General features: G+C 43.6%; 8 protein-coding genes across 8 annotated transcripts; 2 read left to right on the top strand and 6 right to left on the bottom strand.

The window, feature by feature from the left end:
- Positions 1-12,261: 12,261 nt before the first annotated feature.
- On the bottom strand, positions 12,262-18,529 carry gja1b (gap junction protein alpha 1b). Its single transcript, XM_056581588.1, has 2 exons — positions 18,413-18,529; positions 12,262-15,401 (listed from the first exon to the last, which is right to left on the bottom strand). The coding sequence occupies exon 2, from the start codon at positions 15,392-15,394 to the stop codon at positions 14,225-14,227; it is 1,170 nt and encodes a 389-aa protein (XP_056437563.1). The 5' UTR covers positions 15,395-15,401; positions 18,413-18,529; the 3' UTR covers positions 12,262-14,224.
- A 2,859-nt stretch (positions 18,530-21,388) lies between these two features.
- On the bottom strand, positions 21,389-23,820 carry LOC130374241 (gap junction Cx32.2 protein-like). Its single transcript, XM_056580906.1, has 3 exons — positions 23,692-23,820; positions 22,530-23,327; positions 21,389-21,654 (listed from the first exon to the last, which is right to left on the bottom strand). The coding sequence occupies exons 2-3, from the start codon at positions 23,287-23,289 to the stop codon at positions 21,389-21,391; spliced, it is 1,026 nt and encodes a 341-aa protein (XP_056436881.1). The 5' UTR covers positions 23,290-23,327; positions 23,692-23,820.
- Positions 23,821-26,709: 2,889 nt separating this feature from the next.
- On the top strand, positions 26,710-29,263 carry LOC130374692 (gap junction Cx32.2 protein-like). Its single transcript, XM_056581625.1, has 2 exons — positions 26,710-26,798; positions 27,304-29,263. Exon 2 carries the CDS (start codon positions 27,316-27,318, stop codon positions 28,087-28,089), a length of 774 nt encoding a protein of 257 aa, XP_056437600.1. The 5' UTR covers positions 26,710-26,798; positions 27,304-27,315; the 3' UTR covers positions 28,090-29,263.
- On the bottom strand, positions 28,627-32,601 carry gja12.1 (gap junction protein, alpha 12.1). The gene is made up of 3 exons (XM_056581626.1): positions 32,459-32,601; positions 31,600-31,733; positions 28,627-31,484 (listed from the first exon to the last, which is right to left on the bottom strand). Exons 2-3 carry the CDS (start codon positions 31,726-31,728, stop codon positions 30,867-30,869), a joined length of 747 nt encoding a protein of 248 aa, XP_056437601.1. The 5' UTR covers positions 31,729-31,733; positions 32,459-32,601; the 3' UTR covers positions 28,627-30,866.
- Positions 32,602-33,312: 711 nt separating this feature from the next.
- On the bottom strand, positions 33,313-35,494 carry gja13.1 (gap junction protein alpha 13.1). Its single transcript, XM_056581624.1, has 2 exons — positions 35,391-35,494; positions 33,313-34,688 (listed from the first exon to the last, which is right to left on the bottom strand). Exon 2 carries the CDS (start codon positions 34,660-34,662, stop codon positions 33,802-33,804), a length of 861 nt encoding a protein of 286 aa, XP_056437599.1. The 5' UTR covers positions 34,663-34,688; positions 35,391-35,494; the 3' UTR covers positions 33,313-33,801.
- Positions 35,495-36,159: 665 nt separating this feature from the next.
- Positions 36,160-41,020, bottom strand: LOC130374694 (gap junction Cx32.7 protein-like). Its single transcript, XM_056581627.1, has 3 exons — positions 40,198-41,020; positions 39,136-39,321; positions 36,160-37,015 (listed from the first exon to the last, which is right to left on the bottom strand). The coding sequence occupies exons 1-3, from the start codon at positions 40,324-40,326 to the stop codon at positions 36,401-36,403; spliced, it is 930 nt and encodes a 309-aa protein (XP_056437602.1). The 5' UTR covers positions 40,327-41,020; the 3' UTR covers positions 36,160-36,400.
- Positions 41,021-41,793: 773 nt separating this feature from the next.
- Positions 41,794-46,466, bottom strand: hsdl1 (hydroxysteroid dehydrogenase like 1). Its single transcript, XM_056581623.1, has 5 exons — positions 45,839-46,466; positions 45,060-45,499; positions 44,485-44,568; positions 43,618-43,761; positions 41,794-43,210 (listed from the first exon to the last, which is right to left on the bottom strand). Exons 1-5 carry the CDS (start codon positions 46,059-46,061, stop codon positions 43,151-43,153), a joined length of 951 nt encoding a protein of 316 aa, XP_056437598.1. The 5' UTR covers positions 46,062-46,466; the 3' UTR covers positions 41,794-43,150.
- On the top strand, positions 45,955-119,220 carry tbc1d32 (TBC1 domain family, member 32). The gene is made up of 37 exons (XM_056580908.1): positions 45,955-46,393; positions 46,547-46,677; positions 47,249-47,418; positions 47,684-47,833; positions 48,886-49,063; positions 50,345-50,416; positions 50,575-50,700; positions 54,315-54,393; positions 56,392-56,495; positions 56,825-56,886; positions 56,971-57,121; positions 57,204-57,263; positions 60,325-60,418; positions 62,822-62,959; positions 63,946-64,035; positions 65,266-65,408; positions 66,317-66,444; positions 67,414-67,615; positions 68,135-68,220; positions 70,155-70,305; positions 70,624-70,711; positions 70,891-71,009; positions 71,731-71,850; positions 72,023-72,277; positions 72,614-72,702; positions 75,379-75,501; positions 77,776-77,884; positions 80,872-80,971; positions 81,191-81,313; positions 82,429-82,506; positions 87,849-87,918; positions 93,000-93,109; positions 95,669-95,823; positions 103,339-103,479; positions 103,806-103,994; positions 118,793-118,906; positions 118,951-119,220. The coding sequence occupies exons 3-37, from the start codon at positions 47,264-47,266 to the stop codon at positions 119,218-119,220; spliced, it is 4,422 nt and encodes a 1,473-aa protein (XP_056436883.1). The 5' UTR covers positions 45,955-46,393; positions 46,547-46,677; positions 47,249-47,263.
- Positions 119,221-135,782: the final 16,562 nt, after the last annotated feature.

Below are 135,782 nucleotides of genomic sequence, written 5' to 3' on the forward strand. Positions count from 1 at the left end.
CCCGGTACAGCAGAGGAAAACGGATGTGACCAAGTGAAAGATTTGAAAGTGTCATATTCATCCTTTAAGTGAGGTTGAGTCTCCGCATAACGTAAGCTATAATGCATTATAGAGAATGAACTTTACCTTGGTGCAAAACTCAATCTCTTCACATCCTTTCCATCTAAGTGCTGCTTGGTTTGTTGAGGTATATTCTAATATGTAATGCCAGGTGCATTCAGGGCGTGGTATCTAATCAGAAGGTGGTTGTATCTTCACTACGTCCTGATCACGGCCCTGTCCTACCACAATGGGACCACAGTTCAGAAGGTCCCCACTGGACATTTAATGGAGTCATTAGATAACAAAGTCAGTTTGAAAATAGGGCAACAAGGCTCTATCTACTTTGATTCACTTCTGGTACCTGTACTCTGTACTCTGTCTGAGTGCTTGATAGTGAGACACCACATTTCAATAACATAAAAAATGAAAAAATCCTTTCAAGGCAAATCATGAAAACGTGTGTGTGTGTGTGTGTGTGTGTGTGTGTGTGTGTGTGTGTGTGTGTGTGTGTGTGTGTGTGTGTGTGTGTGTGTGTGTGTGTGTGTGTGTGTGTGTGTGTGTGTATTTGCGTGTGTGTGTGTGTGTGTGTGTGTGTGTGTGAGTGGAGTATTATGTGCTGGTATTTGTTGTCGACACATGCTTGGGTTTAAAGCAAAGAACATGTTAAAAAACCGAATAATACTAAGCATGAATAAGGCGTACATGCTTATGGAGTTACAAAGAAACTGTTGCATCAACTTTATTTGCTGGAAACTGTAAGAACTTCATGAACCCTTCAACACTTCTTAGTCGGTTCCGGCACTAAATAAATCACTTGTTTGTTGTTGCTGCTGGCAGGATTGTTACATAAAGGCGCTCAAAGCTCGTGAGCAATTTCGTTTGCGAAAGCTGAGTTTCAGTAATAAAATACTTGTTTGCATACTTAGTCCACTTTAGTTGAGTGCATACCATGTATGCATACTTGTTTGTTGGACTTACTCAACTTTAGTTAGCAATCATAATTTTTTCTTGTTGAAGTAAGTTATTTGTAATTGTTAAACAAAGTGTCTATTAGCTCTAAAATCAAAAGTCCAGTGGAAATGCTGATTAGGGATCAGTAGTAACACAGGGACATGTGTAACTGAAAATCAGTGACTTTAGACTGACACCTATCATGTGTGCTGAGTATGAATGGGAATGATACCGTTTTTATTCAAGATAGGAGACCACTAGAAGTTCTATGGTCGCAGGAGCGTTTGTGTGTGCTAAGTGAATATGTTGTGATCCTTTGTCCACTGGGGGAAGAGGAAATGAATATGTTGTGTATGTAATGCATGTTGAGGTCAGTGAGTGCATGTACTTCTAACTCCAGCTTCGGAAAAGCCTGAAAGTCGAAGGTATTATGGCATTAACATGTAGCATAAGGGGCACTTGTTAAAGGAGAGACGATGGAAAACTGCTGGATTAAGAACAGTTGTGGGTACCAACTCCCGGTCTGTTGGTCATCATGGTCACCTTATGCCTTACTGTATCCTGTATCTCTGAAACACAACGTATAACATTGTTGAAAATGATTGCCCTATTCACTGAGGGCCTTCTTGTTCACCTGACACATCTTGCCTTCTATCCAGACGGAGCCACATTTAGCATGTACACACCCGCCCGGCAAGTACTCAAACGTGCAAGATTGCAACTACTGTGGGGCTCCCTGTATGAGGAACCCCCCAAAGGTCGCCCCCAGCCCCAGCCCACCCTGGCCCTATGATGGACCCAGATACGCATGGGGTACTTAAATAGATTAGAAGTTTTATGAATACACCGCTGACTCAGACATTAGGTTAATATCATGCCTGCTTTTATCAAGACAAATATAAATCACTAGAACTATGAGGCATGCGATGCAGCCTGAGAGGCTGACCTGGTTTGAGATGTCCGGCCCCAAACACAACAGCTACAGTGCTCTTCATCTGAGGGCCTTGTTAGTGGGGCATCCTTAGCAGATCAGGGAGGATATAATGATGTTTGCAACAATTACATAAACTCTTTTGATATATAATTATAGGAATGAACCCATCAAATAGGTTAAGGCTATATTGTATAATTTTAGAGACGTATTTGTTTTTAAGACATTTCATATATTTTGTATATGCCTACTAAATAAATTGGATGTAATCCAAATATGTCTGTCTGTCTGTCTGTCTGTCTGTCCGTCCGTCCGTCCGTCCGTCCGTCCGTCCGTCCGTCCGTCCGTCCGTCCATCCATCCATCCATCTATCTATCTATCTATCTATCTATCTATCTATCTATCTATCTATCTATCTATCTATCTATCTATCTATCTATCTATCTATCTATCTATCCATCCATCCATCCATCCATCCATCCATCCATCCATCCATCCATCCATCCATCCATCCATCCATCCATCCATCCATCCATCCATCCATCCATCCATCCATCCATCCATCCATCCATCCATCCATCCATCCATCCATCCATCATCCATCCATCCATCATCCATCTATCTATCTATCTATCTATCTATCTATCTATCTATCTATCTATCTATCTATCTATCTATCTATCTATCTATCTATCTATCTATCTATCTATCTATCTATCTATATCTATAAAAGCCTCTACCTGTTGAAGAGCTTCTACCTCTAAAATGCGAGATTATGAAAAACTAAATATTGCTGGATATTATGTCACTTTAAATTAACACGTTTACATTGAGACGTAGTAATTGTGTACATCTATACTAATCATCTTTACTAATGGAGTACATGTTAAATCAAGCAATGGTGTTCATCTTTACTAATCATCTTTACTAATGAGGTTCATGTTAACTAACATAATCATTTATTAATTAGGGTTGGGAAAACCCTAATCCTAATCCCTATAGAATAATGTATGAATTAATAAATGGTTACTAGACTATTACTTAACAATTAAATAAATGAAAGTGAATTATTAGTTAATTCTTATAACTGCATTAGCCAATGTTAATTAATGTGTAATTAATGTACATGAATTGTGTTACCATGTATGTATATATATATATGTAGAGGAGACTGAAGATTGGATGGAGGTTAGGGTGGTCTTGGTGGGTGGTGTAGAGACAGAGGACTGGGTGGAGGTTAGGGTGGTCTTGGTGGGTGGTGTAGAGACAGAGGCCTGGGTGGAGGTTAGGGTGGTCTTGGTGGGTGGTGTAGAGACAGAGGCCTGGGTGGAGGTTAGGGTGGTCTTGGTGGGTGGTGTACAGACAGAGGACTGGGTGGAGGTTAGGGTTGTCTTGGTGGGTGGTGTAGAGACAGAGGCCTGGGTGGAGGTTAGGGTGGTCTTGGTGGGTGGTGTACAGACAGAGGACTGGGTGGAGGTTAGGGTGGTCTTGGTGGGTGGTGTACAGACAGAGGACTGGGTGGAGGTTAGGGCCGTCTTGGTGGGGAGGTGGTGTAGAGACAGAGGACTGGGTGGAGGTTAGGGTGGTCTTGGTGGGTGGTGTAGAGACAGAGGCCTGGGTGGAGGTTAGGGTGGTCTTGGTGGGTGGTGTACAGACAGAGGACTGGGTGGAGGTTAGGGTTGTCTTGGTGGGTGGTGTAGAGACAGAGGCCTGGGTGGAGGTTAGGGTTGTCTTGGTGGGTGGTGTAGAGACAGAGGACTGGGTGGAGGTTAGGGTGGTCTTGGTGGGTGGTGTAGAGACAGAGGACTGGGTGGAGGTTAGGGTGGTCTTGGTGGGTGGTGTAGAGACAGAGGACTGGGTGGAGGTTAGGTTGGTCTTGGTGGGTGGTGTACAGACAGAGGACTGGGTGGAGGTTAGGGTGGTCTTGGTGGGTGGTGTAGAGACAGAGGACTGGGTGGAGGTTAGGGTGGTCTTGGTGGGTGGTGTAGAAACAGAGGACTGGGTGGAGGTTAGGGTTGTCTTGGTGGGTGGTGTACAGACAGAGGACTGGGTGGAGGTTAGGGTGGTCTTGGTGGGTGGTGTAGAGACAGAGGACTGGGTGGAGGTTAGGATGGTCTTGGTGGGTGGTGTAGAGACAGAGGACTGGGTGGAGGTTAGGTTGGTCTTGGTGGGTGGTGTAGAGACAGAGGACTGGGTGGAGGTTAGGTTGGTCTTGGTGGGTGGTGTACAGACAGAGGACTGGGTGGAGGTTAGGGTGGTCTTGGTGGGTGGTGTAGAGACAGAGGACTGGGTGGAGGTTAGGGTGGTCTTGGTGGGTGGTGTAGAGACAGAGGACTGGGTGGAGGTTAGGGTGGTCTTGGTGGGTGGTGTAGAGACAGAGGACTGGGTGGAGGTTAGGCTGGTCTTGGTGGGTGGTGTAGAGACAGAGGACTGGGTGGAGGTTAGGGTCGTCTTGGTCGGTGGTGAACAGACAGAGGACTTGGTGGAGGTTAGGGTCGTCTTGGTGGGGAGGTGGTGTAGAGACAGAGGCCTGGGTTGAGGTTAGGGTGGTCTTGGTGGTGGTGTAGAGACAGAGGCCTGGGTGGAGGCTAGGGTGGAGCTCCTGTGGCTCTAGAAGAAGGTATTAGCGATGGTAACGTTGCTGATAGTCAACAACAGCACAATAGTCAACCTTGGTTGTTAGTGAGCATGGTTGTACTGGTCATAGTGGTCATGAGTCACAGTTTCCACAGGTTTCACCATTTCCTTTCCTAAAACAAACATCTTGTGTGTGTTTGTGGGACATTCCAGTTCAATTGTCCAAATTTAAAGCCATCGGTCTAAAGCTGGCTAAAGTTATTTCTGTAATGATGATGCTGCTTTTGTTTTTCTCTTTGTTCCCCATCAGACGTCGATAATATTTCTCGAAAACTATAGTGTTTACCTTTTTCTTTTTATCCTCTCTGCCAATAAAACCTGAACCGTGGGTCAGAGTTGAATCCTAATAATCCAAGACGGATGCTGCTTGGGATTCCTTGATAATGGGTTTAGTGGGGGGATTAGTTTAACGACATGCATGCATTGGACTACATACCAGACGCCAGCTGCAGCCCCTGTCAGACAGCAGCTAATAAAGGGCTTACATACGAGCCATGGATACTACTGTAGAAGTTGGGGGATTCATCCATTATTAGTTCATGTATATATGCAATTTTCCCTCAAATATTCATATTAATACTTAAATATACTTATTTTTTGATCAAGCAAAACAACCCGAATCCCAGTGAAATCAGAAAATCAATGGAGAACAAAGGATAGAAGCTTACAGATCATGAGGGAGGATGGATGAACTCAAAAGTACAGAAGGATCAGATGTGTCATGAACTTGTAGCCTTCATAAACTCCCAGCCTGCGCAGTAGCAGCCTGTACACCAGCGGCCTGCTCACTAACAGCATGCTCTCTAGCAGCCTGCTCAATAACAGCCTGCTCAATAACAGCCTGCTCTCTAGCTAGCTGCTCACCAACAGCCTGCTCACCAGCAGCCTGCTCACCAGCAGCCTGCTCACTAACAGCCTGCTCACCAGCAGCCTGCTCACTAACAGCCTGCTCACTAACAGCCTGCTCACCAGCAGCCTGCTAACTAACAGCCTGCTCACCAGCAGCCTGCTCACTAACAGCCTGCTCACTAACAGCCTGCTCACCAGCAGCCTGCTCACCAACAGCCTGCTAACTAACAGCCTGCTCACAAACAGCCTGCTCACCAGCAGCCTGCTCACCAACAGCCTGCTAACTAACAGCCTGCTCACTAACAGCCTGCTCACCAGCAGCCTGCTCACCAACAGCCTGCTCGTCACATTCCATTGCATCCTATGAGCTCTGTTTGTCCTCTTTATCTCCGCTGGCCCCTAGGAGTCTTTCTGAGCAGACGTTGTTAGTAACTACTAAAAACGTGTGATGTGGTGCATCGCTGACTGAGTGCAGGTCACTACATGATGTAATGGTCAGAAGACAGATGAGGTGCACTGATCCTTACGGCTTCAGGGTCTGTATCTGGGCGTTCGTGTCATCCTCCTTTTGTTTCTCATGTTTTCGTTTTTCCTTATAACATATCCCAAACTAAGTGGCGTCGAGAGCGGTGGATAAAGGGAAAACTCACACACGCACAGACAAGCACACACACAAGCACACACACAGCAGGAAGACATTTTTGAAGACAAGACTTTTTGAACCAGATGTCTCATATTTGACTTCAAAAGCCATTTTTGTTCGGACAGCTTTTAACAATCAGTACTTTACGTGCCCTGAAGTAAATGTGATGAAAATATGATTTTTGTGTGTGTGTGTGTGTGTGTGTGTGTGTGTGTGTGTGTGTGTGTGTGTGTGTGTGTGTGTGTGTGTGTGTGTGTGTGTGTGTGTGTGTGTGTGTGTGTGTGTGTGTGTGTGAGTGTGTGTTTGTGTGGGTGTATGCTGGTGGTGCATGTGTTTGCATGTGTGTGTGTGTGTGTGTGTGTGTGTGTGTGTGTGTGTGTGTGTGTGTGTGTGTGTGTGTGTGTGTGTGTGTGTGTGTGTGTGTGTTTGTGTTGGTTGTTTTTGGTGCATGTGTTTGTATGTGAGTGTGTGTGTGTGTGTGTGTATGTGTGTGTGTGTGTGTGTGTGTGTGTGTGTTTGTGTGTGTGTGTGTGTGTGTGTGTGTGTGTGTGTGTGTGTGTGTGTGTGTGTGTGTGTGTGTGTGTGTGTGTGTGTGTGTGTGTGTGTTTGTCTGTATAATATAAAATATAATTGTGTACATTATAAACATCACACATTGGTGTATATGATTTATATAATGTAATGATATATATTATATACCATATAATGGTGTACATTATACATATCATCAAATGGTGTCCCTTATCTATAATGGTATAAATGATAAATACCATATAATGTTGTACAATATATGTATCTTATAAAGGTATACATTATATATAATGATATACATTATATGTATAATATAAAGGTTTCTATTATACACAATGATGAACATCAGATATATCATACATTCATACATGTATCGTAAATATAAGTATAATACAATGGTTTACAATCTATAACATAAATTATCTATATTATATATAATGTAGATGATTTAGTACTTTATCTATATATGTGTATACATAAATCATATAATGCTGTACATTATATATGTCATATAATGGTGTATATTTTATATAATCTGAACAATATATATATAATGGTGTACATTATATATAATTTAATGGTGTATATTATGTATAATCTTCATTGTATACATTATATATATCATATTATGCCCTACATTATATATACATCATCTAATTATGATAAGCCCCTTGGCACATAATGGGGCCATAAACAAATCCACTGCTATACACAGAAGATAAAGAACAATCTGATCATAGGATTACCTCCAGCTCCACACAATCCAAGTGAAAACAACTTTTTCATTTTCACTGCAGAATTGCTGGGGAAATATAATATTGTATCAGCTTTTAAAGATAAAAAACTAGATCTGCTTTGTTGTGGTATCGGATGTTTGTATAGTTACTAGGGCAGATATGAACCCATGACATGTTTGTATTCAAGACCTTTTCTCTTCACAGAGGAAACCCAAACAGCAACTCACATAAAGGCATCTCAGTGTCTCAAGTGTATCAATGATTCTTGCTATGTTTCACAACACTGCTCAATTATTGTTAGAAGATAGAAGCACACTTTGTTGAATTTTGATCAACAAAGGTCATATGATCTACACTTACTCTAACAAATCAGTGCGTGCACATGTGTGTGTCTATGCATGTTTGCATGTGTCGAGACACTTTATGTTGCTTTGGTTTTTATTATTATCGTGTCTGCTCAGTATGACCAAATACATGCAAACGGGAAGGGTGAAAGTGTACATCTAAGTCATGTAGCCAGACAGAAGAAGGCAAAAAGAGTAATTTATTATTACAATAGGAAACATGTCTGTTATAATGACATGTCTTGGAAGAAATTGTTCAAGGAGAGAGGGGGTTTGGGGATGAACGAGATATGTAAACACAGGGAAGCAACAGTTTGGAGCCTTTTGACTATTTGGAAGCATTTTATTTAGGATGTCTACCATTGATTTTCCTCTGCCTGTGCCCGCACTAACAGGCCAGGCACCAGAAAAGAGTCACCTGTGGGATCAGGACTAGAAGAACCAGGCCTTCATTTGGATTTGATGTCATCTTTCGGGATCACATACACACATTCACACGTGCACACTCAAACACAAAAACACATTTGACTGAGTCCTTGCCACTAGCCGCTAGCTGCTAGCTGCTACAGTGCTGAAATCATTCTGCTAGGCTCTGCGCTTTAACGGCTCGGGTCGGGTCAGCACACGTGGAAAACTATAAAGCCAGTAAAACAACTGTAGGCTGTCTCCAGCTTCTTAAAGTGCCAAAGTTGTGATTCACTTTCCTGTTCCCCAGAGAGGCAGTGTGGGCTGACAGCGCACCAAACTCTCCCCGCTCACGTCCAACACACCTGATGCCTCATCGTTTGGTCCACTTCTGAGAGGTAAATGAGGTCTGGGTAGGAGGAGTAAATGCTACATATGGGCTACAATGAAATCCTAGAAAGTGGCGTATCTAACCTAACAACACATGTGCATTTCAAACAGCCTGATATTGAAGCCAGCATTAAGCGTCACAGCTCACATTTACCAGCTGTTTTTTGTTTTCACGATGACGTCGCTATGAGAGTGTTTTCAGAAAGCCACATTTAGACTCACAGAGTTCAGCCACGACACTCGCACACCAGGATGGTGGAAAGCAGAATACACATCCAAGGACACACACAAACACACACACACACACACACACACACTGCGTCACCAGCACAACGACGTAGACCAGCTCTGCCATGAAAGCCACTGCACCACCCTACCCTGCGGTGAGCCTGTGGTGAACAGGCAGCCGGAAATGTAAGTCACACACTGAGGTCTTTCATTGTTTAAGCTCAAGGAAACCTAACAGCTACTTTTAAACGCTCCTCATTCTCCCAGCTCTACATAAGCCCTCCCTCCCTCAGGTAAAAGCGGGGCTCGAATATTACAAATACATCCAATAAATCCAGTTACTCTCCTCTTCTTGGCTCAATATAAAATACTCCACAAATAGTACGTGTTCTTCATGGCAACTTACAGAAATGTGCAAGTGACGGGTGGTACGTCCGACATGTGTTTCAATATGAATAAATGTATTAATCAGTTTGTTAATCAACAATGGAGATGTTGCGGAACGGGCCGGGCTGGTAGCCAACCGCTGGATGGATCTAGCAGTCTGAGAACCTCAAGAACTCATGAGCCCCTCGACCCTGAAGGTCCATCGGCAACCCTTAAAGGAGCATTTCACCGGTGGAGGCATGAATATGTATTGAAAGTGGGTCCTATATGTAGTCGAATAATACAATAAAATTGTAATTTGGTGCCGTCTTTACCGAGGAAAAGGCAGAAAGTGACTTTTTGGAGCTTGTGGATTGAAGACAACAAATCCCACCATGCACCACGATGCACAGCTTCGCTGGCCACTCCCGCTGATCTAGATCAGTGGGTCCCACCCCCTAGTGCTTGTAGTCTTACGAGAATCCTCCCCTCTTACACTTCCTATTTACTTCTACGCAAAAATCGTCATATTGCGTCATCTTAAACAGGAAGTGTTGGAGATCGATACGGATCTCTCCAGTCTCTCCAGAAAATAAGGGAATGATGCATGACCATTCAAAAATATGAGTGTGTTTCTAACGATACAAAGCTTAATGGAAATGGGTGAAGTTTCCCTTTAAAGTGATCTGGTTCAGATCTTAGGAGGCGACATTTTCTCTCTTCTTCTCTTTTCTCAAATCCAGTCAAGTCCATTTTATTTCTATAGCCCTTAATCACGCAGTCACAGTTTAAAAGAGCTCTGATCTCTTAGTCTGGCTTAAAGGAAAGGAATTGAATTGGGATCCGCTATTGATCAGACAACCTGCCACAGCTCCAACACTAGCGAAACAGCTAGCTAGTGTTCCAGTTCATTGTCAATACGTTAACATGTTAATTGTTTGTTTATTCTACCTAAAACCACTTTCATTTTCCACGCTGGTTCTGAAGGTTGGTGAGAAGGTGTTAGTAAAAGGGAGAGGTAGATAGACTTGCCCTATTTCTTCATCTCCGTCTCTTGCATTCTCTCTGTTCTCTACTCGCTTTAATCTCTCTCTCACTCTCTCTCTCTCATTCTCTCTCCCCCCTCTCTCTCTCATTCTCTCTCTCTCTCTCTCTCTCTCGCTCTCATTCTCTCCCCCCCTCTCTCTCTCTCATTCCCTCCCCCCTCTCTCTCTCTCTCTCTCCCCTCTCTCTCTCTCTCTCTCTCTCTCTCTCTCTCTCTCTCTCTCTCTCTCTCTCTCTCTCTCGCACTCTCTACCTGTCGTACTCCCTATCTCATTCTTCTTCTCTATTTCATACTCCCTCTATTTCTCTCTGGGTGTCTCTTTCTGTCTCTCTGTGTGTCTCTCTCTCACTCTCTCTCTGTGTCTCTGTCCCTCTGTTTTTCTGTCTCTCTCTGTCTCTCTATATCTATGTCTATGACTTGCCCTATTTCTTCATCTCCGTCTCTCGCATTCTCTCTGTTCTCTACTCGCTTTAATCTCTCTCTTATTCTCTCTCTCTCTCTCTCTCCCTCTCTCTCTCTCTCTCTCTCTCTCTCTCTCTCTCTCCCCCTCTCTCTCGTTTCTCTCTCTCTCTCTCTCTCTCTCTCTCTCTCTCTCTCTCTCTCTCTCTCTCTCTCTCTCTCTCTCTCTCTCTCTCTCTCTCTCTCAGCCACATGTGGTCCTCGTGCTGCCAGTTCTTCAGACATGTGGTTTGATTTAGAGCTGTGGAAAGGTTAAATAGGAAACTTGGAGAGCTGAAAAAGAGCTGCGTCCTTTCCCATTAGGAGGTTTCACTATGGCTCACAGAGGCATTGGTCCTTCTGAGTCTCCTTCAGGACTACAGCCAATCAGCAGAACTGTCGCTACCAGAGGACTTCCTCCGCATTACAGGGATGGGGTGGGGGAGGGGTCCTTAGTAGCAGTTCCAGTATATTTCCTTAAGAAGCTTTCATTTTATTTTCTTAGATCAGTCTCAGCTTTTGGAAGTGGCTGAGGTGTACGTTTAAATATATGACCTGTAAACTCAAACATGTGACCAAAGCACTGTTATAGAAATTGTGCAGTTAGCATAGAGTATAATAGCCTAGACATCTCATTTTCTATGTCATAATATTCATTCAAGAAATTTGTATCATTAAACATATATATTATAAATAGAAATAATAAAAGGGCATACTTTCTCAATGTGACAGATGTGACAACTTGAATTTTATAGTAAGGTAAGTAATTTAATGGTGTCGACCGAATTATGATAATTGTTGTAAATTAGCTTTCTCCAAAAACACTATGATGCAAACAACAGTTGACTGGCTCAAGCTTATCTATGTTTCTGTATCTGTCCCTATTCAAATAATCCTTGAAATAATTAATATACCGACCAATCAGAAGAGCGCAATTGGTGGGTGAGAGCTTACAATGAACATTAGTGAGACAAAGAGCCACAGTGTCGCAGCTTTTCAAGTGTTGCTTTATAATACAGATAGAAAAGCTATGGAGGGAGTTTCAGGTCTGGACACCAAGGATAGCCACTGCTCCTTTTTTGTTCAATCAAAAAATTAACAGAAATCTTCACAGAAGTCTTTTTTCTGATTAGGAGGTTTTTTTGCTTTACGTTCAACCTGATACAGCCGGAAGCAAAATTAGCTCCCCAATCACTTTGATTGGCTGGAGTTATCTGAACGATGTAAGGCTGCTCCTATATTCGGGAATCAAGGCCTACCAAAGTCAGAACGATGCTCACTGCAAAACGCAAACGCAAATATCAGGGTCAGGACTCACAAGGCTTGGAAAATCCTCAAATTAATTATAGAACGATATGCCTATTCAAACATGCATATAAACTACTGAGTATTTAAAGAAGGCAAAAACTGATAGTTTGGCAAATTATTGAGCAATCATGGCCGATTCTCCTATTCTGGGATGTCAAATGTTTGTAGTTATATGTCCTCTGATAGGCCTTTGTTGACAGGCACCATACTGTTTAGATCAAGTCCCTCATGGACATATTTCAGAGGAGCGTTGGAGTGACCTGTTGAGGGTGGAGCAGAGAGGAGCTGGCTATATGAAGGTGGTTGTTTCTGTTGGAGGGACTTTGAATTTGTATTTGTGTGATAAGGAGACATACTGAGCCTGTTACCATTCTATAACTGATATGCAAAAAGAAACATCACACAGAGATTCAAGGAATCAACCAGTATATTGAGAAAGAAAAACTTTATTGGTTAAAATAGCTTTCACATGAATGAGTTTCGGGTTTTGCGGTGAAGCACCTGCACACTGTACAACAGTGGATCCTCATGGCTGCATGGAACCAATCTGCTAAACAGGAACCCCTTCCTGCACTGTGAGCCTCCTGCCATGTGGCCTGAGCAGAGCTGATGGTACAAGGGACTCATGTTTGGAGTAATGCACTGTGGTGAATTGTGGATTGATAAAAATAAATTAGTAACATGCATATCTTAAAACACTTAGTTTTCGCATCATATTACACCCCTAGTGTCACTCAATCTCAGTGCAAAGGCCATTGTAGCTGAAAAATCCATGAAAGTTGTACCGATATACTAAGGTGTAAAGTTGAGAAAAAAAGGAACGTGAAATTTCCAAATTTATATTCATCCTACTCATGTGTGGTGGTGGTGGTGGAGCTACATTGGCATATACCTTCTTTCTTTTGAACATAAATGACTAAATATTAGTCCAGATCTATAAGGCAGTCTTCTAAAAACTCACATTTTTATTTGTGACACGGTTAGCTCGATTTACACTACTAATTATCTAATTCTCAAGCAGCAATGATTACATGGAGCTTTAAACAAAATAATAGAAAAAACTCAACAAAAAAAAATAGGTCAAATAGGACATGAAATCATTCTACTGCCTTCCCCTACAAACCCCAAAAAGGAAAAAAGAGAGAAAATGCTTTGTATGAGATAATAATAATCATAATATTAATAATAATAATCATAATAATTATAATAAAGCCTTTTTTTATAATTTCTTGACCATAGATACAACCAGATTATATATGTTTTAAAGGTTACTGTGTAACTCATCCTACAGCAGCCGAAAGCAGTCCAACCCCAACAGCCTCATCTACAGCATAGCTCCATTAACGCCACATCATACAAATAAAAAGAGTTAAAACATACACTGACACCATACACAAATTCAAAGTTTATCAGGAGACAACAATCCATAGTGACTCACAAATTCAATTATTTCATTTTTTATATGTACCGTCAATAAATATGCAGATTTTTGGGAAGTGACTTGACAAAGTTTTTGTATAACAGACCTTGGATAGTAGTCAAATTTTCCTCTTAGTGGTCAGTATCCTACAGATACCAAGCAATAAATAAATAATTATTGACGTTGATGTTGAGCATTCTTCTCCTGGTTTTCCATTTAGTCAAACACAGGGTCCAAAGAGGCTCTAAGTTGTTTATCTATGCAATGCTAATGGTAGAATTAGTTGAACACTTTGTTGAAGCTATCGGCAAACATAGGGCGCATTAGAATTTAATCCAGGATCAGTCAATTTGGATGTTATAGGAAATATAGAAGTGTGATTCTACGCCAAATAAGACTGGAGGGTCAAACCCCTCAAGCAAGTCGAAAATAAACCTCTTCAGAATATGTGCAATACATCTCGACGGAATGTTGAATGACTGTTGCCTGTGTGTTTTGTGCTTGTGTGTGTATGTGTGTGTGTTTATGCATGCCTGTGTGTTTGTACTTAACATCCTTATAGTATGCATGGGTTTGTCCTTCATTACGTAATGTTGTATACCTTTAGATATTAGGAGTTATGATCTACAACTTCTTTCAAAGTGGATTATGGTATGGGTTTTAAGAACCAGTCAATTTTAGTACAATTACACTTTACCAAGTCGCTTTGTTTAAAGCCAGATTAGCTCAGCTAAAAGGATTCAGTAAAGTCATACAAAAAATAGTACCTCTGACAGTGTTAACATATTCTAAAGTCTCTTCTAATCCTCTAGGAGTCGCTTGTACACAGTGATTCAGATTTAGCCCCTCTTTTTCATTGCAAAATTTCCCCCAAATACTTCCTGGTCCCTCCCACTGCACCTCTCCTATTGGCCAGAAGCCTGGTGTGGTTGGAGGAAGCTCACGGGGCCTAGGTGGGGCTAGACGTCTAGATCATCTGGCCGCGGCCTGACACTCATCCGGCTGCTGGCCCGGCTGCACGGCCGCGGCTCCAGCAGCGCCAGGGGCTGCATCTCGTGTGCAGCTGCGGATGACGTCAGTTTCTTATGCTCGTGCGTATCGTCGGGGAAATCAAAAGCCTGCGCGTGGGAGTTTGAGATAGTGCTGCCCGCGCCGTGCTGGCCCAGCTGGTTCTGCTCCGTGGAATAGTTGGTCCAGTTCTGCTCGGTTGCTTGCTTGTTGTAGTTGCGACATGAGCCGGTACCGCGCTCGCCCGTGGCCAGCTTGTAGCCCGGCGGGGACATGGGCGAGAGCGGGGCGGTGGGGGAGGAGCAGCCATTGTAGTAGGCATACTTGGCTGTGGAAAGATCTTTGGGGGTATGGCTCAGGGTGCCAGCGCTGGGGTAGAGGGTGGGCGGCTGGCGGCCCTTCACACGGTCCTTGATCCTCTTGAAGAACACGTAGAAGAGCTCGATGACGTTGAGCAGCAGGGACACCAGCGACACCACCAGCATGAAGATGATGAACACCGTCTTCTCTGTGGGCCGAGACAGGAAACAGTCCACCCTGTGGGGACAGGGTTCTCTCTCGCAGGTGTACACCGCTGCCAGACTGAAGCCGTATATGTACCACTGGATGACCAGGAAGCCCACCTCGAACATGGACTTGAAGAAGATGCTGACGATGTAGGTTCTCAGCAGGGCGCCCTTCATCTTCACCTTGCCGTGCTCCTCCAGGCCGTGCTTCAGCTTCTTCATCTCGATCTTCCTCAGCGGGATGTCAACGTCGCCGCCATCGTTCTGCACGGCCTTCAGCATCTCCTCCTTCCTGTTCAGCTTCTGCTCCTTCCTCATCAGGTAGAAGACGTGGGCCAGGTACAGCAGCGTGGGCGTGGACACGAAGATGATCTGCAGCACCCAGAAGCGCACATGGGAGATGGGGAAGGATTTGTCATAGCATACGTTCTCGCAGCCGGGCTGCTGAGTGTTGCAGTTGAAGGCCGACTGCTCGTCGCCCCAGGCGGACTCCACGGCCGTCCCAAGGACCAGGATCCTGAAGATGAAGAGGACGGAGAGCCACACCTTCCCCCCAGCGGTGGAGTAGGCCTGGACCTTGTCCAGCAGGCGGCCCAGAGCACTCCAGTCACCCATCCTCTAGCTGGAAACAAACAGTACAGGAAGGTCGGATTCAGTAGGGGTACACAGGTTTATTCAGAATAGCTTCCAAATTCATTTACATCGGTTTACTTCCAGAAGGAACGACCAAACATTGGACAATCAAACAATTCTTGATTTGTATGGTAAAACCCAAGAGCCAAGCAATGACTACCATCATTGATGGAGATCTCAATATGGCGGCCAGGATGTGGTGACAACAGCCTCGGAGCAGAACAAAACGACTGCGTAAGGACAAGGCAACAATAGATTCAAACAAGGCTTGAGGTTCAAATTGTTTCAATTTGTCGTATCATTAAAGGGAACAAGGCTTATTAGACGTACTGAATGTACATGTGGAGGAGATGAAGTGAGAAACAGACGCAGATCAACAGTTGAAACTCCCTCCATCAGCAGGACTATAAAAAGAGCCCAGAGCTGGTCCTCATCAACCCATTGTTTGTTAACAACTCCAATAAACACAAGAATGCAGAAATGAAGGATGGAGAGGGAAAATTAAATATATCAAATGCTCTGTTTGTGTGTTTAAATGTATAGTTTTGGCTTTGTGTGGTGTTAAAACAACCAAAAGGGAAAGAAAATCCCCCTTTGTGCAAAACAGACCTCTCTCATTTCCAATTACAGTCGCTTACTGGCTACTGCTGAAAAAGCCTTTCAACCTCTAAAATAAGTACCATTATTTTAGCATCAATGTCCCTGCTGAAGCTTCCCCTCAACAAAGAGACACATAGCATACAGTGCACCATGGGAAGAGCCCATATAGAGCAAGGCATTTCAATTAACTTCATGAAATGATTATTCGATTATTAAACAATGTATTTAGACATATACTGTATATACGTAATAATACCATTATATTATCAATTCACTATAGAGATTTCCCTGGCCTGTTTTCTTTTGAGAGTATGCGTACCTTTTAAACTGAAATGTAAAGAAATGTCTGTAGACCCACTTACACCTTTGTGCCTTAGCTTTCATACAATTTTATTTGGTAGATCAGATCAGAGCTCTCCTGAGGGGTAAGAGTGAACAGCAACAGTAAAGTGATAAAAGCTGCACATTTTCTATCATATAAAGAAGCCACTTTTTTTGCAAGCAAGGCCTGCATAAAAACTGCTCTGGTGGGGAGCCACTAAAACCGCTGAATGCACTCTGATCTGTTGAAGACAGCTTCAGCAGCCAAATCTTTGGAGTGACGGTGGTAGAAATAATCTACGATGCAGGAGGTTGTAGAAGGCTCAGTGTTCTTTAACTCAAAGAGGTTTTTGGACCTAGCCCAGTTTTACAAATAGTACCTATGTTGAGAACAAACAATGTTTTTTATAGAACCTTACAACCATTTCTGCTCAAGCAACAATATCGAAACAATATAGTGATCTCTATTGTTCAGTATGAGTATAATTGTGCAATTGAATAATTAAAAAACATGTTGATGCTTCATTAGTGACCAGGTGGACTGTAGATTCTTGCAGATGGTGCACACTGTCATCAATGGCCCCAACTCACTGCATTACGATCTCTCTCTCTCTCTCTTTCTCTCTCTCTCTCTCTCTCTCTCTCTCTCTCTCTCTCTCTCTCTCTCTCTCTCTCTCTCTCTATATATATATATATATATATTTATATATTTATATATATATATATATATATGAGAGAGAGAGAGATAATGTAAATATAGCTGTTTTAGAATAGGTCTAAAGGGTGTAGGATTGTTTTGCTTGGCATTGACATAAAACGACTAAAACCACTGCTGTTCAATGTGTGTGCCAGCCAGTGCTGTAGATGATCCTGTTATGGCTCAGTCATCTATAGCTTGATGTCATTTGTAATAAAGGTCTAAAAACCTCACGGATGACTAGAGGTTTGACCTGAAGGGTATAAGAGGCTGTACATAATTCCCGCCAGTTTCTACTTGAGTGAGCTGGGGTCGTTGTCCCTGGTGTCCCCCCCAACCACAGAGTCCGATGCAGTACAAATAAGGCGATATGGAAAACAATGGGTTCACTAAATGCTGCCAACTTTGCCCTGCCCGTGAATAAAATCGACTGTGAGCCTGTGTTGCAGGGGAGCCATGGGATGAAAGTGATGGGGTGAATGTGTTATTTGGAGGAAAATAACTTGACCTAGGAGGGTCTAAATCCCCAAGAAGAAGACAAGTACATTGTTGTTTTGAGAGGTGTAAGAACCCGAAATCCTCAGACAAATCCAACCTTTGGGTTTTCAATGTTCTCTTCCTAAACGAATGGTTGATCTTATTTTCCAGTAGAAGTCCATCTCTGTAATAATGGGCACCAATCCAAGCCCGACGCTCAGTATATGAAGCAACATGTGATAAACGGGACAGCGCACACACACACACACACACACACACACACACACACACACACACACACACACACACACACACACACACACACACACACACACACACACACACACACACACACACAGAGACGCACACAGACGCACACACGCACACACTCACACCCACACAGCACACAGAAGCACACGCACACGCACGCACGCACGCACGCACGCACACACACACACACACGCACGCACACACACACACACACACACACACACACACACACACACACACACACACACACACACACACACACACACACACACACACACACACACAGAGCACGCTCAATCCTGTAGCGGCCAGTGCTTTAAGCGCCTTTTCATTTGTCCGCTTCATTTGTCCGCTTCATTTGCGTCTCAGTAATTAGAATAGCCACACGCGTAGCAAAACCTCAGGACTGCAGTGTTTTTTTTCTCTTTATTTTTTTGGAGCTTACATGACATGGCGAGATGAAACATGGAATGAAGAAAAAACAAATCACTGCAGTCGAGGAAACACGCAAACAGATTTAAGCAACATATTACAATGGTCTGTCTGGAGGCCAGCAGAGTGAGGCAGAGTTGCATAAGAGATGCAACATAAAAGCAGCGCAGACAGAGTAAAAGTAAGGTAACGTTTGAGCCTACCTGAGAGTTCCTGAAGATACAGGAAGCCCAGAGGACCTTCTCCGGCGCTCCAACAAAAGCGTCTCTGGCTGCCTTCAAATCCAAGTTTGGGACCACAAGGAAACTAAGTGAGACTTGTCAAAGTCCTACTGCTTTTAAGGTCCGAGTCCGGGAGGGGGGAGCTGAAGGGCGGGGGGGAGGGGGGGGGGGGGGTCACGTGGTCCACCGTCATCAGGACCTTGCCTTTGTTACGGGCTCCTTAAGAACAACCAGCACATAGTGCACATATTGGCTGCAAATGGAGCCGATCTATTTGTACAAAGAAAGAGTCAAGAGTTTGTAAAAAAAAGTTTGTAAAAGTTTGAAAAAGTTTGAAAAATAAGTTTTTACAAAGAAACCAAAGATGTGGGGTTAACTGTGGTGTGGACCCCTGATAAGGTGACCCATGCCAAGTGTTGAATCTACTGGCTAAACAAAAATAAAGCAGGCCTCGTCCATGACTAATAGTCAGCCTCCCTGCCTGTTGAAGTCATGTGACAGTTTGGACCGGTGGAGCTGTGTTGAAGGTCAGACCTGAGTGCCCAGAGGGTCAGAACTGACGGCCCATCAGGGGGTCAGACCTGACGGCCCATCAGAGGGTCAGACCTGACGGCCCTTGGGGGCTCAGACCTGAGGGTCCTCAGAGGGTACAGTGGACCTCCAGCCGGGTCTCTGTCTTTCCGTGGGCCCGGGGAAAAGACTTCCAGCTGGGTCTGTCTGTCTGTACGTGGGCCCGGGGACAGACTTCCAGCCGGTTATGGCTGTCTGTCCGTTGGCCCGGGGACAGACTTCCAGCCGGGTCTGTCTGTGTATGTTGGCCCGGGGACAGACTTCCAGCCGGGTCTGGCTGTCTGTACGTGGGCCCGGGGACAAACTTCCAGCCGGTCATGGCTGTCCGTTATCATCGCTGAATCAATGGCGCCCCCTGGGGACACAAAGCACGTTTACACATTAGAATTATTTATTATTTACTTTAAAGAATTACAACATTCTGAAAATGCTGGTGAACATATGTTATCTATCTATCTATCTATCTATCTATCTATCTATCTATCTATCTATCTATCTATCTATCTATCTATCTATCTATCTATCTGTCTATCTGTCTATCTGTCTATCTATCTGTCTATCTGTCTGTCTATCTGTCTGTCTGTCTGTCTGTCTGTCTGTCTGTCTGTCTGTCTGTCTGTCTATCTGTCTATCTATCTATCTATCTGTCTATCTATCTATCTATCTATCTATCTATCTATCTGTCTATCTGTCTATCTGTCTATCTGTCTATCTGTCTATCTATCTATCTGTCTATCTGTCTATCTGTCTATCTATCTGTCTATCTGTCTATCTATCTGTCTGTCTGTCTGTCTGTCTGTCTGTCTGTCTGTCTGTCTGTCTGTCTGTCTGTCTGTCTGTCTGTCTGTCTGTCTGTCTGTCTGTCTGTCTGTCTGTCTGTCTGTCTGTCTGTCTCTATTTTCCACAATTGACCAGCTCTCATATATTACTCTATCTATCCATCTATCTTATATGTATGTATCTATTTATAGATAAATTGAAAAAACGGTGTGATTAAAAGTGATCTTTATTGTGAGATAATGTTTGTGTGAGAATTAAATATAATTCAAATAAAGACTAGAATTACAGTTTTTCTCAGTTTCTTTGGTACATTTCTCAGATCAGAATTGAAATTCGCAAAACAATAAGTGCATTTCTCAAAACAATTCGTACAAATAGCAAAACACCATGGATTTCATGCAAAAGCCAGTCTCTTGCTCAAAATCCTTAATTTGTTCCTCAAAAGTAAATATCTGTGTCAATGAACATGTCAGTGCCATCACAATGACAAGTCCTTGTGTCATTGTGTACGGATAAGACAGTCAAATTGCTTAGTCATGGTGTCAATATAACAGTGTACTCTGGAGGGATGTTCTGATGTAAACTATGGCTAAAGTTTTGAAGACAATTATTGTATATTGTAAGTTACACCTTAGTGTATGTGGGAGATTGATTGCAAGAGACTTGACAAGATTCACATTTACACTTTGACTGTTTGTACTGTAATTTGTTGACAGACCATGTCATTGCTAGAAATGTGAACAAAGGAAAATCTCCTTAGGGTAAACTGTGCATGCATTGCTGTAGGAATTACAGTGCAGTCTCTTCCTACACCTCCTGACGTTCTTGCTGTTGGGCCACAAATTCTCAGGCAGCTGTTGACCCTGTCCAATTCCTTGTCCTTCCATTGTCAGACAATGTAACATTGTGTTGTGCTCCAGCTATATATATACTTGCCAGTTCATGGGTCAGGAGATGCACCTTTGAGCTATTCCAGTAAACTGGTTGATCGTTGGTTGATCTAACACTTCAAACATTTCCCTACTTTAGAGAAATAAATGTCTAGAAATATGCTTGACATATTATGACAACCTGTTTACCATTTTGCATGTAAAGACCAATGAACTAATGCCTAAATGTTGTGGGGGTGAGACTATTCAATAGAGACCCATTACAATACTTTTTGATCAACATGACATAAGCAATTGATAATGTAGCAAAGGGTAGAGAATTGTACATAATCATTTGCACGAATGTACCAAAGCATTTTCAACTTGTTCAAAGAAATGAGAAAATGCTTTTTTGGTGTGCACAAGTGACACAATGATGTGAAGATTGAACAGGTAGTTTTGAGAATATCAATTCTGATCTGATTCTGATGTACCAAAGCGACTGAGACATTTTTTAGAAATGTAATGTTTATTAAAGTAGGAACTATTTTTATAGCACAACTGTGTGGTAGTAATAATTATAATAATAAAATGATAATAAGAAGAATTATAATGATGATTATAATGATGAATTTTTTTGGCATCTTTCACAATCGTATAATAAAACATACATAAATAGCTACAATAATCTCCAGCAAAGTCAATGCATCTCTCCAGCTGTTGAAGTGGGATCATGACTTTATTCCTCCTGGTGGAGGTCCATGGCCCCTAGAGGGGGGGTGAGCCTGGTGGAGGTCCATGGGGCCATGGGGGCCCCTAGGGGGGAGTGAGCATGGTGGAGGTCCATGGGGCCGTTGGGGCCCCTATGGGGGGGTGAGCCTGGTGGAGGTCCATGGGGCCGTGGGGGCCCCTGGGGGGGGGTGAGCCTGGTGGAGGTCCATGGGGCCGTGGGGGCCCCTAGAGGGGGGGTGAGCCTGGTGCAGGTCCATGGGGCCGTGGGGGCCCCTAGAGGGCGGGGGGGGACACAGGGCCTTATGGTGTGGTCCTCAAACCTCCTCAATTCCTCAGAGCCACGCCCCCTTTTTGTCTTCATCTTTCTGAGAGCAGACCGAGAGCAGTGATGACGCTCTCAACTAAATTGCTGCCAGGGATTTATTTTCTTTGTATTTGTACCACGTTTTTAATGTTGAAATGCTCTTACACACTTACACAATTACATTGCTACTTTATTCCAGTCACTCATTTATTAATTTCATGGATTTGCTGTGCTTGCAATGTAAAGTCATGTTGTTGTTTTTCGGGATGGTTTGCTAAAGAAGCTAATGTAGCTAACAATAAACCACGACTAGCCAATTTCATGACACAATCACAAAGACAAAACGGAACGTTACAAATGCTCCGAGACTGGAAATTACGTCAAAAGTGCAACTCAGAAGGCTGGCGTCCAAGGATTCAGGAACACACCGTCAAGTCAGCATGGGGGCGGGTAGGGCGGGGCCTCAGGTCAGCATGGGGGCGGGTAGGGCGGGGCCTCAGGTCAGCATGGGGGCGGGTAGGGCGGGGCCTCAGGTCAGCATGGGGGCGGGGTGGGGCGGGGCCTCAGGTCAGCATGGGGGCGGGGTAGGGCGGGGCCTCAGGTCAGCATGGGGGCGTGGTGGGGCGGGGCTTCAGGTCAGCATGGGGGCGGGTCGGGGCGGGGCCTCAGGTCAGCATGAGGGGCGGGGTGGGGCCTCAGGTCAGCATGGGGTCGGGTAGGGCGGGGCCTCAGGTCAGCATAGGGGCGGGGTGGGGCGGGGCCTCAGGTCAGCTTGGGTTCGGGGTAGGGCGGGGCCTCAGGTCAGCATGGGGGTGGGATGGGGCTTGAGCTGGCCAAACAGGACCGCTCAGCTTCAGATCTTTTCCCGACAGGTAATGTTCTTGGTTGGTCAGGGCTGCTCTCTTCTTCTTCTGTCCTTGTCTCTTCCTGGCACAGAGCAGGTACAGGATCTCCAGCAGGTTGAGGAAGACGGACACGCCTGCCACCACCAGCATGAACACCACGAAGATGGACTTCTCGGTGGGCCGCGAGATGAAGCACTCTACCCCGATTCTGGGCGGGCAGGGATCCTCCCGGCAGTGGAAGTAGGGCACCATGAAGGGGGAGTCGTAGAGGTAGAACTGGCCCACCACAAAGCCCACCTCCAGCAGAATCTTCACCACCAACTGGGCTAGGTAGCTGCGCAAGAGGATGCCTTTGATCACAATCTTGCCTCGGTCGTCTGTGTATTTGGGTTTCCTCAAGGCGTCCGCGGCCCCTTTGTCGTGGCCTTGGAGCCGCTCCCGCAGCCTCCTTTCCCGGTGGATGACGTGCACGGCGTGGCCCAGGTACACCAGGGTGGGGGTGGACACCAGCAGGATCTGCAGCACCCAGTAGCGGATGTAGGAGACGGGGAACATCCAGTTGTAGCAGGCAAGGGTGCAGCCCGGCTCCTCGTTGTTGCAGAAGAAGTGTGACTGCTCGTCCCCCCACACCTCGTCGGCCGCCACGCCCAGCACCAGGATCCGGAACACCAGGAGGACACTCATCCAGATCTTCCCCACCACCGTTGAGTGGGCCTGGACCTTGTCCAGGAGCTCTGAGAGGCTGGACCAGTCCCCCATGACCCAACAGAAGGCTTAACAGAAACCTGGAGAGGAACCTTTGTTTGGATGGGACAAACAACACCATAATGTGTAAAATGGTTCTTTAAATGTCTGACTTTTAAAACTGAAAAAACGTTTAAAACACAGCACTTCCTTGTCTGAAACGTCAGCCCGCTGTTTGTGGGCATGGCTGCCGGAGTACTACATGAATAGCTTTAATTCCTAAAGCATTTCTGTTTGTATGAAAGCATCAGCCTAGCCATGTTGAGTGTCTATCCATAATGTCCTAACAAACTAAGATATTACAAGTGACTTAGCTAGGCAACAGCGATGCAAAAAGACTGGAGACGTTTTTGAGGAAATAATACACATTTTATTTCAATTGTTTGTTTTTGTAGAATCAAAGAAAAATGGACTCACCAGGCGGGCTTTCAGTTACCGCTAAATCAAAGATAGAGGAGCTGAACTGAAGAGAGTGACAAAGGGAAGACTTAAATATTTGAACTAAAAGGGTTTGGTCAGACTCCCTTTTGACTGACGCATGCACTTACACTTCCCTCTTTCCACACACACTTGAGAAAATATGCATATCAAACTTCAACTTCCACCGAACTATTTCTGAATTCACTCTGTGGCCCTGCTTCCTGCTACATGCAAGGGACTTTTCTTGACCTATTATAACACAAGTAATTGCAATAATTGCATTTATTTAGGTAGTAAGTAAGAAAATTAACTTAATCCCAAAAGTTAACTCAAAAGTATAAGGAGAGATAAAAGAGAGACATTTATATCCCCTCTTCCCTGTTTTAGTGACATTGTGTTCAGCAGCTACACATCTGGCTGAAACAATACTGCCGAAACCAGGACATTCCCTTTATGGACAATTTGACCACATTATTAAATAGACCCCAGGTTTTTAGAAGAGACGGACTCCACCCATCCCAGGTAGGCTCACGTCATTTATCAACAAATATCGAACTGACCCTACTCTCTTACAGATCATGACAGCCACCGACCATCCCTCACATAAACAATACAAGCATCTATCTTCCAATTGATGTCATAATCACACACAGGAATAACTCTATACAGGCTTGTACAGTATATTTTAACCCTGCAAATCGAATTCAAATCCCTCTGAAAAATATCCAGTCATCCGCCAGAAACTGCTCCCCCTCTCCAATGAACTTCTGTCTTTTAAATGTGCGTTCCATGAACAATAAGTCTGTTATAAGTATATAACAGATATGCTGACCCCGTACGAGCCTGTTTGCAGCCTTAGATCCGCGGGCGAGGCCCTCCTTACTGTTCCAAGGTTGAGGCTCAAGACTATAGGTGTTCGGGCGACGGGCCTTCTCCACCAGGGCGCCTCGGCTTTGAAACGTCCTGCCTGCGGAGATAAGGCTTGCTAAATCAGTTACCTCAATTAAATCAATTCTTAAAACACATTTTTATAGGCTTGCTTTTATGTGACGCCGTCTTTTTATTCTCTTCCTAAATATCTTATGTCAAAGCACTTTGTAAACCATTGTTTTTAAAGGTGCAATATAAATAAAGATATTATTTGTATTATTATATATATATAGTGAATATATAAATATATATATAGATAATATTATTATTAATTGTTCATTCATTAATTAATTTACATTTTGTGGTTTGCTTTTTTCTATAGAATGACTAGAAGACCTTCTGTGGGCGGACGCCAATCTTGGTCACCCAACAGCAGGAGCTTGCCATTGTGGACCTGGTCAGAGCAAACAATGCAATCCGTCTCAACCAGCTACAGCAACAAATACTTGCAGATAGAGAAGTATTCAATAACATAGAGCGAGTAAGCAGTTAAACTACCAGACGCATCTTGGTAAAGCACCAAATTACCATGAAGCCATTGTACAGGGTCCTATTTGAGAGGAACAGTGTCAGGGTCAAAAGACTTCAAGGTGAATATGTACAGGTAAGTGTTACAGTCCTTTACATTTACAATACAGTATTGGTGTCATCCAGTTACAGCTGAATATGTGCCATTGTATCAGTACCACATAGATACATTCAGAGAAGTACCAGGTACCTGTTTGATGGGGTTCTGTATGTGTAGTACTATAGTTGAGTGTTTTGAGTAATGCCCTCCAAAATATGTATAACATGTATTTGGTTTTGTTACGGAGCATCTTGGAGATGGATGGAGCTGCACAGCATTGAATTTATTTACATTGATGAGGATGGATTCAACCTCGGCAAAACAAGACGACGGGGTCGTAACATAATTGGCCAAAGGGCAATTGTGCAAGTCCCGGGGCAGCGCGGGGGAAATATCTCATTGTGTGCGGCCATAAGCCTTCAAGGGCTACTGCACCATCAAGCAAAACTAGGTAACTTCAATACCGAACATATAATTACATTTCTGGATGCACTTCACGATGCAGCTGTACAGGACAGACCAGAGCAGCCCAGGTTTGTTGTGTGGGATAATGTTTGTTTCCATCGGGCTGCTCTGATCCGCAACTGGTTGACCAACCATCATCAATTTGAAGTCCTATACTTGCCCCCTTACACACCATTTCTTAACCCCATAGAAGAATTTTTTTCGGCTTGGAGATGGCACGTATATGACCGCCAACCTCATGCTCGCATGCCTCTTCTGCAGGCAATGGAACAGGCCGGCAGAGACATCGACTTAGGATGAATCGATGGATGGATTCGGCACACAAGGCAATATTTTCCCCGATGCTTAGCGGGAGAAAACATTGCTTGTGATGTTGATGAGATCCTATGGCCAGACCCCAACAGAGGGCAGGATCCATAAGCCCACCCACGCACAATTGCCATGTTTTTCTGTGTTTACAGTACAGTAGGGTTTATTTTTGCTCAAACTATTTACTGCACTGTAATGTACAGTACTGCAATGTACAGTATTTAGTATTTGATCTTTTGGTTGTGGTGAAAACGTGCCCTCAGTGGAACTGAATATGTATAGTAATTGTAACAAAATGTCTTGATAATAGTTCATGTATATCTTGAGTTCAACCGTTCAAACTCCGCTTGGCTGTGCCATCAATAACCCCTTCTGTCTGGGACAATATGGGGAGTGCGTGTGTGTCTTTCTGTGTGTGTGTGTGTGTGTTTGTGTCCTTTATTTATTTGTGTATTTGTGTATCCTTTATTTATTTGTGTATTTGTGTGTCTATATGTCTGTTGGTGTGCATATGTGTGTGTGTCAGTGATGGGTGACGTGACATCACCCCTTACTCTGACCCTTGACATGAGCGGAATTTCATTTGATTCATCAATACACTCCCAAACATTCCAACAATAGTCATAAGGGTGGAGGAACGAGAAGATGGAGGAGAGTGAAATGGGTGTATATGACATTTCCATGACGATTAGCATGAGCTGTCGTGTTCGCGACATTTAGGGAGGAACTAAAGAAGGGAGCATTTTCTCTGAGATATAAAGAGGAAGAGAGAACCAAGACGATTTTACTTGTGAAATAAGAATTGGTTCCAAGTAAATGCGATCAACTTGAGGTAGGAATGCTTTCTTACTTACTATTTGTCTTAGACATAAAGCAACATGTGCTCGCTTACATAAACAATCCCAGCTAACTGAAATGCTTTTAATTTTGGACATGTGGACTTTATTTTAATGTAATCATTAACATTGTAAGGGTGTCATTATCTGACCGGAACAATTCAGGGAATTTCTATTCTTTCTTTTTAACTGGTTTCAATATTATTATCTTTTAGAGTCCATTACAAACATAAACACGATTTAAAACCATTCACTATTGTATGTATCAGGGGAATAAAAACAATAGAATAAAGTTAAAGTTTTCAACACATATTTTCAAGAACACGCAACACATTTAGTTATTAGTCATAATGAACTAGAATTAAATAAGTCCATTCCATTCAACATTTCTCATTATTGCAGATGAATGGTTGCATTAAATTGGAATCAGTCGTTTTGTTGGGTAACTTTGGGGACAAAGACAATCTGCCATGACTTCAAAGGTTCCTCTTGATTCTCCAGGCACAGATCACCATGGGGGACTGGTCTTTCCTGGCCTCCTTGCTGAAGAAGGTGCAGTCTCACTCCACGGTGGTGGGGAAGGTATGGATGAGCGTCCTCTTCCTCTTCCGGCTCTTCATCCTGGCCGCTGGTTTAGACAGCGTCTGGGGAGATGAACAGGCCAGCATGAACTGCAACACTAACTCTCCTGGCTGCAAGAACGCCTGCTACGACCACGCCTTCCCCCTGTCCCACCGGCGCTTCTGGGTCCTGCAGATCCTCTTTGTGTCTCTGCCCACACTCATCTACCTGGGTCACGTCCTGCTGGTCATCCGCAAGGAGGACAAGCTGAGAAGGAAGCTGGGTGAGAAGTTCAACAAGAAGGGCCTGCCCAGGACGCCAAAGTACTCTGACGAACACGGTGCGGTCCAGATCAAGGGTTCTCTGCTGTTCAGCTACATGAGCCAGCTGGTTGTGAAGATCATTCTCGAGGTGGCCTTCATGGTGGGCCAGTACTACATCTACGGCTTCATCTTCATGCCCACTAAGATCCTGTATGGCGAGTACCCCTGCAGGCAGATCGTGGCGTGCTTCATACCGCGGCCCACAGAGAAGAGCATCTTCATCGTGTTCATGCTGGTGGTGTCCGGGATTTCTTTGGTGCTTACCGTGGTAGAGCTGATCTACTTGATGTGTTTGTCACTGGGAGCCAGGAAGAGAAGGGCCTCCACCTCCACCACCTCCACAGAGATATACAACCTGAGTCCAGTGAAACACCGGCCCAAGGCAGAATCCACAATGTGCTAGCTCCCATGCAGGGAAAACTACATTATATACTAATAAATGGAAAGTTATTTAAATCATTCAAAATTTACATTGTAAGGATTTCTATGTCCATAGTTTATGAAAAAGACGAAAAACGTTACACTTCAAATACCTAAACGATTGAGCTTGGGAGTGGCCTAGTGGTGGTGTGCAGCGCCTGTTGGTGATGAGGTGTATATGCCTGCCAGGAATGGTCAACCACCAGGTGGACTCCCACTCCCACTGTTTCTACGTTTTTTAGGTTGGAGACTCAAACCTACAAACTTAAACTGTCACTCAAACTGTTTATTGACGTTAGATATGAGCAGATTATACTTTTAATCCTATTTGTACTACACTTAATGTAGTACAAATAGTAGTAATAATAATTGTGCCCCAGTATATAAAGCCTACTCTTAGGAATTTACAGAGATTGTTGTTTATATATCGATACATTTTTTATATATGTTTTTAATGAATGGATGAATAGTTCTAGATGTCACTGTTTCATCGTATTTGTATTTGTTCATGAGTAACAAAACACGTGAAACAGTGTCATCGCTACCAACCCGCTTGACCACACTGTTGGATAGACAGACAGGAGAAAACCGCAGCCATTTCACGTTGATCAGCTTTGTCTATCACGTGATTGCTGGAATTTATTTGTTGAAACTACGTGGTGAGATATAATAAAGAAAATATCAAAACTATACAAACAGTTTCAATCAATTGTATGAAAAAAATCGATGTTCAAAATTTAAAGTATTCAAGGGTGTGTATCCTTAAACCTCATATTTTGCTATGATTCGCAAAGATAAAACACAGAAATACCTACCCAAAGAAAATAATTGATTCGATGACAAGTAAAATATATAAAACATAACATTTGATGTTACGTTTGTTGGGCGACGTCATTGAACAAGAAAGCAGAAATGTCTCCAAAATGCAACACAGAAGAGACTCGGCCCAAAGAGTCGTGGCATTAACTCATTCCCTCAAGGACCCCGTCCAGAGGCCAATGAAGGACTTACACAGGACACTAACCTGGAATAAGAACGACTGGGAAATGATAAGACAAAAAATAGGTAGAACATAACATTATTGATATTGCATCATACTTGATAGATCCACCATAAAGATCTTCATCAGTGGTAGCCCCTTAGATCTCGGACCAACTAATCTACAGTGCTTAATGCATAAATATTATTATTTAAATAGAAAAAAATAAAAAGATTATATTGAGCACTTAGTATAGCATTTCTACATAAATTCTATAGTAGGCTAGGCTACCTTATACATGGTAGGTATATACTAGGCTTATAACATCCTTAAAAAAACATTTAAGGATGTTATAAGCCCAAAAAATAACTCCCAAAAACGTTTAGGGGGGTGTTATTTCTTGCTAGAAAATGTGGGGCCATAGGCCTACCGCCATTCAGACCCGCCCCATATATAAACCAAAGTCACATTTTGGAAGGAAGTAGGCCGTCAACAAAGTTTCCATGTAGTATAGTGTTCTCAAGGTATGGACGACTTACAACTAAGGACGACATACAATGTGTCAGGTCATTCACTGATTCCTGGGATTTATTTGTTGAAACTACGTGGTGAGATATAATAACGAAAATATCAAAAACAATGCAAACGGTTTCACTCAATTGTATTGTTTTATTAACATTTTTCGATGTTCAACATTTAGTAAGTGTGCGTTTCCTTAAACCTCATATTTTGCTATGATTCCGAAGATAAAACACAAAGAAAATAATTGAATCGATGACAAGTAAAATATATAAAACATAACATTTGATGTTACGGTTGTTGGGTGACGTCATTGAACAAGAAAGCAGAAATGTCTCCAAAATGCACCACAGAAGAGACTCGGCCCAAAGAGTCGTGGCATTAACTCATTCCCTCACGGACCCCGTCCAGAGGCCAATAACGGACAAAACTAATCTGGAATAAGAACGACTGGGAAATGATAAGAAAATAAATAGGATAGGTAGTAGAACATAACATTATTGATGGATAGAGATCTTGCATCATACTTGATCATACTTCATCAGTGGTAGCCTCTAAAGGTCTCTGACAAGGTAAACTAAAGTGCTTAATGCATAGATATTATTATTTAAATAAATTAAAAAATAATATTGAGCATTTAGTAGCAATTATACTAGAATCTATAGTAATACATGGTAGTATACTAGACTTATAACATCCTTAAAAAACCCTTTAAGGATGTTATAAGCCCAAAAAAGTAACACCAAAAAAGGTATTTCTTGCTACAAAATGTGCTGCCATATCGACCTTCAGACCCGCCTCTTATATTAAACAAAGTCACGTTTTAGAAGGTATCATCAAAGTTTCCATGTAGTATAAACGTATAGTGTTCTCAAGGTTTGTGTACTTAATATGAGTATCAAATAACCAAGTTTCTCTATGACCTGACATTGTATGTCGACTCGTCCTTAGTTACAGTACTTAGTTGTGTAGCATTGTATTCTAGCTATCGTTGTTGTGTATGGGGAGTGGATCAACCTAACAATTGTAAGTGCTTGGCACTTGGTTCCATAAACATCCTTACGGTACCGACAGAGATATATTGTGGTTTCTCCTTCTCTGACAAATGTACTTATTGTAAGTCTCTTTGGATAAAAGCTGTCTGCTAAACGCCCTTATTGTAAATGTATTGACCTGCCCGTTGCAATGTGTTGTAAGGTGTGAGGACCTCCCAGCTCGTGGAGCTGCCCTCTACGGGTCCATCCATGATCCTCACATTAGAATTAGGTGGTCCGAGGCACCTGCTTCATCTCCAGGACAGCCGAGTGGCTGGGCATGGTAAAGGGGGCCACGTGCCGTCTCTTGGAGCACCTGCCTCTAAACAGCAGGTAGAAGACCTCCAGAACGTTGAGCAGCAGGGCCACGCAGGACACCCCCAGCATGAAGATGATGAAGATGGTCTTCTCGGTCGGCCGGGACATGTAGCACTCCACAGTGAAGGGACAGGGTGCTCTGGAACACACCACTCTGGGGTCCATGACGAAGCCGTACAGATAGTACTGCCCTACGATGAACGCCACCTCCAGAAAGATCCGGAAGAAGATGGTGGCCAGGTAGCTGCCCAGAAGGTCCCCTTTGATCTTGACGTGACCTTTGTCGTCCGAGTATTTTGGGTTCTTGGTCGGCTCGCTGCTGGTCTGCATACGCTCCCTCAGCTTTTTCTCCTTGTGGATGACGTGGAGGACGTGAGCGAGGTACACCAGCGTGGGGCTCGACACGAAGATGATCTGCAGCACCCAGAAGCGGATGTGGGAGATGGGGAAGGCGTGGTCGTAGCACACGTTCTTGCAGCCTGGCTGCTTGGTGTTACAGATCATTTGGGATTGCTCATCACCCCACACCTGTGATTTAGGACAGATGTTTTAATGCGTACCCCATAGCATCACATCTCTGTCAATGCATTAAGAATGAAGATAGTCAAAATCATTTTAAACCACAACAGCAACAACCATTGACCTTTTCTGCTCCGGCCCCAAGGACCATGATCCGGAAAATGAAGAGCACTGTGAGCCAGACCTTCCCGATGACCGTGGAGTGGGACTGGACCTTGTCAAGGAGAGACGCTAGGAAACTCCACTCACCCATGCTCTCTGAAAAATAAGGCATTCCGTTCATTAATGCATCCATTAGTGGTGTTTTTCGATGTAACAGAATGATTGTGAATGGATGTTCTGTAGTGCTGGACTGGACAACAATGTTTCTATTTAGTCAGTTAAAAATAAAATACGTTGTGCTTACTATTGAATATAAATTAAATGATACACTTTGCAAAGGGCCAAATACAGAAAGCTAATTTGAAAAGACAAGCAATTCCATCCGCAGAATTTCATTTGATTAAGATTAATAACCAAGATATTTTCGTAGATGACACTTTATAAAAACCCTAGTTATGTATTATTATTATTTCCTAATTGAATAACCAAGCAACATGAATCAAACAATTCCAAAGCTAATACCCTACACACCGAAAACAATTATTCAAATCCAGGATTGCGTTACTTTTAATCAGACTGATACATGAAAATACTGTGATATAAGATATGCAACAAAAAAAAGGAAAATTACTACCTAAGGCAATAATTCAATTTTAAACTATTTACTTCCATACATATTTCAATAAGTACAAAATTTGTAATCGGCATTTGCACTTGTCTAAGAGAATCCTTTAACTAATACAAGGAAATACCCTCCAGGACAGGAGGAGCAAACAGCTCTTCAGTGTCAAGTCTAGAATCACTAGCTCATGTAGAAACATGCTCGGATGTATTAAGATACTATTCCGTGATTAAGGCAAAAATAACCGACAAACACTAACCTTATTTTTGAAGTCCGGTGGTGAATCGACCGCAAGCTCCTGGCCGTGAAGCTGCAGATGCTGTATGTCCTACAGCCCACTGAACTTTAACTTTAGAGTTTCACAATACTGTTACGTTGTCATGGGATCTAGAAATGATAAATCTGGAGCAAATACATTTGAGGGCTAAGCCCTGATGATTGTGAAGGTTAATGTTTGACAGAGAAAATGATAGGGTGCGCACGTCCTTTAGTAAATTACTGGTTAGTAGAATATTTGGTAGGTCATAAAAATATGAGTTGTTCAGTAGATGTATGATGAGATAAACATTGATCACATTGCAACTCAAAAAGGTTCATTTAGTCTATCTTGATAAGTTAACTTGTATGTTCATGTAAACAGACTACCGTAGTATTCATTCATTCATTCATGAAGAAGACTGCAGGAAGTAGTCGAAACATGTCAGGTACAAACAAATGAATACTAGTCTGTTTATATGAACGTACAAGCTAGTTGATCACATTGCAATTTCTTGTTAAATGTGGAAAAATTAAAATAATGTTTTAATTATTTATTCATTTGTTTTGAAGTATTCTCTCTCTCTCACTCTCTGTAATATTTATTTATATTCTAGGTTTCCTTTAATTCATCATTCGATTATGTTACTTGTTAAATAAATGTATGTATGGATCAATAAAGTACTACCTTCATATTATGTTTGTCATCTGTCTGACGAAGGATGAGTCACAAATAGAGATTATATTCAACACTATATCAAACTACTTGTAGTTCTGGTTCAATTTAACTGTGGTTTATCATCTACCACAAATCTGTTGGATTATTTAAAAACATCATGTGGAATACAGAATCTTTTTCCCAATGAAACTTTATTCATTTAAAGACATATCGGGATTTGACAATACAAAGAGTTAGCTATCATTATTAAATGTTCCATAAAGAAAACAAATTAAAGAATTCCTTATAAGAAAATAAATGTGTAACATCTCAACTGAAAGGTTCCATCACATAAACATCGGGTTAATTAAAATATTATTTATACCATACCTAAGCTATATATATATACATATACAGATACTGTACATATATAGTATCATTAAAATCCCCATTATGCACCAGTGGAAAATACATGAATAAAAACCTAGCCAAACAGCACATGTCGCACCATCTCAACACCGTCCAAAACCACAATGCAACATTTTACCAAAGTGTTCTTGAGCATTTCGTATTTTATTACTTGAAAACACGTTACATTCTGACTTTGTTGTGAGCAAGAGAAGGCCACTTCGACCTTCAAGATTTGCACTAAATAAATACAATTGAACCAACAAATGCTGCATGGTGATCTAGTGACCACTCAGAAGCTTCTTCTCCTCCTTGGCCCCGTTTAGGCTCCCAGCAGTACTCTGGCCGCTCTCAAAGTCCATGTTCATCTTGTTGGCCTGCCGGGCGTCTTCTGCCGTTGGCCACATGGGGCCTGAGAGCTGTGCCGGGTGCCGAGCGGACGTGATCATGTGCGAGCGCTTCCTGGGGGAACATCTGCTCCTGCTCACCAGCAGGTAGAAGACCTCCAGAACGTTGAGCAGCAGGGACACGCAGGCCACCACCAGCATGAAGATGATGAAGATGGTCTTCTCGGTGGGCCGGGACATGTAGCACTCCACGGTGAAGGGACAGGGTTTCTTGGAGCAGGGGAACATGGGGACCATGATGAAGCCGTACAGATAGTACTGGCCCACGATGAAGGCGGCCTCGATGATGATCTTGGCGCCCAGCTGGGCTAGGTAGCTCCCCAGGAGGTTGCCCTTGATCTTCACCTTGCCCTTCTCGTTGGTGTACTTGGGGTGCTTCTGCGTGCTGGCGCACCCGGGGCTGGCCAGATTCTCCCTCATCTTGTTCTCCTTGTGGGTGACATGCATGACATGGCCCAGGTAGATGAGCGTTGGTGTCGACACAAAGATGATCTGCAGCACCCAGAAGCGGATGTGTGAGATGGGGAAGGTCCAGTCGTAGCACACGTTCTCGCAGCCGGGCTGCTGAGTGTTGCAGAGGAAGCCCGACTGCTCATCGCCCCAGACGCTCTCCGCCCCGGCCCCCAGCACCATGATCCGGAACAGGAACAGCACGCTCATCCAGATCTTCCCGATAACCGTGGAGTGGGACTGGACCTTGTCCAGCAGGGAGGATAGAAAGCCCCAATCACCCATGTTGTAGGAGAGGTAGTTATTGCTCTCTGTTAAAAGGGATATGAGGAAAAAACAGCGCTTAAGAGTGTCCAAAATGAATCAAAATAATCTTCTTGTGTAAGTACTTTTATTTTGAACATGTTTTAGAAGAGGCTAAACAACAAGCAATTAATTGTTAAATAATTATTGTTAAAATAATGTATTTGTCTTTCTGAATCAGTCCATACCTATTTTATTTTTTCACCTTTTTACTTTAAAAAAAAATGAAGAAATTGGTACCTTAATACATCATTCAGTTCAGATTGCCCCTTAAACAAATTACTTTATACTCTCCATGAAATAGTGGCAGCAAGTCAACTGTTACGCACATTATAAAGTACAGCCAATGTCCTTGAGTTGTTGTTCATTGGTCATGAATAACTAGTCAATCACTTCACGGTTTGTAAAATGTATGAAACTTTATGTCACTCATGTTTAAACTTGATGAATTATATAAGTACATTATTATATGAATTATATTGGTTTAATATATCTATATATCTTCTTTAAAGATATGTATATATATATATATATATATATATATGTGAAAAAAATACAATTTAATAATGTATGATGGTAATATCAGCTATTTAACATTAATTGAATAATCCAAGCAGAAATAAAACATGTGAATGTTGATATTTGTTATCCAAATGTGATCAAAGCCTATCATTAGATTAGTGTAAGGAAGAGCAGAAGAGTTGTCTTACCGGAACACCAGTGGAACAAGTGTGGCCGCGCTGTGCCCGGAACACACTGCTAACTGAGGTGGACCTTGGAGTTTGGTGGTTCAGCCGGCTGGCAGGGAGAGTGCGTTGCAACACACATCTGGGCGCCAGTCAGGTGCTCACATTCACCAAATCAGCAAATCAGCTGCAAACTCAGACAAGAGTTTGCGGAAACACAGGAAAGTAATTATTGACAGGTGTTAATTATAACGGAACGCTTACTTTAACCTCTCGAACGTCCACACCTTTTTATTCTCTGCTTCACATTTATCTCATTGTAAACATTATTAAATCCAACCTAATATTTACTATTCTAAAATGATCATAGCATGAAGCATGATTATTTGGTAATTCCATTGGATGACGTTGCATTTCTAGGTACTAAATGTTGTAGCAAGTGGTCTTGAATTGAGTTTTGAGACTTTGTATCAAAAACTCCCTCAGTGTGCTTCTTCAAACAAAAGTACAACATATTTACATATACACATGTGGTGATGTTAATGGCAGGGACCTTGAACCCCATACCACGATAATGTTATGTAGAGAATTGAATCCTTACATTGTCACTACTCATGGGCAACGTGATCCATTTAAAGTAGTGTCAGCATTTTTAAATTATAGACAATATAAATAATAGCCAAAGAAACCAATAAATCACATTTATTTTTGTAATGTGTACAGACTACAGATATGAAAATCAAAAGTCTGTAAGACCTACAGTATATTGATCTACAGTATATCAGCCAGTAGGTTATGATATACACACAGAAATGCAAAATATTGACTTATGTATTTTGATACCTGGCAAACAATAACCAATATTCAGTTACCAGATTAGGACAGGTCATCCCTTAACATCAAACAGCATCCTGAGACTAAAAGAGTGATCTGACAATACTATTAGGGACCGAAATAAAATTCAATCATGAAAATGACCGGAGAATGACACCAGCAATAAGTGCTGTCATCTATTGACCTTTCTAAAAACGTTTCTAAATGTGGACTTCCCCCGTGTTGTTGTCCTCAGACCATGAACCTTTAGCCACACCGTTCAGCCCCGCCCCCACACCCCCCTTGGCCATGCCGGCCCCGGGCCCCCTGCTGTCCTGGCGGTCCAGGTTGTAATGGTCCTGGATCCTCTGCTCTCGGTTCTTGAAGGCCTTCCTCTCCATGAGCGGCGGGGTGACGGGGGTGACGGTGTAGTCTTGCCTCCGAGCTATGCACTCGCCCGCCACTTTCACACACAGATGAAGCAGCTCCACGATGCTGAGGAGGAGAGACACGCAGGCCACCACCAGCATGAACCATATGAACATGGACTTCTCCGTGGGTCTGGAGAGGAAGCAGTCCACCTTGTGCGGGCAGGGCAACATGCTGCAGACGTAGCGGGCCTGCAGTGTGAAGCCGTACAGGAAGTACTGGCCCAGGATGAAGCCCAGCTCCAACAGGATCCTGGCCACCAGGTTGAGCAGGTAGCTGCGCAGGATGCTCCCCCGCAGGTTGATCTTGCCGTTGCTGTGGCTGTACTTGGGGACCTTGTAGCCCTTCTTCAGGAACAGGTGGGCGTCCTCGTCCAGCTCCGCCTGCCTCTGGATCTTCAGTCTCACCTGTGGAGACAATCATTCTATTCATTCCATTTACATTCACACTTTTATCCAATGCAACTTATATAAGCCGGGTATATAACTGGCAACCTTCCGGTTACCCACTATACCTCCTGACCCACTGGTTCCCCATTACATCCATGTTTTTCTGTTAGATTAAACATTTTCTGGTGTATCTTTCCACCCTTTCTTGTTTCTTTATTGTGATTCATCTTCTGTTTGACGAGGCTTTGATTCCCTAACAAACAGAAACCAAGGGGACTGTAAATCCCTTCACAAAGGAGGTTCTGAAACACTAACAAGGCCCCCATGCCTTGTGTGCCTAAACACACAGCTGGAAACCCCACATGTTCCCCAGGAAAGCGAAACACAATTATATGAGGAGAACACATCACCTCGGTCCGAACATCCTAACAAGGCTTAGGGTAATGAGGTTGTTGTTCTCTTTAAATCTTTTATTTTCTTGTACATTGTAAACTTGTTCTGTGCAACATGTCTAGCTGTTTGTTATGCGCGTTAAGCCTTGTTAAGCTTTGTTTATTTAGCCTTGTTCATTAGGCCTTGTTCATTAAACCTTGCTAAGCCTTGGTCAGTAGGCCTGGTTAAGCCTTGTTCAGTAGGCCTTGCTAAGCCTGGTTCATTATGCCTGGTTAAGCCTTGTCCATAAGGCCTTGCTAAGCCTTTTTCATTAGGCCTTGTTAAGCCTTGTTCAGTAGGCCTTGTTCAGTAGGCCTTGCTAAGCCTTGTTCAGTAGGCCTAAGCCTTTTTCATTAGGCCTTGTTAAGCCTTGTTCAGTAGGCCTTGTTAAGCCTTTTTCAGTAGGCCTTGTTAAGCCTTGTTCAGTAGGCCTTGTTAAGCCTTGTTCATTAGGCCTGGTTAAGCCTTGTTCAGTAGGCCTTGTTAAGCCTTGTTCAGTAGGCCTTGTTAAGCCTTGTTCAGTAGGCCTTGTTAAGCCTTGTTCAGTAGGCCTTGTTAAGCCTTGTTCATTAGGCCTGGTTAAGCCTTGTTCAGTAGGCCTTGTTAAGCCTTGTTCAGTAGGCCTTGTTAAGCCTTGTTCAGTAGGCCTTGTTAAGCCTTGTTCAGTAGGCCTTGTTAAAGGGGACCTATTATGCTTTTCGACTTTTATGACCTATAAACGTTGTTATAATGATTGATAGTCATGTGTAACCATACTCAAAAAACGATGTAGACTTTCGGGAAACTCTTCCTCTCATCTGGGCGCTTTCAGCCTTCTCTGTCACCGCTCCGTTTCGTCCTTCTCCGCCCCCCTCCTGCCAACCCAACCCCGTTGTGATTGGTTACCTTCCTTGGAGCGCGCGCGGGCAGATTTCACCAGGCATATGGGGGTGTGGCAGGAGTACGTCTACATAGATGTTTCCCGGAAATGTGAACAAGTGAATCGCAATCGTTGTGCCGAGTGCGCTCTGCACAGCCACCCCAGACTGTCAGCAGGGAATACGTCGAAATGCATGTAATAATAATAATAATAATACATTTAATTTAGAGGAGCCTTTCAAGACACCCAAGGTCAAAATGTACGTCATTATTTGACACTTTAGTATGGTTAAACATGACTATCAATCATTATAACAACGTTTATAGGTCGTACAAGTCGAAAAAGCATAATATGTCCCCTTTAAGCCTTGTTCAGTAGGCCTTTTTAAGCCTTGTTCAGTAGGCCTTGTTAAGCCTTGTTAAACCTTGATCATCCATTCCCTTCCCAAGGGATTTCTAGAAGGCTTGGTTCCCATCTTTACTGGAGGAGAAAACAAGGAAGTGGGCAGAGCTTGGACGCTTGGGGCCTCAGAGTGGGGTCGGTGAGTCCACCAGAGGAAGGAGCTTGGACGCTGGGGGCCTCAGGGTGGGGTTAGTGAGTCCACCAGAGGAAGGAGCTTGGGCGCTGGGGGCCTCAGAGTGGCGTTAGTGAGTCCACCAGAGGAAGGAGCTTGGACGCTGGGGGCCTCAGAGTGGGGTTAGTGAGTCCACCAGAGGAAGGAGCTTGGACGCTGGGGGCCTCAGAGTGGGGTTAGTGAGTCCACCAGAGGAAGGAGCTTGGACGCTGGGGGCCTCAGAGTGGGGTTAATGAGTCCACCAGAGGAAGGCGTGCGTCACCCGGGACTCGCCTTGCGCTCAGCATGGATGACGTGGAGGACGTGGCCCAGGTACACCAGGGTTGGCGTGGCCACCGAGATGATCTGCAGCACCCAGAAGCGGACGTGTGATATGGGGAAGGCGTGGTCGTAGCACACGTTCTTACACCCCGGCTGGTTGGTGTTGCACACAAAGTCGGACTGCTCATCACCCCACACCTGGTGGACACAGACACACATCAGCTCCCCGCTCCACACTATAACAACACTTATCATCCAGACATTTAGGAATATAATAAATATGATATGTTATATGATGTAACATGATATTATAAGATAGATAAGATCTCAGCAGAGAAATGTAGGTGTTCCAGCAGCCAGCATACATACACACAACACATGTATACATACATATCCCACCTAAACAAAAGCATGAGCCCACAATACCTAGCCTAGGATAGAAAAAGTGGAAAGGAAGGTCCATGTGGATAAGTATAAGTAGCTGTTACTCAGAGATAACAGTACAAAATGTGTGCAAATATGCAGGTGTGCAAATAAACAGTTGTGCAATAAATACCGGTAGGTGCAAAATTATAAAATAAAAAATACAGATATATATATATAAGCATATATAATATCTTATATATGTATATATATATATACATATATAAGATTGATATATATAAGCAGCTCAAGCTAAAGTTTAAGTGAATATTCTTCTGTCCTTACTAAAAAGGTGAGTTATTATAAAGTGCAATTGCAGTAGGTAAAAAAGTATTCTTAAATCTGTCCTTTTTGCAGCTTAGCTGTCGTAGCCTCCCACTACATTATATGATTTTATATAATGTATTGGATTATATTGATTTATATTAATAAATGGTGTGCATATTTGTGGCCGTGTGTGTGCGTGCGTGTACGTATGTGTGTGTATAGGTGCATTTGTCTGTTTGTGTGAGCGTGCATGTACGTGCATGCGTGTGTTTGTGTTCATGTGTGGTTGTGTGTGTGTATGTAAGTGGGTGTATGCCTGTCTGTGTGTGTCCATGCATGCGTGGTCATGTGTGTGAGTGTGTGTGTGCGTGCGTGCAAGCAGACCTTCTCTGTGGCGGTGCTCAGCACCAGGATGCGGAACACGAACAGCACGGTGAGCCACACCTTGCCGATGACGGTGGAGTGGGTCTGGACCTGGTCCAGCAGGCGACTTAACAGGTCCCATTCACCCATAGCCGGCGCCAGTTGGCCTGACTGCTTACAGCACACACCAATAAGGTTACTGCTGCTTTCATGGCAACACTGAAGTCGAGCCGCTTTGGCAGTGAATAGATTACTGTTAGTAAAGGGCTGCTTTTATACAGCAAAAAAGTCAACAATTGGGAAGGGCCATTGCATTATCTGTTGAAGGTTAATGTGTTAAAGGTAAGTCAATTAGTCATTAGGAAGAAGTAAATAATGCATTGTCCATAATAACATCAAATGTTATGAAAATCTTACAAGGTAAAGCTGCCATTGGATGTAGGATTCAATGAATTAATAATTGCAACACCCAATCCGACTCAAGGCCTCAGGCATGGGGGCTCAGGCTGCTGGAGACTATCTCTCAGTTACATCGAGCACTCTGAGCACGGCTCCTCCCAACCTCATGGACCAGTGGCAATGTTGGAACCAAGGAGTTGACCTTGATGATTCAACTAAACAACTTAACATAGAAACTCAGTGCGGTTGTTCCATTCACTGAAGTATATGGGTGTAGTTAAGAAGAGACTAAGCCTCCATGACTACAATCAAATCCTATTTTAAACAATTGATTGTTCATTTATTACTGATTACTTATTGATTGATTATCTCCATTTCTTACACTTATATCAGTAGGTGACATTATATCAGTCGGTGACATTATATCAGTAGAAGATATTCTATCTGTACATGACATATCAGTAGGTGATATTCTATATGTAGGTGACATTAAATCTGTAGGTGACATTACAGTATATCTGTAGATGACATTATATCAGTAGATTATATTCTATCTGTAGGTGGCATTAAATCTGTAGGTGACATTACATCAGTAGGTGATATTCTATCTGTAAGTGACACTATACCAGTAGGTCACGATCCTGTTAGGGTGATAATGTAATCAAGTCATCTTTCATATCGCCAAAGACCGTGGATGCAACAACCTGAATGACAAGAGTGAATACAGGCGCAAATACAAACAAGGACTTAATAAATAAAGTATAGAATATAAACCATATTAAGAAGGATAAATTAATGAATAATTGAATCAAATGATTATGGATGAATGTCTTTGAGGACATTTCCATTCGGTATGTTCTAACCATGGCTTGATCAAGTCACCTTTGGTATGGCGGTTCGGCTCTTTGGAATACCAGCATTTTTTAAACAGTTCATTTATGACGGTAGCCTACTACTCAGCTGTTTTAAGTGCATTATTCATGAAGTAACTATATATTGTTGTCCACTTACCAATAAATCACCCACTAGAGGAAAAACCAAGTGTCTGTAAGGGAGAGTTGGAGCAGTCTGAAGAGCAGCATCTGAAGTCCCCTAGCCTGGCATCTTATCTGGAAGGACACTGTCGCTGTCCTTCCACACGCAATAACAATCCAAGGGACAGGGTATGATAGGAACAGCATGCAGCAGGTCCAAACACAAGGCCCATTTCTCTGTTTGGATTCTTGGGTTCATATAGTTTAATATAGAGAGGTTTAAACTTTTTTCCACAGCGCTGTGTATCATCGTCTATCACCTCTGTCTCTGAGTGGTCTAAATGTTGAACAACAAAAAACTGAAATGGTTTTGCAAAAAACCTTTATAAAAATATTTTCAAAACAAACATATATATTAGTTGTTTTTCCCAACATGTTGGTCTATCGTTGAGGGGTACTGCACCTACTTCTGTATTTAATCTACTTGTGTTGGTTGGGCTACATTAGGGGAAGGGGCTAGGACCACCTTGTGCCCTCCCTGCCCCGACACACTCTTCAGGTCCATTCACACACCAAGTTAAGTCTGTGCGCATTTCCACCCATAGTGCACCCATCATGATCCCATGGTTGCGATAGGGCTCTGTGTTTAGGCTTTCTCGTGGCCATTCAGGGAGGCTCTAGGTGTCTGGAACGCTCTCTCTGCAGCTGAGGGCTCCCAGCCCAGCTGCAGTCAATGATTTACACTGAGAATAACGCTCCAGCAGCCTTATGCAAGCCCACATCTCATGTAGGAAGCTCCAGACAGCAGGGAAGGCCAGGAAAAGTGTCACTTACTTCCAGTCTTCCGTGATTTACGGAAACAGATATCCAAAAAAAAAGAAACGGATGGAAAAATAAATCACTACTAAACAAATGGAAGGTTAATATCAAACATTTTTGTTTTCTTAAAATTTCACCCAATAAAACGTAGCTTTTGGGAGGTTAGATTGTGCCCCTATCAAAACCTGCCCAAGCATCCCAAGCATTGGTGAGAGAATTCTAAAAGCTTCAGACGCACACAGAGGCATTTAAAGTAAATATTGTATTTCAAGGTTTTTGACCAACATGTCTATATTTGAATACTATCTCAATTCCCCCTTGGAGGCCAAGAAACTTGGTGCGTGCTGATATCCAAAGAATTGTGTTTATGTATTGTCTTGAGCTGTGGTGCAACATTTGAGTAGTGCTGTGTGCTATAGACACACTGCTAACACCAAGGAGACATTGGAAGGGTAACCCACAAAGGAATGCCTGAAAGGTTGAATTCTGATGTGCAAATACTTATTTAAATACTCTTCATGGCCTCTTCACAGTGCGAGTAGAGTACATGGAAGAAAGTTGGGTCACAACCACAGACCATAGAAAATGGTCACGTCCCAAGAATATCTGATATATTGTTACCATTAACATATACTGTCCATCAGGCTAATGAACTTATAGGTCTCCATTATTTAAATAATGTTCTGAAAAAAATAGTCATCTGAAAATCGTGTATCCATTGTTCAATCAGGCGGAAGGATGGATGGATGGCAAAAGCAAAAAAGTAAAACATGTTGAACCAATCAGAGGAACTGTGATGCCAGCGACCAAATCCGTTCAGGGATGTAACTCATGACTCCATGCTGAAAAAGAAGAAAGAATTGAGTTGAATAAACAACAAAGAGATCGAAGAAATGACGTGCATTGTTGTTAAACTGTGGCCTATGTTCATCCTATTGTCCACTAGCTTGTACAACTGTGATTACACAGGATATATGCTATGGTTCATTGCAACTCAAATGATGCACAGTATATGTTAAACAGAATCTATGATATAGTGGTTCTTTACATCAATTAAGATGTTGCATCCCCTTGTCCACAGTTCTACTATGATGACGTACAGTATATATTATACAGTTATGCACGGTTATTCTTTGCAGATTTAGACGGTTGGTTGATGCAGATCTTATCAGAAGACAATCACATAGAATGGTTATCCCAAAGGCATCATCATTATTGTGATCCTTGGAGTCCTCTCTCTGCTGCCTACCTGCAGCGTGTGGGGCCAGTAGCCTGTGGTGTGGTGGGCCACGCCCAAGGTGGAGATGGCATGGCGGGCGTACACCTCTGCTTCAGGGACCAGCCAGCCCCCCAGGTCCAGCACTGAGGAGGCTTCTCCTACTCTGGAACGCACCTGAGATAAGAGAACAAGGCATGAAGGTGTTCTTACTACAGGGAGAACACCACCCCTTCCCATATCAGCTGCCTGTGGACACACACCTGTTGGTGATGGAGCGCGGTTCATCAGGGGGCACGCACCCTGATGGAGCGCGGTTCATCAGGGGGCACGCACCCTGATGGAGCGCGGTTCATCAGGGGGCACGCACCCTGATGGAGCGCGGTTCATCAGGGGGCACGCACCCTGATGGAGCGTGGTTCATCAGGGGGCACGCACCCTGATGGAGTGTTTCATCAGGGGGCACGCATGGGGGTGATGACAACGTTTGAACCACTAGATAATTTGACCTAAAGATGGCATCTAAAGACAAACGTTATGATTTGTCTCACTTGAGACATTCAAAGGGATGATTGAAGTTGCATTAAATAAGGATTGCTCCTGTTTTAAATAACTTTCTTAATTGTCCCATTGTATTATTTATATGCATTGAAATGTTCTTCTGGTTGTTTGACCTGCATTTATCTATTGTACATTTTTATTTCTGTTTTATTTGTATGTTATAATAAGGGAGTCATCGAAAAAGAGAGCCTGCTCTCAATGGCCTTCCCTGAATAAATAAAAGGTTAAATAAATGACACATAATAAAATGAAAACATTGTAAGACGGCTGGCTGGCATCTTCTCCAGATGTTTGAGGCTGGTACATGAGGTCCCCAGGCTGCTAGGAGCGGATGACTACCTGGAGTGGAGTCAGAGTTTGGAGGAAAACCCCTCGTCTGCCGTATTCTAGGTGAAGAGCCTGGGTAAACCTTTCCAGGAATCCCTACACAGGTCGGAGGAACAGAGGAAAAAGCATGTGAGTCATCGTGTAGATTTGAACACCATGTTAAAGGTTCCAATAGATACAAATAAAGAAGACCTTATAGGAAGCCATGTTATACTAGCCTGGGTAGCCCCGCCCATTCTTCCGGCGAATTGAGTTCGTCCTGATCAAGGGTCTGGAGAAGAGCAATACATTTCTTTCTAGTTTCTATAAGTTTTTGCGATAGCCAATCACCGAGTTGGCTTTTCCCCTTGGCGCGCTATTGGCTGGTTTAACACAATGACGACAGGGAAGCGATGGCAAGCAGCCAATCGTGTACAGTCAGTTGAACTAGGCCCGTTGATCGCGCCTCTTGTGCTGAAGAAAATGACGGCAGCTTCCCCAGACCAACGTGCAATCTACGATTGGCTTGGTCTGGCCAGACTAATGTTATACAGCATCTGGGGGCCATGGATGGGATTATGATGGGTACAGTCCCTCTGTTACCTCACCTGTGAGGCGAACAGTGCTGCACCGGAGGACCGACTGCCTGCACCAGAACACAAATGGACCAGCGCACCGCGTCCCTGCTCCACCATCCCGGGCAGAACCAGTCTGGTCATAAGGGCAGCGGCCAGCACGGCCCTGTTCACCAGCTCCAGCAGTCCCTGCTCTGACGTCTCTGTCAGGGGGATGGGCTCCTCCAGAGACCTGGCCCCACAGTTCACCAATATGCCCACGTCTTTATCCCCCAGAGCCTCTCTGAGGGACTGGATGGCTGCGTCGCCGAGAGCCAGGTCAGCTTCAACCACAGTCACTTCTACTCCATGGCGTTGAGAGAGAGCCTTTGATAGGTCTGTACTCATGGTGCCATCGCGACTCACAAAGAGGAGGCTCATGCCCTGCCGGGCCAGTTCCTCCGCATAGGCGTGGGCCGTGTCATCTGCTGCACCTGGGGCCAGAAGAATGCATCACACCATGCAACAATAGTTTTCAGAATCTGGCATTTATAAGTGAGAGGAAGAGTGTGTTGCGTGACTGCAACTGGATGCCTGGACTCTCCTTATTGTTAACTGGCCAGCACCCCATCTCCAATTAAGAATATTTTGCATGTATGCATGCGTGCATGCATGCATGCATACATACATACATGTGTGTATACATGTATGTATGCAGATATATATGAATGCATGTCAATTTCGGCACCCATTACGCTCCTGATTGAGGGTGATTATAGATTTGTATAGATTAAGGGCTATACAAATACAAATTAATTGAATTGGTTACATACCGTGGATGACTGCCCATGCACCAAACCGCTGGGCCAAGGTCCTCCTGTTGGGCATGAGTCGTGGGAGGAAGTGGACCCTGACCAGAGAGCAGCATCTGTGCAACACAGTGCACACCCTGCAGGCCGTGTACAGGGCCCCCACCAGGGCCAGGGTCTCCACCGTGCTGCTACAGGACCGGGCCATCTGATGGTACAGGAGGGAGAAGCTATCCACCGCTGCCATGTTGTGGCTGCTGCCGTCACACAGGTTATCCGCAGCCGGAACCTGAGACAGATAGAAAGACAGACAGATGTCTAAAACACACTGTACTGATGCGATGAACTGAGCCAAAGACTACCAAAGGGAAGTTAAGGTACGTAAGGGAGACACGCAACGCGACACGTTCGAGATTATGTCGCAGCCGGAAATAATGACTGGAAGGGACCGGTTGACAGCCCGAGAGGACTACAAACCAGTTACAAACAGAACCCCGTAACTCCAGGAATAACTACAACACCGTCACGTGACAGCAAGTTACATACGTCACAAACATGCGACAACACGCGGAGACTCTGGTACAAATATACTGATAAAATAAAACACAAACATAACGACACTAGGGACACTACGTGAACCTCGTCGTTTTTCACCGTCTGATTCTTTTACTTTATTAAGTGTTTCAGTACTACCCATAATCCAACGCGGGAACTGTACACCCCACAATGCAGCGCGGCAGACCAGAGTAGGCTGTGTTTCCATGGAGACGGATCCGTCAATACGAAACGAGACGGACGACAATGTCTCTCCACCGTGAAGGATCTCTATCTTAAGGACACAGATTACGTCATCATAAGAACAGGTACGGTGACGATATCGTAGTGACGTGGATGTGACGTCGTCTCCACGTGCCGCCAGGTCAGCAGAAAGGGGTTATCCCTGGCTGGAGCGCTCTGCAGCCAGGGTTGACAGATAGGGCGGGAAAACTGGCACAATCTGGCAACACTGCACCCTAGCAGAAAGGGGTTTTCGATAAGGCATCCATCATGACGTCACCCTTGCTAAACCTTCTGATCCATCACGTCCTCCTCTAAAGGTAACCATGGTGACATCACCATAGCTAAACCTTGATATTGATCACCTCCTCGAAAGGTAACCATGGTGACATCACCTTAGCTAAACCTTGATATTGATCACCTCCTTTTAGATATAAAGCACTCAGACGCAGGGGACAGGCCCATAACCCCGTAACCTAACCCCCTCTGGTACCCATAACCCCCTCTGGTACCCCTAACCCTGTCTGGTACCCATAACCCCCACTTGTCACTCTTTCCATCTCAGGACCAGTATACCCATCGTGTCTCACCTGCCCCTCTCCTCCTAGGCCCAGGACCAGTATACCCACCGTGTCTCACCTGTCCCTCTCCTCCCAGGCCCAGGACCCGACCATGTCCCAGTTCTCCAGCGAGGACGAGGCAGAGCTGCAGTATCTGCTCCGTCAGCTCCTGAAGAGCACAAAGGACAGGATATCTGGCGCTCCGTCCATTGAATGTGCTGAAGAGATCCTTCTTCACCTGGAGGAGACCGACAAAAAGTTTCACAAGTCAGTAAAGTAAACACAACGACTATAAGCCATATAACCATACCATTTTTTTACTCCTAAAAAACAATTTTCTTCCTGAAAATCATATATTGCGGTAAATATATTTAACTCACTATTATTTATTTTAAAGAATCTCAGCCAAACGTTCCAACCAAATTGTCATTTCCGAAAATGTGCTGCCTTAAAAATATTGAATCTATGATGGTCTTCTGGTCTCCCCGTCTGTATATCAATGATTACTGGCGGACTATGCTCCTCGCTCTAGCTATGAGCTGGTCAGGTACCTGCGGCAGCATGTGGACCGGTCCCTGGGGGCGCTGGTGGAGGCAGAGACGGAGCTCGGGGCCGGAGGAGACGCTGGAGCCTCCGCTCACGACATCCACGCTGTCACCAGACGGACCAGGGACTCCACAGAGTGAGGAACCCGGCTCAGAGATGACTTTGAATATTGAATTAAGTGGTTGGTTATGAAACTAGTATCTTCACATGGAAGCAAGTTCATTCAGTGAAGAAACATTTGTTTTTCTGACACTGCTACAATGTGTATGGGTTTATTTAAATAACTCTGAAATACAAATGTGCCCAATGGATAGACCTTTTTTAAGTAAAATATAAATAATGCTGCTTAGATATATTCAAAAATGTATTGTGATTTATTTGTAATTAATTCCGGACCCAGAAGCAGAGGCTTTCCTTTCCCCCCTAAACATCACAATGCACCAATGCATTTGTAACCACCTAATACGCATGTATTTACACAATAACATTGTACATCCCTTTTTAACACAATCTACAACATTTTGCACAGGGAACGTGCCTAACCGCTACTTAGCATATAGTACACCCCTACGGTTTATTGTAGAGTGAGATAGTTAGGAAGGTATGGGAGGTGGAGGGGAGGACATGCAGCCAAGGACCAGGGCAGGAATCAAACCTGGGTCGCTGCTATCTGGTCGAAGCCTTAAGGGTACGCGCTCTACCCAGTGCGCTACTGGGGCGCCCCCAGTACACCCCTACTTAGCACGTTGTACACCCCTAATTGTCACATTGTACACCCCTAATTGTCACATTGTACACCTAGGGCTGGGCGATATGACCAAAATATCATATCCCGATATAGGTCATTCATATCCCTATAACGATATATATCACGATATAGCACATTTTCTGTAAATTCAATGAATAAATAGTTTAGATAAATGACCACATGGAAAGGCGTATTTCGTAGCCCCTCTTTTAGGTACGAGCTCACTTTGTCTTGGCTGGTCGTGGGAGTCCTTTTCCTATTCAGAATTGTCACGTTCACTCTCCTCCATGTTTGTTTGTGTTGCCTTCATGTGCTGTGTGGAAGAATGTAAAGCGTCGTCCAAATGACGTAAATTGTTTGTTGTACACCCCTACTTAGCCCATTCTACACCCCTAACAAGCCTATACTACACAATAACATGTCCATTTCCTTGTTACCAGATACAAGCAGATGATGCAGACTCTGAAGAACACCATGAGTCTGGTGGTGGAGTCGCTCATCAATAAGTTTGAAGAGGACCAACTGAGGAAAGAGGAAACGTACAGGGACAACCTCCCTGGAGCATCTGAGGGCCGTTTCAATGACAACTGTTCAGACAGCGACTCTTCCTTCAACCATGTAAGTAAAGGAAGCCGTAACACCTGTGGTGCTTACAGGCACTTTGTTTGAATGAGCTGAATGAATCCCATTAAGGGGATTTATATTTACATTAAGGGCATTTAGCAGACACTTTTATCCTATGCGACGGGTCAACCACGCAGGGCAGGACGACAGCCAGCTCGTCAGGAGCATTCAGGTGTGGCGTCTTGCTCAGGGACACTCTTGACCTGTAATCTTCCGGTTACAAGTCAACCTGCTCTACCTCCTGAGCTAAGCCGACCCCTTACTAGTTCATAATCCTAGTGAAGGGGCTGTAGGTATGATTCAAGAGCTCTTTCTATAGTGTTGTAGGGTATACAAACTGGCCTAGCCATCCATCAGCTATTAGTTTAGTAGAATTAACTGCTCTGAGAAAATCTGTTCTGGTGGACTGCACCTGCCTCTGGATGAGACCACTTCAAATGAGACTGCCCTGCGCATCTCTTCACGGATCAGTTCCGTGGATCCATCTTTCCTTCCAATCACTCAATGGCGGAGAAACATAGGGAGGGAAGAATCAGAGAGGGAGTGGACATTTTTTGGGTTGTGTATTTTCAAATTCTTGCTTCGCTGTGCACTTTTCAGCTCATTTCCTTACAATTCTGGAATCTCACCTGCACCTTTTAAGGTGACTCCTGAAATGTGTTTGCATCACACGCATCCTATTCTGAATGTCCAACCTCAGTTTGGTATTCGTATTCAAAGTCACTTATGATAAAGTCACTCCAAACAAGAGACTATATCATTAAGTGTAGGTAGAGCGTACTCTTGAGGAGTACCACTTTTTTACTCCTTGGGTCAGACAACAAAATGTCCCCTGCTTGTTTTCCATGGCCACCTCTGCCTCTCCTGCAGGGTACATCGTAGTCGGACTGAATGAAGGAAACTCTTTTCACTTTAACAATAACCATTATGAATATAATCAAGTATTTAGTGTTAACAATGGTTGCATTTCTTTCTTGATACGTAGCACCACCTGACCCTGATCTGTCACACCCTGTACTTTGCCTGGATACATTCATTGATTTATGGCCAAATGAAGGTCAATTCATGATCCACATGCAATTGTTTGAGCTTATGACTTGCTTGATAACACACTTGAACAATGCTGGTCTTCATGTAGTTATCTATTCAGGAAAGTGGGACAGTAAAAAAAAAAAAAAGGGACAATTTTTTGTATTGTACTGACTTCCCATTTTTTACTAGCTAGTTTTTCGACAACCAAATACTCTCGACTTAATTTATTTATTTCCTTGTCAGAGTTATGCATTCATTAAACAAGAGCAGCTTCAAGCCTTGGCTGAACAACTGGACTCCAGCCAACCAAAAGAGGTAAAAACTAAAATTTGATAGCGGTGTATTGTTGTATTGCTTTACTTTGCAAAATCTTCTGATGTACTGGGTGCTTCATGCGGGGACACAGTGCAATGCATTGTGGGTGGGGAACCACCAGCCCAGACTAACTGCCTTGTTATTGTCATGAATGTCAGGTGCGTTGGGAAGCCCTCCAGAAGCTGTGCTGTGCCCCTCCCTCTGACGTGCTGAGCTGTGAGACCTGGAACAGCCTGCGCACCAGCCTGTCTGCTGTGCTGGACGACCGCGACCCTGACCTCAGTGTGAGTGTCGTCCCTGTGGAGCTTGTTTGGTCTGCTGGTTGGCCACATGTCCTCTCTGTTCCCACCAACACATGGCCCAAACCGCGGGGAGGGACGCAGGGCTTTCCTGGGTCATTCACATGACCCTGCCTTCTTCCACTGTGTATCATGTATTTCATATGTTTTACTTCATTTTGATCACTTTAATATTTCATTTGATTCTATTTCATATTTAAACCGTATGCTGACTATTATTTTGTACTTGTACTACATACTGAACTGGACGCACCCAGAATAGTAGTATTCAAAAGAGTAATCTGGTATAATACATCAGGGATGGTGACCAAGAAACTAATTTCATATCTAGGCACCGATGCACTGAGCTGTGTTTAGTTTGATGAAAGACATGTGGGGAGGCAGAACGTATGTTTAACACGTGTTTAATATGTATGAAAGACCGAACGCATGTTTAGCATGTGTTTAATACATATGAAAGACAGAATGTATATTTAGCATGTGTTGAATACGTATAAATGACAGGACGTATTCTGAACACGTGTTTACTACGTATGAAAAACAGGTGGAAAGACAGAATACCATGCGGGCAGCCCCGCAACATGACAGGTTCTTGCACGTGACCGAACACGTGTCTTGTGCCTTGTAGCAGGAATACACACAGGAAAACACTGCTTAAAGTGGGGGATCTTGAGGGCCGCAATCAGGACAAATGGTGATTGCTCAGATCAGTGAAGAAATTGTAAAGGGTATGCGAAAGATAATGGTGCTGCTCTGATATCACTCATGAGCTGTCCTGGGGGGGTGCTCGGGGTCCCAAACATCGTCATGCTGGGAGGATCTTTAGCACTAGGTTAGGGCCACAGCCCTGGGAAGGTCCCAGATTCAACTTTGGAAACAGTGTTGGTTTTAATCAGTGACAGTATTGTTTGAATAGGGTTACCATGGTCAAGGGTCTGAAAATATATTAAATGTAACTATTGATGAGAAGGTCCTTTGTCCTAACTTACTATCTAGATTCCCTGATGTCATTTTCTCCACATCTGTGTCGTGTGTCCCTATGTCTCGGGAGTATTTACTCTCTCCCTCTTCACCGTTAGGTCTGAGTCTTTACTCTGTCCCTCTTCACCGTTAGGTCTGAGTCTTTACTCTGTCCCTCTTCACCGTTGGGTCTGAGACTTTACTCTGTCCCTCTTCACCGTTAGGTCTAAGTCTTTACTCTGTCCCTCTTTACCGTTAGGTCTGAGTCTTTACTCTGTCCCTCTTTACCGTTAGGTCTGTGTCTTTACTCTGTCCCTGTTCACGTTAGGTCTGAGTCTTTACTCTGTCCCTCTTCACCGTCAGGTCGGAGTCTTTACTCTGTCCCTCTTCATCGTTAGGTCTGAGTCTTTACTCTGTCTGTCTTCACCGTTAGGTCTGAGTCTTTACTCTGTCTGTCTTCATCGTTAGGTCTGCGTCTTTACTCTGTCCCTCTTCACCGTTAGGTCTGAGTCTTTACTCTGTCTGTCTTCACCGTTAGGTCTGCGTCTCTACTCTGTCCCCTTCATCGTTAGGTCTGAGTCTTTATTCTGTCTGTCTTCATCATTAGGTCTGAGTCTTTACTCTGTCCCTCTTCACCGTTAGGTCTGAGTCTTTACTCTGTCTGTCTTCATCGTTAGGTCTGCGTCTTTACTCTGTCCGTTTTCGTATGCATCGTTTTGTCCATGGGGTAGGGGTGTCCTCGACTTCGATTTCACATAGTCAAATTTGATTGGTCAGGCCAGACCGATCTTGGACAGAGCATCGAATCATATACAATTTATTTTTTAAATTGATGCAGCTAAATGACGCCTCACTGTTTTGCCTCTTGTGTGGTTTAAACACTGGAAATTATCAATGATGGGTTTCCAACGCTGTCTAGAGGCGAGGCAGCGACTCCACTAAATGACCACCCATCTCTACAAATAAAGTAACTCTTTACCATGTAACAACAATGTGCGCATCCTTTCTTGTCAACTGCAGTCAATTTGACAGAAGATATGGGATGTTGTTAGCCTTATATACTATATTATAGCCTAATTGTATATAACGTAATTAATATAATACTATGAAACCAAACAGTGGCCGGTATTTGTGGAAATGGACAGCTCCGTACAGAGGTAAAGTTGGTTGCATATTTGATATTCATTTAATATTCATCGTTCTATATTGCACGCAAGCATGAAAGAGCTTATTAGGGAGCTGAGCGAAAGTTGTCTCTGTCCAAAAGTATGATTTGGACAAAATGTATTATTATGATTTGATATTTATTAGATATTAAAAATGTTTGAAACAATAACAAAATAATGCACGTGCATTATTGTGACAATGTCTGTCCTACTTCCACAACCTTTGCTTTGTCCATGAAATTAGTCATAATTGAATGGAAATAGATATCAATAATTACGCAATTACTTTTGAAATGTTCAAAAAAGACAAAGTAAACAAAGCCTCCTTGTTCAAACTTTTTTTGTCAAGAAAATAAGTCACAATTAAATGAAAATCTACATAATTAAATAAATAGGATTTTAAACAATATTCTCAATAACCTTTGAAGAATTCCATATATAAAAACAACAAAAGCAAATTATTATTATAATATATTGCCTCCTCCCACATCATTTTGTTGTCACAATTTAATAGAACAAATAGATATAATTTAACAAAATAATGATAATTAGGATTTTAAACAATATAATCTCTGAATCTTTTTTAAAGTGTTTTACTTTATGGACAAAAGGTTTTGGAAGGGGGCCAGATATAAGTCGACACCATTGGCTTAGGAAATTGAAAAGCTATTTCGCTATTATTGTTTTAAATCATACTTGATTTATATTGTTTTATTTTAAATTTAGACAAACTTTTAAAAGGCAATGGAGTACCGAGATAATCATTTTGAGAATCAGAGTGGTATGACTGATTTTGGCAAAGTTTAAATAATACTTTTTAGTAGTTTAGTCTTAAATGGTATAAAAATGGAGCCAAATTGTATATGTTTTTTTCCTGATATTGCGTTTTCTTCTAGACTACCAGTCTAGAATGTGCTCTACTTTGAAAGAAAATGGATGTATAGTGCGGCTGCCATGACACAAAGGGGTTATGAACCAAAACATCTGGACCTTTGTTGAAAAGCTCATAACACAGAAAATTGCACAAAGACCGAGTCCAACTGCCAACCCATCAAAAAAATCATGTTTAACTTGTAGGCTTTTCCATCTGGAGGCCCAGCTGTTGCATCCCTCTCTCAGCCCCATCTTCTAAATGGATGCCCTGCTGTTAGACACTGACAATTTTCCTGATACGATTAGACAATAAAAAACAGTCATCCAAAAGTCGTTCTATCGAAGATTCAAATAGTTGTTCAAATGTAGTTTTGAGTTCTACTTTGGAGTCTTTATTTCCCCCCTTTTGTGTGTCATGGTTATGTTTGTGGGGTGTTTAATTTTTCCCCGTTCATATGTCTTGGTTATGTCTTCGGGGTGTTTAATTTGTCCCGGTTCGTATGTCATGGTTATGTCTGTGGGGTGCTTGATTTGTCCCGGTTCGTATGCCATGGTTATGTCTGTGGGGTGCTTAATTTGTTCCTCTTCCACTCTTTGCAGGATAAAGTACTCAAGTTCTTTGCAAAGACCTCCTCTTCATCACCATTCAATTTGACCCGAGAGATCTACAGCAGCTTAGGTACACACGTTAAAACTCTTTCCTTTGCTGTAGCCATTATATGCTGTCTTACTCCATCAGAGTTGCGTCTGAAGGCTTGATGGAAGGTAGAGTGCTTCATGAGTCTTCCGTCATATGACGCCCAGTCTGCCTTGATCATCATTCAAACCTGACACACTCCAAATGAAAGCTGTCATTCATAAATCATGACATAATTCTTTGAATATTGATTGTTACTAGTTTACAGTGAAGTGTAGTGTGAAGTGTATAACATCCAGCAACCCAGTCGCCAAGAAAAAACGTTGACGGTGTACGTTTCCATGAACACTGGATACGTAGCATTTCAACATAAAAAATAGCGTGTTATACCTACAGTATCCACGCGTGCCGCTGTGGTAGGCGGGTTTCGGGGTTTGGGTTTCACGGCTTTCGCGGCAAATTGTGGACACGATTGTTTAGGGGGGGGGGGGGAGGTAGACTGTTGTTGACCGGGGGGGGGGGGGGGGGGGGGGTAGTTTGTGAGGGGGACGACGACGACACGATTGTAGGGGGGGGGGGGGGACACGTTTGTTGAGGGGGGGGGGGAGACACGTTTGTAGGGGGGGGGGGGCACGCTCGACAACGAGAGTTGGTTTTTTATTGACACGCTCGACAACGAGAGTTGGTTTTTATTGAACGAGACTTCAACACGGAACAGCTGCACGAAACGTTGGTCACGTCACTCTCGGTGACGGTGTCGACAACAATGAACGCACGAACAATGTTCGTGTGTTCATTGTCTGTGTCTGTGTGTGTCTGTGCGTGCGTGTGTGTGCTTGTGTGTGTGTGCGTGCGTGTGTGTATAACACGCTATTTTATGTTGAAATGCGACGTAATCCAGTGTTCACGAAACGTACACTGTCAACGTATGCTTTTGGCGACTGGGTTGGCTCTCAGATATACGTGTTTCTAACAAAATGATATCATTAAAAGTTACATAAAGTAACAGTTTAATAACACAAACGCAGGAAGCACGTGAGCTGCTAGTTTAGCGAAAGCAGCGTCCCTATTCCTAACAAGATTATGCAAGTATAAAGTATATTTCTCGCTAGAAATGTTATTAGAAACACGTTTAACGGTGAATCGGTCCTAAAATATTGCATTTCCCATTCAGATAATAAAGATCATACACATTCACTGACTGAAGATTATGTAAGGAAAATGTACATTTCTCGCTAGAAATTTCATTAGAAACGCGTTTAATGGTGTATCTCTCCTAAAATATTGCATTTCCCATTCAGATAATAAAGATTAATATAGGCTACGCCGTTGTTCCGGAAGCCGCGGGGGATTCTGGGAATTGGGGTTGTCAGTTGACAAAAGGGGCTTTTGTTAACTTGTTTTGTTGTTAGGATTAAGTGGGGTTAATGGGTTCGGGATGTTATGTGGTTGTGTGTTGTTCTATTAACATTGTTCATGTGTTCATTGTTAAAAACCAATAAAAAAAACAATAAAAACCAACTCTCGTTGTCGAGCGTTCAATAAAAACCAACTCTCGTTGTCGAGCGTGCCCCCCCCTATAAACGTGTCTCCCCCCCCCCCCCCAACACGTTCCCCCTCCCCCCCCCCCCCCTCAACAAACGTGTCGTCCCCCCCCCCCCCCCGGTCAACAAACGTTCTACCCCCCCCCCCCCCCCCCCCCCCCAGGTCAACAACAGTCTACCCCCCCCCCCCCCCCCCCCCAAACAATCGTGTCCACAATTTGCCCCGAAAGCCGTGAAACCCAAACCCCGAAACCCGCCTCCACAGCGGCACGCGTGGATACTGTAGGTATAACACGCTATTTTTTACGTTGAAATGCTACGTATCCAGTGTTCATGGAAATGTACACCGTCAACGTTTTTTCTTTGCATCCAGTCGACACGGCTCTGGGCAACTGATGTGACGATGAGGTGGAGAGACCTTTACTGCCCCATACGGCTGGACGGATCTAATACAATGTAATGATCAAGAGAATGTTACGTCTGTATCTATGTGTAGCCAAGAGTCTGGAGGGATACTTCCTGTCTCACAAGCTCAGCCTTCCCATTGGCTCAGATGGGATTGATGTCACCAGGCCTGACATCAGCCGCCTTCTTAAACAGGTAGAGCATTCACAGTTTGGACATTACTTGGACAAGTTGCAAAATCCCACTCAGCCAATAGTCAATAGTCTAGATCTGATAATATAAACAGTTTGCTAATACAATAAATGCCTATACTATGTTGTAATATAATACTTATTCTATTGCTGATACACTACCTATAATTCAGCTGTCAGCATCAATGTTTGTAAGCTGATACTAGCCACAGAGGCTACAGAGTCGGTAGTCATTCAGAATTTAGTATCCCTACTATTAACTAATTGAATATAAATGAGGAATAGGACTGAGTTAATCAATACATGTTCCTCTGCTTCGTATCTATTTTTTAGATGAGGCTGATAAATGACTTCCAGAAGGAGATGCCGTCCTTCTGGATTCGCCACCCGGAGAAGTATGCGGTGTGATCCTCTTTCTGCTTATTAAGATTGATTAGCTGTGCTTTGTATCACATGTTGTTATTTCCCCATCCTTTTAGGTACATGGAAGAAGTCATAGAGAGCACCTTCTCCCTGCTGTCGGTGCACCCTGACCTGGGCTTGGCCTCGCCAGGGACCGAGAAAGCACTTGAACCTGTTTACTTGCTAGCCCTGCTGGACATCAAAGCAACCTGGTTCAATAAGTGGATGGTCTGTATGCTTATGTCTTACCAATGAAGTCCATGCTACTGCTGTCTCCGGTCAAAACATTTCCCCAATTCCTTTTCTGCAGCATAGTTACTACAGCAGAGCTGTCATCTTCAGACTCCTGGAGAGGAAATACAAGAGTCTGGTGCGTAAAATACTTCATCAATATTAAATGGTTATCTATGACCCTGTATACAGGTGAGAGAAATCTTCATTCTTAAACCCTTTGTTTAATTTAAATTGGTTCCAGATTCAAAATATGTTAACAGTAAATGCTGTTTGGGTGAATATGAAGGAGCAGTTTATGAGAGTCCCCCTTGATATGCACACACACACATAGGTTACAGGTTTGAACCAAATCCATGGTTTGCACAATCTGTTAGCATCTCTCTTCCGTCGCAATCTCAGATCATTGTCAAATTGCAATTTGAAGAGCTTCAAACCGTGGCACCACATCAAGGTTCTGGGTCCCAGGTGCTTAGCGGTCCAAGCAACTTCGCCAACAGCACTGTTCCCTATATGTTAGTGAGAGCATAGCTATGATGGGGGATCATTGGTGTGAGTGAAACGGCCACAGTGCTGATTCTAGCTGGCTAACCAACTGTCAAAAAAAGACATAAAAAGAAAAAAGACATTAAAGATGATAAATTAATGAGTTGGTAAACAAAGCAGAACAAGCAATAAAAGAAAAGGGAACTACATACGCTTTATATATATATATATATATATATATATATATATATATATACCGGTACGGTACGGTACCGTGACTTCAAAACCGAGGTACGTACCGAACCGTGACTTGTGTGTACCGTTTACACCCCTATTATATATATATATATTAGGGGTGTAACGGTACACACAGGTCACGGTTCGGCACGTACCTCGGTTTTTATCTATGACCTAATATATATATATATTAGGGGTATAAGGGTACACACAAGTCACGGTTCGGTACGTACCTCGGTTTTTAAGTCACGGTACGGTACGGTACGGTATGGTTCATAGTTAAGGGGGAAATAAAAAAAAAAAGAGATCAGCAGCAATGAAAACACCAATAAACTTGGTTATGGCATTTGCATTTCAGAATACCCAGACAGGGGTCGAAATAGTGTCGTAAGCTTGGTTTGCACAGCTGTGGTGATAGTAACACCTGGATGGTGCCTTTTCAAATGCTTGTGCATGTTAAAGTGCTGTACGTAGACACGGAGAGCCCTCTCCGTAGCCGGAGAGCCTGTCGGAGACCCTCTCCGTAGCTTACGTGTGCATCCAATATTTTTAACTATCCGTCGATGGCATGGACCTATTGGTTGACGCAATGGAGACGGCAGGGCAGTTGAAAGTACAAAGAGAACATGCATTTATCATGTCACTGATATTGAATAGTATTATCGTACGGTCGCTCACTAAGCCTCTTCCCTCTTCACCACTCACAGTCAGTGAACGAACAGCGAGTCAGTGACTTGTGGGTCTGGGCTAGATGAATGAGAGAGAAGAATCAGTTTGGTTCGTTCGTGTTAAAGATTCGTTCATTCGAACTGATTCGGTCGCAAACGACAGATCACTATCTCTGGCTTGACTTTGCACCTTAAGACCACCTTATAAGATAGATCGGACAGCGAATTGCATTGCATATCCGACATCCCGACGGAGAGCTGCTAAGGGGTCTCTGTAATCACAGAGTCGGGATTACGGAGTCGGAGTAGTATACTTTGGCTAAACGGTCCGGGGGGAACTCCGTCTTCAAGTTTTTGAATTCCACATCGCAAAACAAGCCTTTACATTCGCCATATTAACGCTATGTACGCCACATTTACGCAGCGCGGTACACCTCTGTAACCACCCAGAAGTGCCTGTACCATGACGGTTCTGTACAAATACGTGTATCGATTCGTTACACCCCTAATATATATATATATTCGGGCTTCTTCAAAAGCGAAGGAGGAAGCTGGGGAACAGATGAAAGAAGCTGAAGAATGTAGAATGAATATACACTACATTCTGTTCATACTAGGGATGTGTCGGTCGCGACTGATTCGTTACAACGAACGAATCCCGAACGTGAACGACAAGAACTGGTTCCCCAAAACAAGAGAACTGGTTCTTTGATTCTTTTTTTTTAACATCAACCAAACATCTGGTCACGTAAATAAAATATACAAACGAACAGAGCTCCGTCTCCCCGCGACTTATATTGATTGAGTCTACGACTTCCTCAAAGATTCAGCAATGGTGTTGGAATGGCACCTGGGTAAACCAATGACAAGGCGGTACTGTCGAATATGCACGCTTTCTCTCTCTGACGTATCTTGGGTCATTACCATTCGGACTCATATATCCCCCTACATTTTTTCGAAAATAGACTTGACCTCCATCTGTTTATTGGATAAACGCATTTCCCAATCCCAGAGTCTTTGCTCCATTCTACGTCAATTTAAAACAAACAAAGAAATTAAACTGCAGTTCGTATTTTTTATTTATGACCATGCAAGTTCTGTATGCCTGAACAATGAAGAATTAAATGTAAAGTAAAATAAATTATAAATGTAAAACCATGAATGAAATATAGAGAGTAAGCAAGTGGTATAAATATTGGGGACGTTCAACATACTATATAGTAGGCATCTCCAAACGGCGGACTGCGGTCTTGACGGTCCTATCCGGTCCCACGACCAATTATAAAAAAAAAAGTTTTTTTATTTTTATTTTTTTTTAAGATGTAATCTGACGTAACGAACGAATCAAAACGAACGAATCAAATAAACGAATCGTTATAGTGAACTGAACTGAAAGAACTAGTTCCCGGAAAAGAATAATTTTGCCCATCCCTAGTTCATACCTATGAGTGCAGGTTATTCAGAGTCATGCTTTAAGTTATTAATAGTTATATAAGTGACATAATAGATTAATTCAAATAAAAATGAAATGATCACAAAATTGTTGAGTATAGTGCAATTTTCAGATTGTTTGTGTATTTTTTGACAAATCTTAAGCGCAACTACAAATACCTTTATTCAGTAACAGAATTCTGACAACTCTTCCAATACTTTAGAGTGAAATGTACCTCCATAACATCCTCTCTGCTCATTACTGCTGGGCCTTTGGCCATCATGGCTTGTGGCTCTGCTATATGATGTTGTGTCTTTACTGGCGGGCCTTTGGCCATCATGGCTTGTGGCTCTGCTATATGATGTTGTGTCTTTCAGATTGTTGCAGCCGTCCAGCAGTGTCTGCAACACCTCTCAGACTGTGAGCACAGATCCCCCCAGACCAGCGGCTCCTCTGCGGAGCCACAGACCAGTAAGAGCCCCCCCAGCGGCCCAGTGCTCACTGTATCCAGTAAGAGCCCCCCCAGTGCTCACTGTATCCAGTAAGAGCCCCCCCAGTGCTCACTGTATCCAGTAAGAGCCCCCCAGCGGCCCCCCAGTAGTCACTGTATCCAGTAGGAACCAGCAGCCCAGTGCTCACTGTATCCAGTAAGAGCCCCCCCAGTGCTCACTGTATCCAGTAGGAGCCCCCCCAGTGCTCACTGTATCCAGTAGGAGCTCCCCCAGTGCTCACTGTATCCAGTAGGAGCTCCCCCAGTGCTCACTGTATCCAGTAGGAGCTCCCCCAGCGGCCCAGTGCTCACTGTATCCAGTAGGAGCTCCCCCAGTGCTCACTGTATCCAGTAAGAGCCCCCCCAGCGGCCCCCCAGTGCTCACTGTATCCGGTAAGAGCGGCCCAGTGCTCACTGTATCCAGTAAGAGCCCCCCAGCGGCCTCCCAGTAGTCACTGTATCCAGTAGGAGCCCCCCCAGCGCTCACTGTATCCAGTAAGAGCCCCCCCAGCGGCCCAGTGCTCACTAGGGATGGGGATCGAAACCCGGTTCTATCAAGGACCCGGTTCCACTTTTTTCCAAACCCGAAAATCATTAACGTTTGAGCTTATCGATACCACTATCGTGTCCCGTCGTTCTTTTATTATTTTCTTTGTCCCGTAGGTTCTTTACCGTAGTATTGTGTCCCTCGAGTCGCCTCACAGCATTCAAATCAATTCAATCTAATCACTGCAGCGTGTCCACCAATGTTTTTGAATGGAATTGTAAGCAAACAGGTATTACAAGTAAAACAAATTAAGTCTGGCAGTTAACTTTGCTCGCGAGGCTGGCTGAACGGGCGAAAAGGGCGAAAATCATTTTCAGGGCTCTAAAGTCTCACACATTCGGCGTGAGACACATGCAATTCAACCCATGCACACGCTCACACGCCACACTTCGTATTTCTCATGCAGAGAAATTACCAGGATAGCGCCCACCAATTTGGGCCGTGTGGAACAGGTAGGAATCGAATGGGTTTTCCGTACGTAGGGTAACCAGACGTCCTCCAGACCCTTACCGGACATGCACTCTTTTCGGACACTTTTAAAAATTTGTGTAGTGGCATTTCAAAATCGTCCGGGATTTTGGTAAAGCCTCAAACATGTTCACATGGAATTAGCGTTGCTTTTCTCTGGGTCGTTCACATTCTAGTTAGACTACGCCCTCCTCTACTCAGTACTGTTCGCTTTGCATTGGTGGAAGTTAGTAGGGGGAGTGGTTAAGTAGAGCCTTCAGAATGAACGGTTTGACTTACTTAGTTACCGTCATGTTTTGTATTATTTTTTTTTAACATTATTGTTTTAGATGGACAAACATTATCAAATTTGTCCTACAGGGGATTGATAAAGTTATATATATTGAACAGAGAGAAACTGTTGGTCATACTTTACACACTTTACCATAGCATTGGCCTACTGAATGCCACAGATATTTATTAAGCATTGGACTGAATGCCACATAAATATATATAATTATGCTTTTTCAGGGAAAAGTATATGCATCTACTGGTGTAGCTTAAGCAATAGCCTTTTGAGGCAGTGTTTTTTCTGAATATTAGTGAACTTAAGGGCCAATAATGCTTACTATCATACATTAGTCACCATGTCTGTGGAGGACACATTTGTATGCAGTCACATGTTAATATACCCCCACCCACCACAGACGGGTCCGTCTGACTCTTAATCATCCACTCAAAGTACGAGCGGTAATCGCACACACAGACATTGTCACTAGTCCCGTCAGTTAAAAATAGTAATCCAATTGTGAAATCGGTGTTGTAATCGGCAGCATACAAGCTAGTTGTCTTAAAAAGTAAATAAAGTTTCAGATTTGCTGCGTTATGATGCGTATAGGTTGGCTCAGTAAAACGACTGTTAGGTTATCATGATGCAATCAAATGTAACGTAGAGAAACGGTCAATTTAGTTTTTGGTGAGAAACATGAGGAATACTGTATTGCTCATGTTTCTGTATTACTAACACAGTTGTATAGTGCTCTAATCATTTTAGTATATATAATTATAACTACTATTGTCAATATGTTTTAATAATTACATATTTAATTTTAAAATACAATTATTTTGTTCCTAAATATTTTCCTCATCACTAAAAACGCGTCGTATTTCCACCAATTCATAGAAAAGTATCGTTAGTGGTATCAATAAAGACTCAGATCTTTAAGGAGTATCGAAAATGGTATCGATATCAATAAATATTAATGATCCCCATCCCCATTCTGGCCACTGTATGTGTAAGTACAGCCTATAGATATTATTATGGGAAGGATGCTGATGCTGTTGCGCTGCAATGTTTCACGGTGCTTTCCCTATCTCTGGTCTGCTGCAGGCTCTTCTCAGTGGAGCATCTACACCAGGAGTGAGCTGGAATATGCCTTCTTTGTCCATTCACTCTGTGTTCTGGGAAAAGTCCTGATTTACACCAATGGCAGAAAGCTCTTCCCTATCAAAATAAGGAAACACAAAGGTAATGTGTTATGATCTGCCTAAGCACAAAATCTACTGACCACATCAGCAATAACTTTTATCTACATGGCGCAAAAACAGACGTCAACACGCCTACAAATTACATAGACACACCTTTCCTTCCTTCTCATGTCCCTTGTCATTTTGGCTTCTTTGTAAACCCTAATGTCCGAGCCCTCATGACTCAGTCACTGTGGTTATGCAATGGAGGGAGAATTTTAGAATGAATTATGGCCCAATATAACATGATGATTCATCTTAATGTACACGATAGATTGGGCCTCGAGTTATTCGAAAAGACAATCCCAGTCAATAAAATGATACACCATGTTAGTGGCTTTTCTTACAGTCAAGTACATTTAATGTTTTTGTTCAGCCTTCAGAACACTTTGTCTCAGAATTTAAATTTTCCTTTCCCAGTTTCTAGTTTTGCGATGCTCCTGCACTAAGATCACTTAAACAGGAAAATATGTGAAAAAAAATGTGTTTGTGAAACAAAATATTTCACAACCTTTTTGTTGTCCCAACACACGGTAAAATGTTTAATCCTGACAAAAAAAACCAGTTTAACATTATGTTCAAAAAGATCTTTCGGCATGCCTCTATATTGCCCTGTTATTTCACCTTTTTATCTCATTCAGATTGTATGTCCACTAATCATGTTAATGAAGTGCGCCTCATGTGTATTCCCGAGGTTCGGTAGATTGCTTTGTTCTCTGTTCTCCCACAGTCCATCCCGCCACTATTATTTTCTCCTTTTTCCTCCTCCATATCCACTATACCCTGACCATTCCCATGTTATCTCCTCGGTCTGCGGCGACTGTGTAGTGCAAGGGCTGATAACTTGGGCTGTGACAAAGCATGGTACAGTTGTTTCCCCTGCCTTGCCCTCGGACCAAACAGACTGTTCTTTTCAGGCTGCGCTCAGTCCCACACTTGGTAAACGTACTAATCTGGGCTCTTATTGTCCTCGCTGGGGTCCTGCAGATCTCTACAGTCTGACGGACCTGGTGGTCACACTGATCAACATCATGTACCAGCACCCCCAGCCCCCCCACACGGACCCCTCGCACACAGGTGGGCCAAGAGATACTCACACAACCAGACAAATTCCCACACTCACTCACTCACTCACCCACCTACTCACTCACTCACTCACTCACTCACTCACTCACTCACTCACTCACTCACTCACTCACTCACTCACTCACTCACTCACTCACTCACTCACTCACTCACTCACTCACTCACTCACTCACTCACTCACTCACTCACTCACTCAAAACCCTTATACCAGAATCACCCTATGCTTTGGCACCTTGAGCAACCCTGTTCTGGTATCTTGATCACCCCTGTTCTGATATCTTGATCAACCCATGCTCTGGTATCTTGATCTCCCCATGCTCTGGTATCTTGATCACCCCTGTACAGGTGCTCCTAGCGTATTCCCCTAAAGGACAGTGAAGGTACTGTAGTGTTATCTGGAGGCCCAGGCAGAGAACACGTGGACCCTGTTCTCCTTCAGACTTTACCTCCTCCCCTTGGCGGCCAGCCTTTGCTTTATTGCCTGACGTCATTCCCTTGGAATCAAGGCTCAGCCCATCCCAGTGATCCATAGTGTCCCACTTCTTGCTTGAGTCATGTGATGCAATGTACCGTAAAGTGTTAATTAATCTTGACCTTCCACAATAATCATGTGTCATATTGTTGTGCAAGTGGGAGAAGTTTCTTGGTCCGCGTCACAGCACCCCAAGGGTGAACCCAAGAGGAGGTGGCTGGGTGTGTCTGTGTGTATTTCTTTTAACATAACTCTGGTACACTTACGTGACAACTAACACGTTTCCACATTAATGTGCTGCTTCGGTTATTCCTGTTGAATATACCTTTTTTTTCTGGTCCATATTGACATTATATTTAAACAGGTTCTCATTAGGATCTTAAAAATATGTAAGCAGTCACAACTTTGACTTCCTACATTTACATTTACATTCAGGGCATTTAGCATTCAGCACTTCCAATAAGTAGATAAGTCAATCAGTCCTTCCATTCCCTTCTATTGTTTTCTACTAAAGTAATAGCTTTTTTTTTAAATAGCAAGGAGTGATCTGGAGCGCCTAACCTGCTGTGTCGTCCAGTGTCCCTGGCCCCCAGGAGCTACTAACCTGCTGTGTAGTCCAGTGTCCCTGGCCCCCAGGAGCCCCTAACCTGCTGTGTAGTCCAGTGTCCCTGGCCCCCAGGAGCCCCTAACCTGCTGTGTTGTCCAGTGTCCCTGGCCCCCAGGAGCCCCTAACCTGCTGTGTTGTCCAGTGTCCCTGGCCCCCAGGAGCCTGGTGACGGAGTTGCTGTGGATGCTGTGTGAGCAGACAGAGAGCGCCGCCGAGTGCATCTACCAGAGCCCTGTGATAGAGACGCTGCTGGCACCCCTCATACGCCTACTCAACGGGGAGCAGGTAGCACACACACACACGCACGCACGCGCCCGCGTGCGCACACACACATGCTCTGAAAGGGTGTGTAGCAAGCATGTGGAATAGTGGATGCGAGTAGTACAGAATACCACAGCACAGTTATTTACGAAAGAGGAGTAGGGCCGCATGGGATTTATTTCTGACTTTAATCTCAGAATTCTGAGATTAGAGTCAGAATTCTGAGATTAGAGTCAGAAATCTGACTTTAATCTCAGAATTCTGATTTTAACTCTTTTACTCAGAACTAAAAAAAATACATATGTGTGATTATTTTTGGAGTTCAGACTTTAATCTCAGATTTCTGGCTTTAAAGTCACAATAAAAAGAGTTCTGACGTTAAATCAGACTTCTGAGATTACATTCAGAATTCTGTTTTTGTGGAACAAGTTATTTTTGTGTGGCGAATGCCCGCAATAACCTACCAGCAACCTAGCGGTAATGTCCTTCTGATTGCCTATGACAGTACATGACAACCCATGAAGTAGCATCATAATGTCTACCCACCTAGCAATGCCCAACTTGTTGTATTACTGTTTAGATCTCATTATCCAAGCACAGATGTGAGTGCGTTCGCAAAATGAAAGGCGTTGGTTGGGTTGACCTGTGTCCGCCATGGCTCAACATGGGAGTAGATGGGTCATTTAGTGTTGGGCAGGGGAGGGCTGAGGTCCACCGCGAGGTCACCTGACTCACAGAGCTCAGTGAGCCATTAATCTTTCTTGAGAAATTGTGACCTCTAATCTTATGAGCTTGATCATTTTTGTGTCTAGTCAGGTGTGATCACACAGACACACACACACAAAAACACATCCAGACACACCTTCCAAACTGTCATTCATTAGCCCTGGCCGATCTGCTCCCATGGTGAAGGTATGTTTTGTGATTCTCAGGCCAAATTAAAGTCTCCTGCTGGGACCTTAACTCACATAGCAGATGTGTTGGCACGCATCGCCAGTACCGACAGAGGCCTCGCCCTCTTCCTGAATGACAAGAGTCTGGACCTAAGCAGCAGTAAAGGGTTAGTGTGTGTGGCAGTCTTGGTGGAATGACAAATAATTGACAACAAATCATAACCGTTGTTTCAGTAACAAGGTGATATGATAGGGTCTTTAGTAACAAGGTGATATGATAGGGTCTTTAGTAACAAGGTGATATGATAGGGTCTTTAGTAACAAGGTGATATGATAGGGTCTTTAGTAACAAGGTGATATGATAGGGTCTTTAGTAACAAGGTGATATGATAGGGTCTTTAGTAACAAGGTGATATGATAGGGTCTTTAGTAACAAGGTGATATGATAGGGTCTTTAGTAACAAGGTGATATGATAGGGTCTTTAGTAACAAGGTGTTATGAAGGGTCTTTAGTAACAAGGTGTGTGATAGGGTCTTAGATTGATACACCATATCAATGGAATATCTAATAATGCAAAGCAAGAGACTCAAAACCAGGATGAAGTATCCTATTCAAGTTGTGTATATATATATAGTATTATGTGTACTTGATAATACTACAACTACCTTTCTGCATACCTTCCATTCCTGGTAAAACAGCAAAAATACATAAAAATGACATAAAAATAAATTGTGTAGTGATATTTAAAATGTGTCTTCCTGTCTTTATTTCTTCACTTTGTTCTTTCTGTCTGTCGGCCTGACTTTCTATCTTTCTGCTTTTTGGCCTGTCTGTCTGTCTGTCTGTCTGTCTGTCTGTCTGTCTGTCTGTCTGTCTGTCTGTCTGTCTGTCTGTCTGTCTGTCTGTGTCTGCCTGCCTGCCTGCCTGCCTGCCTGCCTGCCTGCCTGCCTGCCTGTCTGTCTGTCTGTCTGTCTGTCTGTCTGTCTGTCTGTCTGTGTCTGCCTGCCTGCCTGCCTGCCTGCCTGCCTGTCTGTCTGTCTGTCTGTCTGTCTGTCTGTCTGTCTGTCTGTCTGTCTGTCTGTCTGTCTGTCTGTCTGTCTGTCTGTCTGTCTGTCTGCCTGCCTCCCTCTCCCAGCCTCTCTGCTAGCCATGTCATTGTACAGTTCACTCAGCGGTTATTGGACAAGGACCTGCCTTCTCTGGGCCGATGGGAGATGTCGCCTGCTGTTTGCGGGGCCTTCCTCTTCGCCTGCGGGCAGATGTACAACACCTGCGAGGGCCTGCAAGTTCTCCGGCCTTATGGCCTGCACAGCTGCATAGCTGCTGCTTTGAAGGAGGTACCAAGGGTGCTTTTATTCACACAATGCAGCAACACCAGCACAATACCAGTATCAAAGAACAGGACACCCTCAGTGAGTTTCCCCAGCTACACCCTCCTACTGCTAGGGCCGTTGAGTAGACACTTCCAGCTAAGTCAGGGCAAATGTTAAGACTGGGAACTTATTCAAAGCCCTAAATCCAGTTCAAAAAACGACCATGAAGATTATTTTGTATTACTTACATGTATGTTTATTTACATAAAGTGTATAGACTACCTATACTGGGTAGTTCAAATTAAATATGGCCAATTGTTTACGGTATCAGAACCTTCATTTTATTTTCAAACGTTAATCTGAACTTGTCTTCACAAATTCCCTGTTTTTTTTTTTTTTTTGTAATGCTGCAGTTAATAGTACCTGCTAGTATGCTGTTTGAATATTTCTGATGATATACAGCATGTAAAAAGTATGAAATACGCTCCTTTCTATTCCATCTTCATACTACTGCCCGGACTGTTTCTTTTCCTCTTGTTCCAGGCTAACGCCGTGTCCACCCCCGCCTCCACCCAAGCCTCCACCCCCATCCCTGGGCACAGTTCCTCTACCTGCTCCCTGGAGACCATGTGAGATAGGAACACACTCTAAAGGCCTACATATGAAACACTTTGGTGAACGTTAAAACCAAAGAGTAATGTGGGAAGACTAGATGGAGCTCTATTCTAGACACATTTACATTTACAGATACATTCAGGGCCTTTAGCAAACGCTTTTATCCAAAGCGACTTACAATAAGCACATTTGTCAGAAGAAAGAGGAATAATATATTGCGGTCGGTACAGTAAGGATGTTCATAGGCAAGGCAAGCCAAATTTATTATGTAGCACTTTTCATACACGAGGCAGACTCAAAGTGCTTCACGTAGGAACATTGTCATGAAATAAAATAATAAAATGATAAGGAAACAAAGGCAAAGTAAAGAAAATGCATTGTAGAAAGTGCACAATAAAATTAAGTTATAAAATAAAAAAGTAAGAGGAAATAAAGGCAAAGTTAGAAATTGAAAGTGCAATGAGTCTTCAATCCCGTTTTAAAAGAGGTCAGAGTGGGGGCAGGTCTTAAATCCTCAGGGAGTTTATTCCACCTATTTGTTGCATGGTAACTAAATAGACACAAAGTCCAAGCACGAACCATCCAGTGTTTCCCCTATATGCTCCTAGCAGCGGTGCTGCAAATTTTTTTTTTTTTAACAAGAGTAGAGCTTCACCTTTCTCTTTAAATTACGAATGTTATATTATTTTGCGTATGCAAAATAATATAGCATTCCTTGAGCTACCGACGCTGGATATGCGCTTCATATGCAGGTCAATTCACACACTTGTGAGTAAAGCATATAAACGGAGAGGAGAGGAGAGCGCCTTCTTAACTTTTTAAAAAACGAATGTTATGTTATTTTGCGCTACGGACGCTTCATATCAAGGTCAATTCACACACCTGAGTAAAGCATATAAACGGAGAGGAGAGCTCCGTATTCTCTTTAGAAACAAATGTTATTTTGCGCTACGGACACTCCAGGTCAATTCACACAACTGTGAGTAAAGCAACTTCCATAAAGTTGGAAATAAATTGGCAGATTCTGAGTTTGCGGTTCAATAGATCATCAGTGAAACATCGTTTCTACACAATTGAGTGTAGTAACCTAGAGAACCAGCTACAGAATTGTTTTCATCCAAACGAGCCATCTTTAGCGAACGGTGAATTGCATTGGCTTCTATGAGCTGTCGGCTTTCAGCCGCGAGCTTATGGACCGTCTGCAAAGTGCAAAACTGAAAACGACTACAATGGTAACATTTCAATAGCGTTGCCATTATTGAATCCCAAAACCTGTTCCATAGAGACATGGCCTCTTTGTGTTCCTACTACAACCTTACGTTTTGAAAAATATATCTCTACTTCTATTTAAGGAATTTCTTTTCATCAAAAATGTCAACATACATTTTTGACATACACAGTAGCGTCGCCACTATTGACTCTAGAGACCCAAAACTTGTTCAATAGAGGCATGGCCTCTTTATGGTCCTACTACAACCTTTGTGATGGGGAGAGGGGAGGGTGTGGGAAGATGCATTGGTTTGAGGCACAGACCTTTTCAATTGTTGCAGTATTTGTGTTATGTGATTTTACTGTATAGGGTGGTTGTTGATATAATATAATTTTTATTATTATCATTAAGTGCCAGGACGTATGTACAAGTCCTACAACAAGATGTCTGTCTGGAGCAAAGGAAGGTCCTTCAGGGCCTGGCGACCAAAATATCAACTCATCTTTCCAAAATGCCCCTGACGGGTAAACCCTCAGACAGTGGCTTTATGTTCCTGTCCCCCTGCCTCCATGTGTTGATCATTGTCCTGGGCGTATGTGTAGCCCTGAAGGCGAGCTGCCCCTTAATACAGGCTGTACAAAACAGGTGAAAACGCATTCCATCACGCCAGGGTGAAGTCTGAACATGGTTGTCGTATGCAGATCTAGACCTTCGGACTGCGGTGTTGTTGTTTTTCAGAGCGGGTCCGAGCCTTATCTGGGAGGAGACCCTGCAGGACAGTCTACTGCACTTCGCTGCCACGCCCAAAGGCCTGCTGCTGCTCCATAGCACCGGGGCGCTGGACCACTGCGTGGCCTACATGTACTCACGCTTCATCAAGAAGCTCCAGGTGCCTGGGGCCTTGATCAGGGTGGGGCTGTTCAGACAGCAGCCTGTGTGGACGGCATCCATGCTGCTCCAAAAAAACACAACAAAACATTCATCAGTCTTCCAAAGATATACCCCAAGGGGAGAAAACTATTATAATAGTAACAACAGCTGTAAGGTTATGATAGTATACAATAAATAAATAGAAACAAAACCAGAATTAAATATGTATAAAATATATATATACTGTGTATACTGTATATGTATAGATAACAATTTATTGTGCATTGTCTTTGTGTGATTGTGCGTGTCCGTGTGTGTGCGTGTGTATGCATAACAGGTGAGCCGCTGTGAGAAGTTTGGCTACGGGGTGATGGTGACCCAGGTAGCAGCTACAGCTCCTGGTGTGATGGCCCTTCTGAACTCAGGTACTCACTCACTCACTCACTCACTCACTCACTCACTCACTGAGTGAGTGTATACTGTATTTTTTCAAAAACAATATTATGACTGATCTTGGAATGCAAGTCTATTAAGATGTTGCCTTAGGACAAGTCTAGCGCGTTGTTGTCAGCCAATCCTTCCCTGGTGCCGTTATCGTGGTCAGGCTATGTCCAGGAGCTGGTGGTCAAGCTGTGGTCAGTGCTGGAGTGTGGGAGGGAGGACCTTCGTGTGGTCCATCCCAAGTCCACTCCCATGGATCCCATCGACAGGAGCTGCCTCAAGGTACAGGAACGCAATAGAGTAGAGCTGCCTCAAGGTACAGGAACACAATAGAGATGAGATGCCTCAAGGTACAGGAACACAATAGAGATGAGCTGCCTCAAGGTACAGGAACACAATAGAGTAGAGCTGCCTCAAGGTACAGGAACACAATAGAGATGAGCTGCCTCAAGGTACAGGAACGCAATAGAGATGAGCTGCCTCAAGGTACAGGAACGCAATAGAGATGAGCTGCTTCAAGGTACAGGAACACAATAGAGATGAGCTGCCTCAAGGTACAGGAACGCAATAGAGTGGAGCTGCCTTAAGGTAAGGGAGGAACACAATAGAGTGGAGCTGCCTTAAGGTAAGGGAGGAACGCAATAGAGTGGAGCTGCCTTAAGGTAAGGGAGGAACGCAATAGAGTGGAGCTGCCTTAAAGTAAGGGAGGGACGCAATAGAGTAGAGCTGCCTTAAGGTAAGGGGAGCTGGAGGAACGCAATAGAGTGGAGCTGCCTTAAGGTAAGGGGAGCTGGAGGAACACAGTAGAATAGAGTGCCAGCTGTACCCAGAACAACCCAGGAGCTAGGTCATCAAGCACGCACAGTACAACACAGCCTCATTGTGGAAATCCATGTGACCAGGCAGCGAATATCGACTGCAGAATGAAAATCAATCCTAACAATAACCATGGTGATGGAACGATGAAACAGTAATAGAGGGCCCATTGGCTGTTCCTCCCCAGTCGTTCCTGGCGCTGGTCAACCTGCTGTCCTCCGGGGCCTCGGTTTGGGCTCTGCTGCGGGGCCAGCCTCTACCCCAGAGGGAGGCCTACCCCCTGAGGGAGGTGCCAAGCACCATCGCCGTGAGTCCAACCTCCAGTGCTCAGATCACCACAACAGATGAACCCTTAACTGAGGGAAATCACCAGGAAATCAAATGCAAACATCTTGCATATTCTTTATCATATATCATAGTACACATGACTTAAACATGGAATACATGTCATGATTAAATTACATGAATGTGTGTGTCAGTGTGCGTGTACACGTGTATTTGTATTTGTGTGTGTTGTGTGTGTATGGGCATATGTGTGTGTCTGTGCAGCTGAGCAGATGATTCTGGAGCTGCCTCTAGGGGGCAGCAGAGGACTAGTGTCTGTATGTCGCTCTGGGACTTCTCTGAACAACTGTATGGTGTATTACCTGGAGCTGCTCCTGGTGGGCAGCAGAGGCCTTGTGTCTGTATGTCGCTCTGGGACTGCTCTGAACAACAACACAGTGCTAAACCAGGCAGGGGACAACAAGCGCATCACTTTAATCGTTGACATTTCTCCCCTTATTATGATTCTGTTCACAGTATGCATTCCTCACCTCAACCATTACGAATCAGCTCACATACTCTTATTCTTTCTCGCTCTGTCTTTCTCTCTGGCTCTCTATTTTTCCATTTCTCTCTTTCTCTCTCTCACTCTCTCTTTGTCTCTCTAACTCTCTCTTTGTCTGTCTGTCTGTCTGTCTGTCTGTCTGTCTGTCTGTCTGTCTGTCTGTCTGTCTGTCTGTCTGTCTGTCTCTCTCTGTCTCTCTTTCTCTCTGTCTCTGTCTCTATCTCTGACTCTCTCCATCTAGGATTTGATGGACAGGCTGATTGCAGTGGATTCAGATGCAAAGATCAACTCCCTGTTTAACTACGAGCAGTCACACACGTTTGGCTTGAGGTGAGATTGGAGATTTTCCTCTTTGTGGATTAAAGGCAGTATTAATGGAAGTCAGATGTTATTTTTTAGTCGTCTTTCGTAAGGCGTATGCATCCTATCGGAGTTTGGCAGGACACAGCCATTCAGGAGGTGGGCTCATCCTCATCATAAAGTGAATGGGTTTCTCACGTTGGCTAGACTAGAGTTTTGCTTTGACAGCGCTTAGCAATCTTTTCAAAACAAATCCTACGGACAATCCCCATGCTATGAGTTACACTTAACAATTGAGCAATGTAATTGGACGCAGTTTGGTGCCAGTGCCGTCATGTGTCTTAACTATCAAAACTTGAAGTTATTTAACTATAGGTAACCCAGTTCGGATCCAGGAGATCACATTTGTGTAGTGTACACAAATTAAAGGTAAATAAATGCTACATAAAACAAGCAACCAGCCTCTGTAGCCTCCAGTAAAGGGACATATTTTGACTTGCTTCTAGGTTAGATAGGTGTAAAAGCATTCAATGTGCATTCAACACAAGGCGTGAAAGGAAGGACTTTGATCCTGTGAATCATTTTAGGAAGATGCAGGCATATTCCATACCAACATATTAGTGAGACTTACAGCGCCCTCAGCAGTGAGGTCTTCTAGGAGTCAAACACTGAATTATAGATGCCCCTGCAATCGCTGATCCTGCTGAGAGGTGTATGTTCTGCATAGACATCATCACTCCTGCTGCTGTGGTGCCGTCCGTATTCAGATCCACTGCAGTCAATGTTTATTAATGTTTGCTATTTAGTAGATGCTTCCGAGCAATGCAAGGCTTCAAGCATCTCCTGCCACTCAGTAATATTCAGCCTGCTGTTGGTCACTTTATGCTCCTGCCTGAGCTGAGAAATCTATATACTTAAATTATTATTACGGAAATTCTATATTATTATAAAATGAAACAGTATTGAAGATTTCTGTTTAGGGTGATACTGGAATTACCGAAGTCAATTCAATGACCTCATTGTCCAAGAATCTCTGCTCCAAAGTATTTTGACACAATAAATACCCTACTAACATAAAGGCATTTTATGAGGTTGAAGTAGATTATATTGTATAACTTACATATGGCTTATATCTTATTTCTTATTTGACTGAGCAGAACTCTGTTACAAATTGTGGAGAACATGAAGGTAATTTTTTCCCCAGGATTACAAAGAACAAAGTAATGCCGTCAGACAAAAAGTTGAATAGTTGCCCCCCCCCCCTTCCCCTGGAGAGATCTTGTTGTTGTTTCAAAGCCCACAGCGTGTTGAGGGTCCGATAATCCTCTACGCATGGCGCTGTTTATCAGCACACAGCCTGCAGTGCTGTCCCAGCTAATTGGACTGCTTGTTTTTACCTGGTGAGAGACACTGAGCACCACAGCTGGCACAGTGTGTGTGTGTGTGTGTGTGTGTGTGTGTCTGTGTGAGTGCACGCTTAATGGTTTGGGTTCCACCGGCACAGAGCCACATCAAACACTGTGCTACAACTTACCACGGGACTTTAAAGAGACAGAAGAATCAGATGACCCACTGCGGTTAGATATTTAGATATGTGTAGCTCTTTAAATTGAGTTTTTTGTAAGATCTCATCCCAGCTTTACTTCTCTAGGGATTAACAGCAGGCCATCAGATGGATGGATATGATTGCAATGACCTTGCGTTCCTCCCTCAGTTAACTAGTGTTAACTCAGCTGGTTCCGAGGGGGCCTGTGAAGGGATGCAGACAGTCCTAGAGACGGCTGATAGCGACCGTCGGCATGCTAAGTAAAAGATGGACCATTCACGAAACGACGGCCTTTGTTCTTCAACAACACAAGGCGTGAAAGGAAGGACATTTGATCCTGCACACATCAAAAGCAAAATGGCTACCTGGACTGTAGCAGCGGCCCACTGAGTGTGTTGTGTGTTTTGTACTCAGTTGAGCTGAGCCTGGCAGGCCCTCACTCCCGCTCGCTGCGTGGGCGTCTGAGGGAGTGAGCGGAGACATCCATCACTCAGGTGTCTGTAGGAAGCTCAGCACGTCAGGGAGGCTGCTCCACAGCGGATTGAGCAGGACTGAAGCCGCTACTTCACTGTTGGTCTTTCATATTCACTGTTCTAAAGGGCAGTGAAAAAAGGATGATTAATCCTTTTTTAAATGCCATGTCATTCTGTTCTTTCCTGCTTTTTAGTTTGTACTATATAATTTCTATTTTTGAAATAGAGGCTAAAGATGTATGATTTGTGTAAAAGGAAAAAAAAGGCCTCAATATGTGCTCATCCCCCTGTGTTCCTTGCCTGGGGGATTAGTTGTTATGGTTCACATTATTATGTGGTGTTGTTTTACACATTGAATGCTCTAGGTTTTAAAGTTACATGGGATGACTTGTTATTGCCACTAAAAGAGCGTTTCAGACCAGGGGTTCTGCCGATACTGCTTTGGTTTATACTAGTAATACAAAACAAACATGCAATTGGAGATTCCCAGCCCAGGAAATTCTGTTATTCTAAATGAATTCAAACGACGGTTGGGCTCGTGTCCGCAGCCGCCCTGTCGGGACCCTTGAGCAAACGCCTTAACCCTACCAACCCCACCTGCTCCTTGATAACATGGCACCCCACTCTGGGTCTCAGACCTAGTGTGTGTGGTGTCAGCTGCGTGTTTCTCTCCTGCGTGTGTTCCAGACTGCTGTGCGTGCTGTGCTGTGACCTGGACTCGTTCCTGCTGTTGGAGAGCCAGTATGCCCTCTGCAGCATGCTCCTGCTCCGCCAGAAGGAGAACGTCACCGAACCGGCCGGAGCTCAGGGGTACAGGCACACACACCACGTCCCAGCTGCGCCTCGTGTAGATGTCTATTGATTAGGTGTGGGAATCACAGGGTACCTCACCATACGCTATGCCATACATGACCCGCGATAACCATAATATCACGCTAAAGCCATATTGCAATAATCAATATATTAGATAACGATGCATCACAACGTGTCTAGCAATGAATTCAAAATGGCTAAGAAATGCAAAGTACTGGATTTTGGTCTTTATTCATGTTCCAAACTGAGTTTCTCAGTTACTCGACATTGGTTATTCTTTTATTTATTCAAAAGAAAAAAAAATAGAATATATTATATCGATATTTGGCGCTATTGATGAACAGCGATGTAAAGCCAGACATGGTTGGCCATTGTATTTAATGACACAGTAATACGCCGCTTTTCCTCCATTCAACAAAGGCGTCAAAGACGGCGTCATTGACCAACTTTAATTTTTTTTATATTTTTTGGTTTGATAACCTTGAGATCATGTGGATCCTCTGGATCTCTGCTGCTGCTTATTTACCTTTTTCGCCTGATCAATTATCACCAAAGTCAGACTATTAAGTAGATGAATGATCTCTCATTAATGTTCTGGAATAATTCCATTAATGATTTTTCTATTGTTGGCCTCTGTGCATTCACTTCACTAGAATGTGTAGGCTACCTAGGCCAGATGTTTAAGCCATATACAGTTCACTAAAACACTGAACGCTGAACATTACTTTTGCTAAGATCACTGGTTCAGTCTCCCTTAAGCTCTCAGAGTAGTGCATTCATCAGTATTTCCGTGTTCCACGACTGTTTAATGTGAATGGAATTTGTGTTATTGTAAGCATATTATTTTGATATTCAGGGGTGAATCGTTTCCGAAATGCAAGATTAATTTACCTTACAAATTCAATACAGACTAAACAGTATTCATTTATTCTAATATGTTAATAGAAATTATGTTTTCTTCAAAATATCTTTTGATGCACTTGTTATTGCATTTGCTATTAAAGTACCCTTCAGTCCAACGGCAAACTTTTGTTCTGAATGAGCCAGCTCAGTGATGGAGTCTTACTGAGAGGCCAACGAACCGGTAGCTGGTAGCTCATAATATTTGTTTAATTTGTGTTTCATTCATATTCGGCTTCAACAAGAGTGATTTTCTATCCAAAGTATTTGGATGGCAGCTAGTGGACACACATTTGATGCAGTCATGTTGTAGACTAGTAGAACAAGGCTGCTACAGAGCCATTGAACCCGCTGTTTCAGATTCAACCCTATGAGATTTAGAATAAATCACATATGTTGTATGTATGTATACTATATGTTTCTTGTAAGCCTTACCAAATTGATAGCGTCTTTGTCTGTACTTTCATTATGAATGGCTCGACCTTAATGAGTCTATTATTTCTGGGCTTGTAATGTTGTAATGCACCAATTTTTGTTTTCAATGTAGTGATCATATGTTGTCACAACTTAGGCAGCAGAATGTGTTCATAGGTACACTTTTAATTAATTCTAAGTTTTTTCTTTACAATGAAGGCATGAGCTTGGGGTTTTTAAGAAAGAAGAAAAGAGGCCAGTTTCCAATACAGTTGAAGTGCTTCACTGTTACGGTTGAAGTGCTTCTGCCTTCACTGTAACGGTGCAAGTGCTTGACTGTAACGGTTGAAGTGCTTCACTGTAACAGCTGAAGTGCTTCTGCCTTCACTGTAACGGTTGAAGTGCTTCTGCCTTCACTGTAACGGTTGCAGTGCTTGACTGTAACTGTTGAAGTGCTTCACTGTAGCTGAAGTGCTTCTGCCTTCACTGTAACGGTTGAAGTGCTTCTGCCTTCACTGTAACGTTTGCCACCAGTCGCTTCATGCAGAAGTGGTCCTGAAAGAACTGGTGGTTGCCTCACCTCTAGCCAAACCTCCGCTGCCACCTCCTGCCACCTCCTTCCCTCTTCTACTTCCCTTACTGCCGTGTCACCATCCCGGTCCTGCTCCTTGTCTTCTTTCGGTCTCTTGAAGCTATCTGATGTTCTTGTTTCCCACATGATTCTGCTCTTCTCAGTGTGCTATTGAAGGGACGCCCTAGAGAGAGCTGTCTGAGAGAGAAGCTCTTAGAGACTAGCAGGCTAGCCACAGAAATACCTCAGCAGAGAACAACCTCCTGTTAGATCACTGTCCTTCCTGTAATCAAACCGATTCACCCACCGGTCTCCTTCCATGTATCATCAGGAACACGGTGCTGCTGTGTTGTAACCTCTTGACCCTGTGGCCCCTGTCCCCTCAGGCAGCTGATCCTGGACCGCCTCTCCGTTGAGAGGAACCACCTGCTGGTGCGGGTGTGTGCAGTGGGAGGTCCGTCTGAACGCAGGCTGCCCCCCCGGGCACTGCAGGAGGTGGGCTCATCCTCCTCTTCATCACATTACACTTCCATCAAACACATCCCCCATTAAACAGGAGCGAAGCGCTACGCATGAAGGAATATGGATAACCCACAAAGGTTATCAAAGAATTGTGTTTCAAACTAGCTTAACTTACCCTGTTTGTAGCCGGTCTGACACACCTGCGCTGGCGAATGTGCTGCTCCTTCAGCCCCAGTGTAGCTGGATAGCTAACCTCTTGCTAGATCTCTTAATATTACAGCCCCACTGTTTCCCACTGGAGGAATGAATCCAAAGAGTTGGAGTCGTTCCGCAGCAGATAGCCACACAGCGCACTGGAGTGCGATCACACATGAGATGACCTTCATGTGTTTGGACATTTCTTGTTCAGAGCATATGATATGCGAGCCGGCCTGTTTGCAGTATCGCATGCAAACATTATTACGAGATCAAACAAAACAACATTATTAATAGCTACCGTTTAAAACAGGCAAGGCTTGGTTCCACACTGCTGTTGTGGGAGATGTGGAGCTTTGTAATGTGCTGTGTTCTGCTAGATGTTGTACTGCCGACTAGTGACTTTAAAGTTGCATATCAAAAAATGCCTTGACAATACCTTGTTCTTTCGACTGCGCCAGCCTTTCCCCGCTCCCCTTCCCTTCAAATAACACATCTTCAATATTCTGGGTAAAGCTAAGACATAAACAGTGTCGGATCAGGTTGTTGAGAACAGAGACTGAAACTGGGGCTGGGTATATTATTACTCCCATAGTGAAATGTATGTGAGATAATTTAGATGCTGGATATTTTATTACTCACATAGTGAAATGTATGTGAGATCATTTAGATGCTGGATATTTTATTACTCGCATAGTGAAATGTATGTGAGATCATTTAGATGCTGGTACTTTTGCGACGCTACCACCCCAGCCTACCAGACCAACAGGCTCAACAAAAATGCAATGTAATTTTCTTTGGTAAAGCTCCCGCTACTTTATGTGATGCTGTTAAGTGGAGCTCTATTCGCTAGCTCCCTGCAGTGTAGCCAGTGCCAGGACATTGTGCCAGTACAGGCACGCTTCCAGTTCAGGCCTTTTGGCTGACAACTTGAAACCGTCTGTGCAGTTGGCTTGAAATGTACATTTACCAGACGCTTTTATCCAAAGCGACTTGCAACCATTTATACACACATTCCCACAACGAAGGTGGAGTCAGCCATGCAAGACGACAGCCTGCTCATTGGGAGCAGTTAGGGTGAGGTGTCTTGCTCAGTGATACCTTGACACTCTGCCAGGAGGAGCTCGAACTAGAAACCTTCCGGTTACAAGTCAGGCCGCTCTACCTCCTGAGCTACTGGTTGTGTTTCTGAGATTGTGTTTATTCTTATGAATGCCGGCACGGGGGACTTGGCTTTCCTACCCCATGCAGTGAGACATGTCCACAGCCTGTCCAAACCGTGCAGTGAGACATGTCAACAGCCTGTCTTACCCGTCTAACCCGTCTAACAAGGCTCATTCAATCTGGCCCCCTAATCATCCTCCTTTATAATTGGCTGACTCATTAATTCCCTCACTCTCCACCTCAAACTGGTGTGTGGTGAGCGTTCTGGCGCAGATTGGCTGCTGTGCATCACCCAAGTGGGTGCTACATACTGGTGGTGATTAGGGGGTCCCCCCTTCACTGTAAAGCGTCTTTGAGTGTCTATATAAATTCAATCCATTATTATTATTACTATTAACCCGTGCAGTGAGACATGTCACCAGCGTGTCTCACCTGTTGAAACTGTGCAGTGAATCATTTTAACAGCAGGTCTAACCCGTCAAACCCGTGCAGTGATACTACAGTGATGTCTACAGCCTTTCTCAGCCATTTAGTGAGACATGTCAACAGCCTGTCTAAACCTTGCAACAAGACATGTCAACAGCCTGTCTTACCCGTGCAAACAGACATGCCAACAGCCTATCCGACTTGTCTAACCAGTGCATTGGGACATGTCTACAGCCTTTCTCACTTGTGCAGTGAGACATGTCACCAGGCTGTCTCACCCGTGCATTGAGGCATGTCACCAGCCTGTCTCAACAATGCATTGAGGCATGTCACCAGCCTGTCTCAGCAGTAGAGTGAGACATGTCACCAGGCTGTCTCACCCGTGCAGTGAGACATGTCAACAGCCTGTCTCATCCTTGCAGTGAGAGGTGCCGTTTGTGAGGCAAAGACGAGAAAGGCCATAGAGTTTTTGAGTGCTCTGTGGCGCACATATGTCAACTTGGGAAAGAGAAAGAGGATGGTGTCGAGGGGAAGTTCGATTAGCAGTGGCTGTTAACACATTCGTAAGCTCAAATTCTCTTGATTGACAGCCCATACTTAGCTCTTCATGGCTCCCAGTAACCGCTCCACAATCGTTTTTGTTTATTTTCTTTGTTTTTTGTGAGACCCAACCAGTATCATATATGGCATTCTGCAGCCATGATTGACGATATCTTGACTGCTTATTTACGAACTTTGAACTCACGCAACCTCGTGAACTGCATCATGCGGTGATTGATAACACTGAAGTGTTGCCAAGCTAAGACATGGCAAGAATTTGTGTCACTATGATCTGACATGGTAAGTCTTGGTTACTATCTTGAAAGAAGAAACGATGGTGTAGTCTGAAAATAGCTATTAGGGGCCACAGGGTTTAGGCTAGTAGTCCAAGTGGTTGAAGGAGAAACTGCAATGTGGTGATGGGGAGGGGACACTTAACCTCATGTGCCCCTACATGTGCGCAGATTCCTAACAATCTATGAGCATGCACTTTTAAACATGTTACTGTTGTGTTTCGAGTTTGGAAATACTTACTCATTTGTCCCTAATCTCACGTGCGTCCTAGTCCGAGTAGACTAGTTTGATATAGTTTTATATTTTGCCGAGAAGCCCGACGTGGCTTGTTTGTTGAGTTAATAAACAAAACCTTATGAAGGGGTTTAGTCTGTGTGTAAAGTTGTCATGTGCTCCACCAGGGCCCAGACCCCTACCCATGGCCAATGTTCCTGAGCTACCCTTCAGCTCCCCCACAGTGCTACACCTTGGATTCTGCAATGCTTCCTCAAAGTAAACAAGGTAAAATACTGACTTCAAAATGCGCACGCACGCACGCAACTATGTTGCGTGCTAGCTACTAAACTACTAAGTAGTTTGTTTTACAAACTGCCTGTTTGGCCCCTTGGGGGCAATATAGATGTATTCTTCTCCCGCTCTAAAAACATGCAGGTTGGCTCTGGGTAACACAACCTTTGCATCCAGATGAATTATCTGAGTGTGTGATTGTTTGTTTTATAGATTCTGAGATCAGTGCATTCTTGGCGTCTGGTATCCCTGCGAAAGATGAGGGCTGGATGGCTACCTGCCGCAAACAGTACTGCAAAGCCATGAGCACCACGCCCTCCAGCCTCACCGGGTCGGGTACGTTGGACAAAGAGATGACAAAGAGACTGTTATGGAATGGGTCACATGTTTAACATCTAGAAATACTGTACCATCAGATAAGGGGTTTTGACAACTCTTTGATATATTATTCCACCTTATCATTAAATCAAAAGTAATATCATGCTTGCATTAGTGAACAGAATCAGTAACTTTGTTTCCTAATGCAAGGTGAAAGCGTCTTCGTTTGGTGAAGAAGAAGCACTGTGTTCATCAGGGGTCCCTCCTTCCAGGGATGATCAGGAGTGGAATGGGTGCCATAACTGACACACATACATACAAATATAGATTGTGGTAACCCGATTCTGTCGTGCCCCGCCTCCACCCAATCAGTACACGTCTCTTTTGCGAAAACAGCCGGTAACGGCGCATTTATTGAATCTAAATCATAAAAAATGGGAAATCTCCCGTCCCGGCAAAACTATGAATCAAAGTCTGGGCTCCGTAAGCCTCTGTGGACGTTCCGGTCTCACTCTCTCACACGCTGTCCTGGTCTTGGGATGCGGCGATCCGTCCGTGTGGTTCGTCTGCCTCCTCGGGGACAGGTCTCTGGCATAGTGGTCCGTCCGGGGAGCGAATCTCGGTCTTGTCCGCGATCCTATATTGGACCCACACGATCTTCTGTTAGACAGTCTCCGCTTCCGTTTTTATACCCCTCAACTGTGTTTGATCGCCTTCCTCCATCGCAGGTGTTTCCCCTTTGCGTTGAGTTGGGCCACGCCAATGCGGTCCCTGGCGCCCTCTGGGGGAAAAGGGTGGTAGACCGCCTGTATCACCTGCCCCCTGGGCTTCCAGGGCAGCTGTGTCGGGGCCGGGTTGCCACAATATACAGGCAGAACTTTCTAAATCAAAGGCGGGTTGCTGGTCGGTTAACCATAGGGAGAGTCCAGGCATCCAGTCGCAGTCACCGCAACACGCTAATTCATGGACAACCAAGGTAGTTGATGTCCCTTTGTACATGTTCATTGAGTCCGACTCTGGGTTGACCACATGAAGAACAAGCACCACAACACTGCGTGTTCTGAGCGTGTATGTTCCTGAATCATGTCAACGTTTAGGACAGTGAGAGCCTTTATGGTGGTTTTCTTCCTCAGTGCTGTCTCAGCTCCTGGAGAAGGTGGTGTCAGTCAACGCAGCAACCCAACCCTTCTTCCCTCCTGCTCACTACAAAGGTTGGCTCCTACTCATTGCATCATTAAATACACGCAATACTTAACGCTATTTGTAAGCAAATGCTACTTCAAATACTTCAGACAATAGTACTTATTGTAAGTTGCTTTGGATGAAAGCGTCTGATAAATGCCCTAAATGTAAATGTACAGACAACGTAAGTAACACTTGAATTCTGTGTACGGAGTCGTTTTAGGGAGATGGAAGAATATTATCCAGATTGGAAATATCTGAACTGAACTGAATATATATTGGATCCTTTTATTGGGCTGTATTTTAGTTACTTGTTTTCTCTATATTCATTGAACCAGTTAGATTTTACACTGAATTCAGATTAGTCGTGAGAAAGTAAGTACATGCTCACTTTAAGGGCTTGGATGTGCAGTCATTCATTTTGATACACAGGCAGATTGTTGAATTTGCACAAATCTCAACAATATTTGCATTTCTCTATTGATTCTTGAAACGTATTGTGGATCTCTTAAGTCAGGTTTTCAATGTAAAGGTCTTGTATGCACCAGGGGTATTCTGCAGTCTACCTCGGGCGAAGTTGATCCCACATCTGTTCTGCATGCAGAGCTAGTTCATAAAGATGATATCACAATGGCTGGGAATTGCCTTAAAGAATAAGCCGAATGAAGAGTAATAAATAGTCGGCATGCTTTTCTGTGGTGGAGTACATTTGTAAATGAACTCTCCACACTGAAACAGAGAAAGGAGTCCCTTAAATTATAATAACTCGTAATGCAACAGCACTCGGTCTTACCTCAAAAAACCCATGTTCCCTGCAAAATGAAAAGGTTATTAGGGAGAAGTTTTCAAGCAGAACTAATAGTGGGTGGGAAACTATCAACCTCTCAAAATAAGAACCAGCCTTGCCTTTTACTTCCAGCCAATGGTAAGTGAATGAGAAAGTATAAGACTGAACGTAAACACGCAGCCACCCTTTTGATGAGTCTGAAAATCAGAAGATATTTTGAGGGGTTTTACTTTAAAGCAAATAGAACTGAGACCTTTGCAAGCTGCTAAGCAGATGCTTTGTTATCTATAATTAATGGTGCGCAACTTTAACAGTTATCCATTTATATATGTTTAAAGCCTAACTACCCAACTCTTTTTTATACCCAGCTCAGATATAGTTTTGGCTTTCAGTACTGGCATCAATCTGCTGGTAATTATTTTTGATTGTACAAAAGAGACTGTGTTACTATTTGATATTTGGACTTCAATCAGAAACACAAGGGGTGTTGAAGAAATCCTTTTGAGGTTAAATTAACGAGCAGGTCTGCGTGATGGTCCACTCAGGCTCCATTAAGGCCCACAAACACATATTTGTATTCCTACTTTTTTAAAACATGTGCCAAAAAGAGTTTTTACTGAGAAAACGTTCCTAAACCCTGTCCTTAACCAGCATACAACTAAACCATGTCCTTAACCACAACACACCTATGCATAAACAATAGCATTTCTAGCATAACCCTAGCCTTGTAGCTACAGGTTAACGTCTCCTTGGTGTAACCCTAAAGGTGTGGTATCATGCTTTTTGGACTTTTCCCTTTGCTTTAGACTGTTATGTAATAACGTTTATGAATAATTAAACAGTGACTGATGGTACATTGTGAAATAGCCAGGGCCAACTGTACAGACGTATAAACTCTTAATAGCCATGTACCAGATGGCCGTTTGTCTGCCGTATGAATCGTGAGGATTCTTTATCAAAAGATTTGTTAAGGTTCAAAAGATTTGTTGCAATGCAAATACATCACCTGTGTGAAGTTGGCCCCCCGTCTCATTCAAAATATTAAAATGACACTGCTGTTCGTTTGTGCTAGGTTTGTGCTGGTTTGTGCTGTAAAAATTATCGTTTGTGCTGGTAAGGATTTTGAGTAATTCAAAATTGCATTTTCTGGCATGTGACGTCACCCAGCCCCCCGTTCACGCCCAAATCTCATCAAAATAGTCCCAATCGTTAGTGCTACGTTTGTGCTGGTTTGTGCCGTCAAAAGAAATTGTTTTGCTATTATGGTTTCTGAGTTGTTTCCGTTTGATTTTTCACACATGACGTCACTCAGCCCCCCGTCCTCCTTCAAATCGAGTCAAAATGGTCTCTATCGTTAGTGCTACGTTTGTGCTGGTTTGTGCAGTCAAAAGAAATATTTGAGCAACTATAGTTTAAAAGGTATTCCAGTTTGATTTTTCTCACGTGACGTCACTCAGCCCCCCCTCCATCTTCAAATCGCGTCAAAATTGTCTCTATGTTTAGTGCTACGTTAGTGCTGGTTTGTGCTGTTAAAATAATTTTTTTTGATACTTTACTTTTTAAGTAATTAATAAAACTTTATTTTCCCTTCTTGTTATGTAAACAGACCACTTGTTATGCAACCAGCACCCCTAGAACGTTCAAATCGCGTCAAAATGGTCTCTATCGTTAGTGCTACGTTTGTGCAGTCAAAAGAAATGTTTGTGCCACTATAGTTTAAATATATTCCCGTTTGAATTCTCTTATGTGACAAGTTATTATTAAAACTTGATTTTGCTATGTTGTTTTGTTATGTAACAGCCCCCTGTCAACGTCAAAATGTCATACAAATAGTCTCATTTGTTTGTCCTACGTTTGTGATTTTTTTCTGCTGTCAAAATTAATATTTGCCAATTAATAAATGCTTATAAACTATTGTGAAGTGATAAAATAAGGGGGATATGTGAATGAATGAATCCCAAAAGGATTTGTACGAAGGCCACCGATTGTCCGGTAAGAACAGATGATGTCAAATGTGCAGAACTTAAATGCACGACTCAGAACTCAGTAGTTGAATAAAGAACAAACGTTTACTGGCAGGATACGGTACACAGGTAAGCAAACATAATCCAAATAGGGCACACAGGTTCAGTCCCAGGTCAGAAACACGAGTAGGCCTAAACAATGAACATACGTAGCACGGAGAAATACAATGAACACAACCTGAAATGACGAGAACGCAACGAGTAACAAGAATACAAGACAGCACAAACCTGGCACAAACGATAGAGACCATTTTGCCGCGATTTGAAGGTTGACGGTGGGCTGTGTTGCATAACAAGAGGGCAAAATTAAGTTGTATTAATTACTTAAAAAGTAAAGTATCAAAAACATTTATTTTAACAGCACAAACCAGCACTAACGTAGCACTAAACATAGAGCCAATTTTGACGCGATTTGAAGATGGAGGGGGGGCTGAGTGACGTCACGTGAGAAAAATCAAACTGGAATACCTTTTAAACTATAGTTGCACAAATATTTCTTTTGACTGCACAAACCAGCACAAACGTAGCACTAACGATAGAGACCATTTTGACGCGATTTGAAGGAGGACGGGGGGATGAGTGACGTCATGTGTGAAAAATCAAACGGGAACAACTCAGAAACCATAATAGCAAAACAATTTCTTTTGACGGCACAAACCAGCACAAACGTAGCACTAACGATTGGGACTATTTTGATGAGATTTGGGCGTGAACGGGGGGCTGGGTGACGTCACATGCCAGAAAATGCAATTTTGAATTACTCAAAATCCTTACCAGCACAAACGATAATTTTTACGGCACAAACCAGCACAAACCTAGCACAAACGAACAGCAGTGTCATTTTAATATTTTGAATGAGACGGGGGGCCAACTTCACACAGGTAAATACATCCCATTGCTCATCATCCCTCGGACACTAAACTCACCAATCATAACATTCTGACGTTTGATTTGACCTCATAGAAGTATAGTTTCAGAGATTCATATTCCAGGAGGCTCCTTTTTATTTGAATGACCAACACTTAGAGTACAAAAGTATTTTGCTGTGACATTGTGTCTGAAACAGAATGATCTGGAAGTCCCCTGTGACAACAGCCCGCTACATCAGGCCAACAAAACGTTTCTGTTACATTTACTGGACACCACCTGTGGAGACATGCATAGGAGATACTGTGGGCCCTATTTTAACGGTCTGAAACGCAAGTGAGAAGCGCCAAATGCAAGTAGCTTTGTGGGCGGTTCTATGGCGATGTTGCTATTTTACCGGCAGATAAATTACTCTTGCGCCCGGCGCAAATCTAAAAAGGGGTGGTCTGAAGTAGCCTAATTACCGGTAGGTGTGGTTTGGGCGTAACGTGCAATAAACCAATGAGAGTGACATCTCCCGTCCCCTTTAAGAGCCATGAGCGCATTTGAATCTGACGAGCTGATATTTTTGGCAGCGCGTTTGCAGTCTCCGATGAGACAGATGCATGACCACATGAATTTCAAACCTGAAATGGCTCAGTTTATTGCCAAATCATATTGCCTAATTCACACATGGAATAGCGTTTTCTTCCACAACTTCAGAAATACTGACTCCTCAAATACATTTTGGCAAAGAAAACTTAACACACATATGATATGCGGTAACTGTGATTCTATTTAAGGATATACTCAATACATTAACAAACATCGTTTCTTACCAGTATTGTATGCATTATCATTATCGGCTTGTGTTCCTAATATGCATGTTTCCCCCTGTTAACATTGCCATGGACTGTATTATGCGTTACGTCTTTAGTTTGCGTGCGTTTAAACAGACGGACGCACACACGTGCGCCCGCATTCATTAATTATTTCACACATACACACACGCGCGCCTAACACTCACTCGCGGTAAGACAATGTTTTCTCACAATCATATACTCATCAATCCTAAAAGTTATGGGCTTGAACGTCTGTGTCAAGAAAATATGTGTTTGCTGTACGGTGTTTGCAGATGCATTGATTTAATAGTACAACTTATTACCGCTGTATCAGCTGTTCTTTCCCAAATAATTTACCAAGAATGTGTGTCTATGTCTAGGTAGATGAGAGAAGCAAAGTTTATGTGCAAGGTGCACAAGCAACATTATGCATGCGTCCTTAAAATAGCATCTGAACAACGCGCCAATCACTTTAAACAAGATATTGCCTGGTTTGTGGCGGAATTGTTTTCTGAAACTGCAAAATAGCACCAGGGAACGTTTGCGCCAGAACACGCCTCCTCCTTTTGCCGAACAGCCCCTTGGGGCGCAAGATCATTCCTTAATTTACCGACGCGTGGCGATTGAGGGAAAAGAACGCTCTGCGCCAGTTGAAAACTAGCAACGAAACATGGGTCAGTGTAGAAAGTCAATTGCGCTGGATGCAAGATAGGGCCCTGTGACTCCACTATCAAAATGAAGCCTTGCAAATGTAACATGTTGACAGATGCAAGGTCGTATGGACTGACCATTCCCTATGCTTTCATTATGAGCCTTATTCTTACATCTGGGTACAGAAGATTTCAGTTAATACGTTTTTTGTTGTTTTACAGCTAAGGACAGCAGTGTGAAGAGGGTGGAACTGTCAGCTGTTCAGCTGTTGGGCATCAACATCTGTGTCAGGTATGTAGCTGCACATCACTGCTGTTATCAGTTCAGCCGGGAAATCAGAAACAAGGAAAGGTCAACATCATTGAGCTCTTAATTTTCATATTCTTAACAAGCCAGTCTGTTTGACATTAGAATTTGTATTCATTGTAGTCTAATTTCCTGTTAATAAAAGTGTTTGCCATACTACACCGCAGTCATTCTCAAAAATAATAGCATTTAGGGCAGTTTGTGTATGATATTCATGGGTACTGCATGCTTTATTCATGGCATTTTATTTCAAACACGTTCATTGATATGATATCCATATTATATCAATGATATCCAGGTCTATCACTACTTGAACTTGGACTTTGTAGATGTTATATTCTTCATTTATATTGTTCTATTACTAAATTATATACTGTATATATACAGTGTGTGTGTGTGTGTCTGTATATATGTGTATATATATATATATATATATATATATATATATATATATATATATATATACACACACAAAATTGATCCCCCCCTCAAAGTGATCAATGGCACTTCACTAATATACCATATAAAATACCTAAAATATAAGTATTATAATCTATGTAAAGTGCTGAAATGTCAACAGCCTGAAATGTCTATAGTGTCATTTTCATGTGAGAACAATAAAATCCGAAATGGACCACCCACTGTAAGCACTCTTGTTGGTGGGACAATAGATGTCATTGTGTATATACCAAGATCCTGGTTCTATTAAAATTGATACCAATTCTTTTTTTCACAAAAAAATCCTAGAATTCGAACAAAGAATGATACTTTTGGTCGGATCGAGGGCAACTCTCAGCCTCAGCGGAGCTCAGAATCCCAGGTTGACTCAATGAACAAGGACCAAACCACCCAGACTGACAGCTAACGTTTCGCCTACTGAGGCTATGGATGAAAAAAGGTTTCATAGAAGACGAGAGACAGCAATTGAAAAGGCACTAGATAACAGTGCAGCTCTGTGGATAAATCACAATGAGAAGAGTATAAAAGTAACTGAGAATTGCATGTGGACAGCCTAGAAGGTCTGCCAAAATAACCTGTCTTTCAAAATGAAGCCACAGCTGGTGGAAGTGCATCATCTTAATGGTGTAAACTGTCGATGTATTCTGCATTATGACAAGCCTTGTCGTTATATGCTGATATTAATTTGAGAAAAAATAACGGCTCAGTTAGTGGACTGTATCAAAAGTTCAGTGTTCTTATTGATGAGAGCAGAACAGTGTCAAACAAAACATGCCTAATCATCTATATTAGGATTCCCTATGACAAGGAATCAAAAAAAAAAGTCATGGTCACCCAGTGCAGTCATGCACTGGGTGGACCATGACATCTTGATCCAAAGCCTTCATAGGATGGCCATATCTGAAGAAATGTTGCACTTTCCTGCTCCAAAGCATTCCTACGACGGCAATCTCTTAAGACATGTTTCCCTCCCGGCTTGTTGGCTTTGCAACTGATGGGGCCACTGCTATGATGGGCTGATACAGAGGGTCAGCCACACTCCTACATGCGAATATAGACCCCATCCTGACCGTTATTACCTGTTTCAACAACAAGTGACAACTCGCGGTCCATGATGCTGTGAAACACTTTGAAACACGCCATTTTCAGATGTTCATTGATTCTCTATAATCATTTTTCTCTAAAAGCCCTGAGTCTGCGGCTTCTGATATGGGGAAGCACGCTCACAGGATAGGAAGAGTGTTTGACTGGCTGTCCTCATCCTACATGTCTGTTACAGCTCTCTGGCAGAGCTATCCAGCCTTGGTCAAACTCTTTGGAGCCTTGATCCAGATGGAAATCCAGATGTTCCATAGAGGGGGCCAAATGTTGGGTGTTCATGGTAAAATGACACAATGACACTCTTTGGTGGATAGGCCGTTGGTAAGAGATGCGCTGGCGCGTCTGCAGGCCTTGTCCCTGTTTCTGCAGAGGAGAGAGGACACAGCACCATGGGCCAATGGTGTGAGGTGTTACACTGAGGACTCTGAGATATATGAGGCCAGCTGTGGTGTGAGGTGTTACACTGAGGATTCTGAGGTCTTAGGAATTAGTACGGCTGCAGCGGCTCTTTATCAGTCCAGTTCGTCAGATAGCCATCTGATGAGGACAAGTGCATCCTGTATGGGGACGACAAGTCTCCTGCTTTTGAGGCCGCAACCAGTCCCTTACTCCTCGAGGAGTTCTACCCATTCAAGTGTTGGTGTCACAGAAGACCCAATTTTGCTGCTCCATGCTACAGTGTTCACCACTGTCTCCACACTCCCAGTGTGCGGGATTCAGCGCAATGAACCATATTCCCACAGAAGACAGAAACATTAGACCCTCTCCACCCTGAACCGCCTACTGTTCATATCAGTAAATGGACCAGGGGTTGATCCTTCCCTGCCCAGCGATTGGCAGAGATGTGGGTGAAAGAGGGGCCACATGCTTCAGAAAAAGACGACGGGGGTCTGTCACCAAAGCAGTTTTAGTATATCGTAGGGCCCGACCGATATTGATTTTTGAGTGCCGATGCCGATGCCGATTTTAAGAGAAAAATTACGATTACGATTTAATCGGCCGATTAAAAGCAAAACAAAAAAAAGCCTATAAAACTTAGTTTTTGATTCCTTAAATATACTTTAAACACTTTTGAAGAATATGTGAATTCGATGCAGAACCTTTGAGTGTTTTAGAATACATTTACAGCCTAAAATGAGTGGAATGTAAAATGTAAAATAAATAAATAACTCCCAATGTGCTGCGCTCGTGAGCAGTGACTAACACGTGCGTGCTGAGCAGTATGGTCACACCGTTAAGGCCAATTTCCACTGGAATCGGCACGGAAGCGGCACGGCAGCGAATCGCTCGCCGAAAATAATAGAAACCATTAAAGTGAACGTAGGCTATTCCACTGGATACGGCACCGGCACGGCACGGAACCGTCCACAAACCGGCACTTCGTTTACGATACTTGCCTCTTCTATTTCTGAAAGTTGCCGGTTCGCTGCCGTGTCTCAGAACACGACTACAGCCAATCAGTTTGCCCTTGTGCATGAATATTCATGAGCTCACATCGATCCTTATGCAATTCACAGGGTATTGTAATATTATACAGTCTATCTATGGTATGGTATCAATAGCTAATCAGTGGCAAAGAAGAATTGAAAGTCTGCGTCGATGCCTCGCAAGTCCAGTGTCGCGAGTGGACGTTGCCATGACATCTAGAAATCATAGGTCTACCGTATTTAATGGGTAATGTGTATGGTTGATTATAAGGTAGGCCTATGTATATATATATATATATATATATATATATATATATATATATTATAATATATATGGTTTGAATATAACTTGTGAATAATATTGTATGAATACTTATTATAATTATGCACGTCTTGAGCCATCTGTCGGAACGTGTCCGTGCCGCTTCCAGTGGGGATTGCAGTACGGAACACAGCCGCTTCGCTGCCGTGGCGCTTCCGTGCCGATTCCGGTGGAAATTGGCCTTTAGAGTCTACAGTATAACAAATTAACATGGCCGGGGACCTAAAGAAAAACAGGCACAACATGCTCAAACAACGCGTCTTGTGTACATTGGTGAGCTAGGTGAGCGCGCAGCTGCCTGAGCGAGCGTGCTTTCATGTTGTACGGTAAAATTCAATCTCCTCTTTTTTACTCCAGCTAAAGTTGTTAGTTAGCAAGGCGAGTAGGAGCGCAATCTGCAGGATACTAAGCGCAATAACATTTAAAAAAAAAAAAAAAAAACGGTTGTAATCTGCGTCTTTTTGGCAGATGTCGATTAATTTAAAAAAGGCTATAATCGGCCGATTAAATCGGCAGGCCGATGAATCGGTCGGGCCCTATATAGAATATAGCATTGGCCTACACTGTAGCATTTTTATTTTACTTTGATGCCACCTTGTACTTTTGGATTGAGATTATTCATTCGTTCATAAATAGTGTTTCTGCATGCCTGGCCGAGTGGCACTGTCTATGGTATTGGAAGGGAGGTTTAATTCTTGCATGTTTTTTTTTTTTGTGAATGATCGTAGCCCCTATGCGTCCACATCAGGAAAGTTCAAGTCAGGCTATTAGATTGAAAATATTGTTGTATGTTACTTGATGAGTTAAATAAGAAAAACATATTAAAATATTCCTGCAAATGCAGTGAAGAAGTTCAAGTTCTGAAATGCTTGATTTATTTTCAGCAATAAATCCCCCCCCCCCCCTCAGTTTTCAGAGATCACACACTGTATGTATGTATGTCTATATCTATATCTTTAGATACATAGATATATGTATATCATACATCAATATATGGAGCACACATAAAGATTGAAAACTAGGATATCAACTTTCACATCTCGTGTAACATTCTATGGACGCATTAAAGCCCATTCACAACCTACGGTAAATACGGATAGGAACCCTTTCATTCGGTCCCGGAGGTCGTTTTGTCTGTCAGTGGGTCCGTCGCCTCTGAGCTTGCGTGTCCGGAGTGCTCCCGTAGAAGCGGAGCAATACCAACGGAAATCGAGGCAGCAGTATAGGGTCAGAAGTCCAACCAATTGCGAAAATAGAGAGAGTAGTATAATATCTGATATGTATATATATATTGTATTTAACGTTTTATTGTTCACTTGCTTTGGCAATGAATTCTAACTGGTGATTTAAAAATGGTGCAACATTTTGAGGAGAGAATCTGCGGGTTGGTGAGGGGTGTAACATTCCACCGCTCTGTAGGCCTACACTTTTTGCGTCTTTTTCTTTTGCCGTTTTCGGATGACACAAAGCATTATCATCTCCTCTACAGATGCCATGTTTGCGACTGTCAATGGCGGTAATTTGTGACACGACAGTCACTGCCCTCTAGAGAATGTATTGCGTAACATCCATAACAACGCTGAAACCGGACGGAGGTATGAAGGGTAGTCCCGGAGACAACGGTTGGTACGGACGGACGAATTTCGTCCGAATCCGGAGGTATGAATCGACCCCTAAAAGTATTTAGACTAATGTGAAAATGAGCTTTGGGTAATAATGAACATGAATGTGTTCATAATGTGTGAACTCTTCCCCAGGTACGGACGCTCCCTGGGCCTGCTGAAGGACGAGGGTACAGAGGAGCTGGCGCTGCTGCTGAAACACAGCCACCTCTTCCTGGCTGCACAGCGAGCCACAACACACCCCAGTATCCTCACTGCCACCGCCATGGACTCAGCCACCTGCCCCACACATTGGGAGAGGCACGGGAACTGGCCAAACTGACGGAGGTCAGAATTCGGACCAACGGCTGTATGCCTTTGGCCAGCAGGCCTTGGTTGATTATTTTAGACCACAGGCCTTTGAGAAAGTCAGTGTATCTATTGGCACTAACGACTGCCGTCTCAATCTACTTTCAGCCATTCGTTTTAAAGGGATGATATCTTGCTTTTTTTACTTTCCATTTTCTTAAGACTGTTGTATGCCGTATGTATACATGTTTTACGTCTGCTAAACTAGAAAAATCTAAGTCGGAGTCAGGGGGAGTATTGGCGTCCACCGAGAACCCTCTCAATAATTGGGTGACGCCAGACGGGGCTGACGTCACCCAATTAACATTCCGGCTACCCGCAATGTTTACAACTCTTCGGGGGTGGGAATTAGCAGACACACCCACAAAGCGTTCAACCAATCGCAACAGAGTGGGCGTGCTGACTTATCACAGCAGATTGGTCAGCCATTCACCACTGACCAATCACGAGGGGGGCCTTAAAGCGACTTGAGACAAAACAACGTTTTTGAAAGATGCCAAATTAGTTTTGCAGAAATTAAAATAATAAGGGGTATTTTTAACATACAGGCATGTAACAATATTCTAGTAGGACCCCCAAATGCAATTATTAACCCTCAAAAAGCATGATATGGGATCTTTAATTGTACCCACCGTGCAGCAGCCATTACTGAAAACTCTTGTAACTCAAGCATTAAAGTATCTCCTTGTTGCTTTGGCCCTTCTTAGGGTTGACCTTGGTGTGTCTTGTTCCACTGAAAAGCCCTGTGGTGCTTCTGTGATGAATGGAAGGAGAAGTCTTCTAAGTATGGGCTCTCTTCTTCTTAGTTGTCCATTATAACATGAAACATAGACTGAGAGAACATAGTTACAGCTGATGTAGATAATGTTGTTTGTAGTCAACCCACATAATAATAACGCGGTGGGTTACAAATAGCAGTATTTTTGGTTCATAGTTTTGGTTTGAAAATATAAAAAGCTAAACTCTGTATAGGACAGAAGAAACTATGTTTGTCGAGATGTCCATTGAGAAAGTCCTATTTTAATTACCTATAAATATTATAATTCAAATTAATATAAAACTGGTCGTTTTCAATACTACAAATAGGGATAGACTTTAGGGGAAAAGTCTACTTACATTATTTATGATTGCCTGTGCCATAATGTTCACCACCATTTGAGCGTACCAAATGTCTAGCGGTGGTGTAATAATGAAGGGGCCGCTATTGCAAACACAGAAGTAAGCACTCAAGTAAGCACTCGTAAATAAATGTAAAATACATAACCACAAGTAACCTTTGTAATATAAGCAAAGGTAGAGGACATAGCCTCTTAATGGATGGTGGGTCTATGTTTTCTGTCCCCTTCCAACGCCTGATTAATAATGAATCCAGCTTCATTATTTTGACATATATGATGTGTAGCGGGCCTGTGGGTGTGGGGTTTCACAGCACACAGCACACAGAGAGCAGTTCAAAGGGATGGGTTATTTACCTCGTAAACTCCCAGGGTGGGAAAAGGCTCATCTACCTCCTCTAGGATACCGTTCGTATCAGTCCAACACTTTCCACCTATCCCTTTCTCGAAGGCCGTACCGCTCTTCCAGGCGATCGCACAGATCCTGCTTGTAGTGTGCTAGCCTTTCTTCCCCTTGTGGTAGCCTGCTCTGTCTTTTACCTGCAAGCACTCCCTCTTGATGACCTTCAGGCCTGCCTCGTTAAGGGGAGGAAGTCCATGTATGTCCATGTATGGTAGGCCAGACCTACCACTCACCTCACTCCTCCCTGCAGTCTGCCACAGATGTTTGTTATGAATACCTAGTCACGGTTGGCCATGTTTTGTACAGCATAGTAGGATGGCCGTTGGGAAGCAATTTCATGCTACTGTGTGGGTTAATTAGAAGACATTAGTTTCCAGGCCCTGAATACACCAGAACATTATTAATTATTAACAACAATGTTCTTATTCACGCCTACAATCAAACCGCTAACACTTAATCATACTCTCATTTGTAAGCCATTACCAAACACTGTTCACTACAGATACACAAAAAACAATAATTTATATTAAAATCGCTGTAGTTTCATCATTTGCAGTGTAATTACCTCCACATTTATGACATTAAACCTGATAGTACTCGCTGTATCTTGCCCTGAGTTCGTGAACCAGTCCAAAAATGATGAATAATACATTAAGAAACAATAATGCAGTGCCAGCAATGCCCCATTTCTGTTCTCTAATGTGTAAATTAATTAGGCATTAGCTTCACAATAGCGTTGCAGACTAATATTCCAACGAAACCGGCTACATGTCAACGTCAAGGTCTAGCACAACAACAAACACTCGTCTGTGTTTCATGCTGTGGACTGAGATTGGATTTCCTATATTGGTGTCTATAATCCTCATTTTATTTTATTTAAAGTTTGGTCAATAGCTTTTCCTCACCTAAAGCCACACATCCTCAACCCTAAGCTCCAGCTGCCGTCCCAGATCTCCACCCGGGCCAGGACTGGCTGGCCGCCACCCTGTTCCTCATGATGGCGGGCGACGGCGAGCGGGTGCGACGCTGGCTGGTGGACTTCTCTACTCTGCTCTGCTCTGCCTTCCTCTGGCCCGCCCGCATGCACAGCTCTGTGAGTACTGACCTACCGCTGGTGGACTTTGTGAGTACAGACCTACCGCTGGTGAGCTCTGTGAGTACAGACCTACCGCTGGTGGGCTCTGTGAGTACAGACCTACCGCTGGTGGGCTCTGTGAGTTCAGACCTACCGCTGGTGGGCTCTGTGAGTACAGACCAGTGTTTCCCCTACCATTGTTCAGGCCTGGCGGGCCGCCAGGCCAACGAGCGCCCCCGCCAGGCCAACAACCGGCCAAAAAAAATGAAAAAGAGAGAAATGAAAAAAAAAAATCTTTTTTTTATTATTATTATTAGCCATAATATCATAACCATCCAAGCTCACCACCAGCTATCTCAATATGTATTGGTGCTTTATGCTCCTGTACATGAAATTAGTTTATATTAAATCAACTTTGTTTTTAGAAAAACACTGTTTATTCTCCGGCAGAAGAACTATACCACGAACCGATCGCGTAAATGCGACGTCTGATTGGTTCAGCCCGCCATGGACATTTTTACCGCCCCCGCGAAACACAAGCCTCGTTCTTTATATGTCCATAACTTAACCAACTTCTGATGGCTAAGCAAGTGTTTTATATGGAAATAACCAACAAATACTCTAGCATCCCGTGAAAAATGTATAACAAATCACATTATCAGCTCTTACCACCGGGCCTAAAAAAAATTCTAGGGGAAACACTGCAGACCTACCGCTGGTGGGCTCTGTGAGTTCAGACCTACCGCTGGTGGGCTCTGTGAGTTCAGACCTACCGCTGGTGGGCTCTGTGAGTACAGACCTACCGCTGGTGGGCTCTGGTCCTCAGGGGAACATTATGTTTATTTCCGTCTTTTGAAGGAGAAAACACAGTTCCTTAGGAGGTAGAGAGCTTGATGCAGTTATGGCAAAAAAGAACTGGAAGTTAGGGACCTTTCTTTCAAAACTGAATCTGAATCCATGCAGAAATGTTGCTAGGCAACGTACCAAAGTGTGTGGGCGGGACTTTAGAGTCTGACCAGTGATTAAAGATACAAAGGGTTTAATAAGCAGCACAGTTGGGTGTCTACCAGTGTCTTGAATGTGATGTTGGCACCAATTGGAACCCAGTGAAGCCTAGTAAAAGGGATGACATTTGATCAGTACCAGTTCTTCAGTATTCTGGATGTCTGTTGTCCATTTTGTTGGGCCTTTGAATTCGTGACTCCTGGAGAACGGTTACTATACTGCGGTTGGATCGTTCACATAGAAATCCTTTCAAAATATCGATCTTCCTAACCTTTGTGGTTCTCCAAAACTGTATCATCTTATATGCGCCTTACTCAACTTGATCTGACTGTAGAGGGGGGTTGCTGTCTGACGGTGGGGAAGGGGGGGCAGTCTTTTACAGGTAGACCATTTATGCTTATTTCATATAGGCTGTCGGACTGTGGACCTGCAGCCTGATCTATACACAGAGAGTGAAGTTTAGATTATTTTATACTTTTGTATAATATAAAAGATATATATATGTATATATATATATATTAGGGATGGGAAGATTCACCGGTTCGCACCGATGCATCGTCATAAAAGCTCACGATGCGATGGCCCGGATCAAAAATGGGTGCATCGGATACAATGTGGGATGAACCGCGATGCATCGTACCTAAAAATTTTGCATCGGTATAATCCGGTACAATTGTATATTTCTAGATTCCCCCTCTCTAACTGTTTCCTAAACGCGCTCTCATCTCCACTGCTGTCAGTGGCAGATTCTCGTGAAGTGTCGCGGCAGAGTATCGCGCGAGTTGAAGGAGTGTTCAGGAGAGTTAAAATGGCTGATGAGGAGTTATACGTCCCTAAAGCTTGCAATAAGTCCAAGGTTTGGCAAAACTTTGGCTTTGCAAAGAAAGAAAGAACATGAACCACGACATGGAGGAGAAAGGGATTGTTGGCGGCGAAATGTCTCCCGCTTGAGCCCCGCTGAGGGACCCACCGCCGGAGGAGGAGGTGCATAAGCGCTGCCGGCAAAGAATCCCTTTCTCCTCCTGTCGTGGTTCATGTTCTTGAGGGAGTCAAAAGCCAAAGTTCCTTCCCCCAAATTCATTCTCAACCTTGGCTGAGATAACCCCCAATACGAGTCTCGTTGTAGAAATACCAGAGACGAGAGTCCGACTGTGTTATGAGCCATCACACCAACAGCAGAACGGTTATCCAAATAACAAGGAAGTGTACAACACTTGCGTTACAGTCCTGGAGCTCTATATCTAAATAATATCATATAACACATAAGATATCTATATCATATAACATATTGTGTGCGCCTCCAGACGATATTATGAATCGCAAACGACTTTGTCGGGTTCTGCGACGTCTCTGGTTCTTCCACTTTCACATCAACCTGAAGTCGACTGAACCGCTCGCTGCCTGCTGCCGGCTTGCCTGCTGACGGGCAGATGTGGCCTCGCGGCAACCGGCGGCATGATCGCAGTTCATGTACTTCAGCGAGTCAAAACCAAAGTATCCTTTACCCCCGATTCCTTCTCAAACCATGGCTTAGATAACCCCCACGACAGTCTCGTTGTGGAAATACAAGACACGTCAAAGAACCGACAAGAAACACTTGCGTTACAGTGTGTGTATTCACACACACACATGTGGCGCTCGCACGGTCGAGTCTCAGTGGCAGGCCAACGTCTCTGGGCGGGCCAGGCAGAGTAAGGGGAGGAGCTGAGATTGCCTGATGACGTCATGAGCACAGACATTACCAAATCAGCGCGCTTCAGGCTCCGTTTTTTTCAAAGGCGAGGCAGAACAGTCTAGTGCTAGTTTTACACCAAACGCAAGTTTTTAGCCACTGGGGGGACCATAGGCAGGCTAGGGAACTCATATTTATGTTAGAAAACCTCCCAAAGTGAGATTTTCAGTGTCATGGACCTTTAAGAAAACCTGACAATAGGACAAATTAGTTAAATTTAAGTGTGTGAGGCAGTTGATCCACATGTTTAGGATGAAGCAACTGTGTTGTGACTGTCAGGTATAGTGAAAAAATTTTACATTCAGAACACACTTATGCACATACACATACACATTACACATACATGTTTTCTTTTGTCAGAAACCTTGTTACTGATTTGTTGTCTGACAACAAAAATGTTACATTCAGAACACACTTACACACATACACATAAATGTTTTCTTTTGTCAGAAACCTGGTTACTGATTTGTTGTCTGACAAATAAATAAATCATTATGTATCATATTAAATTGCATAGAATTGTATTATTTAGCATCGCATCTTGTTGTGTCGAATCGTATCGTGTTGAATCGCACTGCATCGCAATAGGGGTGAATCGTATCGTATCGCATTAGTAGCTGCTTTTATGTAGCTTGAATGGATCGGATCGTTGGCAGTGCATCGAGATGTGTATCGCATCGTCCTCCTGATGGAGATGCACATCCCTAATATATATATATATATATATAAACATATATATATATATGTATTTATTGTTGGACGTCATAGTTAAGGCCGTAGGTATGTTTTGCTTCGGCGGCCGCCTAAGCTGTTAAGTGCTAAAGCCTGAGTTCCTAGACCCCTGGCTCAACTACGGTACCCCTAGACCCCCTGGATCAGCTACGGTACCCCTAGACCCCCTGGATCAGCTACGGTACCCCTAGACCCCCTGGCTCAGTACCGCTAGACCCCCTAGCTCAGTACCCCTCAACCCCCTGGCTCAGTACCCCTAGACCCCCTGGCTCAGCAACGGTACCCCTAGACCCCCTGGCTCAGCTACGGTACCCTAGACCCCCTGGCTCAGCTACGGTACCCCTAGACCCCCTGGCTCAGCTACGGTACCCTAGACCCCCTGGCTCAGCTACGGTACCCCTAGACCCCCTGGCTCAGCTATGTTAAACTAGGTCCAAAGGGAGAACCTATTGTTTAGTAGATTCACACAAATCCATGTTTAAATGGCCATTTTCAATGTGTAGGCGAAGACTTTGACTAAGGGTCTAAATAGAAATCGCCTATCAGTTAAATTTACTTTAGGTTGCTATTAAATTGTTAGTTAAGGTAAAATACTGACAATGAGGAAAATAATAAACTTGGAATACAAGACTTATGTATATGACAATTTCTAGTTGTTTGTTATTGTTATCTAATCCAATGAGACTACAGGCTTGGTGGGAGTTGTCTCAGAGCTAACCTGACCTGGACCAGGTTTGCCCCAGGTTGGGGCTTCAGCATGAACCTTCAGAAGGCATGAGCCTCCTGAAATCTGGCTTCCCCTGATTCTGCCTGAACATGTTAATCCAGCCTCTTGTAACAGACATTAGTGTAGGTTATTGTAGCTCACCTGTTTGACCTTGGTTTGATTGCTCACTCATCATACAAAGCTCTGTGAAACTGTTTATAATAATTAAATAATAATATATATATTTTTTATATAGCGCCTTTCAGGATACTCAAGGTTGCTTCAAAAGAGGATCGGTAAGTCAGCCAATCAGTTTACAGTGTAGGCGGGCTTTTATCTCTTCTCCCGAACCAAATTTATCAGTTCAGTGAATCTGAGAGTGTCTGAGAAGAAAGAAAATATAGCGTTTGGTGACTTAGTTTACAGTGTTTTTAAAATGTCGTTTTTTTTTCAAAAGCTCCGCACAATAGAGCTTTTGATGCGGATTTGGTCCCTCGCACCAAATTTTCAAATTTTTCAAAAGCTCCGCACAAATTTTTTCTAGAAAAACCCCTGTAATATCATAAATTAGTAGGGCTTTGTTATTTAGTGAGCGAGCGTTCAGTAACATGAACATGGCAGCCCTGTTAGTGGAGGCTATAACAGGGGTCACAGTGCAATTGATGCAGAGCAGGGGGCGTGGTTTGTTTTTAATGATGTTGCTGCAGTGAAGCATTACACCTAACTGCGGGGACAGCTGGAGTAGTATTCATGTAAACAAACTTATGTCGGGCAGCCCTATGCACGTAGTTGGGGCGACGAAGAAGGCAGAGAGATCTGATGACCTCGAGGCAGTTCGGAGAGGAGAGAGTGCTGTATTTGAAAAGTTCAGCTGCAGAGTATTTGTAGAGTCATGGCGCATCCGGCTGGGAGCGTTAAGCCAGTTTCACACCGCCGTGCGGCAACTTGCCCCCTCCATTCATTTCAATGAAGGAAGGGCGGCAGAGGGGAGGCGGTTACAAAAGCGGCTGTTGACCAGGAAGAGGTTGCCGCCCATGTGAATGCGCACAGATTTTGCCCTACCGCTCAGCTTTCCCTGTGTTGAAACTCTTATTGGAGGTAGTCCACAGATCGTCTTGGGATGAATGGAGAGTAGTCGCAGATTACACACGCCAGCGTCCTCTCAGCCGTCCTGAGACATCCTGCGTGGGCAGAGACTGTCACAGCAGTTTTAATTGCATTTTAAAACCAATGGGGCAGAATCGCTGTCTACCAAACGCTCCTGCCTGGAAGAAAGGCATTGAATCTGATGGAACGGCCATTCTGGGAAATTTCTGTTGCAAATATATTTGCCACATTCATTCCCTTAGAAGAGTTAGTTGATTGAATGTTACCTTTTTAGCTAAGTTCATTTGTACTTGCTCTTTACTGGTTATTAATGCATGAATGGGAAAGTGCACATGAGTGGAAGCAGCAGTAAATGCTACTGATGTGTAATATTGATTTATTAATTGTTACCTTCTATAGACTGAATTTAAATTGATTTAAATATTTCAGTGAACAGGTCAGTAGAAAACATTAACAGCATGAAATCCTTGTTCAGCATTATTAGCATAAGTACCATGACAACCAGCAAAAACAACAGCCAGATGGTTTTGTAGCTCATGGTACAATACGATGTTCAGTGCCATACTTCAGGTTAATACCCTACCTCAAACACAACATTACTTTATTGTAATGCTGTTTTATTTAACTAATTATCCAATATCCAATGCCCTTGACAGGTATGGGTCTTTCAAATAACAATGTTAAATAACCATTTATATAATTTACAATATGCTGTAGTTAAACTAAATGAATTTGTTTCCTAAAACAATGCTGTAAAGTTGTGTCATCATTGAGGGTACATTTCTTTTTGCAAACATACATTTTCCGAGTGAATATATGGGTCAGTTTATACATGTTTCATCAGAATCTGAAATAGCCTTAGTGTCAGGTAAATTTGTAGCCTCGTCCTATCAGACTCTCAATTGCCAAACGTTAACTCACTTGAAGGCGGGTGTCTGTTGAAGTTTAAAACTATTGGATCTGCCCAGTGCCACTCTGGATCTACCATATAACCATTCGCTAACGTTTGGCCGGGAATCACATTGCACACAGGCTGTAAACAAACCAAATACCGTGCGTGAAGATGTCTGTCAACGAGAGCTGACTTTAATGTCATTGTTCTCAGCCACACACTCTGTTCGCTGATTGGACGCAGAAAACCCCTACACTATAAACATATGACCACTACTCTATGAACTTATGACCAATTCATTATGAACCTATGACCACTATATAATGCACTTATGACCCCTACACTATAAACGTATGACCACTACACTATGAACTTATGACCACTACATGATGAACCTATGACCACTACATGATGAACCTATGACCACTATACTATGAACCTATGACCACTGCATGATGAACCTATGACCACTACATGATGAACCTATGACCACTACATGATGAACCTATGACCACTACATGATGAACCTATGACCACTACATGATGAACCTATGACCACTATATGATGAACCTATGACCACTATATGATGAACCTATGACCACTACATGATGAACCTATGACTGCTACATGATGAACCTATGACCACTATATGATGAACCTATGACCACTACATGATGAACCTATGACTGCTACATGATGAACGACCACTACTAACCACTGTGCTACAGCTTGTCAGCGAGGCTTGTGACTAAAGAAGAAATCAAGGAACAGTAAGGGCTCCATAATGAGCTATAGTATCATTGTAAACCGCAGTGGAGGCCTCCAGGAGAGGGAAGGTCTTCCACCATCCCAGCGATCGCGTCTCATTATGCAGCCCCTCATCAAAGCCTTTTTGGATTCCCCCTCAGCCCTCTGTAAGCCCGTTGTCTTCACTGTGTATAGTCAGATTATGTACATTGCAACGCTAGCTGCAGGCTACCTAAGATGCTCAATTTTGTTCAAAGCAAGGAAAAACAAGCGGTTATTAGGTTACAGAACATTTACTACGGTTTGAGGCAACATGGTTCCATTAGGAGACTGCCAACATGAGGAAGAATAACACTGCAGATAGGGTTCCCACAAATAGATGCATGCTACACACATCACACTTTCATCATAGGTTAACATCAACTGGTTACTGATTTGTATCTTTGAAATTGTCAATTTTGGGGAAATGTGAAATTGTCAACATTTATGCTTCGACTGGAAATGTTATAACATTGCTAGAGTCCATTTAGTTTGACAACACTGGTCGCATATTTTCTATGGTCCAATCCAGAAATAACAAGAGCACTACACTGATCTGTTTGTTGTGTCAGGTCCATCTACCGGCCCCTGTGGCGGCCTCGGGGATCCCTCCGGTCTACTGGTGCACTGCTCACTACGTAGAGATGCTGCTCAAGGCTGAGGTCCCCCTGGTCCACTCTGCCTTCAGGATGTCTGGCTTCACCCCGTCCCAGGTGGGCACAACGTCGACCAGAATCAGTGTTTCGGTCAAGAGAAGGAAACACACTAGAACCACACTAGAACCGGATCAGGGGGTTTCTAGAACCACACTAGAACCAGAGCAGGAGGTCTCTGGGCTGTTCCCTCACCGGGCTTACCTTCACCTTAACCCCTTCTGGCCCCTGACAGCTTTCCCCTCGTTTTGGCGGCCCTGTGAGTGGCCCCTGACAGCTTTCCCCTCGTTTGGGCGGGCCTACTGGCTCTGCTCTGCTCACGCCTGCCTGAAATAGATTTACCGCCCAGTATGAAGCTGATGGATGTGTTTCTGTGGTGATTCCAGATGTGCCTGCAGTGGCTGAACCAGTGCTTCTGGAACTACCTGGACTGGCCTGAGGTCTGCCACTACGTGTCCACCTGTGTGCTCATGGGCCCCGACTACCAGGTGTACGTGTGTGTGGCCGTGTTGAAGCACATGCAGCCAGACATCCTGCTGCACACACAGGCCCAGGACCTGCAGGTCTACCTCAAGGTGAGTCAGAGACCACACAGACCACCACACCTCACCTCCCCGTGCTGTACGTCCACTCAGGGAGTCTGTCAATATGGAGCTGTACGAGGGCTGGGGGGTCCTTTGCATGGGTGGATCTTATTTGTCAGGTCAGACACATCGTTGAATGATCGTCTAATCCAGGGGTTTTCAAAGTGTGAGAGAGTGAGCCCCCCCTCAGAGAAAATAATTCAGCCTAGCCCCCCCCCCAAAAAAAGTTCTGAAGACATGTGTTCTTAAAGCTATCTTAATTATTTTACACATTTTGAACATCTCTGATCATAATTTTAAAACATTTGAAACATATTTTTTAAACATTTTAAACATATTTCTGAAACATTACAACTTCTTTGTGCGTTTTTAAACACATTTCTTAACACAATTTAACAACTTTATCTAAGCATGTTTTAGCTTAACCTTTTTTAAATACATTTGAACATCTTAATCTGTGTAAACTGCCAGTTTACACAGATTCAGGGTCCCAGACTCTGAATTTTCAGAGTCAAATCAGATCTGCTTTTTCAGTCCAGAGATTCGACTATTCGGCGGGGTTTGTTTACCGGCGTTGCTATGGTGACCTAAATTATTATAAGCAACTGAAAACGATGCCGGTTTGAAACTAAAACTGTGATTCTGAAAAAAGTATAAATGCTATCAAAATTCCATTTGGATGGTATTGAAGATACAAGTGTGTAGATTTGTTCAATGGTTTGAACGATGGTAAACGGTTGAAAAATGAATGAGTTACGATGTCTAGAAGTAGGTGTATCAGAATGGGCTGACGTCTTCAATGAAAGCAGCTGAAAACGAAGCGGTATGAAACTAAAACTGTGATTCTGAAGAAATTTTAAATGATAACGAAATTCTGTTTCGATATTATTGAAGATACAAGTGTGTAGATTTGTTAAATGGTTTGCACGAAGATAAACGGTTGAAAATTGATTTAGTTAGGGTACTTCTACACTTTCAGGTTTTTCTTCGGGTTTATTTTTATCTCACGTCGCGCCCCCCCTGAAGAACTCTGGCGCCCCCCAGGGGGGGCGCGCCCCACAGTTTGAAAACCACTGGTCTAATCATATATCATATATTTATTTAAATATGTGGCTCAATGATCCCTGATTTTCTGTGACTTTTGCGTGGTTTGAAAGTAAGCTATGTACTGTTTGCTAGGCTCTCTCATTCAAAACAACAAAGGACGCAGTTGGATGTTCTCCCCGCGAATGCCGGTGAAAACCGGTCTGGTTCACATACTAGTTATTTTAGTTTTAGTAACCTTACATTTATTCAGTTATGTCTTTTAATTCTAACAAAATGTTCGCACAAGTAACATGATGTTAACTTGCTGACTTACAATATTTGGAAGTGTCTATCCAAAACGCTGATACACACTCACAAGCACATAACGGAAAACACAAACACAAATGCAAGCGCCACAACACAAAAGCTAAAAGCAAAAGCTACAACAAAACAGAAGTGAGCGCATACGGATGTTGACAAAAAACAGACTTCTGTATTATTGCCAACAGGTGTGGAAGAGGGAAGTTCTTGCCCTTTGTCATAAGTTTTATTGGAGATTACAAAGTATTGTCCTTATTTGTTGATTCAACCTGAATTCTGAAACAGCATTTTGTAGTTTGTGTGGCAAGAACATCAAATTCTTGTATAATGCCAGTATGCCTTTCAAAAGTCAAGGTAACGTTTTAAAGCTTACCTGTTATTTTATTTGGCATAGCCTATCCACATTTGATCAATTATCAGGATATAATAATATTCATCCAGCAATAATAGGCAAACCTGTTCGTTCAACTATGTTGTATTGCAGCTTTTGTTGTTGTGTTGTGGTTTTGTGATAGTGTTGTGGCTTTTGTGAAAGTGTTGTTGCTTTTGTGATAGTGTTGTTGCTTTTGCGTGTTTTCCTTTAATGCACGCGTGTTAAAGTAACTTGCAAAGCGTTTTGGATATGCCTTTGGTTAGACACATCTTGGTGAAACGTAGTTATCAGATGTCAAAACGATCTAATTATGACAAGCATGCTGAACCTTGTTATAACATTGGTACATTTCCATACACATTACAGTTTTTACCACTAAATTTGATTCCAATTGTGATGGTTACTGACATGCGCGTTCAAAGTGTTACGTTTCAAAATGTTCCTGCTAGCTCTACAACAGTAACAGGTTAAGATCTGCGTAGCCAAAGAGGCTCTATAGTGTTGGAGATATCACACATAGACTCGACTATAATCAGATTCAACTGACTTTCCAAATGTTGTATCGACTGACTTTTTTCACACACAAAAAAGCCCCTAGAAAGACCGTCACATTTAGATACAGACAGTTAATCCATTCAAGCTTCTAGGTTATCTGTAGTCCGTATCTGCAGGGACCAGCCAACAGAAAGATTTGTCTTGTGCCAGGTCCTGGTTTGACAGGGCACGTTGAGGAGGGGATCTTCAGAGTGAAGAATGGGGAGAGAGAGAGTGAAGCAATGTGTTGCACCCAGCTCTACAATGAAATAAGATTTTACCCATTTTGAAGATCGCATATCATGCTTTTTTAGGGTTGATAATTGCATTTGGGGGTATAACTAGAATAGGGTTAAAATACCTCCTATTATATTCATACTGTTAATTTTTGCAAAACCAATTTTCTTTCAGAAAACTGTCTTTTTTGTATCATGTCGCATTAAGGCCCGCATCCCGAGTAGCCCAGTCTGCTGTGATTGTTCAACACACACAATCTGTTGCGATTGGTCGAAGCAGGCTATATGAGGAGCAGGCTATACACAGCCGATTTCTTTTTAACCTTCGGCAATGAAAGAAGGCCGGCTCCCGAAGACCGGAGGGACCGAGAAGGACTATAAGGAATGATCAGGTCCTTCAGGTAGGCCGGAGATAATCCATGCAAGGCTTTATAGGTTAGCAATAGCACCTTAAAGTCTGATCTGAAAGTTATTGGTAGCCAGTGCAGAGAGGCGAGAATAGGTGTGATATGATCAAACTTTCTCGTTCTGGTCAGCAGTCTAGCTGCCGCATTGTGTACCAGCTGTAGACTTTTTGTGTTACAGTTCGGTAATCCCAAGAACAGTGCATTGCAATAGTCCAGTCTTGACGAAACAAAAGCATGAATCAGTGTCTCTGCATCCACTGCAGATAACATTGGTCTGATTCTTGCAATGTTTCTCAGATGGAAAAAGGCAATTCTAGTTATACTTCTTATATGTTGGTCAAAGCATAGTTGAGGGTCAAACAGGACACCAAGATTTTTGACGGACGCACTCTGTGGGATGGCGAAGCCATCCAACCAGTGTTGTTTTCGTCAGGCAAGACGAAAACGAAAATGACGTCGTCAGACCCCTTTTTTCCATGACGAAAATGAGACTAAGACGAACGTCACCAAAGCCATATAAAGACTAAAATGTGACGAAAAATGTAGACATTTTCGTCAGACGAGAACTAGACGAGACTAAATTGTTAGTGAGAGCATGTGAGCGGAGCGGAGCGTGGAGCGGTGGTGGAGCGGAGCGGAAGAAATACGTTGGAGCGGGTTGGAGCGCAGAGCGGTTTTAAATTCAAAGGCCGGAGCGGGGATTTGACTCCGCTCCAGTCCGCTCCGATTTTAACTGCTTCTAGCGGCTTACATGTAGGTGGTTCACGTAGAATAGAATGGGTTTCAATGGGAGCATCCAAGCAACCTGATTGGATAAAACGCGTCACGTGAGACCCTTCCACCCCCCCCCCCCCCCGCAACACTGGCTCGTGTGCTCGCGCGCAGCTGCGCCTGCACGCACACGGCACACACACACTCATACACTACAGAGAGAGGCTGGTGGACGAGTTTTCGTCGGACTAAAACTAGACTAAAACCTTTTGAGTTTTCGTCAGACTAAAACTAGACTAAAACTTTCAAAGATAGAAATGACTAAAATGGGACTAAAACTAAGAAGCATTTCGTCAAAAGACTAAGACTAAAACTAAATCTAAAATGCCTGCCAAAAACAACACTGCATCCAACCACAGAGAGACATCCTCAAACTCTTCCCGGTCCCGCTTCGTGCCGATAATTATCAGCTCTGTCTTCCCAGTGTTAAGCTGTAGGACATTTTGTGACATCCAGCCCTTCACAGCAGCCAGACAGGACTCAACCCTTTGAATCTGGGCAGAGTCCCCGGAATCTACAGGAATGTAGAGCTGGGTGTCATCCGCACAGCAATGGAAACTAATTCCGAAGCTGCGGATAACGTCGCCCAGGGGAAGCATATAGATTGCAAAAAGTAATGGACCAAGGACCGACCCATGTGGTACGCCAAAGCGTAATTACAGTGCTTTGATTCTGAACCCGCATGAAGCACAAATTGGGTTCTATCTTTGAGGTACGATTCAAGCCAACCAAGAGCCGTTACCCCGAAACGCGACAGTAGTGCTCAAGGACGGTGAGAAGAGTGCTCTGGTCGATCGTATCGAACGCAGCGCTCAGGTCCAGCAGCACAAACATTGAGCTTGTATTTTAATCCAAAAGCAACAAGGATGTCATTTACACTCTTGTAATAGCATGTTTCAATTGTAGGTGGAAATTCCTGAACCCCGACTGGAAGGTTCGAAGAGATTGTTCCTCGTCAGATAATCACGATTTGCTTTGCTATAAGAAAAAACAATTCCTTTCCTGTACCTTGGGACATGAAGGGCAGATTCGATATAGGCCGATAGTTCCTGACTAATTCAGATCTAGGCCAGGCTTTTTGAGTAGCGGTTTTAACACCGCAACCTTGAAATTGGAAGGAACAATTCCTGTTGAAAACGAAAGATTCATAAGCGAATCTTTCGATTTCATTGGTTAGACACATCTTGGTGAAACATAGTTATTAGATGTCAAAACTATCTAATTATGACAAGCATGCTGAACCTTGTTATAATAACAATGGTACATTTCCATACACATTACAGTTTTTACCACTAAATTTGATTCTAATTGTGATGGTTACTGACATGCGCGTTCAAAGTGTTACGTTTCAAAATGTTCCTGCTAGCTCTACAACAGTACAGGTTAAGATCTGCGTAGCCAAAGAGGCTCTAGTGTGGAGATACCACACATAGACTGACTATAATACAGATTCAACTGACTTTCCAGATGTGTATCACTGACTTTTTTCACACCAAAAAAGCCCCTAAAAAGACTGTCCACATTTAGATACAGACAGTTAATCCATTCAAGCTTCTAGGTTATCTGTAGTCCGTATCTGCAGGGACCAGCCAACAGAAAGATTTGTCTTGTGCCAGGTCCTGGTTTGACAGGGCACGTTGAGGAGGGGATCTTCAGAGTGAAGAATGGGGAGAGAGAGAGTGAAGCAATGTGTTGCGCCCAGCTCTACAATGAAATAAGATTTTACCCATTTTGAAGATCCCATATCATGCTTTTTTAGGGTTGATAATTGCATTTGGGGGTATAACTAGAATAGGGTTAAAATACCTCCTATTATATTCATACTGTTAATTTTTGCAAAACCAATTTCAGCATCTTTCAGAAAACTGTTTTTTTTGTATCATGTCGCGTTAAGCCCCGCATCCCGAGTAGCTCAGTCTGCTGTGATTGTTCAACACACACAATCTGTTGCGATTGGTCGAAGCAGGCTATATGAGGAGCAGGCTATACACATGAGGAGCATGCTATATGAGGAGCAGGCTATACACATGAGGAGCAGGCTATACACATGAGGAGCAGGCTATATGCAACCCAGTCGCCAAGAAAATACGTTGACGGTGTACGTTTCCATGAACACTGGATACGTAGCATTCAACGTAAAAAAGGCGGTTTAATACCTTTCAGTATCCACGCGTGCCGCGGGGAGGCTGATCGGGGTTTTGGTTTCAAAAACGGGGTTCGCGCAAATTGTGGACACGTTTGTTTAGGGGGTGGGGAGGTGGGTATACTGTTGTTTGACCGGTGAGGGGGTGGGGTGGGGGAGACACGTAGTTAGGGGGGGGTAGGGGGACACGTTTGTTGAGGGTGGGGGGGGGGAGACACGTTTGTAGGGGGGGGCTACCGCGCCAACGAGAGTTGGTTTTATTGAACGCTCGTACAACGAGAGTTGGTTTTTATTGAACGAGACTTCACACGGAACAGGCTGCACGAAACGATGGTCACGTCACTCTCGGTGACGGTGTCGACAACAATGAACCAGAGGCAATGTTTAGAACTCACCCAACCCATAACATCCCGAACCCATTAACCCCACTTAATCCTAACAACAAACAAGTTAACAAAAGCCCCATTTGTCAACTGACAACCCCAATTCCCAGAATCCCCCGCGGCTCCGGAACACGGCGTAGCTTATATTAATCTTTATTATCTGAATGGGAAAATGCAATATTTAGGAGAGATACACCATTAAACGCGTTTCTAATGACATTTCTAGCGAGGAAATGTACATTTTCCTTACATAATCTTCAGTCAGTGAATGTGTATGATCTTTATTAATCTTTATTATCTGAATGGGAAATGCAATATTTTAGGACCGATTCACCGTTAAACGTGTTTCTAATAACATTTCTAGCGAGAAATATACTTTTTACTTGCATAAATCTTCAGTCAGTGATTGTGTCTGATCTTAGTTTTATAGTTATTAGGATTTGATCGGCTCGCTCGCATGTTTCAACGACGTCAGGTTGTAGGAATAGGACGCTGCTTTCGCTAAACTAGCAGCTCACGTGCTTCCTGCGTTTGTGTTATTAAACTGTTACTTTATGTAACTTTTAATGATATCATCTTGTTAGAAACACGTATATCTGAGAGCCAACCCAGTCGCCAAAAGCATACGTTGACAGTGTACGTTTCGTGAACACTGGATTACGTCGCATTTCAACATAAAATAGCGTGTTATACACACACACGCACGCACACACACACACACACACGCACAGGACACACAGACACACACAGACACACACACACACACACGCACACGGTGCATTCGCTGCTAAAACAACAACAAAATTCCCTCAAATATTATTACTAAAGAACCGTTTTCCAAAGAACGAAATGTAAACCAATGCATTCTGAATGGGAGTGTTTCTCCGATTTTTCCATGCTACACAGAACGAAATGTAAACCCATGCAAATAAAGACTTCATGGTCATAATAATTTAAATATCATTAATCTCCTGAGTGTGTTGGGTGGTATTCTATTTTTTTCAACGGGGCTGCATCAAGTCACTTGACCGTCATGGTGCTATGGTGGTTGCTATCGACCGCCCCCTCTAATCCTTACATGGCTCTAAAAACCACCGGCAAAGGAGCTGCCGTAAATTGTGTGTTTTTGTCGTAAACTGGGGTCCGACGGTTAAAAAATAGACAGATATTCCGAGGTATCCTTAAAAGGCAGCTTGGATGTTTTTATTTTCTGCAGTTTAGACTTCTTCTATAACCTATTTTGAAAGCAAAACACCAAGTTCATTGATTTAACGAGGCAGGGTTATTTGAAACAATTTATTCAATAAATATTTGTGAGAGGTCATTCCTTCTCCTGAGTTTGCTTCCTATTTATGTCTAGTGTACACCCCTACTGTCCAAAAGCATCCCCCCCCCCCATATGGATTTGGAGAGTGGTTGCCACGTCCCAGTGGTGGAAGTATCATATAGTATGAAAGAGGGCATTCAATTATACTAAAATGATCAATTAGGAGGCCGAAGCCCTAAAGGAAGTGATGCAATAGGTGACTGAGGCGAGAACATTTAAGTAAACTGTACCTTGGGGTCTCTTGTATATCAAAGGGGGTTTCAAAGGACGAATATACGCTTCAACCTGTGGCTCCAGCCCTACAGGAAATGACTCAGCAAGTGCTCCATCTCGTTGCACCTGCACCCAGCGGCTCGCTTGCAAGATTTTGGCCTGAAGTTCTTCCCAGACCTATACCCTAACAGTCCAACATGCATATCTGAGAATCAGGCCTCTCTTCAATAATGACAAAATGTTATGAGAGAAATACAGATTCACTTTTTGTTATCTCATAAGCGGCGTGGTGCCGGCTCCTTTGACCTTTGGACCCCAGACTTCAAAGACGTGCCACAGGCCAGCTGTGTCTACACACATTTAAGCCACAAATGACACCTCCATCCCAGCAAAAATGGGGCCTAGAAACTAACCTCTGTCTTATGTACAGTGACTGTACTGTTGGAGGTCACGCCCCTTTTCCGGCCTTTTCGAGATAGCTAGGGATGCTAAAATGTTTACACACATTTCCCGGGGCCCGAGAACGACATATCCAAGATTTGTAGTTCTAGCCTATAGAGAAAAAAAGTTTTCCCAAATGGACTGTCATTTGGACAAAGCCCCTTCAGAAGTGTTGCCTGCGAGACCTAATGGTTCAGAATGTGGTGGAAAAACAGTTTTTGAGATAGGAAGGTCCTATCGCCCTGAAATTTGAATACCATATTCTAGGGCCTAACTGGGACCCCCGCACCGAAACTTGGCCCGGTCGGACCCCGAGTGCAGGAAGGGGGGGCCTGGACTTTCATAATCTTCGCTCGGTGAATGTAAAGGATGTTTGGTCGGATGTTATGACGAAGAATCATAATGTGAATGGGAATATTCTATAATGTCTTGATATCATCTTTCGTCTCAAACACTTCTGCTGCAGCCGCTTAAAGTCTCACTCCGAGAACCTTAAAATATGAATCAATCCATTAGAAGTATGAAATATCTTCCCGGTCGTGCAACAGGGCAAACAAGGTGTCCTTTGACATCTACGTTCGAGACGATTGCAAACAGTGCACACATGATCATATTTGAATATGTTTCGGGGGTAGTAATTAGCTGTCGATTTTGGAGGCCTTTATCTAATAATGACCAGCTATAGATTTGCTTCCCTATGGAGATTTTTGACAAATTACATGTTAATTAGCATCTACACGTTAAGCTGAGTCCAATGAGATCAAGCTCGCCCTCTTGCTACATCGAGATCATGTCCTAGACCTAGGTGTACCATGTAAAATACATGTTACCTTAGCTAGAGTGTCCATGCTTGGGTGTCATTGGACTCAGCTCAACGTGTAGATGCTAAATAACATGTCATTTGTCACAATTTTTTATCGGGAAGCAAATCAATAGCTGCTCATTATTGATTAAGGCCTCCAATTTCGACAGCTAATTACTACCATTACTACCACCTAATTAATACCGAATATGCTCATGTGTGGCACCGTTGCAATCGCCTGGAAGCGTAGATGTTGAAGGACACCTTGTTCGTAATAACACTAATGAATTGATTCAGCTATTCCCCCAGAAGTCTGGGGTCAAAAGGTCAAAGGAGACGGCACCAGCACCGTTGAAAAAAGAGAATACCGACCCAAACACACTCAGGAGATTAATGATATTTAAATTATTATGACGCATGAAGTCTTTATTTGCATGGGTTTACATTTCGTTCTGTGTAGCATGGAAAAATCGAGAAACACTCCCATTCAGAATGCATGGTTTACATTCGTTCTTTGGAAAACGGTTCTTTTAGTATAATATTTGAGGGAATAATTTTTTGTTGTTGTTTTAGCAGCGAAATGCACCGTGTGTGTGTGTGTGTGTGTGTGTGTTGTGTGTGTGTGTGTGTGTGTGTGTGTGTGTCTGTGTCTGTGTCTGTGTGTGTCTGGCGTGCGTGTGTGTGCTTGTGTGTGTGTGCGTGCGTGTGTGTGTATAACACGCTATTTATGTTGAAATGCGACGTAATCCAGTGTTCACGAAACGTACACTGTCAACATATGCTTTTGGCGACTGGGTTGATATACGTGTTTCTAACAAGATGATATCATTAAAAGTTACATAAAGTAACAGTTTAATAACCAAACGCAGGAAGCACGTGAGCTGCTAGTTTAGCGAAAAGCAGCGTCCCTATTCTTAACAACCTGACGTCGTTGAAACATGCGAGCGAGCCGATCAATCCCTAATACTATAAAACTAAGATCAGACACAATCACTGACTGAAGATTATGCAAGTAAAAAGTAATATGTCTCGCTAGAAATGTTATTAGAAACACGTTTAACGGTGAATCTGTCCTAAAATATTGCAGTTTCCCATTCAGATAATAAAGATTAATAAGATCATACACATTCACTGACTGAAGATTATGTCAGGAAAATGTACATTTCTCGCTAGAAATGTCATTAGAAAACGCGTTTAATTGGTGTATCTCTCCTAAAAATTGCATTTTCCCATTCAGATAATAAAGATTAAGACAGGCTACGCCGTGTTTCCGAGCCGCGGGGATCCTGGGAATTGGGGTTGTCAGTTGACAAAAGGGGCTTTTGTTAACTTGTTTTGTTGTTAGGATTAAGTGGGGTTAATGGTTCAGGATGTTATTGGGTTGTGTGTTGTTCTATTAACATTGTTCGGGTGTTCATTGTTGTCGACACGTCACCGAGAGTGACGTGTCCATACGTTTCATGCAGCTGTTCGTGTTGAAGGTCTCGTTCAATAAAAACCAACTCTCGTTGTCGAGCGTTCATAAAACCAACTCTCGTTGTCGAGCGTGCCCCCCCCCCCTACAAACGTGTCCTCCCCCATGGACATAATAAAGGTCTCGCCCCCCCCCCCCCCCTCAACAAACGTGTCCCCCCCCCCCCCCACCCCCCCTACAATCGTGTCGTCGTCGTCGTGTTCCCCCCCCCCCCCCCCGGTCACAACATTCTAACCTCCCCCCCCCCTCCTAAACAATCGTGTCCACAATTTGCCGCGAAAGCCGTGAAACCCAAACCCCGAACCTGCCTCCACAGCGGCACTGCGTGGATACTGTAGGTATAACACGCTATTTTTTACGTTGAAATGCTACGTATCCAGTGTTCATGGAAACGTACACCCTCAACGTTTTTTCTTGGCGACTGGGTTGCTATATGAGGAGCAGGCTATATGAGGAGCAGGCTATATGTGGAGCAGGCTATATGAGGAGCAGGCTACATGAGGAGCAGGCTATATGAGGAGCAGGATATGAATAAATAAGGTTATTATCTATCAACTTTATTTATTTCTATGTATTTAATGTTTTCTGTCCTTTGAATGGAGCCACATGTGAATCATCATTCATTAGGCATCTATTTTGTTCATTTAAATTAATATAATTGTAAAAATTTTAAGCATGCTTTTTATTTTGTATCCATTTTACAGTGGCTGGTGCATCAGCATGCGTGTGTTTGTGTGTGTGTGTGTGTGTGTGTGTGTGTGTGTGTGTGTGTGTGTGTGTGTGTGTGTGTGTGTGTGTGTGTGTGTGTTGTGTTGTTGTGTGTGTGTGTGTGTGTGGTGTGTGTATATGTGTTTCTGTCTGTGTGTGTGTTGTGTGTGTGTGTGTGTGTGTGTGTGTGTGTGTGTGTGTGTGTGTGTGTGTGTGTGTGTGTATGGGGTTGGTTACCTTTTACTATTAGTAGTGTTTCTCAGTAAAAAAATCCTGAATTCATTGTTTGTATCTTGTGTTTGTGCGTGAATGCATTCCTTGCATATTACCATGAATCATTTTTCTTTTAAATGTCAGATGTCTTTGTCATCACGTTTGGGGACAACATAAAGAGTTCTGGATGTTTCTGTTCTGCAACCATATTAGGAAAATTTCTGCTATTTCTTTCCTTTTCCTTTTCACACACAAATGAGTAGAAACCGTATCCCAATCACTCTCAGGCCCTCATCTGTAGACGTTCTCCTCACTTTACACTGTTTTCCAATGAAAGGCTAATTTTGGGAAAGTAAATATGATATACTTAATAGCAATACAAAAATATGTGCATGTATGTGTGTCACATTTCATATTTATTTTGTAGCCTTAAGTCAAAATCAAATTGTTTGTTGTATTCTAATCACTTCAATAACTTCTATCATAACTATTAAGAAGCATATAAAATATGTGTTCTAGCAGTAGCCAACAAATTCCACATAATTGACCACAATTATGAAAGTATTATTGTAGCAAAAGTCTTTAGCACCTGTAACTGCAGATGTTGTATGCGTACACTAAAGTCACGAATGTGTAACAGTCAATTTGAAGTCCTAAATATTTATTTTGCATGTGTACTCTAAAGTCACAAATGTGTAGCAGTACATTTGAAGTCGTAGATACTAAATAGGGTCTACGAGTTCACAAGTCTGTGTACAGGTGCACAAATCCTATCCTGTGCATCACAACTTCAAAGAGTCATGCAATTTACACTTTTGCTACAATCATTGCAGCGCAGTTGTTGCAAAACACATTTGCACACACCGTGTTTCATAATCTAAGAACATACCCAAAATGTGTGCATTCGTAAACCCAAACGTGAACTAATGCATCAGAAGTTGCACATCTGTGAAAAATGTCCTCACAAATAAAATGATATAGAACGCTATGTTGATTCAGCATTTTAATTAGCAAGCAAGTCCATCGTTACAACTGCTCGAATCTGCTCCTGCAAGTCTCAGTTGTGGGTGTATGTGGGTTAGGGCTGTCACTTTTTCCAAAAATGAAATTCGAACGAATTTCGAATGTCCATAATTAATTTGAATACATTCGAATACATTCGACCCCCCCCATAGAACTATTAAAAAAAAAAAAAAAAAAGAAACACGACAACAACTGTTGTCGTGTTTCTTTTATTTATTGTGGAAATCACGTATACTTACTGAATTCATAACAGCACAGGTTAAAAACACATCTTTGATAACACATTTGTAAACACAACAAGATGAAGCTCCGACACACAAGTGCGGCTGTCTTTTACGCATTAACAATAACTGCTCGGAGCGCGATATGCGGAGCGCATGTCGTCCATGTGCACACACAGCCTATATAAACGAACAATCTGTGAGGCCGACCTCCAACACGGCATGCTGCTCTTTTATTCCTTACGGAAAGAAAATTAACAAGTAGTCTCGCAGCTCTCCGTTACCGCTGCAGCTGCTTCTGTCAGCCGTGCTGTATAAGTCCCAAATCGATCTATATAATTTCAACTATTGTGCATGCACCTCTAATAGACTTGTGAACTCGTAGACCCTATTTAGTGTTTACAATGTTCTAAAAAATATTTACGACATTAAATGTACTGTTACACATTTGTAACTTTAGAGTACACATGCAAATTAAATATTTAGGACTTCAAATTTACTGTTACACATTTGTGACTTTAGTGTACGCATACAAAATCTGCATTTACAGGTGCTAAAGACTTTTGCTACAATAATACCTTCAAACACAATAAGCCCTAATCTCAAAGCACACAACCCAGAAAGGAAGTGGAATCATGTTGTTTTTTCACAGAGCAACAGAAGCGTTTCCCTCGCTTGGCATCGGACTCAAGTCGATTTGGGACGACATGCAAACATGTTGTTACATGTCTGTCTGGACATGGCTGTGTGCTTTTTTACTTCTCAAATGTCCCTGACTCCTTTTATATATGATATATATATTATATAAGGTCCATCCCAGGTCATGAATAACTGAATGGATTATTGATATGTTAATCCCTCAATCCCATTGTGAGCTCCCTGTACAGCGATTAGGGAACACAAAATAATACATAAATATACTCCACCATAACACCATAACGCAGTGGAGGCTTCTCCATTGAGGAGAGGGAGGAAGATCCTCCCTAACATTGTTGAGAATAAAAAATTTAGATTGCCCCGACTATTGTAATGAATTAATGCCCTTAAATATGACTACTTTATTGCCTTTGAATATATAATGTTCGTTTCCCTGGGTAAAGGGACATTAGCACCCCCTATCGCCTATTGACAATTACTTCAGGGAGGAAGGTCCTCCCTCCGCCGCCGTTGACTCCCATTCATTTTCCCGAAAGTACTGGCGGCCGGTGGATAACATGGGTTTCAATGGGAGAGAGGAGGAAAATCCTCCTCTGAGTGGGTGGGACCTTTAGGGGTCTGATTCGCGCAAAAATCTATCCGTCTGCGCTATGAACCAATAAGCAGGATCCCTGGATGTTGAGCAGTGTTGCCAGATTGGTCCGATTTCCCACCCAATTGGGCTACTTTTAACCATGTTCGGCTGGAAAAATTATCATTGGGTGGGAAATCTGCCCAATCTGGCAACGCTGTCGATAACAAACCCGGTCTGCATTGCCGCGGTGCTCAGTCTGAGAGACGCAGAGCAAGTGAAATCTGCGATAGCGAGATCCTAAATGCACAATGGAAACATTGGAAACTGAGGACATTGTTAACGTCTTATTACAAAAACCATTCCATTCATTCAGAAAGAGGTAGACCACTTCCAAAATCAAGGTCATCAGAAGTAATGGCAACGTCAGTGTTGTGAGTGCTACATGGTTTGCTAGGTACACATTTTGTTCACATAACTCCCTCCCTGCTATTTTGTAGTTCACCAAAACACCCTGAAACAACTTGAGTCTCACATTCTTATGCCACCATACACCAACAGTGCAAGCAGGCCAATGGCAACCAAGCGCGCAGTCCTTCCTCCCTCACTTTAAAAACCACCAGCCGCCACTGCCATAACGTGACACGGAAATACTGAGATATTGAGCTTTGCAGTAAATCTAAATGTGTAAAATTTACCTTGAATATGGAAAATCCATTTGGAGCCGGAGTGGTAATAATAATAATAAATGAAATTTATAAAGCGCTTTATATGGTACTCTAAGACGTAGGTTGGCATCTGCTCACATTATGTGTTGATATGGTAACATATGTCAAAAACCTACTGTACTGAAAAATATGTTGAGTTATTACATATATCTATATATCTATATGTATACAGTATATATATAATATATATACATGATATGTGTGGGTCTTTCATCAGGAGGAGCCCATCCTGGGCTTCAGATTCCAGGACCATCTGGAGTTCATGGAGCAGCTGGAGGGAAAATACGGCACAACGGTGCTCACAGACATGCAGCGCATCACCACGCCCGCTGCATAGACCCCCACAGACCACGCCCGCTGCATCAACCCCCACAGACCACGCCCGCTGCATCAACCCCCACAGACCACGCCCGCTGCATCAACCCCCACAGACCACGCCCGCTGCATCAACCCCCACAGACCACGCCCGCTGCATCAACCCCCACAGACCACGCCCGCTGCATCAACCCCCACAGAACACGCCCGCTGCATAGACCCCCACAGACCACGCCCGCTGCATCAACCCCCACAGACCACGCCCGCTGCATAGACCCCCACAGACCACGCCCGCTGCATCAACCCCCACAGACCACGCCCGCTGCATAGACCCCCACAGACCACGCCCGCTGCATAGACCCCCACAGACCACGCCCGCTGCATCAACCCCCACAGACCACTCTGCTAGGAGACAGCTCTGGGAGGGCCGATGAAGCCCTGTAAGAAAAGCCTTTCTGCACTACAGTCCACAAGAGTCTCTGCTTCACAGGGTCAGCCAGTTCCTGAGGGGAACTGGCTGGACATCGCTCCAATAGTCATAGTTTTGATGTAAAACATTACACGTTAACATTGAGAATCTTTAGTAGAAATATGTATTAAGTGATGATGTAACAAGTTTTCGTAACAAAATCATTGAGTTTTGGTTCTTCTATGAGGTTCAATACATGTATTGTAAGGTTTTTCCATATACCTTAATACTGAATTATTTGTAAAGTTTAGTATAAGATGACACATTGTTTCCTCCTATTTCCTTGGACCACCCTGGGATGAGCATTTCAATAACAAAACTTAATTTATCTCGTAGACGCATCTTGACGTGTGTACGAGATTGTGAATATGAAAGTGCAATCTTATTTGTAATGAAGTTGTCTTTTAGAACGCGTCATCTATTTGAAACAAATTGTGCACCAGACGCCACAGCTCAGGTGGACAATAAAGAGGATGGGTGACGTATGCGGTTTTCATGCTGTTGTTTGTCTTCCGAAGCCTTTGTGCCTCCTTCCAAATATGGTGGTAACATAATTTATGCCTGAGCACAAAACAAAACACATTTGTGTATTGCACAGGTGGCTGTTTGTATGAAAGTTATCCTTAGCTTATTATTGTAATCTATTATCTCAGGCAGTACTCCACTTCTCACATGGTCCACCGAACATGAATAATCAATGATCATTGATTCACTGCATCCATCCGTCTGCATCGGACTACCAACTGCTCCGTGACAGAGCTCACTAAATCTGAATTGTTGTAATGTTTGCCCCGATAAGGTCAGCCCCATTTGATTGCCATTTACAAATGGCTTTCCTGTTGGCAGTCGGCTGACATTTGGGGGGCTGTGTGTTGACAGAGCCGTCCCACCCTCCTCTCTCTCTTCTTTGGGGCCACTTAGATTCTAACACCAACCTGACACACTTTGATGGGAACTTCCACATATTACTCTTGAACCCAGTCTCACGGAAATACGTGACACTGTCACATCATTTAATCTATTCATTCGTGATCTGGGACACGTAATTAAAAAAAATTCTTGCCAAAAAGCACAAACTTCTAACAATATGACAGCTTTTGGCCACCCGTTTCTACTTTCACTTTTGATTCTGAGAAATTGTGATTCTTTAATAATAATAATAATAAATACAATTTATATAGCGCTTAATATGGTACTCTAAGACGCTTTACATATTGCCCTATCAAAACTATGTAAGACAGACTAGGAATAAAAGAAAAACAGAGGTTAAACATGAAGAATAAGGTGGGGAAGGCTAGTGTGAAAAGGTATGTTTTGAGGGCAGATTTGAAAGAAGAGAGGGTTGGAGAGACTTGGATGTGGGAGGGGAGTGAATTCCAAAGGGTGGGGGCAGCAACTGAGAAGGCCCGATCACCCCAAGTCCGTCGCTCAGTCCGTGGAACTTGTAGCAGGTTGGCAGAATTTGACCTGAGGAATCGGGAGGGGGCGTGGTGATGGAGGAGGTCGGCAAGGTAGGGGGGGGCTAGGCTGTTGAGGGCCTTGTAGGTGATGAGTAAGATTTTGTAGTTGATTCTGTGTTTAATTGGAAGCCAATGGAGTTCACGGAGGACAGGTGTGATGTGTTCTCTGGAGCGGGTACCAGTGAGGAGGCGCGCAGCTGAGTTCTGGACATATTGAAGTTTTTTGAGGACTTTGTTGGTGGTGCCGTAGAGAAGACCATTGCAGTAGTCAAGCCTGGATGAAATGAAAGCGTGGATGAGTGTCGCAGCAGCGGTAGTTGACAGGTTGGGGCGGAGGCAGGCGATTTTTCGGAGGTGGAAAAAGGCAGTTTTGGTAATATGGTTAACATGGGGGAGGAAGGAGAGAGTGGGGTCCAGGATAACTCCAAGGTTACGGATTTTGGTGGAGGGGGTGATGGTGGAGCCGTCAATGTTAAGGGTGAAGTTCAGAGTGGAGTGAGTGTCCAATGATGAGGATTTCGGATTTGTTGGAGTTGAGTTTGAGAAAGCTGTTTTGCATCCAGGTCTTGATGTCAGTCAAACAGTTGGAGAGGGTTGAGAGGGTGGAAGGACTGATGGTTTTGGAGGGGAGGTAAAGCTGTGTGCCATCGGCGTAACAATGGAACCGGAGTCCATGGTGACGAAGGATCTGACCAAGAGGAAGCATGTACAGAATGAAGAGGAGTGGACCAAGCACAGAACCCTGGGGGACACCGTGGATGAGAGGAGTAGTGGCTGATTGACAGTTGTTGATGGCAATGAATTGATGTCTGTCGGAGAGATGTCTTTCAGCTGCTTCATCTCTTCTTTTTAGACTGAGTTTGAAATTTTTGCTTTTGGCACGAAAAAATTGAAATTACGTGTCCCAGATCACGAATGAATAAATTAAATGACGTGACGTGACAGTGTCTTGTATTTCCGTGAGACTAGGTTGTACTCTTCATCTCACATCTCAATTGACAGAAGGTCTCTAGGATCGAGGATGATACTGAACACAGCAGGAACTTTCACTGTGGAACATGTGATATTGTGGATGATGGATATCAAGCCCTCTATGGCCAAACTAATTGGAAATATCCTCTTTAATTCTATGGATGTAATAACGCTGTTTCTGTTTCTCACTTTCAGAAGTTGCCAATATTGTGTTACTGTCTGACGTAAATTTTAAACAATAAATAGGCTGAGGCTCTGCTGATCTGACTGCCCACCTGTCCTTTTATAATGAGTATCTGGAGAAACAAACCTATGGATTACCAGGTGACCTGACGCGTTCCGGCCTTATGCCCTGAGATGATCAGTTAGTGCTTCTTCACCTTCCATTTGTTTTGGCCCCCTGGCTCAGACTTGAGTCCTTCATCCACTGTGGTTGGTTTAAAACGTCTTCTGTTCAAAATGACTATGAAATCCGTGATTATAGTCGTTCACATATCCAATATTTTGATCATCTGTGTTTCTGCCGGGCCATTAGACTTATTGTTTTGAATCTTTTTAGGCTTCAGAGATGAGAAACACTTAGTGTCAGGCAGGATCCAACATTTTGTATCCTAACAGCGATTATACGAGTGTGAAGAGCCAAAGACAGGCTAATGTATTTCATGATAAATATGGATTTCAAGTGTCCATACTAGCCATTAATACATAAATAATATCTCAAATGCATCAGAGCTATTCTGTTCTATTACTGCAAAATACCGGTATAGGTTGGCTCCCAAGGCCTTAGTAATCCTACTAGTCCTCTTTACAGTTTATCTGAGAATTTGAAGCGTTAAGATGAGCTTGAATGTTTGTTTCTTGTCCTGGTGTTATTTTAATCCTCAAACTTTTATATATCATATATGATTATTCAATTTAATTATAAATACATGTGATTTAATATTTAAATCAAATTATACATATATAGTTAGGGAAAGTTTGGTATTTTTTTTGCCATTTTTTGGGGTTGGGGTGGGGTGCCCAGAGGGCCTGGGTAAAAATTGTGAAAAAAAAAATTCTACCAAAAGTGCCTTTTTGAGATGGCTAATTCGTTTTTTTTGGGGGGTGCTGAATCTATCCCAGTCATTAGTTGAACAATTACAAATCAAAACTCCCCTGCATCTTCCTCACTATTTTTATCATCTGGCTGGTTGATGCTCTGGCCAGAGTTACCATGACAGTTCCCACAAGCAGAAATACATTTGACTCCTTGCTTTTTACAGCAGCATCTGAGAGTGCCACAGTCACCTGCACAGTTGCAGCTTACTAACTTCAGAAGGTAGTCCGGTGCAATGGGATCTGTTGTAGGGACTGGTGCATAACCTTGTTTTCCTTGTTTCCATCCATACTCAAGGAAATCCAGTGATGGACTTTGTAGCAGTAGCCAATCTCTGGTCTGGAGATATGCCCGCAGAGAGTGCTGTGCTGCAGCTCCTGTAGTTGGAGGCAGTTTCTCAGGTTTGATGCTCCCAGCTGCGGGCCGCTTGCTGAAGATATCAAATCGTCTTCCAAATATTCAGATGGATTCCAAATATTCAGATGGATTTCCAGGGAATATGATCTTGAACAGTTCACAGCCAGCTTTGATGATGTCACTTTTCTTGGCTCTGATGTCACTGAACACATCCCGCTCTGATTTGTCAGTCTTGCAGAGCTTGCTGAGCAGAGTCAGTTTGCTAAACCCAGAAATTGCTGATACGGTATCACAGTCAGAGAAGCTATGTAGGAATATAAGGTATATATGGTAACTCTCCAGGTGTGCCTCTCGAATCTTTCCGACATCATAAAATGTATCTTTAGCTGTCGAGTGGAAGACCGGGTGGTTTGCCCTTTGATGGACCAGCATAACCAGGACGTCTGTGTCCTCAGCCCTCACCTCAACAGAGGACTCTAATGCCTCATTTAGTGCTGCAGACACGATGGAGGTTTCAGCATCATCAGAGCATAGTTGAACAGTGATCCTACCTCTGTGGAAGGTCTCAGCAAGGAGCAGCATGAGCTGGGCCTTGTTGTTCTTGTTGTCAAGAAACTTTTCCCGTGGAACAATGTTTTTTAAAGGGATACTTCACCGGTGGAGATTTGAAGGTTATATGAAATAAATAATCATATGCATTATGAATGTGCAAAAAAAAATTTAATCGGTTCATCCTAGCCTGGGAAAAGGCAGAAAGTGTCTCTCTGGCTCAAAAGTAAGAAATCCTCCAACTACCACAGTGCATTGCGCCCGCTGCACCACCCGCCTGTTTCCGTTTGGAGGGGGAAGGACCCATGGTCCTAGCGCGAGTGGTAGCGCGAGCAAACTTTGTGTAAACATTTCCCCGTGATACGTTGATAAGTTTAGACTTCTGTCCTTGTTTTTTCAAACGCATAATTTGTATATTACTGTACATCATAAAAACATTTGCTAATTACAGTAGCTCAGTATATCAAGTATTTTTAATCAACCTTTTCTCCCCAGTTGAAATAAGTGTTCATCTTATACAGTAGGCCTACTTTAGTATAACAGCACTTGGGTTAGTAAACAAATCAAAACAACCAACATGAATTTGCAGTTTTATTCATGAAGAAATATGAACTATTTACAAAAATAAAACCTGTAGTGTGCGTTTGCTAGAGTCAAAATAGTCACAGCTCATCTTGAGCATCTACTGTCTCCTGGTAGCCACGGTACTGCCCATCTTGTGCTGGGTAATTAGCTCTGATGGCCTGGACAACATAGGAAGCCGATACTGTCTAAGAAAGAAAGAGAACAACATTAGCAGAGCAAGATAAATTATGCCTTGAGTAGCCTATACAGAATTACACAGACTTCAAGCTAACGTAACATAGCCTATGATCTGCCAATGAGATCGGCTACTTTCGGATAACTACATTGTCGCGTTCCCCGGGACTCAAAACTATTGTAGCCAATGTGTTAGCTGGCGTTTCCAGTGCACTTTCTGGGTCCGTAAATATGTATCCAATACCCAACTGTTCAGGGGCCGTATTCACAAAGCATTTTATCTTACCGCTAGGAGTGCTCCTAACTCGCGCTAAAAGATTTTACGTAGGAGTTTTTTCTTAAAAGTTATTCACAAAGCCGCTGAGACCTACTCTTACTAAGGATAAATCACAAAGAGTGAACTAAGAGTGACCGTTGCTATGGATTACGTCAATTCTCGTGCACGAGTTTAGAAGCGGTCGGTTCGGTGATCAGACGAGCCCACTGAGTCACCGAAAAACAAGGAAATAGCCTAGGCTAGAAATGAATTCCTATTAAGTAGTTATAGTGCAGTTAACAGAATACACGCATGATGACAATTTTGTGCAGACCACGATAATGACGTTGTAGCCTGCACGTTCAAGAGAGAGAAAGCAAACAATAAAAATACGTAAAATTTAAAAGAAAATAAATGTTATGAACTACCCAAGTGTTGACTGATTTGTGCCAAGGTGTTTACTGTGCTTGCCCTCTCTGGGGTGAGGCGTATTTCGCCGTGAAGGACATGAAACCGACGTTTCATCTGCCCAATTCCTCTCGCCACAACATTTCGTGTATGTTTGTGTGCTCTAGCATATATGGAAGAAATCAGTAAACAATAATAAATATGGATTCAACCAATAAAAGGCGTCAAAGAGCCAATACGATGTGTTTTACGCATAGGAATAAGCGTAATCTGCGTAATCATTTACATGTTATACTTTAACTGTGCTCCCGGTTGTCGATTGAGGTAGGGTGTCTAGAGCCACGTCTTGCATGGATAGTCACTGTCACCCAGCAAGTGACACCCAACTGGTACATCTCAAAAAGCTGCCTCAGACCGCTCACCATTAAAATGCGTGAATCATGGGTAGCTGAAGATCCAGGCCACTTTGCAACAACATCCAGTAGGCTATGTTAAAATTTGCATCAAAAACAACCTGCGTGTTGATGGAATGCACTTTCTTCCTATTGACGAACACATCCTCATCTTTTGATGGCGCAATTATTTTTATGTGCGTCCCGTCAATAGCACCGACCACACCGGGCATACCTGCAATTGCCATGAAGTTGGCTTTGATCCTGTGTAATTGTTGAATGTCCAAAGAAAAGTTTATGGCACGGCTGACTGATGATTGCGATAATCTTAAATCGTCAGCATTGCAAAGTTGCATTTCCCCTGTTGCTAAATAACGTAGTGTGGCCAAACATTTTATTTCGGGACTAATCAGATTATTCCTGTTAGTCGGGGATGTTATTGCATCGCGCCTAAAATACTTTGTGAATTGCTCTTAGTGAAAAAAGTTAGGAGTCCTAAATTTAAGAGTGACACGCCCATTATTTTTAGGAGTTACTCCTAAATTCGCCAGTTAGGACCTACTTTTAGCCCTAAAATCCTTTGTGAATACGGCCCCTGATGAGGCATAAAGCCTGGGGTGCGAAACAACACACACGTCCGTGTCATCCTCTGATTCCTTGATTTCGTCCAGAAGAAATTGGCACCGCCGGAATTCTCGGCAGCAGACAGACTCTTGTTCTCTGTCCATTGGTGATAGCACAGGCACCACCAATTCGCCCCAGCTCGAGCCATTGCGGGCTCCTCGTCTGCGGCAGGCAGGTCATCTGCCTCGGCTGTAGCAGCGGCAGCTTCAGTCGCCTCCTGTTCCTCCATAGCCCTCAGCTGCCTGCGCTATATTGTGGCTCATAAAGGTAGCCATGAACATCCGTTTCTACCACAACTTCTACCCAATCCTCCATATTGTGTCCGTCTGCGTATTCAGTACCTTCTGCCATGTTTTCTGCAGGTGAAGTCTAACGCACTGGCACTGATCTGTGATAGGTCTGTTAGCGCTTTAGGTCCCACCCCCTATGGGCGGGTTTGAAAGGGTGGGAACTAGTGCTTGTAATCTCAATAGAAATCTCCCCTCTTGTATTTCCTTCTGGCCTTCCTAATGACAATGGAAAGCTTAATGCAAATGGGTAGAGTGTTCCTTTAAGTCTGGACGAATCTGAATCTCACAGCATGCATTCTTTGTTAGTCTCAGGTGGTCATGATCCTTGGTGGAGCTACCATATCCATCAAAGACCACAGTGATCCGTAGGTGCTGGCTACCCATGGACATCACAAACCGGAGCTAGCTCTCAGCGATGTCCTTCCACGTGAGGTTAGCCTCCCATTTGACACTGTGCAGGAGCCAACCGCCATCAACCACCAGGCTTGTGCGGGTTTCTTTTCCAATAGGCTCCACAAATGCCTTCAGGAACTTTGCTAGGGCAGACTTGTCTGGCTTTCGAAACTTCTGATTCTTGTCAAATAGAGACATTGGTGTCGGCGTCAAATCAAAGCGCAATGCTTCTTTGGTCTTGACTTCGCGCTCACTAATTATGATGAGACGGTTAAGGAGCTTGAGTGAGTGATGAGACCTTGTGCTCGGTTTCCATTGTATCCAGAACAGTTTTCCCATCCATCTTGGCATGTATGGTTCTACCAACCTCCTCTGCCTGTTCAGCATTGACTGAGTCCCCGGGAGTGCTGCTGAACCCTGTTGAGGAAGATACCAGGGTCTTCCTGTCCTGTCTGGAATCAAAGGGGTAGACTTCCTCCAATCATCCAACTATGGCATTAACAGAGTCGTTTTCTTTCTCCATCTGCGCTCTTGTGATGAATGAGAAGTGGTTGAGAGTCTGAACCCAAGATTTGTGAACAGATTTGTTCCAGAACCGCCCTCTGCTTAAACCGCCTGAGGATTTGGCCTCACGCATGAGTGTGGTTTCTATTGTGATGTCAGTCCATGTGCCTGACCACTCATGGTCTGAGAACCGGACTAAATGGTTGCCATATGCAGTGAACTTGGATAGAGGTTCCTGGAACATGGGACAGTCCTGTCGCTGCTGCATTAGTTGTACATAGAGCCTTGCTCCCTTGGCGTACTGATGGTGCCCTGCTGCTGCAAAGGTGTTCAGCATTCCAATGATGCAGCTGAGGTGACCTGTGTGGTCGGGGACACGCTCACTCCTGATAAATACCTTGATTAGATCGATTCTACCATAGTACCAGACCCAGAGTGCAGGTATCCTTCCTCCCTTAGACAAAGCTTTCAACCTTGGTTTTCAATCCTTGGTGTGTCCATGGAACCTGTTAGAGCTAGACAGTTTTAATTGTATTACTATATATTAAGATAAAATATAAATCTGCATACTCTGAGATAGTCTGAGACACAGATTAGGGAATGGTCAAATTACCTCTTTTAATTTCTTTTGCAGTCCTGATGAAGTTCTCCATGTCTTCATAGTCCTGCTCACTGAACACAACATCTTTCAGCACAAACTTGGTAATTGCCACTGATGCAAGAAGGTGAAACCGGATGGCCTTAGCATAAGCCCTGCCTGAGAGAATGTGTTCTGCAGTGTTGCTGCCTGGGTAAACTAGCTGTATCAGCTCTTGCAACACTGAGTCTGCCATAATAACCCTGATAGAGCCCACAAAGCTTTTCAGGAGATGAAACCCTCCTAGTCTAGTGATGATGGGCAAGTCAGACTGGAGAACTAATTGCTTCAGCCATATTGGCATGTCAAACGTGATGACAGCAGGAGACTGACCACTGCCTAGGCACTCCATCAGAGTAGTGTAGATGGTTCTGTACTCGTTTGGGTGACCCTCAATGATTGGAAGAAACTCAATGAGGGACTTTTTCTTGCATTCAGTTTGATGTATGGATTTCATGAGCTATGGGAACCAAACGCATGTCTGCCAATCCTGCTTTATTTTTTGGTACAAAGGACAGTATTTTCATCTCTGTTGCTTTGAGAGTTGCTACCTTTACCTCAACCGCCATGTTCCTCCTTGGTATTGTTGCGTGAAGCTCATGTTGTCTTGTTGCTGGAGCAGGAGAAGTTACTCTGATCATGCCCAATGCATGGAATGCTGTGTTTCCCTTTCCCTGTAGTGACACAATGTTGAGATCTATATTATCACCAACCCATTGATGGACAGTGCTTTCTGCAGGAACAAAGAGGGCAGATGTTTGCTGATTTTCGAGACAAGACAGCTCGGTGAATTACATTTTTTTTTGTCTACTCAAACGTATCATGCAGAATGGGTCCATACAGCCACATTAATAGATTATGGGCCCTATCTTGCGTCAACCGCGATTGACTTTCTACACCGACGCATGTATCTTTGCTAGTTTACATTGGATTCCTGTAGATGGAGGGTTCTGACGGGAATTGCGATTAATTTCACATTAATCGCAAATATCCCGCTGCTTCAGGTTTTCCTTTGTAGGCGCGTTGAGAGGAGGAGCGGGCGAATCCACTGTCAGTGCGTGTGCATGAACTATGCAACTTTTTTGGATTAATTTAACTTAATATTGTTGAATGGTGCTCTCCATTATTGAATGTTTATCTTTGTTAATGGGCAAAACTTTATTTATGATTAACAGTTATGAGTCACCTGCCTGGGGCGTGATTTAATAAAAGTCCTCCTGCCCGCAGCTGATTGCGGTTGCAGTGAGTGCCATGAGAAGCAGCAGAACGTCTCTCGACTTTTTCTTTCTCCCCCGAAGTTCGGTGCTTTAATGGGTTCCCAACGAGTAGCCGCTGTAACGGGCTGCTCTGCCAACAGGTTATGGGCCCAGAGAAACCCAGAGACACTTTTTAGAGCGTGTTCCCACCGGTGTGGTGATGATTAGCATGCTGTGAGCACCATGAGTGCACGGGCTACAGATGCGAGCCGCCACGGTAGCCGCTGGTCGCGGCTCCTGTTTGATGGAGATGAAAAAAGTTATGAGTTATGGGAGGCGAAATTCCTGGGCCACCTTTGTTTGCAAAGGTTAAAGGACACTATTTTGACAGAGCCCACCACAGACGACGCAGCTGAGCTACTAGAAGATGAAAGAAGGAATGCCGAGGCCTATGTTGAACTCATTCAGTTTCTGGACGATAAAAGTTTGTCGCTGGTGATGCGTGCGGCCGCTGATGACGGGCGGGAAGCCCTAAAGATTTTAAGGCGAGACACGGCAGGTGAAATATCGATTTTTTCATGCCCTGGTCAAATTTGAGATTTTGAGCTAGTTTGCCTCTTTAACTTGTTATCTTTCATACTACCATAAAGAAAACGTCAAAATTACACATTTATGTGTCTGTTTCACTGCATTTAGTTCAGCCGCGGCATCCATTTTGTCCTAAATTTACCAAGAATTCTTACTTCGAACCGCGTTCATCGTTTCGTCTTTTTACACATCTGTCATGTCTGGTATGATTTTAAAGCTCTCTCTCTTTGCAGCTCACGACTGCAAAGTGAGACCCGCGGAGACGTCGCCCTTGACGTAAATGTGCGCATGGTGCTGTTGGCACACGAGTTGGGCTTGGGTTATGCTGCGCTGAAAAAGATCAGCAAGGTTTTGGGGATCCCTTCCCTTCATTTGAAAACGTACCAGCGACATGACAAAAGAGTTACAGGTAGGCTATGGAAAGATGAGGAATGATTACAGACTTGGATGATAATAATGTAGGTCTAGTAATAATAAATATATGTAGGCTACTGTATTAGGTAAATGTACACATTATTATGGCAGATAGCTATTAACTCTATACACATCCAACATAAGTATGTTACACCACTAGTAGTAAACATAATACACCATACAACAGATAATATTATATTAGGCTAATAATACATTATCTGACAATACAATTTCATGGATGCAAAAAAGATTGATTCATAACAGTAACAAAATGGCATAACATTGTTGTGGTAAGTTATTCTTTTGAAAAGGTTGTCTGTTTTCAGTTCACTGGCAAAAAAAACACAGTGTGTATTTTAATTTTAGTGGCAGAAATTGAGAGGGGACTAGGGTCCTTGCACAAGGCCAGGGAGAGCATCAGGCAGGCGTATGCAGATATGGATCCGGAGGTGGCTGAGTCACTGAGGCAGGATACGGATGCTGTGATAGACATTGGGGTCTCCTTCGATGGGACCTGGCAGAAGCGAGGCTTCACCTCACACTACGGTGTGGGTGTCTGCATTGACATCCTGACAGGTCTCGTTATAGATTACGAGATCCTGTCATCTTACTGCCATGCATGCGCCTGTAAGAACAGTGTGTTGAAAGCAGGAGAAATCAGTGAGGAGGAGTTTGACAGCTGGAAAGAAGGCCACAAGGCTGACTGCGCTAAAAACTTTGCTGGCTCCAGCAAGGCCATGGAGCAGGAGGCTGCCAAAAGGATGTGGGGTAGGTCAGTGAGCCGTCATCAGCTCAGGTACACGGAGATGCTGTCGGATGGAGATAGCTCAGCATTCCGGCAGGTAGTAGAGCTGAAGCCCTACCCGGGTCAGGAGGTCACCAAACTCGAGTGCATCAACCACGCTCACAAAAGAATGGGCACTGCACTCAGAAAGATAAGTGTAGGCAAAAAATTGGGTGGCAAGGGATCAGGGAAACTCACGGCAAAGAGGTGCAAATCTCTACAAAATTTTTACAGGGGGGCCATTCTAAATAATCAGGGAAACATTGAGGGCATGAAGTCGGAGATATGGGCGGGCCTGCTCCATTGCATGTCTACTGACGAAGTGCCATTGCACAACAGATGCAACCCCCAGTGGTGCTTCTTTAGGAGGGCGGAAGACAACGGAGAGACCCCTGACAGCCACTCGCTTCACTCAAAAAACCATTTGTCTCGGGAAGTGGGTCAGACACTTCTGCCCATTTATCATCGAATGTCAAGTGACAGTCTCCTGCAAAAAATGCAGCATGGGGGCACACAAAATAACAATGAGTGCCTCAATTCAGTTATATGGGCTCGCTGCCCAAAAACAGTGTTTGTGGGGAGAAACAGAGTGGAGGCGGCTGTAAGCATGGCCATATCATCTTTTAATGAGGGTGCGTCAGCCATCCTTAATGTGATGGCCAACCTGTGGCTGGAGAGCACAACAATCACCCTAAACACCATCAGGGAAGCTGACATGCTGAGGGTCACCAAGGCAAATGCCATCCTGTCTCCTCAAACAAAGGGAAAGAGAAAACATGAGAGCAATGAAAGAAAAGTGAAAAGGCACCAGCAAGAACAGGAAGAGGGGGCGACATATGGTGCAGGGATGGAAATGTAGGCCCAATGTTCTGCATATGCAAATCAATTAATTACCATAGCCTACTAAAACTAGATAAAAAAAATGAATTGCATGTTTTGTGTAATCATTTTGATTTAAGTTATGAACTGGTTCATGATGATACAGTATGTATAAGTTAAAATATTACCTTATTCACCTGCACAATGCCGTATAATTAACCAGCCTGTTACAGCAGTTGTTGGCTTTCTATGGCTGCCATGTTATTAAATTATTTATTAAAATGTTCTTTATATATTCAAAACTGTTATGACTAAGAGCTTGAGCCTTTATTCTGCGTTCTAGTAGATTTTTGCTGTATAAATGTATGAAAATCCCCTATATAAGGCCCCGTCCACACGAAGCCGAAACTGGCGAAACCGTTACGGTTTCGATCTATCCGGTTTCGAAGTATCTCCGTAAAGACGAAGCCAAGCGAAACCGGGTAGAACTGTAGAAACGCTGTAGTACACAAGCAAGGCCCATAAGGGTCGCTGCTTCTGCTACAGAAATCCAGAAGGAAAATAAATAAGAAAAGAGCCGAGCATGCGCATAAAGGGTGAGACTCCGCGGGCTTAACAGTCATTGGCTAGAGGATCGAAGGGGGGGGCGATGACGTCATGGTTTGCGGTTTCAGTCAGTTTCAGGCGTCCACACGAATCCAAAACGAAACCGGGTAGATTTGAAACCACCTCCGAGGGTGGTTTCAGAAGTTTGCGGTTTCGGTCAGCGGATTCGCCGGCTTCGTGTGGACGGAAGGCCGAACCGTACAAGACCTTTGCGATTTCGCCATGAAATCGGCTTCGTGTGGACGGGGCCTTAATCTTTAAATGCCGTTTTCTCAAAATGAGTGTTTTTCCATTTTTAGGTGCACATTTCTCAGCCTATGTAGAACCTAGGTACACCACACTTCCCAGTTTCACACATAGCATTGTTATGAAGACATCTACACATGGATTTATTTATAAATTGTTCCTGGCCAGATTTATGGGTCATTTTACCTGGAAATCATGGCGAAAATAGGGTTTCTAAGGCCATGGATAGTATATTTTGATTTCCCAGGTCATAAAAGCAGATATCCTAAAATCCATGTGAGGATTTTTTGTCATTTGATATATAAACAAAATAAAAAAAGAATTTTGGTCCTGGCTTTATCACAGTTTAAGATTCATGCACCGGAAATATATGCAAAAACGTGCATATTTAATGAGATTCAGCCTAATTAGCATAATTAAATATGCACAATTCAAAAACTTGTAATACATTTTTTTCTTAGACATTTTCTCCTACAGCTAACATGACTAGTGTTAGAGTTTTGTTGCAGAAAGCAGCACAGGAAAATTTGATTTTACACCAAATGGATGTGAAGACAGCCTATTTAAATGCACCCATTGACTGTGAGATTTACATGGAACAGCCGGAAGGGTACAAGTTATAATCTCACACAGACAGAGAGTTGGTGTGCAAGTTGGAGAGGTCATTATATGGGCTAAAACAATCGGGCAGAAATTGGAACAAGTTGTTCCATGAGTATCTGACACAAAACAAGTTTATACAAAACCAAGCCGACCACTGTGTTTACACAAGGCAAAGAGAACTTGAGAAGGTGATCATAGTAATTTGGGTCGATGACTTAATAAGTGACGAAAATGCTATGAATGTTACGAAGGACATGCTTACAGCAAGGTTTAAAATGAAGGACTTGGGCAAACTTAGACTTTTTCTTGGCATTAATTTTAACCAGAGTGACGACTGTGTTACAATGTCACAAGCAAAGTATGTTGAGAAAATCCTGGAAAGGTTCAACATGCAAGATTGTAAACCTAGGTCAACACCTTGTGAACAAAAACGGAACTACACAGATGATGCTCCATTGATGAGTGATGTTTCAAGATACAGAGAGGCAGTGGGTAGTTTGATTTATTTGACTGTCTGTATAAGACCAGATTTGAGTTTTATTGTATGCAAACTGTCACAGTATTTTACTGAACCTACTGAACAGCACTTTTGTACAGTTAAACATGTGTTGAGGTACTTGAGAGGCACAAAGGATAAAGGGTTGTTTTACAGGAAATGTGATAAGAATGTTACGGTACGGTTTACTGGGACCCAAGTGCAGGACGCAGGGAGGCGGAGACAGAGTAAAGGCAAAGGGAATTTATTCGTTGAGCGTTCGGGAAGTCAGGCAGGCGGGGGTCTGGTAACGGGCTGGCAATCAGGTGGACACGGGCTAGGCGAGGATCGGGTAGTCGGGCAGGCGGAGGTCCGGTAGCGGGAGAACTAGAGAAGTGTATGACGAACTGGCGCCGGCAGACTGGGGATCCCAGGCTGAAATAGGGAAGCGTGGATTGCAGATTGCCGACAGGTGGGTTGCGAGAAGAGGAATCCGTTACACCCTGCCGCCGCTAGAGGGGGGTGTTGGACCGTGTAGCGGGACAGGGCGTAACAGTACCCCCCCCTCGACGGACGCCTCTTGGCGGACGCCCCACCACAGCCGGTAGATCCCGGAGAAAGTCCTGGATGAGGGATGGGTCTAGGATGCGGTTCCGGGGAACCCAGGAGCGCTCCTCAGGACCGTACCCCTCCCAGTCTACGAGGTACTGGTGACCCCGCCCACGGCGTCGCACATCCAGGAGTTTACGGACCGTCCAGGCTGGATGGTTATCGATCATCCTAGGCGGAGGAGGCGGCGGGATGGGAGGGGACAACGGGCTGATAGAGACAGGCTTGATTTGAGAGACATGGAAGGTGGGGTGGATGCGACGGAGTGCGGGGGGGAGGTTCAGGCGAACCGCAGAGGGGTTGATCACCTTGGCGATGGTGTAGGGGCCGATGAAGCGTGGGGAGAGTTTGGCCGGAATCCCCTTCAAGGGAAGGTCCTTAGCCCGCAGCCAAACTCCCTGTCCGGGGGTGTACTGAGGCGCAGGGCGACGCCGCTTATTGGCCTGGAGTTGGGAGCGAGTGGAAGCGTGGAGTAGAGCAGTGCGTGTCCGTTTCCAGATGCGCCGGCACCTGCGCAGATGAGTCTGGACCGAAGGGACGGCAATCTCTTCCTCCAGGTCCGGGAACAGAGGTGGTTGGTAACCCAGGGAGGCCATGAACGGGGATAATCCTGTGGAGGCGTTTAGCAGAGTGTTATGGGCGTACTCCACCCAGGGCAACTGGGAGCTCCAAGTGGTGGGGCTGGCGTGGGTGATGCAGCGGAGTGCCGCCTCCATCTCTTGGTTAGCTCTTTCCGATTACCCGTTAGACTGAGGATGGAAACCCGAGGAGAGGCTGGAAGTGGCGCCCAGAGCCCTGCAGAATGCCCGCCAAACCTGCGAGGTGAACTGGGGGCCTCTGTCTGATACAATGTCCGCGGGGATGCCATGCAGGCAGAAGACATGTTTGACCAGGAGGTCGGCGGTCTCCCTCGAGGAGGGAAGCTTGGGGAGAGCAACAAAGTGGGCGGCCTTCGAAAAACGGTCAACCACCGTAAGGATGGTGGTATTGCCTTCAGACGTGGGAAGACCGGTAACGAAGTCGAGAGCAATGTGTGACCAGGGACGGCTAGGGATGGGAAGGGGCCGTAGTAAACCAGAATGGGGGCGGGTTGAGGTCTTGTTCCGGGCGCAAGTTGCACACGCAGAGATGAACGACCGGACGTCCTTGTCCATGGTGGCCCACCAAAAACGCCGGCGGATGAAATCCAGGGTGCGGGCTATCCCAGGGTGGCAGGTCAGCCGAGAGGAGTGCGCCCAGGTCAGGACACGGGACCTAGCCGCGTCCGGAACGAACAAACGATTAGAGGGGCCGAGACCGGGATCCGGCTGTTGCCTCTGCGCCAGGCGGACCGCGGACTCCACCTCCCAGGTGAGTGTGGCAACGAGGCACGTGGGTGGCAAGATG

This window comes from Gadus chalcogrammus, chromosome 21 (assembly GCF_026213295.1).
Source record: "Gadus chalcogrammus isolate NIFS_2021 chromosome 21, NIFS_Gcha_1.0, whole genome shotgun sequence".
NCBI classification, from domain to species: domain Eukaryota; kingdom Metazoa; phylum Chordata; class Actinopteri; order Gadiformes; family Gadidae; genus Gadus; species Gadus chalcogrammus.

What these genes read in the sequence shown, in the direction of transcription:
- gja1b (XM_056581588.1), bottom strand. Translation starts at nt 15,394, where the DNA reads ATGGGTGACTGGAGTGCTCTGGGCCGCCTGCTGGACAAGGTCCAGGCC.
- LOC130374241 (XM_056580906.1), bottom strand. Translation starts at nt 23,289, where the DNA reads ATGGGGGACTGGTCCAGCCTCTCAGAGCTCCTGGACAAGGTCCAGGCC. An exon ending in AAAAGATCTGAAGCTGAGCG is followed by an intron (nt 21,655 to 22,529) that starts GTCCTGTTTGGC and finishes CCCGCCCTCTAG; the next exon opens with GGGCCCCCACGGCCCCATGG.
- LOC130374692 (XM_056581625.1), top strand. Translation starts at nt 27,316, where the DNA reads ATGGGGGACTGGTCTTTCCTGGCCTCCTTGCTGAAGAAGGTGCAGTCT.
- gja12.1 (XM_056581626.1), bottom strand. Translation starts at nt 31,728, where the DNA reads ATGGGTGAGTGGAGTTTCCTAGCGTCTCTCCTTGACAAGGTCCAGTCC. An exon ending in TTGGGGCCGGAGCAGAAAAG is followed by an intron (nt 31,485 to 31,599) that starts GTCAATGGTTGT and finishes CCTAAATCACAG; the next exon opens with GTGTGGGGTGATGAGCAATC.
- gja13.1 (XM_056581624.1), bottom strand. Translation starts at nt 34,662, where the DNA reads ATGGGTGATTGGGGCTTTCTATCCTCCCTGCTGGACAAGGTCCAGTCC.
- LOC130374694 (XM_056581627.1), bottom strand. Translation starts at nt 40,326, where the DNA reads ATGGGTGAATGGGACCTGTTAAGTCGCCTGCTGGACCAGGTCCAGACC. An exon ending in TGAGCACCGCCACAGAGAAG is followed by an intron (nt 39,322 to 40,197) that starts GTCTGCTTGCAC and finishes TGTGTCCACCAG; the next exon opens with GTGTGGGGTGATGAGCAGTC. An exon ending in TCATCCATGCTGAGCGCAAG is followed by an intron (nt 37,016 to 39,135) that starts GCGAGTCCCGGG and finishes TTGTCTCCACAG; the next exon opens with GTGAGACTGAAGATCCAGAG.
- hsdl1 (XM_056581623.1), bottom strand. Translation starts at nt 46,061, where the DNA reads ATGGCAGCGGTGGATAGCTTCTCCCTCCTGTACCATCAGATGGCCCGG. An exon ending in CAGCACTGTTCGCCTCACAG is followed by an intron (nt 44,569 to 45,059) that starts GTGAGGTAACAG and finishes CGACCTGTGTAG; the next exon opens with GGATTCCTGGAAAGGTTTAC. An exon ending in ACTGGCCCCACACGCTGCAG is followed by an intron (nt 43,211 to 43,617) that starts GTAGGCAGCAGA and finishes CTTCTTTTTCAG; the next exon opens with CATGGAGTCATGAGTTACAT.
- tbc1d32 (XM_056580908.1), top strand. Translation starts at nt 47,264, where the DNA reads ATGTCCCAGTTCTCCAGCGAGGACGAGGCAGAGCTGCAGTATCTGCTC. An exon ending in CGGACCAGGGACTCCACAGA is followed by an intron (nt 47,834 to 48,885) that starts GTGAGGAACCCG and finishes CCTTGTTACCAG; the next exon opens with ATACAAGCAGATGATGCAGA. An exon ending in ACCTGCTCCCTGGAGACCAT is followed by an intron (nt 68,221 to 70,154) that starts GTGAGATAGGAA and finishes GTTGTTTTTCAG; the next exon opens with AGCGGGTCCGAGCCTTATCT.